The sequence below is a fragment of the Aotus nancymaae genome, unplaced genomic scaffold (genome assembly GCF_030222135.1).
Source record: "Aotus nancymaae isolate 86718 unplaced genomic scaffold, 86718_ANA_hifiasm-v0.15.2.pri h1tg000020l, whole genome shotgun sequence".
In the NCBI taxonomy this organism is placed as follows: domain Eukaryota; kingdom Metazoa; phylum Chordata; class Mammalia; order Primates; family Aotidae; genus Aotus; species Aotus nancymaae.
The window spans coordinates 27,058,928-27,188,025 of record NW_026988432.1 but is presented as its reverse complement, the minus strand read 5'-3'; the positions used below and the strand labels follow the sequence as shown (position 1 = coordinate 27,188,025).

At 42.7% G+C, this 129,098-nt stretch overlaps 3 protein-coding genes across 37 annotated transcripts; all 3 read right to left on the bottom strand.

Moving 5' to 3' along the window:
* Positions 1-7,934: 7,934 nt before the first annotated feature.
* On the bottom strand, positions 7,935-60,317 carry CFAP53 (cilia and flagella associated protein 53). The gene is made up of 8 exons (XM_064379192.1): positions 59,349-60,317; positions 55,012-55,241; positions 54,099-54,272; positions 37,990-38,293; positions 37,276-37,494; positions 22,676-22,892; positions 20,173-20,275; positions 7,935-9,557 (listed from the first exon to the last, which is right to left on the bottom strand). Exons 1-8 carry the CDS (start codon positions 59,415-59,417, stop codon positions 9,329-9,331), a joined length of 1,545 nt encoding a protein of 514 aa, XP_064235262.1. The 5' UTR covers positions 59,418-60,317; the 3' UTR covers positions 7,935-9,328.
* On the bottom strand, positions 56,401-74,976 carry MBD1 (methyl-CpG binding domain protein 1). 34 transcript variants are annotated; one of them, XM_064379168.1, is made up of 18 exons: positions 74,828-74,911; positions 73,411-73,545; positions 70,332-70,446; positions 70,038-70,240; positions 69,868-69,950; positions 69,584-69,624; positions 69,043-69,189; positions 68,814-68,942; positions 68,584-68,658; positions 68,343-68,459; positions 68,191-68,259; positions 67,380-67,547; positions 66,759-67,058; positions 66,528-66,665; positions 66,024-66,155; positions 65,877-65,938; positions 64,721-64,792; positions 62,984-63,070 (listed from the first exon to the last, which is right to left on the bottom strand). In XM_064379168.1, exons 2-17 carry the CDS (start codon positions 73,518-73,520, stop codon positions 64,753-64,755), a joined length of 1,929 nt encoding a protein of 642 aa, XP_064235238.1. In that variant the 5' UTR covers positions 73,521-73,545; positions 74,828-74,911; the 3' UTR covers positions 62,984-63,070; positions 64,721-64,752. The 34 variants fall into 34 exon arrangements, with proteins under 34 accessions (XP_064235234.1, XP_064235232.1, XP_064235259.1 ...); XM_064379167.1 differs by having other exon boundaries at positions 62,992-63,077; XM_064379164.1 differs by lacking the exons at positions 62,984-63,070; positions 64,721-64,792 and adding an exon at positions 56,401-56,535.
* Positions 74,977-75,759: 783 nt separating this feature from the next.
* CXXC1 (CXXC finger protein 1) lies at positions 75,760-82,923 on the bottom strand. Of its 2 annotated transcripts, none has more exons than XM_021670075.2 (15): positions 80,994-82,923; positions 80,144-80,262; positions 79,943-80,043; positions 79,428-79,663; positions 79,158-79,334; positions 78,745-78,771; positions 78,422-78,667; positions 78,140-78,259; positions 77,797-77,981; positions 77,302-77,509; positions 77,115-77,225; positions 76,925-76,974; positions 76,672-76,768; positions 76,260-76,412; positions 75,760-76,144 (listed from the first exon to the last, which is right to left on the bottom strand). In XM_021670075.2, exons 1-15 carry the CDS (start codon positions 81,345-81,347, stop codon positions 75,998-76,000), a joined length of 2,331 nt encoding a protein of 776 aa, XP_021525750.1. In that variant the 5' UTR covers positions 81,348-82,923; the 3' UTR covers positions 75,760-75,997. The 2 variants fall into 2 exon arrangements, with proteins under 2 accessions (XP_021525750.1, XP_012296303.1); XM_012440880.3 differs by having other exon boundaries at positions 78,152-78,259; positions 80,994-82,919.
* Positions 82,924-129,098: the final 46,175 nt, after the last annotated feature.

Genomic DNA, 129,098 nt, shown 5'->3' with positions numbered 1-129,098 from the left:
CCCTGAGTTCAAATCTTGACCTTCCAACCTGTGCCATCTGGAGCCGGGGACTTAAGCACTCTGGCCCTGGGTTTCTTCCTTTGTAAATTTTGTTTAATAATCTCTTACTACAAGAGAATGGATATACTGTGGTATATTCACACAATGAAACACGACCCAGCACTAACAAAGAATGAGCTGCTAAAATATGCAGCAACACGATGAATCACATAGACATTACGTTGAGTGAAACAAACCAAGCACAGAAGACTGCGTTCTGTACAATGCTATTTACATGAAGTCCAGGGGCCCACAAGACAAATGGATGGCATTAGAAGTCAGAAGAGTGGTTATTTCTGTGGGTACAATGACTGGGAAGGGGCGTGAGAGAAACTTCTGAGATGCTGGAAATGCTCTGTATCTTCAGCTGGTGGAGCTATACAGCAGCAAACACACATAAAACTTCACTGAGCTGTGCACTTGACACATTTCACTGCATGTATGTTATACCTCAATTTAAAAATGGAAAAGCGTCCTTGTCTAGTGCCTATAGGCTATGGTGAGGACCAAGTAAAACCAGACAGGCTTGCAAAACACCAAACACATGTGCATTGTTACTGTTAAGGACTAATGATGGGGCCAGGCACAATAGCTCACACCTGTAATCCCCGAACTTTGGGAGGCGGAGGCGGGTGGATTACCTTAAGTCAGGAGTTCAAGATCAGCCTGGCCAAATCCTGTCTCTACTAAAAATACAAAAATTAGCTGGGCATGGTGGTGGGCGCCTGTAATCCCAGCTACTCAGGAGGCTAAGGCAGGAGAATCTCTTGAACCTGGGAGGCGGAGGTTGCAGTTAGCCAAGATCATGACACTATACTTCAGCCTGGGCAACAGAGTGAGAGTCTGTCTCAAGAAAAAAAAGAGAGGAACAATGATGGTATCAGAAAGATGTTAGATCTTTGAGGAAAAAAAAAATTGTTCTTCCAGACCAGAATGAACTTAACTGGGAATAGAAACTGAGCACTTCTGGGAAATTACACAATTTCACTGGAAAGATATGTATTATAGTCTGTAATGTTTCAGTTGTTGAGATACAGCGCTTAGCATTTGTGGAGTACCAACTCTATACTGTATCATCTCATTTAATTTTGCAACAGTCAAGGCGGGGTTGACCCTGCTGCTGTGGATTCTATGGCCTCTCAACTGGCCTTGGATGCTGCTAAGGCTCTGCTGGCACCCTGCTGCCTGTTACTAATGGTGCAGCATCTTCTTCCTTAAGCTACGAGTATAAATGATTACCTCTAATAGTGTAAACAATACAGTCTAGACCATGTCCTTAGTAAGAAAGGAGGTATGATAGGTTGGTCGTGAGTCACGATTAACATGGGGTCTTCAGTTACCGAAATTTTGCAGGCAATTAATTTCTTTTGAAGTCTGGCAGGATATAGGAGACTTTCCTTTTTCTCATTTGTAAATGGGTCTTTCTGGTCTGAGAATGAATGCTCTGCTCTCCTGCCCTCAAAATAGATTTCTCTAGTTGAGTCAAGTCCATTTCTCACTGTGAACTGCCCCCAACACTCAACTCCAAATGGCTTCCTCCTTCTCTAGGCCATCTACAGTCCACCCAACCTGTAAGTCCAGCTCCAGTGCTACCTTTTTCTGGAAGACTTCCAGAACTGATGGTCCCAGCCATCATAAACCTCTCCCTTTTCCAAAAAACCCAAGCAGCAGTGGGGTGACTCTGAAGTGTGACTTGCATAGTATCAGCTTCTGCCAAGTCACCAAAAGCTCTTCCTCCAAGCCACTCAAAATCAACATAAAATCAAAACAAAACAGTATCCTGCTATTCGAATGCAGCCTCAAGAAGCGTTCCTTAACACTGTCTTCTAATCAGATGCCCCCTTTAAACCCAGGCTACATAGAAATTCTGAAGCCCTCTTAGGACAAGTAAGTCAGTTGCATGCACTTACTGTATTTCACACTGTACCTCATTAGATATTGCCTTGCATTGTTCTTATTTCTTGTCCTAGGTCTTGATCTTCAATGAGACTATAAATTTCACTAGGGCAGAAGCATTTTTGAGATGCTCTGCTAAATATGTATAATATTTAGCATGTATAAAGTATATTTACACATGCTAAATATAAAGTATATTTATACATGCTAATATTATACATATTTAGCACAGCATCTCAAAAATGTATGGTAACTAGTGCAATCTCATGTATAAATATACTTTATACATGCTAAATATTTATACATGAATGTATAAATATACTTTATACATTGAGCAAATAAATTTTGTTATTTTATTATATTATTTGTGGTAGCAATGCTAATGATAATGAATAATTTTTAGTGTCCTTTCATTGTATTTTTTATTGATTTCTCTAGTTGTTAAGTGCAATTTATAAGAAGCTAATTGGACTTTATACTGCACTGATGCTATTTTCCAAGGTAGTATTGTACTTTTTCATTACAGATTTAAAAACTGTACTCAGCACATTTTGTAGGCTGATGAAATAAACTGCTTTAAAAAAAAAAAGAAAAACTGGCATCTGGAGCATGCATATTAATAAACATGTTTTATTTCCAATCACACACCTCCCCAGTTTAGAATAAAGTTATTTACACACTGGGTAATTAGTGTTTTTCATATCCTTCCTTGAGTGGATAGCTGTGGGGTTAGTATTAACCCCCTCTATAGCACAGGTTCACAGTTCTTTATCCAAATCCCTTGGGGCCAGATGTGTTTTGGAATTTCGAACTTTTTGTATTCTGGAAAGGTGGCATGATGCCTAAACTACAGATTTTATAACACTCCCAGCTAGAGCTGGGGCCGTGCCAGGTAATCAAAATCATTAATAGCTCTGTAGTAAAATCTAGGGAGATAATTTTAAGTAGCTTTAATCCTGTTCAGGTCAAGCTTTGTTGCTGAATGAGTGTCCACATCACACCTTCTGGTTTCAGAGCTTTTTGGGTTTTGCAGTTTTGGGTGAGGTCTGGCAGACCCTGGCTGTCTTCTACGGAGTACATGGGCCAGGATTGGCTTCAGGATTTGTCAGAGATTTCAGATCCAGGGCCCCAGAAGCAGCACATCTTTCATTCACCTGGGGATTACAAATCAATGTAGTCAACACTTGTTGAGGAGTTTCTGTGTGCCTGGCACAGTTCTAGATGCTGCAAGAGATTTAAAGGAGAATGAGATAGGTTTCTGTATTAGTCAGCTTAAGTGGCCATAACAAATTTCCACAGACTAGGTGGCTTAAACAACAGACATTTCTTTTCTCATCGTTCTGGAAGCTGGAAGATCAAGGTGTCCACAGAGTTGGTTTCTGGGAAGGCCTGTCTGCAGTCTTCTCGCAGTGTCTTCCTGTGGCCTTTTTGTGCATTCAGGAGAGAATGCTTGTGTCTCCTCCTCTTCTTTTAAGGACACCAGCCCTTTGGAGGCCATTAAACCTTCATTACCTCCCTGAAGTCTCCATCTGCAAATACAGTCACATGGCAGGCAGGGCTTCAGAAGATGAATTTTGGAAAGATATACCTTAGTCCCTAGTACCCATTCCCTCTGACAGCTCATGGTCTAGTAGTGGGTGCAGGTCAGATCCCAGCTGATCAGACTGAAAAGTGAAAGAGATGGAGACAGCAGTGTGGCAGGCAGCCCTCGGGATGTCTGGGTAGCCTGAGTAGAGCTCTCGGGAGAGGAAAGGCTAGAATCCACCGGGGGCTGCAGGAGGGAGACAGCACTCTCAGTGAAGGCATAGCTGCGGGGAAATGGTGGGCCTGTCTGTTAGGGGACCAGTGACTGTCAGTTCAGCATAACTGCAAACAGGCTGCTCAGAATATCATAAAAATGAGCTAAAAGTGGCCCCTGTGCATTGGCACTGAGGTTGTTTATTTCTTTACTGCAGGCTGAGACCCATTACATCAAAAGCCCGCTGACACCATATGCAAATATTGACACATCCGGTTATTTTAAATATAGCCCAAACAAGCAAATGTTTAGCCATCTAGAGCCTGCCTGCTTTGCATTCCCCATGCAACTTCACCCCGCATGTCCCCTGTTGATAAGACAGGCCCTGGCAGTAGTGAGGTCCCGGACTGTGTGGCCCTGGGAGCTCTGAACCCAGAGATGCCCCACCGGGCTGCCTGGTGATCCCCCTGTCTCCAGGAGCTCCCCTCTCCTCCTCCCCTTCTGGATGGTGGCCCCCTCTTCTCCACAAGCCTCTGGGGCTTGTGTGAGGTTGAAGCGTGAGAAATTTTACCCCTTCCTGTCTTATGGTCACTAAGTAAAGATCCTTCTTTTGACCAATATGTTTTCCTCCGCCTCTCTGCCAGGCTTAGAGGAATTTGAAGCTGATCAAGGAGAAAGATACGACCACAAGGTGGCAGCAGCAAACACAGGTGCTAAAATAGAGCTTTGGACACCGTGGTTTAGGAGGGAGTCCCTCATAGCCTCTGTAAGCCTTCTCACCTGGTATGGGGGGTCAGTGCCCCTTGAGACAACCCTTGACCAAAGCAGATAAGAGTGAAGAGATCAATGCCCCAGCCTCCACCCCTGTGCACTTCAAATCTGAGAGGCTTTCTAGATAGTTCCTCAGCAGGTCTCCAGGTACCATGAGACCCAGTCACCTGCAGTGATAACCGCTCTGTAACACATTCTTGCCATGGTTCCTTCCCCACAATCTCCCTGCATCTGTTTCCTGGATCACTGACCACATAATCTAACCGCATCCAAGTCCTCATTTCGGGCTCTGCTTTCGGGAGAACCAAACCCAAGATGGTTTCTCATTTACAAAGGGAAGGATTTGAACTAGACACCCTCTCAGGTCCCTTTCAGGTCTAGAAGTACCTCAGTTTTTAGGCAAGAAAAACAAATCCCAGAAAGCCCAACCTGAAATCACACACATGGGGCAAGAACCTAGCCTGAAACTGTCTCACTATGTCTGTTTTCCCAAAACTGTATCTACAAAGTCATTTCAAATAAAGGGCTCACATAGCAGTGCTTGGAAGCACTAAGCTAATAACCTTCATCTTCTACCCAAAACACATGTCTTAGCACTTTATAGGAAAACAATTGACATTTGGAGGCAGTTTAGGCTCTCAGAGCCCTCGTCCAGCTGACAGCTTCACAAGAGGCATAAATGGAATCACGTCTTTTAATTGTTCCCTGCACTAACTACAATAAAATACCCTTTTCCAGTTATCTCAGGGCCATTCTAGAGAGGAAGCTATTTTTTTTAGTAGATGAAATTTTCAGCTATATTCTGAAAGGCTGTTTGCCCCGTTTATACAAGGTAATGAAAACATCAGAAGGATGGTTTATAGAAGGAAAAATATTCATGCCTGTGTGTAATTTATGAAATGTGCATGCATTGGTGTATTTGACAGATCTGCACTAAATGCTATGTTAGCAAACATAAAGGTTTGGACAGAGACCATAAAATGATGGCAATGGAGTGAAAATGCCAACGGCATTGCTAAAAAGCAAGGCTTAAAGGGCATATTGATCAATTAAGAGTACTTTGATACCAAATTAGATTTTGGTAAGAAATAATGATGATATGTGATGGAAATAGTACCAAACCAAGACACAGATTTCTTTGGGCTTCTGTTTCTTGCAAAGTCAAGAAACTGACTTAAAATATTTGTGACGGGTTTTTAAGCTCTACATATCTACAATTCATTGATTTTACCTGTACTACCTGTTGTGGGGAGATGGTAAAGTGGAGTGGCTAAAAGCACAGACTCTATAATCAGACTGGGTTCAAATACCAGCACTACCACTTACTAAATGGTGCATTTTCCTTTTTTTTTTCTTTTTCTTTTTTTTTTTTGAGACCGAATCTTGCTCTTGTTGCCCAGGCTGGAGTTCAATGGCGCAACCTCGGCTCACCACAACCTCCACCTCTGGGGTTCAAGCGATTCTCCTGCATCAGCCTGTTGAGTAGCTGGGACTTCAGGTGCCTGCCACCACACCCGGCTAATTTTTGTATTTTTAGTAGAGAACAGGTTTCACCATGTTGGCCAGCCTGGTCTTGAACTCCTGACCTAAGGTTATCTACCCACCTTGGCCTTCCAAAGTGCTGGGATTACAGATGTGAGCCACTGTGCTCAGCCTAAATAATGCATTTTCAAACATCAACAACCAACTCTGTGATTCTCTTGATACCGAGTATCCAACAATTCAATTCTACACTAACTACGTGGACCCAACAAATCAAGGGCCCAGTCCCACAAGACTGCCTCCATTCAGAAACCAGTATGGAGTCCTGGACCACCCATACTTCAGACTGACTGGCTATAAATCAGGGATTCCATGACCTCCTCCTTAGGTTCCACAGTTTTCTAGGATGGCTAACAGAACTTAGAAACATACTTTACTTGGATTGACTGGTTTATTATGAAGGATGTAACTCAGCTATAAACAAATGGAGGAGATGCATAGGGCAAGGTATGGGGTTGGAGGGGCACAGAGCTTCCCTGCCCTCTCTGGGCACTTGTCCCTCAAAGCACCTCAATGTGTTCGCCAATCTGAAAGCTCTCTGAACATTATTGTTCAAGAGTTTTGAACAGAATTGAATCTCCCATCCCCACCCTCCCATTCCTCCCCTTCAAGGAGGTCAGTGAGCAGGACTGAAAGTTTCAGCCCTCTGTTCACTTGGTCTTTCTGGTGACCAGCATCTTCCCAAAGCTTTCTTATAAAGGGATAAGGCCCTTAGAAAATTAGCATTAACATAAACTCAAGTGTGATCTAAAGGGGCTGCTTAGGAAAAACAAAAAAGACCTCTATCACATAGGAAATTACAAGGGTTTTAGGAGCTCTGTGCTGGGAACTAGAGACAAAGACCAAAAAAATTTTTTTCAGAGGCAGTGTCTTGCTCTGTTGCCCAGACTGGAGTGCAGTGGCAACATTGAATCTCACTAGAGCCTTATCCTCCTGGGCTCAAGTGTTCCTTCCATCTTAGCCTCCCAAGTAGCTGAGACTTGTATCCAGACTATATAAAGAACTCCGCCAACTCAGTAATAAGAAGACGATCCAATTAGAAAATGGGAGGAAAGATCTAAATAAACACTTCACAGAATAAGACACATGATGGGCTAAGAAGCTCATGAAAAAATGTTCAACATCATTAGTCATTAGGAAAATGCAAATTAAAACCACAAGATACTAAATTAAAACCACAGTCACTAGAATTGCTATTACAAGTGCTGACAAGGATATGGGGAAACTAGAAACTTCATACGTGGCAATGGGAATGTGATATGATGGAGTCACTTGAAACAGCTTGGCAACTTAAGCAAAAAACACTGTAAGACCTAGCAATTCCATTCTTAGGTATCTAACCAAGAGAAATGAAAGTATATGCTCACACCAAGACTTGTATATGCATGTTCATAACAGCCAAAACTTAGAAATAATGAAAATGTCCCTGAACTAGTGAATGGATATATAAAATGTGGTATCTTCACACATACAATAGAATACTACAGAAATCAAAAGGAATCAACTACAGATGCATCCAGTATCATGGATGAACCTCAAAAACATGAAAGAGTACACGATGAATGATTCTATTAAGATGAAATTTCAAGAAAAGACAACTATGGAGACACAAGTTGGTCAGTGTTTGTTTGGCACTGGGTAAAGATGGATTTGGGGCAAACATGCACAAGAAAACTTTTTGGGGTGATGGAAGCGTTCTAAAACTAGATTGTGGTGGTGATTGCAAAGCTCTAAATTTGTCAAGAATCACTTTATAAATCACTCATAATGCGTAGACTTTACGGTATGGAAATTGAACCTCAATATAATTTTTAAAAATCGGTCTAAAATAATAAATTTAAGTTGTCTAGAATTTTTGCATAAAACATTGGCCGAGCTACTAGAAATAAAGCATGGTTTTATTGAGAAAATAATATCCTGCAGAAAACTTCTGTGAATATCCCACGGAGATGATGTAATGAATCATATGAATATGCAGAAGAAAGATGAGCATTTACCTAAAGGTGTTAATAGGTTCAATTTTTAAAAAAGGGTTTCAGGATTAAGTAAGTATGAGTAACAGAGGACTAAACAAAGGTAACTACATTTCATTACTTTAGAGTTTTCCAGAATTTTAAAATATTTCATTGTGCCTAATGACTCTCTAGGAAAATGATGCAGATTTCAGACCTTTCCAGATTTGTTTTTCGCAAAAACTTGTATAATACAAAACATATTTTGACATATGAAAAACATTTTGCAGTGCAGAGGTAGAATTACCAAATAGAATACTGACCAGAATTATCCAGTAACTTGTTAATTTATTTGACTTCATTTGGCTAATATCTCTAGGTTCACACTTGAGAGATATGTCAACGCCCACCACAGGGGCAGTTTACTGGTTTGTTGCTCAGACCAAAAGTTTGGAGTTCTATTTATGACTTTCTTTCAAACCCTACACTGAACATATACATCCATCAGCACATCTAGTTGGCTCTACCTTTAAAATAGAATCTGATCTCTCTCACATGCCCAAGATAAAACCCTGTATTAGTTTTTATTGCTGCCTAATGATACACCCTAAAACTTAGTAGCTTAAAACACAATAAACATTTGTTATTTCTCAGTTTCTGTGAGTTGGGAATCAGGCATAGCTTGGCTGAGGGGTCTGGCTCAGAGTCTCTTAATGAAATTGCAGTCAAGTCATCAGCCAGGGCTGTAGTCATCTGAATGTCTAACTGGTGCAGGGGCTAGAGGATCCGAGTTAAGCGCAATTTCCAGGCAACAAGTGTTAAGTGCCATTTCCAGTTGATGGCATTTAACACCTATTGCCTGTTTCCCTCCACTAATATGTAAGCTCAACAAGATCAAGGGGTATGTTTTGTTTTTGCTGTAGTCTCAGGATCTAGAATAGTGCCTGGCACATGGGAGGCACTCTGAAAATATTTGTTTAATGCTAAATGGGTGGGTTAATGAAAGTGGCTGTTAATCCCAGTTCTGCCTGCAAAAATGCTCTCTTAACACTTAATTATGTATATGAGGGAGAAGAGAAAGGAAGGAAGAAGAAATAGGCATATGGGTAGATAGATGTCAGCAAATGTAGCTAGTAAAAAGTGAGTAAAAAAAGGAGGCAAAGGTAGCAGGAAAATAACAACATGATATGAAGTAGATCATTTGGATTTGCAAGGCTGTGAACTCCAAAAAAGGCACTGGTTTACTTGAAGGAAGATAATTATGTTCAATTAATTACATAAACTCAGGGAAAAAAAAGAACAGCTTATCCATGAGTTAAAAGAAGCATGCAAACATACTGTAGTTAAAGATATTAAAAGACCAAGAAAAGGTATATTAATGCTCATGGAACTACGTTGGAAGCTCACTGGGGCATGCCTTCCGCATGGGATGAATGTTTTGAGGCAGCACTTGATGGGTGGACAGGATCTCCTGGATTTTGTCCAAACGGATCTTGTTTGCTGCTATCCCTGCTTCAAACTCTCGGCGTTTCTCTTCCTTCTTTGCTTCTTGGGACTGCTGCTGGTAGGCAATTTGCATCTGAAGTTGCTTCCTGTACTCCTGGGCTAAATGTTGGCGTCTAAAGTATTAGAAATGTCAAAGTATAAAATTATAAAATCATTTGGATTTATTTAGAGTATTACAATTAAAATATAATTTGTAAAGTCAAATTAAAATTCCCATTAAAATCCGAGTGAGTAGAGAATAGATGAGAAACTCAATAATGAGTTTCTTACACAATAATTATTAATATAATCCTAGAACAAATATTGATTTTAGAGATGAAATGCTTCTTCCCTGCTCACAATGTTCATTGCTATGTAGAATAGTCCTTGGTTTGCCTCCATCCCTTCCCTTACTCTTCTCTATGGGTAAAATTGGAGAAGATAAACAAACTGCTCAATTTAGCTTCTCCCCTTTCATCTTGGAGGCTGCTCCGCCTGTTTTCTGCTCTGCTCTAGATCAAAGAGCCACATCCCTGCACAGGAGGCCTGCAGTCGTCTCATGCTGCTGGGGACTGGGTGGGTAAGTTAGCTTCATCCTATCATTCTGCTCAGTATTAACTAGACAATTTCTTGCATATATAAGCCACATTTTAAATATATGACAGTTTTGATTTATAGTGTAATTTTTATTGTAATAACACATTATGGCCAGGCACAGTGGCTCACACCTGTAATCCCAGCACTTTGGGAGGCTGAGGCGGGCGGATCACCTGAGGTCGGGAGTTCAAGACCAGCCTGACCAACATGGAGAAACCCCATCTCTACTGAAATTACAAAAATTAGCCAGGCATGGTGGTGCATGCATGTAATCCCAGCTACTTGGGAGACCGAGGTACGAGAATCACTTGAAACCAGGAGGCGTAGGTTGCGGTGAGCCAAGATCACTCCATTGCACTACAGCCTGGGCAACAAGAGTGAAACTAAGTCTCAAAAATAAAAAAAATTTACATAGGTCATATACGTAATAATCCCAGCACCTTAGGAGGCCAAGGCAGGAGGCATGTGCTTGTGGGTGGATTATCTAAGCCCAGGCGGTTGAGGTTTTTCAGTGAGCTGTGATCACACCACTGCACCCCAGCCTGGGCAATAGAGCAACACCCTGTCAAAAAACAAAAACAAAACCACAAACAAATTTACATCTTCATCATTTTTAAATGTACAGTTCAGTAGTTAAGTCTCTTCATATTGTTGTTAAAGAGATCTCCAGAACTTTTTCATCTTGCATATCTGAAATTCCGCTCCCCTCTTTACTCCCCACAACCCTTGGTAACCACCATTCTACTTTATGTTTCTATAAATCTGACTAATTCATGTATCTCATAAAAGTAGAATCATACAGTATTTGTCTTTTGGTGATTAGCTTATTTCACTTAGCATAATGTCCTCAAGGTTCAACCATACTATGGCATGTGACAGGATTTCCTTGCTTTTTAAGGCTGAATAATATTCCATCATACATGTATGTCATGTTCTGTTTATTCATTTCATTGATAACAGAAGACATTTTTATCACTCAGAAAATTACAGGAGTTGTAGGAGCTCTGTGCCAAGAACTAGGAACAAAGATCAAATATAATTCTCATTATACCACAGCTGATATTAAAAATGTGGCTTATATTTCTAGCCATTGAATTGATATTTGGGTTGCTTCTACCTCTTGAATATTGCAAATAGTGCTATGAATATTTCTGTACAAATATCTCTTCAAGACCCTGCTTTTAATTTTTTGGATATATACCCAGAAGTGTGATTGCTGGATTATGTGGTAGTTTTACTATTAATTTTTTGGAGGAACCTCCATACTGTTTTCCATAATGGTTATATAATTTTACAATTTTAAACAGGGTCTCACTCTATCACCCAGGCTGGAGTGCACTACTGGCACAATGACACAATCATGGCTCACCGCAGCCTCAAACTCCAAGATTCAGGTGATCCTCCCACCTCAGTATCCCCGGTATCTGGGACTACAGGTGCACACCACCACACTCAGCTAATTTTTTTTTTTTTTTTTTTTGGTATTTTTTTAGAGACAGGGTTACACCACATTGCACAGGCTGGTCTCAAACTCCTGGGCTCAAGAGATCCACCTGCCTTGGCCTCCCAAAGTGGTGGGATTGCAGGCGTGAGCCACATACCTGGCCTCTTTGTAGTTTCAATGGCTAGAAATATAAGCTACATTTTAAATATCAGCTGTGGTATAATGAGAATTATATTTGATCTTTGTTCCTAGTTCTTGGCACAGAGCTCCTACAACTCCTGTAATTTCTTGAGTGATAAAAATATCTTTTGTTATTCATAGGAACACCTGACTTTATGCTAATAAGCTGACATAGGGTAGGGCTCCTGGGTAGCATCAGGATGGGGTTGGTCACTAGATAGACCAACTGATGAGGGGGTTAGGACTTTCAGCCCCACCCACTGACCTCTTGGGAGGAGAAGGTAGGGGCTGGAGATGAAATTCTAAAAACTCTTGAACAAGGGTGTTCTGAGAGCATCTGTGATGGTGACACATGGAGGTGCTAAAAGGATGGTGCACCTGCGGAGAGCATGGAACCCCCTATATTCCTCTTCCACTTGGCTGTTCCTGAATTGTGCCTTTGTGATAAACTGGTAAACATTAAGTCAAATGTGTTCCTGCTTTCTGTGAGCAATTCTAACAAACTGTTGAACCTGAAGAGGAGGTCGTGGGAACTCCCAATTTGTAGCTGGTTGATCAGAAGGTGGTACTAGCATCTGGTGTCTGAAATGGGAGCAGTTTTGTGGGACTAAGCCCTTACCCTGTGGGGTCTGTACTAACTCTGGGTAGTTACTATCAGAATTGAGTTTAATTCTTGGATGCTCAGTTGGTGTCTGGAGAATCAGAGAATTTGTTGTTGGTGTCAAAAAACACTCCATTTTATTAGAAATAAAGATAATGGTTTGGATACCCCTCTATGGCAGATTCTATTTTCCAAAGATGGCCACAGCACTATCTTCCTTCTCATATGTGTACTACTAATTAGGGAAAAGGAGTCAGGCTGGTGGAACCAGGAGAAAGCAAAGAGATAAAGCAGATAAGCTATAGGTCTGCCTTTGTTCATGGCCCAAGACATAGAGCCCTCCTGTGCAGATAACATAGAAAACTCACAAACATGCTACTTATCATCAAATGCTTCAATTCATCATCAAACATCTCAGCTGAGAGAAGAATGCAAGTTAGTTCCCTGCTACGTTGATGTTATCAAGAAGCCTAAGAACCATCCTATAAAATCTCCAGCAAGTTTTTGTTTCCTGGCAGTCAGTTCCTCTCTTGCTGGCTGCCCATTGCTTTCTTGCACTAAATTTTCCTACTTTCTCTAATAAATCTGCCTTTCTTTACCTACAACTGTCTTGGTAAATTCTTTTACCCTTGCACCACTGGTCCAGATAGTCGCTGCTCACCCACAACAGTTTAGTGGCCTATACAGGAAACTCTCTCCATACAAGAAACTCTCTCCTTATGGGGAACCCTCTGCCCTCTCTCTTTCCCTTTCCCAACTTAGGACCCTCAGTGGACAGCATCTACACAGAGAGAGAATTGTAAGTCTCTACCCAACACTACCTACACTCCAGTGGGACTGAAAGGTGTCCATGTGGAAGCGTCTAACCACCATCGCCTGTTGAGGGGCGGGACCTGAGTTTACTTTGTCTTTTCAGTCTTTCAGCAGTTGGCTTTTAGTATCTCTTTGGCAATTGACAAATTGGCTGCGGCCAATATCTGGTGTTGCCTGAAGGCCAAATAGCCACCTGGCCTGAAAGAGAGGAAGGTTTTCTCCTGTGTTCTCTGATCACAAGTCCCTAATCCCTATGTGTGATGCGACTGGCAGCAGAAGCTCATTCAGAGCAAATTCACACGTTTTGGGTGACGTAGACCCTCTCTTTCTCACTCTAAATTCTCCTGTGGAGTCAGCCATCCATTCTGTCCCAGATGTTACTGAATCAGGTGATCTCAGACAGCCTCAAAACTGTGAGTCTTCCCTTACCCACCACCTCTCCTGGGCTAGCACAGGCAGAGTCCTCCCTTCACCCATTTTCCTTGTACCGGGACTGGCCATCCAGCATAAGGCCCCTGAGTGGCTGAGGGGACTTTCCTAATAGGTAGGACAGCCCTTTAGAAATTTCACCCCAACTTCCTCAGCAGACCTAAGTTGAACCGTTTTTCATCTTGGCTGGATGTCCTGAGAGAAAGTGCAGTTTATGCGTTTGAGTGGCACCATCCCCAAGCAGCATGTTTTCCAGTCTCACCATGGGACAAAACCCATCTATTCCTTCAGACTCACCTCCGGGTTGTATCCTAAAACATTAAGACAAATTTAACCCTCAAACTCTCAAAAAGAAATGTCTAATTTCTTGTGTAACACACATGACCTCTATGTAGAAAATCATCAAATTAGCCTCCTGAGTTCTTTATAACTGACAGCAGAATGAGGAAGACAGGGCTAAGAAGAAAGAAAAATGCAGAGGCAAGAGACAGGCTCAACTGTTGGCTGCCTTACAAGCCCCAGCCTCCTCCAGGTTTCCCTAAAAATACACTCCTCCAGGTAACTGCCATTGGTGCTAAAGGCCACGCTACCTAAAGGCAGAGTGCCCCAATGGAATAAATTTTAAAAGCCCCACATGGCTTGCCATCTGTGCCACAAGCTCAGCCACTGGAAAAAGGACTGCCCTGATTGATGACCAAAGGGCTCCCAGGACAGAATCTCAACCCCAATGGCCTTATGCTAAAGAGGCTCTCTGCTCCATCTGGCAACAGCTCACCTTAACTGATAACTTGCAAGGGTGGGAAGAATTCATCCCACACCATGTAGGTCTGGGGTGCTAATGCTCTCCCTGACAGGATATAAATAAAACTGGTAGGAGTACTGACCCTGCACTGCAGTGTTTGGAAGGCTCACAAGCCCTCCTATAAAGTCTAACCATTTCCTCTCCATTCCTTCCTTTTCTTTTTCTCTTTCTCTGTTCAATCCAGGGGACTAGACTTAAAAGGGAAAGACAGTTTCTAACATCCTAACCCCTGATTTTGTGATTTTCTTTAAAACTCCAGCTGGTTACATATTATTGTACATTTTAAACTACCAGGCAAACCACAACAAGAAACATTCAGAGCTGAAATGGTTAACCTGCACTATAAGGTTAAGTGAAGACTTCTAAAGCTCTCTATCTTCTTTTTTTTTTTCTGCCTGCTTTAAATCTGCTGTCACTGAGCTGCTGGTGCTGAGATAAAACTCATTTTTTGTTGTCTAATTAGAATGTAAACATGGAAAACTCATTTAAAGTTAAAGAAAAAAAAGGTAAAAGAAGTTTTGTTAAACCAAACAACCTAGAATTTTTAAACCTCTCTTTAAAATAAAAATAAATCCAATGCCTCCTTTAGACCTCACTCTTAAAGCTGACTCTTTTTATTCATTCTACTACAGGCTTTCTGTAATTATCCACCCACCTCACTTAAGCAGCTTCACCCTCTTGATATTGGTGCTTTTATAAGGGAGGTGGTTCACAACTGCTATTTGCAAGGGGACTTCCAAGATTACCACCCAGATGAAATTTTTTTATATTTGTCCTAGTAATATCATTTACCCCCACATCACATCAGTGTGCTGAGGTACTAGGTGTTTGGTTAACTGTTTTTCTGATACTCTTTACAGCCCTTCTCTCCTGTCTCCCTAAGTTCACTATATATTATCCTTTTCCTGAAATATGGCTTTGTTTTTATTGTATCATGGCTAACTACTGCCTCCATGGCTGGAGCCAGGCACTTACTCCTCCCAGTAATATTTCAGGTTGCTAACATAACATACGGCTCTAACTGCTGGATATGCCCATGCAGACAGGCACTCGTGGATAACATTATACTCCTAGCAGTCCCGCTATCTACAGAAGAAATCATTAAAAAGCCCAATACTCTGGATTCAACTATACCATTTACATGCACACCAAAAACACAGGTTTAGGAGGGCAACCTAGGCCAATTGATCCCTCGTGGCAATTATCCACCGTGACAGAGCAGATTGGGAAGGCACCAGATATGGCCTGCAAGACTCACCTCTGCATCAGAAACTCCCAAGGGTCTGGCCCTTTCCTAGGGCCTTCGACACAGGCCCATTGTAATTACACCCTGAACTATAATCAAATACACCAGGAATGGAAGCCATATGACAACAATGACAAGTTCACTGTGTACCTCTGCAGGTTTTCTCTATGGTGGGGAAACAACAAAGTTAATGCCAACAAAATGTGTAATGATCCCTTTATGCCTATAAACAGTTCAGTTACTGGAATGGAATATATAGGAATGGAGGTTGAGACTGGACCACTTCTCAACCTCACTAATACATCTACAAATTTCCCTTGATTTTCCTTTATCCCATTAATATTTTAAAATCTTATCTGCCAGGCCCCACATTCATAGAACACAACAAGTAAAACTTTTCCCCCTTTATGCACGGATGACTACTTTCTAGGTCACCACCCACACACATTTGATCCCTGGGGACCATGGGATCCCTCTATTTATGCAAACTATACCGGAATCCAAACTAACCATACCTATCCCTGGTTACAAGGTCTCTCCTCAGGAGTTTCTTTAAAAGGAACTGTGCTCTTCTTTTTATGTGGATCCAACATTTTTGCAGCCTTCCCTATTAAATGGAGAGGCCCATGCACTATAATTGCAGCAATACCTGGAGTGCATATGCATAACTCCTCGGACTTTATAACCTCTGGCCAAGTTCCAGATTTATGGTCCTTCCTAAGTTGGGCCCTTCAAAGCCCATCAGAAGAAAGGAAACAGAAACAGGACTTAATGAACCTTCCATCATTTGGCATCTTCACCACTGATGATCCCGTTATAGAGAGGAATGCTCTAGGACATTCTGTTGCCCATGCAATCTTTCGGCTTACAGGTATACCCATGGTTGAGCACAGCATTTATAATATCACCATCTTAGTCTAGCAATCTTGGGAAGCTAAAGTCATGACCATCAAAGCCTAACAACAGGTCCTAAATTCATTAGCAGGGGTTGTCTTGCAAAACTGATGTGCTGTGGATGTGCTTACTGCTGAGGCAGAAGGCACCTACATGTTGTTAAATGAAACTTGTTGCTTTTACATCAATACCTCAGGTCAAGTAGAAAAAACTTTAGAAAAGATTAAAAAAAAAATCCAAATATTAGAGGGCCTTCAAAAAGGAGTTCCTGAAGATTCCTTTTTGGCACAGCTACTTCAAAGCTTCTCCAGCTGGGTTTGGCTATAGGTTGCCCCACTTCTCCCATCAATAATAATGCCCATATTGGCCAGGCATGGCAGCTCACACCTGTAATCCCAGGACTTTGGGAGGCCAAGGTAGGTGGATCGCCTGAGGTCAGGAGTTTGAGACCAGCCTGGCCAATATGGTGAAACCCTATTGAAAAATACAAAAATTAGCTGGGTGTGGTGGCATATGCCTATAATCCCAGCTACTTGGGAGGCTGAGGCAGGAGAATCACTTGAACCTGGGAGGCAGAGGTTGCTGTGAGCTGGGATCACGCCACTGCACTCCAACCTGGGTGACAAGAGTGAAATTCCATCTTAAAAAATAAAAATAATAATGCTCACATTACTTTATTTATTTGTGCCATGTATTGTTAATACAGCATCTTGTTTTGTGATTTCTAGAATATAACAATTTCAAACCAAAATGTTACCGCAGTGAGGGTATCAGCCACTAAAAGAACTCCACGATTCTCCTTTGGATACAGCAGGACAAAATTTTAGGCTGCAAATGCTGTTCCTCCATGGTCTCACAACAACTCTGCCCAATTTAACTCCCAACCCAAGGATTTAGGTCCAAATAACCTCCTGACCAACTAACAATCCTAGGTAGGGCAAACTCTACGCCCCTGGTTGGCAGAAAGCAGTTGGAAGATGAGACCTTCCATTCACGTGCCAAAGATTTGTCATTGTTGCTATGTTGGGGAAATGTAGATTCCTAATTAGGAAAAAGGATTCAGGCTGATGGAACCAGGAGAAAGCAAAGAGATAAAGCATATAAGCTATAGGTCTGCCTTTCTTTATGGGCCAGGACATATAGCCCTCCTGTGCAAAGTACAAAACTCACAAACTTTCTGCTTATCATCAAATGCTTCAATTTATCATCAAACATCTCAGCTGAGACATAAATGCAGGTTAGCTCCCTGCTACCTTGGTGTTATCGAGTAGCCCAAGAACCATCCTATAAAATCTCCAGCAAGCATTTGTTTGCTGGCAGTCAGTTCCTCTCTTGTTGGCTGCCCATTGCTTTCTCACACTGAATTTTCCTACTTTCTCTAATAAATCTGCTTGTACCTACAACTGTCTTAGTAAATTCTTTTTCCCCCATGCCACCAGCCTAGTTACACTCTTCAACAATGTGAACCTCTACTACCCTATTAAGAGGTGGAGCTTCTTTCTCCATCCCCTTGAATCAAGATGGGCCCTGTAACTACTTTTATGACCAATGGAATATCGCAGAAGTAATGCTATGCCAGTCCTAGGTGTAGCTCTTAACTGGCCTGGCAGCTTCTTCCTAGCTCTTTGAATACTTGCTATTGGAACTCTCCCTCTCAGAATAAGCTACCATACTGTGAGAAGTCTAAATCACACGGAGAGCCCACATATAGGTGTTCTAGGTGAAAACTAAAACTCCTAGTTGATAACTGAGATCCCTGACTACAGTCAGTATACACTGCCAGCTATATGAGTAGGTATCCTAGGTTGAGCCTTCAGATGAATATAGGCTCAGTCATGTGGATCTGACTTCAACCACATGAGATGTTCCAAGCAAGAACTACCTAGCTGAGCCTTGTTGACCCACAGAATCATAAAAGATAATCATAAATTGCTTTAAACCACACATTTTGGGGTGTTTTATTATGTAGCAATAGGTAACTGTAATACCTCTGCCCATATTTTTTTCCTCATCTCTCCATTAATTCAGAAGTTCAGCAGGGAAGAGAGGTGATATTTATTGAGTCCTCATAAATCTCCAACAGGAGAATTTTTAAAAATGAGAAGGAAAGATTTCTAGAGCAGAGGCAATAGCAGGAAGTCAGAAGGGTAGGCCAGATATTGTTGTTTGTGATCCCAAAGTGAGAATGGAATCAGGCACATTAACCATACTCTTTCTAGAAAGAGAAGAGCTTATTTCTATGCACCAAGTGTGAGTAAGTCAGGGGACAGGCCCCAGAACAGGGAGGGTAACCAGTAATCAGAGAAGCCAGGTCCTGTTCCTCCATTACACTGGCCGCCTGATTTAGGTATCACGGCCACCAGTGGGAAGAGACTGCAATGGTGTAAGAAAAGCTGCAGGGAGGTAGCTGCCTGTTTCCCCGACCTGAGCCTGGTTGTAGTGATCAGAAAGACACTAATCCCAGCCCAAGGCTTGTCAGAAGAGGGCAGTGGTATTTCCCAAAGCACCCAGAGTTTTCTAGTGCAGTAAGTAGTTTTCTAGTGCTGTAAGGCTAAACACGTCCTCCTAGGGACATTTGTATGGAATCCTGTCCCGATAAGCCATTCTGCTAATTTAGCTGATTAGGCCAGCCTGCATTTCAGGGTTTATTTCATGGAGGAAGAAAAATCTTCTTGTTATTTTATTAGGATTTAAGGTTGGTGCCTATTTTTTAAGTGTTTCAAACTTATTTTGTAAGATATTCATCCAGCCAAATATCTTATGTATATAATCATAATATACATAATGGCAATGGAATTTAATTTTACCAAGACAGTTGGTGCCTGTTTTTATGTGAAATTTTGTAAACTGCTTTGAGCTTCTAGAAGGGTAAGTGTACTACTAATGTAAAATAATGTCAATAATGCGTGAATTATAGCACATAATCTTCTCTCTATGTTGAAAATCTGTTTTTGTTTTTGTTTTTCTGAGACAGATCTTGCTCTGTTGCCCAGGCTGGAGTGTAGTGGCACAATCATAGCTCACTGCTGTGTTTAACTCCTGTACTCAAGTGATCTTCCCACTTCAGCTCCCAAGTAGCTAGGACTACAGGTCTATGTCACCATATCTGGCTAGTTTTTATTTTTATTTTTCTTTGTAGAGATGGGGTCTTGCTATATTGCCCAGGCTAATCTCAAACTCCTGGCTTCAAGCAATCCTCCTTCCCAAAGTGCTGGGATTACAGGTGTGAGCCACCATGGCTGGCCAAATATCTGGTTTTTAGGTAGCAAATGACGATACAGAAAACAAAATCACAACTTGCAAATTCTCACCTTCTTCTTCAGCCTCCCAAAGTGCTGAGATTACATCTGTGAGCCATCATGCCTAGCCAAAAATCTGTTTTTTGTTTTTGTTTTTGTTTTGTTTTTTTTCTGAGATGGAGTCTTACTCTGTAGCCCAGGCTGACGTGCAGTGGTGTGATCTCAGCTCACTGCTACCTCCACCTCCCAGATTCAAGCGATCTACTGACTCAGTCTCCTGAGTAGCTGAGACTACAGGTGTGTGCCACCACATCCAGCTAATTTATGTATTTTTAATAGAGATGGGTTTTCACCATGTTGGCCAGGATGGTCTCGATCTCTTGGCCTTGTGATCCGCCTGCCTCTGCCTCCCAAAGTGCTGGGATTACAGGTGTGAGCCACCACGCCCAGCCAAAAATCTGTTTTTTCAGGTAGCAAATGATGATATAGAAAACAAAATCATACCTTGCAAAATTCTCCTTCGCTTCACAGTTAAGTTCTTTAAGACCTTCATCTATGTGTTTCTGTTCCATAGCACGTTCTTCCTGTTCTTTAGCTTCTCGTTGCACTAAGAAAAGCAAAAGTAATTATATGGCAAATGACTTTCAGAGAAGACTTGCCAACATCTTTCTGGGCACCAAAGTCATATTGTCTTTAGAAAGGTAGAGCTTAGAATCATGACTGGATCTTAAACCAATAAAGTACAAGTACTTATCTCAATTGAGAAATAAATTGGGTTTAGGCTGATATATGCTACAATCTACAGATTTTCTCTTGATCATTTTTCATTGAAAATCAATAATTACCCTTTTTCATACCAGATTACCAATGTTAAAACACTTCTCACTTTTCTCTCCTTGAAGACAAACAGTTCATTGCCATTCATGCTAATAAGAGAGCTTATTTATTATAAAATGAATATTATTTAAATATATAAAGCTCTGTGGCTGAGATGGGTGGATCATCTGAGGTCAGGAGTTTGAGACCAGCCTGGCCAACAAGGCAAAACCTCGTCTCTACTAAAAATACAAAAATTAGCCAGGCACAGTGGTGCACGCCTGTAATCCCAGCTGCTCAGGAGGCTGAGGCACAAGAATCACTTGAACCAGTGAAATGGAGGTTGCAGTGAGCCTAGATCATGCCACTGACTCCAGCCTGGGCAACAGAACGAGACTGTCTCAAATAAATAAACAAATAAATAAATAAAGCTCTTATAAGTTAATAAAAATATTTAAGCATCCCAATAGAAAAAAAGACAAAGGAAACAGAGTTTACAAAATAATAAATACAACAGGTTACTATACATCTCAAATGCACATATCTTTGGTACCACAATCTATTTCAGAAATTTATCTTAAACAACCAGATACAATCCAAAAAGAACTACGTAAAAATGTACAGAGACAGTAACCTGGAATTGTAAAATGACAGTAATAAGATTAGAAACAATATAAAGGTTTATTAGTTGTGTTTAGGTAAAATAAATTATGGTCTGTTTTTATAACAGATTTCTAGGCAGTCATTACAAATCTTATAATTCATGAAAAATGACTTAAAATGTTTTTGATATGTGAAAAATATAGACTATTAAACAGTATATACAACATGATTCTAATTTGTGAAGGAAAATTATATATGTAGTAAAAATACTAGAAGAAAATATACAAAGCTATGAATAGTAGCTATTCCTGGATGGTGGAATTATGGTTGATTTTGTTTCCTTGTTTACAAATGGTCTCAATAAATTTTCCATGTTTTTTTTCAATATTTTCTAAAACATTTATCACTGATGAATATAAAAATATTTTCAGCTTATAAACTTTCTACTCGCTTTCTAAAAGTTCCAACTAATATTGGCTTAACAATTTTCTACTGTTATTATAATTCCTGGAGTAAAGAATTAATTAGTGGGACCAGGATAAGCTTCCTCTTGCAAAAACCACTAGTGTGAAATCCAATGGTACTCTAACAATAAATGTGTCCATCTGTTTATTGCCTCTCTGGTCCATTGGGCTGGACATGGAAATTGCAGAAATGTGGAAGTGGAAATTCAGCCTCTCAACAAACCTCCTTCTGTGACCAAGCACTGCTTGAAGCTGAGGTAATACAGTGGCATCGTGTAGTATTAAATAAGAGACATAATGTGGCTATACGATTAATGGTAGCCATAAAGTTCACTTAAGCATCTCTCAGGGCTGACACATCACTTAGCAGTATGATACAACCCAGTCCAGGGATTTCCAAGAGACAAATGTCATCTCAGCACAGATGTAACTTTCAGAAACCTTAAAACAAAGCTTACCCTTAGAAGAATAGCTTAAACTCCTTTTATGAAAGAAATACCTAGTAACTGACCTGGATTGAATATAAGTATTAAAAAGGGTGAAAAGATTCTCCAAACTTTGAGCATGGTCTCCAAATAAAGATTCTCCTGGCCAGTTGGCCATCTGAGATGTGAGCAAGTCACAGTGCTCTGGAAAAGAGGATTTATTTTGATGCGGGAATACAGAGGGCCTCTCAAGGCATGAGTCAACTGAGCTGGTATTGAAGGATGTCTAGATTTTTCATGATCAAGAGCATCATAGGCAGAGACAACTACATAAATAAAGGTACGGAGACAACTTTGGAAAGAAAAGAGGGACGGATACAAAGGAAAAGAAGGAGCTGTATGTCTGTGCCCCACCTTCTCACTCTTCATTCTAATTACCAAGATACACAGTATTCAAATGATGTACTGTTCCTTTAACTATGAGAACTCCCCTGTGACTGCTTGGAATCTGCTGGGATAGAAAACTCTTCATATATATATCGAATTATATAAGATTTGCAAAAGCGGGCCTTCTGCCTTCATCCTTTTTGCATCCCTTATGGCGTTTTACATAATAAGTATTACAATTGTTAGTTTTTTTGTAAATTGAAAAACTGAATTAAGGGCAAGCTATAACATAACTGTAATTCAGTTCCTTACACTTTTCTTGAACTTGAAGTTTTCTTGTACACATGACCTCATTCACAAGCTGTTTCCTTGCCTCCTTTTCAAGTTTCAGCTCCTTGTCCTTCTCAGCCAACTTCTTTTCCTTGTCTTCCTCTAATATTCTATTGAATTCTTTTTCCTGAGCTTTTTCTTCCTCACGTCTCTGTGCCAAATACTTATGGTATATCTTCTGTTCTCTTATCATATCTTCCTATGTAACATAAAAATTCATATTGTTAAAATATTCAGGTGTGATAGTGATAGTAAGGATACATTTAAAAACAATCTTTATCTCATCTGAGTCTAGATGAAAAAAATAAGAAAAACAAAAAAAAATCATCTTTAAAAGCTCCAATCCCAATCTTTTAGAGCTATATACCAAAACATTTACAGATCTATGTCTGGCGTTTACTCCAAAATACTCAGGAGTAGTGGGGGAAATGGGTAGGTATATAGAAGAGACAAGAATGACCATTAGTTGATGGTTGTTAAAGTGAGGTGATGGACATATGGGGGCTCACTGTGCAATGCTTTGTATCCATTTGAAATGTTTGATAATACATGGTTGAATAAGTTAATTCAAACACTTTCCCCAAGTGTTTTTTAAAGTAGTTGCCAAATAGTTTTCAATGATACAGCTTTATTTTCATTTACTTTAACTTAGGTATATGAAATCTTAATCTGATAAACAAAATAAGTCCTTTCTGCTTTTATAGCACTGTCTTTCTAGCTGGTAGTCATTTTGTACTTTATTATGGCAATTCTCAATCTTAGCTACACTTTGGAGTCACTTGGGGAGCTTTAAAAAGTATTGAGGGCTGAGTCCCACCCCCAGAAATTCCTGTTTAATAGATACCTTTTAAGTTCCCCCAGGTGATGGTAATGTGCAGCTCAAGTTGGGACCTGCTGTTTATTCAATGCAGGCAATTTTAGTTGGCTACTGCCATGTCGCAGTAATGATCCAATAGCAATGAGTTCATTCAACACCAAGATTGTAGCTGTTATTAAATACCTGATATAGTTTGGCTCTGTGTCCCCAGCCAATTCACATCTTGAATTGTAATCCCCATGTGTGAGGGGAGGGACCTGGTGAAGGTGATTGGGTCATGGGGGTGGTTTCCCCCATGCTGTTCTCGTGATAGTGAGTTCCTCTGAGATCCGATGGTTTAAAAGTGTGGCTTTCTTCACTCCCTCCCTCCTGCCACCACTTAAGACATGCCTTGCTTCCCCTTCCACCATGATTTTAAATTTCCTGAGCCTTCCCCAGCCATGTGGAACTGTGAGTCAGTTGTACCTTTTTTTTTTTAATAAGTTACCCCATCGTAGGTAGTTCTTTATAGCAGTGTGAAAACAGACTAATACAATACCATTTCCCACTAAAAAAGAACCAAGAATATTTGGGAAAATAATCACTTATAAGACTAGGGCAGAGACAGGATGAACCTAGGACATCTTATTGTGTCAGAATCAAGAAAACTATCAAAGTCTATTGGTGGACAGTATCAAAAGAGCATGATAGCCCACTTAAAGGACTCCTGAGACCTAGGATGGGGCGATCTGGGCACCAAAAAGAAGAGTGAACTAAGTAATCCACTAAAAAACTATTAAAACTTGGCCAGGTGCAGTGGCTCACACCTGTAATCCCAGCAATTTTGGAGGCTGAGGTGGGCAGATCACTTGAGGTCAGGAGATCAAGACCAGCCTGGCCAACATGGTAAAACCCCATCTCTACTGAAAAAAAAAAAAAATAGCTGAGCGTGGTGGTGCAAGCCTGTAGCCCCAGCTACTTAGGAGGCTGAGGCAGGATCACTTGAACCAGGGAGACAGGTTGCAGTGAGCCAAGGTCGCACCACTGCACTCCAGCCTGAGTGACAAAGTGAGACTCTATCTCAAAACAACAACAACAACATAAACAAAACTATTAAAACTAACAAATGAGTTAAGCAATGTTGTGGGATACAAGACCAATACGCAAAAGTCCTTATGTCTCTATTTGACAGCATCAATCTAAAATAAAATTAAAAATTTTATTTCCAAATAGAAATTTTATACTTAGGAATAAATTTAACAAAATAAGTGTAAAATGTATACTCTGAAAACTAAGAAACATTACTGAAAGAAATCAAAGAAGACCTAAATAAATGGAAAGACATCCTAAGTTCATCAATCAGAAGTCAATACTGTGAAAATGGTAGCACCTTCCAAATTGACCTATGGATTCAACACAATCTTTATCAAAATCTCAACTGGCTTCTTTGCAGAAATTGACAAGCTGATCCCTGTAACTTCCAGATACAAAGATATGCAAGGGAACCAGAATTGCCAAAAAAAAATTTGAAAAAGAACAAAGTTTGAGGATTTACATTTTTTTTTTTTTTTGAGACAGAGTTTCACTCTTGTTGTCCAGGCTGTGCAATGGTGGAGTTTCTCTCTTGTTGCTCAGGCTGGAGTGCAATGGCATGATCCTGGCTCATTGCAACCTTGGCCTCCCAGGTTCAAGCGATTCTCCTGCCTCAGCTTCCCTGGGATTATAGGTTTGCACCACTACACCCAGTTGATTTTTTTTAGTAGAGACAGGGTTTCACCATGTTGGTCAGGCTGGTCTTGAACCCCTGACCTCACGTGATCCACCTGTGTTAGCCTCCCAAAGTGCTGGGATTACAGGCATGAGCCACCACACCTGGCCAGGATTTACATTTTCTGATTGCAGACTTACTACAAAGCTACAATAATCAAGATGTGTATATTTGTTATAATGGACTAAGGATACATAGATTGATGGAATAGAACTGAGTGTCCAAAAATAAACCTTTACTTTACTGTAATTGACAAAGGTGATAAGACAATTCAATAGGGGAACAATTAGACAATTATTTCAAAGAATGGTGCTTGGATAACTGGATATCCATATGCAAAATAATGAATTAGGATCCTTATCTCACACCATACACAAAACTTAAAATGAATCAAAAGCTTAAATGAAAAAGCTAAAATTATAAAACTCTAAGAATAAAACAAAGGAGTACATCTTTGTGATCCTAGAGTAGGCAACCATTTTTTAGATATGACCCCCAAAGCATAAGCAACAAAAGAAAATATAGCTAAATTGAACTTCGTCAAAATTTAAAAATTTTGTGATTCAAAGGACACCATCAAAAAAGTGAAAAGACAACCTACAGAATGAAAGAAAATAATTGTAAGTCATTTATCTGATAAGGGACTTGAATCTAGAATATATAAAGAACTCTTGCAATTCATAATAAAAGGACCAATAACCCAACTAAAACATGGGCAAACAACTTAAATAGATGTCCCTAAGAATAGAGAACAGTTGGGCGAGGGATCCAAGATGGCCATATAGGAACAGCTTTGGAGTGCAGTTCCCAGCGAGAACAATGCAGAGGGTGAATGACCACCGCATTTCCAAACAACTTTTTACTGCCCACAGACCAGAAGATTCCCAGGCTGAAAAGCATCATGAGTTTCCAGCCCGGCTGTTTCAGCCAGCACAGCGCGTCTTCACACAAAAACTCACACAAATCTGGGTGGACATTTCAACTGGCACCTGGAATGTCTGAAAGACAGAGCTGCCCATTCGACTGAAAAAAAGGGGGCTGAAACAGGTGATCTGGCTGGGCGGAATCCACCCCCACAAAGACCAGCAATCTGAAATGCTCTGGATTGAGAATTTTGCAGTGAGCACAGCTGGACCCAGAACGGTCCAGCTTTGAGTGGGGAAGGGCGTTCACCATTACCGAGGAAGTCCACCACTACCAAGGCAGTCCACCAATACCAAGGCAGTCCATCATTACCGAGGCAGTCCGCCATTACTGAGGTAATCTGCCATTACCGAGGCAGTCTGCCATTACAGAGGCAGTCTGCCATTATTGAGGCTGATCGCAATTACCCAGGCAATTCTAACTATACTTCTATAAACAAAACTGCAAGGAAGTTCACAAAGCAGCTGGGCAGAGCCCACAGCAGCTCAACAACGCCTCTGTGAATAGGCTGCCTCCTTGCTGGGCAGGGCATCTACAAAAAAAAGGCAGCAGCACATCAGAAACTTATGAATAAAGCCCCACCTTCCCAAGACAGAGCACCTGGGAAAAAAAGGCAGTTATGAGTTCTGCTGCAGCAGACTTAAACATACCTGCCCAGCAGCTCTGAACAGAACAATGGAGCTCACAGTTCAGTACTTGAGCTCCTACAAGGGACAGACTGTCTCCTCGAGCAGCTCCCTGACCCTTGTTTATCCAAAGAGACATCTCATAAAGGAGAGCTCAGGCTGACATCTGGTGGGTATCCTTCTGGGACAAAGATAACAGAAGAAACTGGCAGCAACCTTTACTGTTCTGCAGCCGCCACAGGTGATCCCCAGGCAAGCAGGGTCTGGAGTGGACCTCCAGCAGTCCTACAGCAGAGGGGACTAACTGTTAGAAGGAAAACTAAAAAATGGAAAGAAATAACTTCAACATCAACAAAAAGGATGTCCATTCAGAGACCCCATCCGAAAGTCACCAACTACAAAGACCACATGTAGATAAATCCACAAAGATGGGAAGAAACCAGCACAAAAAGGATGAAAACACCCAAAACTAGAATGCCTCTCCTCCTTCAAGGGATCACAACTCCTCACCAGCAAAGGAACAAAGCTGGATGGAGAATTAGTCTGATGAATTGACAGAAACAGGCTTCAGAAGGTGGGTAATAAGAAACTTCTCTGAGCTAAAAGAACACATTCTAACCCAATGCAAAGAAACTAAGAACCTTGAAAAAAGGTTTGACAAAATGCTAATGAGAATAAACAGCTTAGAGAAGAATATAAATGAATCGATGGATGGAGCTGAAAGACACAACACGAGAACTTCACAAAGCATACACAAGTTTCAATAGCTGAATCACCCAAGCAGAAGAAAGGATATCAGTGATTGAAGATCAACTCAATGAAATAAAATGAGAAGGCAAGATTAGAGAAAAAAGAGTAAAAAGAAATGAACAAAGTCTCCAAGAAATACGGTATTATATGAAAAGACCTAATCTACGTTTGATAGATGTAACTGAATGTGATGGAGAGAATGAATCCAAGCTGGAAAACACTCTTCAGGATATTATCCAGGAGAACTACCCCAACCTAGCAAGGCAGGCCAATATTCAAGTCCAGGAAATACAGAGAACACCACAAAGATATTCCTTAAGAAGAGCAACCCCAAGGCACATAATTGTCAGATTCATCAGGGTTGAAATGAAGGAAAAAATGCTAAGGGCAGCCAGAGAGAAATGTTGGGTTACCCATAAAGGGAAGCCCATCAGACTCACAGCAGATCTCTCCACAGAAACCCTACAAGCCAGAAGACAGTCAGGGCCAATATTCAACATCCTTAAAGAAAAGAACTTTCAACCTAGAATTTCATATCCAGCCAAACTAAGCTTCATAAGCGAAGAAGAAATAAAATCCTTTATGAACAAGCAATTGCTCAGAGATTTCATCACCACCAGGCCTGCCTTACAAGAGCTCCTGAAAGAAGCACTAAACATAGAAAAGAACAACCACTACCAGCCACTCCAAAAATGTACCAAATGGTAAAGACCATCGACACAATGAAGAAACTGCATCAACTAATGGGCAAGACAACCAGCTAGCATCAAAATGGCAGGATCAAATTCACAATATTAACAATATTGTGATTAACAATAAAATAATGATATTAACCTTAAATGTAAATGGGCTAAAGGCCCCAATCAAAAGACACAGACTGGCAAATTGGATAAAAAGTGAAAACCCATTGGTGTGCTGTATCCAGGAAACCCATCTCACATGCAAGGACACACATAGGCTTAAAATAAAGGGATGGAGCAAGATTTACCAAGCAGATGGAGAGCAAAAAAAAGCAGGAGTTGCAATCTTAGTCTCGGATAAAATAGACTTTAAACCAACAAAGATCAAAAGAGACAAAGAAGGGCATTACATAATGGTAAAAGGATCAATGCAACAAGAAGAGCTTACGATCCTAAATATTTACAAACCCAATACATAAAGCAAATATTTACATATACATATATATATTTCATTGTTTTAGGTTCCGGGGTACATGTAAATAACATGCAGGATTGTTGCATAGGTATATCCATCACAATGTGCTTTGCTGCCTCCCTCCCCCCTGTCATCTATATCTGGCATTTCTCCCCATGTTATCCCTCCCCAACTCCCTACCCCCCGCTGTCCCTCCTCTAGTCCCCCCAACACAGACCTCAGTGTGTGATGCTCCCCTCCCTGTGCACATGTGTTCTCATTGTTCAACACCCACTTATGAGTGAGAACACGTGGTGTTTGATTTTCTGTTCCTGTGTCACTTTGCTGAGAATGATGGTTTCCAGATTCATCCATGTCCCTACAAAGGACACGAACTCATCATTTTTTATGGCTGCCTAGTATTCCATGGTGTATATGTGCCACATTTTCCCTGTCCAGTGTATCATCAAGGGGCATTTGGGTTGGTTCCAAGTCTTTGCAATTGTAAACAGTGCCGCAGTGAACATACGTGTGCATGTGTCCTTATAATAGAATGATTTATAATCCTTTGGATATATACCCAGTAATGGGATTGCTGGGTCAAATGGGATTTCTGGGTCAAATGGAATTTCTATTTCTAGGTCCTTGAGGAATCGCCACACTGTCTTCCACAATGGTTGAACTAATTTACACTCCCATCAACAGTGTAAAAGTATACCTATTTCTCCACATCCTCTCCAGCATCTGTTGTCTCCAGATTTTTAATGATTGCTATTCTAACTGGCATGAGATGGTATCTCAATGTAGTTTTGATCTGCATATCTCTAATGACCCGTGATGATGAGCATTTTTTCATGTTTGTTGGAGTCATATATGTCTTCTACATAAAGCAAATTCTTAATGACCTACAAAGAGACTTAGACTCCCACACAATAATAGTGGGAGACTTTAACACTCCACTGTCAATATTAGACAGATCAACAAGACAGAAAATTAACAAGAATATCCAGGATTTGAACTCATATCTTCAAAAGCAAACCTAATAGACATCTACAGAACTCTCCACCCCAAATCCACAGAATATACATTCTTCTCAGCACCACACCACACCTACTCTAAAATTGACCACATAATTGGAAGTAAATCATTCCTCAGCAAATGCAAAAGAACGGAAATCATAACAAACACTCTCTCAGATCACAGTGCAATCAAGTTAGAACTCAGGATTCAGAAACTAACTCAGAACTGCACAGCTTCATGGAAACTGAATGACTGGCTCTTGAATGTTGACTGGATAAACAATGAAATGAAGGCAGAAATAAAGACGTTGTTCGAAACCAACAAGAATGAAGACACAACATACCAGAATCTCTGGGACACATTTAAAGCACTGTCTACAGGAAAATTTATAGCAATAAACACCAACATTAGAAGCAAGGAAAGATCTAAAATTGACAACCTATCATCAAAATTGAAAGAGCTAGAGGAACAAGATCAAAAAAACTCAAAAGCTAGCAGAAAACAAGAAATAACTAAGATCAGAGCAGAACTGAAGGAGATACAGACAAAAGAACTCTTCAACAAATCAATAAATCCTGGAGCTGGTTTTTTGAAAAGATCAACAAAATAGACAGACTGCTAGCCACCTTTATAAAAAAAGAAAAGAGAGAAGAATCAAATAGATGCAATAAAACACAGTAAAGGGGATATCACCACAGATTCCACAGAAATACAAACTACCATCAGAGATTACTACAAACAGCTCTATGCGCATAAACCAGTAAACCTGAAAGAAATGGATAAATTCCTGGACGCTTGCACCCTCCCAAGCCTAAACCAGGAAGAAGTCGAAACCCTGAATAGACCAATAACAAGGGTTGAAGTTGAGGCAGCAATTAATAGCCTACCACCCAAAAAGCCCAGGTCCAGATGAGTTCACAGCTGAATTCTACCAGACATACAAAGAGGAACTGCTACCACTCCTTCTGAAACTATTTCAAACAATCCAAAAAGAGGGAATCATTCCCAAATCATTTTATGAGACCAACATCATCCTGATACCAAAACCCGGCAGAGACTCAGCAAGAAAAGAAAACGTCAGACCAATATCCATGATGAACATATATGCAAAAATCTTCAATAAAATACTGGCAAACCAATTGCAACAGCACATCAAAAAGCTTATCCATCATAATCAAGTAGGCTTCATCCTGGGGATGCAAGGCTCATTCAACATACACAAATCTATAAATCTAATGCACCACATAAACAGAACCAAAGACAAAAACCACATGATTATCTCAATAAATGCAGAGAAGGCCTTCAACAAAATTCAACAGCGCTTTATGCTAAAAACTCTAAATAAACTAGGTATCAACGGAACATATCTCAAAATAATAAAAGCTATTTATGACAAACCCACAGCCAATATCATACTGAATGGGCAAAAACTGGAAGCATTCCCTTTGAAATCTGGCACTAGACAAGGATTTCCTCTCTCACCACTCCTGTTCAATATAGTATTGGAAGTTCTAGCCAGAGCAAAGTCAAGAAAAAGAAATAAAGGGTATTCAATTAGGAAAGGAGGAAGTCAAACTATCTCTATTTGCAGACAACACGATTGTATATTTATAAGACCCCATCATCTCAGCCCAAATCTGACACTGATAACCAACTTCAGCAAAGTCTTGGGATACAAAATCAATGTGCAGAAATCACAAGCATTCCTATATACCAATAATAGACTTAAAGAGAGCCAAATCAAGAATGAACTGCAATTCACAATTGCTACAAAGAGAATAAAATACCTAGGAATACAACTAACAAAGGATGTAAAGGACCTCCTCAAGGAGAACTACAAACCACTGCTCAAGGAAATAAGAGAGGACACAAACAGATGGAGAAAAATTCCATGATCATGGTTAGGAAGAATCTTGTGAAAATGGCCATACCGCCCAATGTAATTTATAGATTCAACACTATCCCCATCAAGCTACCTATGACCCTCTTCACAGATCTGGAAAAATCCACCTTAAACTTATATGAAACCAAAAGAGAGCCTGCATAGCCAAGATAACCCTAAGCAAAAAGAACAAAGCTGGAGGCATCACACTACCTGACTTCAAACTATACTGTAAGGCTACAGTAATCAAAACAGCATGGTACTGGTACCAAAACAGAGATATAGACCCCAATGGAACAGAACAGAGGCCTCAGAGGCAATACCACACATCTACAACCATCTGATCTTGGACAAACCTCACAAAAACAAGCAATGGGGAAAGGATTCCCTGTTTAATAAATGGTGTTGGGAAAACTGGCTAGCCATGTGCAGAAAACAGAAACTGGACCCCTTCTGACACCTTACACTAAAATTAACTCCAGATGGATTAAAGACTTAAACATAAGATCTAACACCATAAAAACCCTAGAAGAAAACCTAGGCAAAACCATTCAGGACATAGGCATAGGCAAGGACTTCATGATTAAAGCACCAAAAGCAATGGCAACAAAAGCCAAAATAGACAAGTGGGATCTAATTAAACTCCAGAGTTTCTGCACAGCAAAAGGAACAATTATTTGGGTCAACCGGCAACCAACAGAATGGGGAAAAAATTTTGCAATCTACTCATCTGACAAAGGGCTAATATCCAGAATCTACAAAGAACTAAAACAGATTTACAAGAAGAAAACAAACCCATTTAAAAGTGGGTGAAGGACATGAACAAACACTTTTCAAAAGACGACATATATGAGGCCAAGAAACATATGAAAAAATGCTCATCACTGGTCATTAGAGAAATGCAAATCAAAACCACAATGAGATATCATCTCATGCCAGCTAGAATGGCGATCATTAAAAAAATCTGGAGACAACAGATGCTTGAGAGGATATGGAGAAATACAAACACTTTTACACTGTTGGTGGGAGTGTAAATTAGTTAGTTCAACCATTGTGGAAGACAGTGTGGCAATTCCTCAAGGACCTAGAAATAGAAATTCCATTTGACCCACAATCCCATTACTGGGTATATATCCAAAGGATTATAAATCATTCTATAATAAAGACATGCACACGTATGTTCATTGCGGCACTGTTTACAATAGCAAAGACCTGGAACCAACCCAAATACCCATCAATGATAGACTGGATAAAGAAAATGTGGCACATATACACCATGGAATACTAGGCAGCCGTAAAAAACGATGAGTTCGTGTCCTTTGTAGGGACATGGATGAATCTGGAAATGATCATTCTCAACAAACTGACACAAGAACAGAAAATCAAACACTGCATGTTCTCATTCATAGGTGAATGTTGAACCATGAGAACACATGGACACAGGGAGGGGAGCATCACACACTGGGTCTGTTGGGGGGGACTAAGGGAGGGATAGTGGCGGGTAGGGAGTTGGGGAGGGATAACGGGGAGAAACGCTAGATATAGGTGATGGGGAGATGGAGGCAGCAAACTACATTGCCATGTATGTACCTATGCAACAATCCTGCATGTTCTTTATATGTAACCCAGAACCTAAAGTGCAATAAAATGTATATAAAAACAAAAACAAATAGAAAAAAAAGAATAGAGAATAGCTTTCAGATAGATTTCTCCAAGGAAGATCTACAAATGGCCTTAAGCACAGGAAAAGAGGCTCAATATCATTAGTCACTAGGGAAATACAAATACAAACCATAATGAGATACCACTTTAGATGCACTAGGATGGGCAAAATAAAAAAGACAGACAATAAAAAGTGTTGCTGAGTATGTGGATAAATCAAAACCCTTATACAAAGCTTATGGGAAGGTAAAATTTTCAGCCACTTTGGAAAATAGCTTGGCAGTTCCTCAAAACTTCAACAAAGTTACTGTATGACCCAGTAATGCTACTTCTAGATACATGCCCCAAAGAAAAGTGAAAACATATGACCACACAAAAATTTGTACATGAATGTTCATAGTAACATTATTCATAACAGCCGAAAAGTGGAAATAACTCAAATGTCCATCAACTGACATAAAGCATAAACAAAATGTGGCATATCCACCCAATGGAATATCATTCAGCTGCATAAACAAATAAAATAGTAGTGATACATACTACAATGTGGTTAAACCTTGAAAATGTTATGCTAAGTGAAAGAAGACAGTCAAAAGGTCACATAATATGTGATTCCATTCATTTCAAAGTCCAGAATGGGGATATCTATAGAGACACAAAGTAGCTAAGTGGCTGCTTAGGACTGGAGGTGGGAGTTGGGGAAGAAGGGATAGCAGGATAGTGAAAATGTTCTAAAATGGAATGTGGTGATGGCTGTATTATCTGTGAATACAGTAAAATCCACTGAATTGTATGCTTTAAACTGGGGAACTGAATGTGAATTCTCTCTTGAAACTGTTAAAATAAATAAATAAAATGATTTAATCATGAACAAAAACCTCAACAGGAAAAAACAAATCAAATAAGCAAGTCAATTAGAAAATGGGCAAAAATCAGGAGTTGGAGGCTGCAGTGAGCTATGATCATGCTACTGTACTGCACCCTAAGTGACAAAGTGAGATACTGGCTCAACAAAAAGAAAAAGAAAAAAAAAAAAAAAACAGAAAATGGGCAAGAAACATGAAGAGGCATTTCACTGAAGAAGACATACAGATGGAAAACAGGCACATAAAAAGTTGTTCAAAATCATCAGCCATTAGGGAAATATAAATTAAACCACAATGAGATGTTACTACACATCTGTCAGAATGGTTAAAATGAACAATAGTGATACCACCAAATGCTGGTGAGGATGTGGAGAAACTGGATTGCTCATGTATTGCTGGTGGAAATATAAGATTGTATAGCTACTCTAAAAAACAGTTAAGCAGTTTCTTTAGAAAACTAAACATGCAATTACTATATGATATAGCAATTGCTCTTCCAGGCATTTATCTCATAGAAATGGTAATTTGTGCCTGGTGTGGTGGCTCATGCCTGTAATCCAAGCACTTCGGGAGGCTAAGGTGGGTGAATCAGTTAAGGTCAGGAGTTCTAGACCAGCCTGGCCAACATGGCGATATCCTGTCTTTACTAAAAATACAAAAAAAAAAATTAGCTGGGCATGGTTGGCACACTCCTGTAATCCCAGCTACTCAGGAGGCTGTGGCAGGAGAATCACTTGAACCCAGGAGGTGGAGGTTGCAGTGAGCTGAGATGATGCCACTGCACTCCAGCCTGGGTGACAGCGTGAAACTCCATTAAAAAAAAAAAAAAAAAAGAAGTGTTGAGGCAGGAGAATTGCTTGAACCCAGGAGGCGGAGGTTGCGGTGAGTCGAGATCGCACCACTGCACTCCAGCCTGGGCAACAAGAGCAAAACTCCATCTCAAAAAAAAAAAGAAGAAGTGAGAATTTGTGTTTGCAGAAAACCCTGTACTCAAATGAATATAGCAGTTTTACTTATAATAGCCATAGCCTGGAAACAACTCAAATGTCCTTCAACAGGTGAATGGCTAAACAAATTGTGGTAAATCTATACCATGAATACTACTCAATAATAAATTGGGAGGCTGAGGCAGGTGGGTCACCTGAGGTTGGGAGTGTGAGACCAGCCTGGCCAACATGGAGAAACCTGTCTCTACTAAAAGCACCGGGCACAGCAGCGCACGCCTGTAATCCCAGCTACTCAGGAGGCTGAGGCAGGAAAATCACTTGAACCTGGGAGGTGGAGGTTGTGGTGAGCCAAGATCACGCCGTTGCACTCCAGCCTGTGCAACAAGAGTAAAACTCTGTCTCAAATAAATAAATAGAAAAAATAAAAAGAAGCCTGGGCACAGTGGCTCATGCCTGTAATTCCAACACATTGGGAGGCCAAGGCAAGAGGATCACTTAAGCCCAGGAGTTCAAGACCCATCTGGGCAGCAGAGTGAGACCCCATCTCTACAAAAAATTAGAAAATTAGCTCAAAATGGTGGCTTGTGCCTGTAGGCCCCGAGGCGGAAGTGTCAATTGAGCCCAAGTCAAGGCTGCAGGGAGTTGAGATCACATCACTGCGCTCCCAGCCTGAGTGACAGAGCCAGACTGTCTAAAAATAAATAAATAAGTAAATAATAAAAAGAAACAATTATTGATAGATCCAAAAAGCTGGATAAATCTCCTGAGAGTTATGCTAAGTGAGAAAAGCTATCTGAAAAAATTATATACTATATCATTCTACTAATATAACATTCCCAAAATAAAATTATAGAAATAAAGAACAGGGTTAAGGAGAAGGTGAAGCAAGAGAGAAGCAGATGTGGCTATATTAAGGCAATATGAGAGACCCTGGTGGTGATGGATGTTCGGTATCTTGATTTGATGTCAATATCCTGACTGGCATGGTACTATAGTTTTGCAAGATATTACCATTGAGGGAACCAGAGTAAAGGGTACAAGGAATCTCTCTATATAATTTCTTAAAACTGCATGTGAATCTACAATCATATCAAAATAAAAGATATATCCAGGCACAGTGACTGGATTACACCTGTAATCCCAGCACTTTGGGAGGCCAAGGTGGGAGGATCATCTGAGCCCACTCCAGACCAGCCTGGGCAACTTGGCGAAACCCTGTCTCTACAAAAAACATATAAATTAGCCTGCCTAGGTGGTGGGCATCTGTAGTCCCAGCTACTCGAGAGGCTGAGGTGGGAGGATTGTTTGAGCCCAGGAGGGGGAAGCTATAGTGAGCCATGATTATGCCACTGTACTCCAGCCTGGGTTACAGAGTAAGACCCTGTCTCAAAAAAAAAAAAAAAAAAAAGAGAAGTTTACTTAAAAAACAAAGCACATGCACACTAAGAACAAGGTGAAAAAAAGAAAAAGCACCTATGGGAGAAACAAAACATTTTTTTTTGACACGAGATCTTGCTCTTGTTGCCCAGGCTGGAGTGCAGTGGTGTGATCTCGGCTCACTGCAACCTCTGCCTCCCAAGTTCAAGTGATTCTTCTGCCTCAGCCTCTGAAGTAGCTGAGATTACAGGTGCATGCCACCACGTCCGGCTAATTTTTGTATTTTTAGTGGAGAAGGGGTTTCATCATGTTGGCCAGATTGGTTTCAAGCTCCTGACCTCAGGAGACTCCTCCTCCTAAAGTGCTGGGATTACAGGCGTGAGCCACTGCATCCTACCACAAAACACTCTTAAAAGTTCAACACAAATTTCAAAGGGACAGGTAGCGAAATCAATACTGAATGCCTTTCCCTCCTCTTTTTGCCTGACAAAACTTTACATTTCCTTTAAGGTCCAACTCAAATGGCACTTTCTCAGTGAAGTCTTCCTCAAATTCCAGGAGTCCTCAAACTTTAGTTAGCATCAGAATCACCTGGGGGAGTGTGCCGAAACACAGATTTCCTGCCCCTGTCATGATTTTGATTGGAAGATCCTGATTCTGGAGCCTGTGAATTTCTATTTCTGACATTTTCCCAGATGGTGCTGATGCTGTTGGCTCGTGAACCACACTCAAAGTAGCACTGTTACATATTTGTAGCTGTCTTCCACAAGACTGAGAACTCAGTAAGGAATCCCTTCCAGCAGGTAGCAGGCATGAAATAAATGTCTTACTCTTTTTTGTTTCTTTTTATCTGCCTCTTCCTGTAAGTCTTGAAGGGCCCTTTGCACAAGCTTCATGTTCAAGTCTTGTTCTTCTCTGTATTCCTGCTGAATATGTTCTATCCTCTCTTGTAGGGCCTTTTGCAAAATGGTCCTAGTTTCCTGCTTTGCCTTCTGTTTCTTTAGCTTATCCTGTTCATTCTCATGTTGAATCTGTGCATTGTTACTTTCCTAAGGTAGAATCGTAATAAAGATGAAACATCAGTACAGTTGGACAAGTTAGTGTATTTGATTTAGGAGATGAGAATAAAGGATTTTTGGAAATACACACACACACCTAGATTTAGAGAGGCTATAAGAAATAAAACTTGCCTTTTCACAATTGAGTCAGCGATAAAACTGAAAATTACCTGGGCATGTGCGATTTTAATGTAATAAATAGTTATAGAGTTGAAAAACAGAAAAGTATAAAGAGAAACCACTTTTAATCCCAGAATCCGTTGCCCACCACCATTCTCCACCTGTGGATGTGTTGGCCTTCCACACTTGACCCTTCTATGTACTCTGCACCATACATTTGGATACATTATTAAACTGAAAGTCCAACAATGGAAATGTGCCTGTGAACCAGCCCAGGCCATCAGACAAACTATACAGTAACAGGCCTGTAAACTGTACTACACCCATGGAGTTGATCACCCTGTAACAAGCATTTGAAAGGCCCACCACAAGGCGCGCCTCCTCTTCCTTCAGCAGCTGTGCTGCCTTCCTTTGTGCCTTGATGCTGGTGATCTGGGCATTCAGCCCCAGGCGTGTGTTCTCCATCAGCTCTTTCTGTCTCCTCTTCTCTTGGGCTTCTCGCTTTTCCTTGGCTAATCGGTCTTCCTCCCAGAGCTTGGAGAACATCTGCTCTTCCACCAGCTTTTGCCTCCTCAGCTCCTCATTAAATGCGATCTGTGCTTTCCGCTCCTCACATACCTTCTTCTGGTGGATACAAAACAATTCAACACGGAGCTCCTCACAGTGTTCCCTGAAAGGGAAATTTTAAAAAGACAAAACACAGCCTTTCATGAATCACTGCTCTATTGAGGTACATATCTGTACACAATGTAGCAAGAAAAATTAAAGACCTGGATGCAGGCCATCTGAGCATGGGAAACATGAGGGAGCAGCAGAGAGGCAGGCACCAGGATGGCACAGCCTGACTATGGAAACTGGAGTCAGGGAAAGGCAGCCCTGACTCCATTTCCTGTGTGACCTCGGACCAAAAACTCAACCTGTTAACCTCAATAACTGACCTATTCACTTGACTTTGAGAACCCCTAATTTAGCGATTCTCACTTTTTTTTAAGAGACAAGGTCTCACTCTGTCGCCCAGGCTGGAATGCAGTAGCGTGATCATGGCTTACTGCATCCTTGAACTCCTGGCCTCAATTGATCCTCCCACCTTTGCCACCCAAATAACTGAGACTACAAGCACATGTCACCATGTCTGGCTAATTTAAACAATTTTTTTTTGTAGAGACAGGGTCTTGCTATGTTGCCAGGGCTGGTCTCCAACTCCTAGCCTGCAGTGATCCTCGTGCCTCAGCCTTCCAAAGTGCTGGGATTACAGGCATCAACCACCACACCATGCTGAGATGCTCACTATTGATAGACAGAATATCTCGCCAGGCATGGTGACTCATATCTGTAAACCCAACACTTTGGGAGGCCAAGGCAGGAGGATCGCTGGAGCCCAGGACTAGCCTGGGCAACACAGTGAGACATTGTCTCTACAAAAATTTTCAAAAAATTAGTTAGGCATGGTAGTACATGCCTGTAGTCCTAGCTACTTGGGAGACTGAGAGTCAAGAAGGCCACTCAAACCCAGGAGTTTCTGGCTGCAGTGAGTTAGGATCATACCAATGCACTCCAGCCTGCACTCTAGGTCAGTAAGAAAGATCCTGTCTCTAAAAAAAAAAAAATTAAATTAAATGATGGACAAAATGTCTATTTATTCTCAAGATAACAATCATAGATAAGAGGAAAACTTTATGTTTGTGAGTGCTTTATAGTTTACAGGTAGCTGGTATCATCCCTATGTTAGAGTTAAAGCAACGGAGACTCAGGGAGCCTAAGTGTCTCCCCAAGTCACATAGCCAGTAGTAGGAATATTATTAGCGAAAGTTATTAAGTGCTTATTATCTGCCAGACTCTATTCTAAGCACTTTACCATGTATGAACTCTTGTAATCTTTATAACAACCAATATGGCAATGAACATTACTGCAAGTTCATTTTTGTTATTTTTATTATCCTTGGTTTACAGATGAGGAAATGGAAGCACAGAGCAGTTAAGCATCTTACCTAAGTTCGTCCATTTCATATGTGGTAGAATTGGGACTGAAGACCTGGCAGTGTGGCCCTGGAGTTTGGATTCCTTGGTGCCTCACTGTATCACCTCCACCAGCAACTGATAGACGCAAGACTACCTCTGACTCACAGGCATTCTGACCATACATCCCAGGATATTCATTAATAAAAACACCCCAAAACAAACCCTTGAAATGCCTACCTTAATCTGGGGTCTAATTATTAACTGTGTATAATTACAGGGTATTTAAAAAGAAATTTCGTAATGTACCAAAAGCACAATCTATAAAAGAAATATTGATAAATTTGATTTCATTAATATTAAAAACTTTTGCTCTGTACAAGATCCTTTTAATAGGATAAATGAAACAGGACTACTGAATGGGGAAAAAAAAGAAAAACTATTTAAAACATGAAAAAAAAAGATAAGCTATAGACTAGGAAAAAACCCACATATTGGACAAATAAGTTCTATCTAGAATACATAAAGAATTCTCAAAAATTACAGGTCATGGTGGCTCATGCCTGTAATCCCACTTTGGAAGGCCGAGGCGGGCTGATCACCTGAGGTTGGGAGTTTGAGTCCAGCCAGACCCACATGGAGAAACCCCGTCTCTACCAAAAAAATACAAAAATTAGCCGGGCATGGTGGCACATGCCTGTAATCCCAGCTACTCGGGAGGCTGAGGCAGAAGGATCGCTTGAACCCGGGAGGCAGAGGTTGCAGTAAGCCAAGATCGCACATTGCACTCCAGCCTGGGTAACAAGAGTGAAACTCCATCTCAAAAAAAATTTATCAAAACTTAACAGCTAAAAAAAAAAAAAAAAAAAAAAACAGGCAAAAACTTAATAGCTAAAAAAATCTAAATTCTAAAAATCTAACTAGAAAATGGGCAAAAGATATCAAGAGACATTTCACCAAAGAAAATGTACAGATGGAAAATAAGCATATGAAAAGTTGCTCAACAACAGCAGCCATTAGGTAAATGCCAATTAAGCCCATGATGAGATATCACAGCACATCTATTAGAACAGCTAAAAAAAAAAATACATAAATAACACCACCACCAAAAGGAGCATGTGGAAAAACTGGACCTCATATACTGCTGGCGAGACTGTAAAATGGTACAGCTACTCTAGAAAATAGTACATTGTTTATTTTAAAAATTACATATGATCCAGCAATAATATATGATAATTATCCTAAATAAATGAAAACATATGCTCACACAAAAACCTGTACACAAATGTTCCTGTCAGATGTACTTATAATAGAGCAAAACTAGAAACAACCAAAATGTCTTTCAATAGTTTAAACAAACTGAGGTACATTCACGTAATGAAATACTACTCAGCAATATAAAGGACAAACCAGCAATACCTCTGACAACTTGGATGGACCTTAAAGGCATTATGTTGAGTGAAAAAGGCCAGTCTCAAAAGATCACATATTGTGTGATTCCATTTTTACAACATTTTTAAAATGATGAAATTATGGAAATAGAGGTTAGTTGTTGTCAGGGTTAGGAATGATGGGGGTGAGAGTAGTGGGCATGACTCTAGAGAGGTAACATGCAGACGTTTGCGGTGATGGAATAGTTCTGAATCTTGATTGTCACGGTGGTTACACGGATCTACAGGTGATAAAATGGCACAGAACTAAACACACACCTTGCACCACTGTCAGTTTCCTTGTTTTAATAATGCATTACAATTATGAAAGATGTAACCATTGGAGGAAACTAGGTGAAGGGTAAATGGGATCTCTGCACCATCCCTGCACTTTCTGTAAATCTATAATTATTTTAAATTAAAAACAAAACAAACAAAACCACTGGTAATCTTTTCTTGTCATTATTATCCATTTCATTTCATTATTATTGCTGAAAATAATTTTGCTGTAGAGAAGATAGGGAGCACTAAAAATGATCTACTCCAGGTATCAAATATTCTACGAATGTCACTGAATATATCAAAGAGAAATGAATGCATATGCTATCAAAAGATATGTATATTCATCATAATTTTATTCATAAGAGTCCCACACTGAAAATAAGTGAAATGACTGTCACCAAGAGAACAAATAAATTGCGGTATATTTATTACAATGAAATACAAAAAAAAAAAAAAAAACACACAAGAAAAAGAAGAAAGAGGAAAATTTTTATTCTGCTTTATATTAGTATATGTATTAAAGCCTCAATGATATTTTCAGTAATAGGGTCTAACAACACATCCTTACTCAACAGTATGTTTACTGATCTATGTTGAGGAGTTGGCAGTGTTGCATTAAAAACACTGAAAACAATTTGTTGTCAGATAAATTATATAACTATAGGATACATTTGTTTCTTTAAAATTTTTAACAATTCGTCTAACTAGCAAAAACTCAGTTATATAAGTGAAATCCGTAAAATGTTGCTAAATCCATAAGTTTTAAAAGCACAATTGCTTATGAACCATTCATTTTTCTTAATATATTGAGAGAAATTTACTAGGGAATAGAAAATATACGAATGATCCATTGAGAGTCTTGGCTAATATACCATTTTCCCCCCACAGCATCTTTTCCTCCCAGCAACCAGTAGCAAGGAAGTCTACATCTACGAGTGCATGCTTTATGCAGGCTTGAAAATCCAAGCCTAATCCTCTTTTGGTCACCTCAAGCTTAAGACCTAGACAAATCCCTACCTGTAGAACTCAGTTATCCATCTACAAGCTGAGGAGAGTGGCAAGTCGCTTCTGGCCCTATGCATTACTACTCTGGGTTTTCTTCACTGCCCTCCTTCAGCAGCACCCCAAGCCCTGAAACTTACTATTCCCTCTCCTTTTCACAGTCTGAATTTACTTTTAGCAGCTGTGTCTGCAACTTGTATCCACTACTCACTGCAAAGGCTTACTTCTCCTTCTGGCCTCTAGTAGGAGGGTTTAGGGTTTAGGGCTGTCCATATTATTAATAGCAACTTCATGGCAGAAAGAGCAGATGGAAGAAGCTTTTCTCTGCACCATGTCTTGATCCTTCCACAGAACTCATTTTGCTGCTTTTCATATCTGTCGACCTTTGGATTTCCGGTCTACTCATATTTTGAGTGCTATGAAAAATGAACTCTTGTATTCCTTCTGTATTCTACCAGATTTTAACTCAGGTATTTTTGGACCATTCGTTCCTCAATCTGGCTTAACATGATACACACCATGCCCCACTTATACTAGATGACCTGACAACTTAAGTGACAATCACTCTCACAGAGCCCAGCATAAAGTAGGAGCTCAAAAGTATTTACTGAATGAATGAATGCTAATGGCAATGTTTTAAACACTTCCAGGTAATATTTGGACTTTAAAAATCCCTTCTGAATATAAAAATCTTAATCAGTTATTCTAAAATTAAAAGACAGATGAAATGGATAATTTAGGGCATTCCATGGGTCATATCATGTGATCACTGTGCTAAGAGATGTGTCTGAAAAAAGGGGCAAAATGCACCATCACTGCTATTATTCAACATAGTATTGGAAGTCCTAGCTAGAGCAATCATACAAGAGAAAGATATAAAGGGCCTCCAAATTGCAAAGTAAGAAGTCAAATTATCCTTGTTTGCAGATGACATGATCTTATATTTGGAAAAACCTAGACTCCACAAGAAAACTCTAAGAATTGCTAAACAAATTCAGTAAAGTTGCAGGATACAAAATCAACAGACAAAAATCAATAGCACTTCTGTGCTTACAGTGAACAACATGAAAAAGAAATTAAAAAGTAATCCCATTTCCAATAGCCACAAATAAAATTAAATACCTAGGAATTAACCAAAGAAGTGAAAAATCTCTACAATGAAAACTATAAAACACCAATGAAAGAAATTCAAAAGGACACCAAAAAATTGGAAAATATTCCATGTTCTTGAATTAGAAGAATCAATACTATTAAAATATCTATACTGAACAGTTTACGATGGAGAGATCCAAGATGGCCGGTTAGGAGCAGCTCAGGATCGCAGCTCCCAGTGGAAGCGCAGAGGGTGAGTGGATGCCGCATTTCCAGACGGATTTTTATTGCCCACAGACCAGGAGATTCCCAGGCAGAGGAGCCCCACGGGTCACCAGCGCGGCTGTTTTGGCTGGCATGGCTGTTTTGCCGGCACCCCGGCGCAGCGGTTCCGGCTGCAGAGTAAACGGGACTGGGACCCCCTGTTAGCCAGCAAGGGGAGCTCCTGGAAGCTCCGGGAAGCTCCGGGAAGGCAGAGTCACTCACTCATCTTATTGGAAAAAAGGGGACTGAAACAGGGAGCCAGGCCAGGATATTCCCGGGCAAAAAAGCACCACAAATCTCAGCACCGCTGTTTCAGCCGGCGCAGTGGGTCACCGCACAGGAAATCACACAGATCCTGGTGTGTTTTCAAAAGGGGACTATAACACCTGGGAGAGAGCTGATCGTTCAACTAAAAAACAAAAGGCTCTGAGGCAGGGAGCCAGGTGATCGGGCTCAGCTGGTCCCACCCCCACAAAAACACACACACACACACAAAAAAACAGTAATTGGAAATGCTCTGGGTTGAGAGTTTCACAGCAAGAACAGCTGAACCTGGGATGGTCCAGCTCTGTGGGGGAGGGGCGTCCGCCATTACTGAGGCACTCCACCGCTATGGTGGCAGTCCGCCATTGCTGAGGCAGCCTGCCGTTGCGAAGGCAACCAGCTGTTGCTGAGGCAACCCGCCATTTCAGAGAGAGTCTGTCATTACAGAGGCGGGCCACCATTGCCGAGGCAGTTCTAACTACACCCATATAAACAGGACTGCAGGGAAGTTCACACGCCAGCTGGGCGGAGCCCACAGCAGCTCAGTGAAGCCTCTGCAGGCAGACAGTGACTAAGCTGCCTCCTTGCTGGGCAGGGCAGCCCTGAAAGAAAAAAAAAAAGGCAGCCCCACAGTGGAAACTCATAAATAAAGCCCTAACTCCCCGGGACAAAACACCTGTTCTGCTGTTCTGCTGCAGCAGACTTAAACGTACCTGCCCAGCAGCTCTGAATGAACAACAAAGCTCACAGCTCAGCACTTGAGCTATGATAAAGGACAGACTGTCTCCTCAAGCAGCTCACTGACCCCCATATAACCAAAGAGTCACCTCATAAAGAAGAGCTCAGACTGACATTTGGCGGATATCCTTCTGGGACAAAGCAGAAGAAGAAACTGGTAGCAACCCTTACTGTTCAGCAGCTGCTGCAGGTGATCACCAGGCAAGCAGGGCCTGGAGTGGACCTCAGCAGTCCTACAGCAGAGGGGCCAGACTGTTAGAAGGAAAACCAAGAAACAGAAATAACTTCATCATCAACAAACAGGACGTCCTCTCAGAGACCCAATCAGAAAGTCAGCAACTATAAAGACGACAGGTGGATAAATCCAAAAAGATGGGAAGAAACCAGCGCAAAAAGGATGAACACACCTGAAACCAGAACACCTCTCCTCCTACAAGGGATCACAACTCCTCACGAGCAAGGGAACAAGACTGGATGGAGAATGAGTGTGATGAAATGACAGAATCAGGCTTCAGAAGGTGGGTAATGAGAAACTTCCGTGAGCTAAAAGAACATGTTCTAACTCAATGCAAAGAAACTAAGAACCTTGAAAAAAGATTTGACGAAATGCTAACGAGAATGGACAACTTAGAGAGGAATATAAGTGAATTGATGGAGCTGAAAAATACAACACAAGAACTTCGCAAACCATGCACAAGTTTCAACAGCTGAATTGACCAAGCAGAAGAAAGGATATCAGGGGTTGAAGATCAACTCAATGAAATAAAATGAGAAGGCAAGATTAGAGACAATAGGGTAAAAAGGGATGAACAAAGTCAACAAGAAATATGGGACTATGTGAAAAGACCTAATCTACGTTTGATAGGTGTACCTGAATGTGATGAAGAGAATGCATCCAAGCTGGAAAATACTCTTCAGGATATTATCCAGGAAAACTTCCCCAACCTAGCAAGGCAGGCCAATATTCAAGTCCAGGAAATACAGAGAACACCACAAAGATATTCCTCTAGAAGAGCAACCCCAAGGCACATAATTGTCAGATTCACCAGGGTTGAAATGAAGGAGAAAATGCTAAGGGCAGCTAAGAGAGAAAGGTCGGGTTACCCACAAAGGGAAGCCCATCAGAATCACAGCAGATCTCTCAGCAGAAACCCTACAAGCCAGAAGAGACTGGGGGCCAATATTCAACATCCTTAAAGAAAAGAACTTTCAACCCAGAATTTCATATCCAGCCAAACTAAGCTTCATAAGTGAAGGAAAAATAAAATCCTTTGCAAACAAGCAAGTGCTCAGAGATTACATCACCACCAGGCCTGCTTTACAAGAGATCCTGAAAGAGGCACTACACATAGAAAAGAACAACCAGTACCAGTCGCTCCAAAAACATACCAAATGGTAAAGAGCATCAACACAATGAAGAATCTGCATCAACTAACGGGGAAAACAGCCAGCTAGCATCAAAATGGCAGTATCAAATTCACACATAACAATATTAACCCTAAACGTAAATGGACTAAATGCCCCAATCAAAAGACACGGACTGGCAAATTGGATAAAAAGCCAAAACCCATCGGTGTGCTGTATCCAGGAAACCCATCTCACATGCAAGGATACACAAAGGCTCAAAATAAAGGGATGGAGGAAGATTTACCAAGCAAATGGAGAGCAAAAAAAAGCAGGAGTGGCAATTCTCATCTCTGATAAAATAGACTTTAAAGCAACAAAGATCAAAAGAGACAAAGAAGGACATTACATAATGGTAAAAGGATCAATGCAACAAGAAGAGCTAACGATCCTAAATATATATGCAACCAATACAAGAGCACCCAGATACATAAGGCAAGTTCATAATGACTTACAAAGAGACTTAGACTCCCACACAATAATAGTGGGAGACTTTAACACCCCATTGACAATATTAGGCAGATCAACGAGACAGAAAATTAACAAGGATATCCAGGACTTGAACTCAGACCTGGACCAAGCAAACCTAATAGACATTTACAGAACTCTCCACCCCAAATCCACAGAATATACATTCTTCTCAGCAACACATCACACCTACTCTAAAATTGACCACATAATTGGAAGTAAATCACTCCTCAGCAAATGCAAAAGAATGGAAATCATAACAAAGTGTCTCTCAGACCACAGTGCAATCAAGTTAGAACTCAGAATTCAGAAACAAACCCAGAACTGCACAGCTTCATGGAAACTGAACAACTGGCTCTTGAATGTTGACTGGATAAACAATGAAATCAAGGCAGAAATAAAGATGTTCTTCGAAACCAATGAGAATGAAGACACAACATACCAGAATCTCCAGGACACATTTAAAGCAGTCTCTAGAGGAAAATATATAGCAATAAGTGCCCACATGAGAAGAAAGGAGAGATCTCAAATTGACACCCTATTGTGAAAATTGAAAGAGCTAGAGGAGCAAGATCAAAAAAACTCAAAACCTAGCAGAAGACAAGAAATAACTAAGATCAGAGCAGAACTGAAGGAGATAGAGACACAAAAAATCCTTCAAAAAATCAATAAATCCAGGAGCTGGTTTTTTGAAAAGATCAACAAAATAGACAGACCACTAGCCAGATTAATAAAAAAGAAAAGAGAGAAGAATCAAATGGATTCAATAAAAAATGATAAAGGGGATATCACCACAGATTCCACAGAAATTCAAACCATCATCAGAGATTCTTCCAAACAACTATATGCACATAAACTAGGAAACCTGGAAGAAATGGATCAATTCCTGGAAACTTGCCTCCTCCAAAGCCTAAACCAGGAAGAAGTCGAAACCCTGAATAGACCAATAACAAGGTCTGAAGTCAAGGCAGCAATTAAGAGCCTACCACCCAAAAAAAAGCCCAGGTCCAGATGGGTTCAGAGCCAAATTCTACCAGACATACAAAGAGGAGCTGGTACCATTCCTTCTGAAACTATTCCAAATAATCCAAAAAGAGGGAATCCTTCCCAAATCATTTTATGAGACCAACATCATCCTGATACCAAAACCCGGCAGAGACTCAACAAGAAAAGAAAACTACAGGCCAATATCCATGATGAACATAGATGCAAAAATCTTCAATAAAATACTGGCAAGCCGATTGCAACAGCACATCAAAAAGCTTATCCACCATGATCAAGTAGGATTCATCCCGGGGATGCAAGGCTGGTTCAACATACGCAAGTCTATAAACATAATTCACCACATAAACAGAACCAAAGACAAAAACCACATAATTATCTCAATTGATGCAGAGAAGGCCTTCGACAAAATTCAACAGCCCTTTATGCTAAAAACCCTCAATAAACTAGGTATTGACGGAACGTATCTCAAAATAATAAAAGCTATTTATGACAAACCCACAGCCAATATCATACTGAATGGGCAAAAACTGGAAGCATTCCCTTTGAAATCTGGCACTAGACAAGGATGCCGTCTCTCACCACTCCTATTCAATATAGTACTGGAAGTTTTAGCCAGAGCAATCAGGCAAGAAAAAGAAATAAAGGGTATTCAAATAGGAAAGGAGGAAGTCAGATTGTCTCTATTTGCAGATGACATGATTGTATATCTAGAAGACCCCATCGTCTCAGCCCAAAAGCTCCTGAAACTGATAAGCAACTTCAGCAAAATCTCAGGATACAAAATCAATGTGCAAAAATCGCAAGCATTCCTATACACCAATAACAGACTTAAAGAGAGCCAAATCAAGAACGAACTGCCATTCACAATTGCTACAAAGAGAATAAAATCCTAGGAATACAACTAACAAGGAATGTAAAGGACCTCTTCAAGGAGAACTACAAACCACTGCTCAATGAAATAAGAGAGGACACAAACAGATGGAAAAACATTCCATGTTTATGGTTAGGAAGAATCAATATAGTGAAAATAGCCATACTGCCCAAAGTAATTTACCGATTCAATGCTATCCCCATCAAGCTAACAATGACCTTCTTCACAGAACTGGAAAAAACCACCTTAAACTTCATATGGAACCAAAAGAGAGCCCGCATAGCCAAGACAATTCTAAGCAAAAAGAACAAAGCGGGAGGCATCACACTACCGAACATCAAACTATACTACAAGGCTACAGTAATCAAAACAGTATGGTACTGGTACCAAAACAGAGATATAGACCAATGGAACAGAACAGAGGACTCGAAGGCAACACAATATATCTACAACCATCTGATCTTTGACAAACCTCACAAAAACAAGCAATGGGGAAAGGAGTCCCTGTTTAATAAATGGTGTTGGGAAAACTGGCTAGCCATGTGCAGAAAGCAGAAACTGGACCCCTTCTGACACCTTACACTAAAATTAACTCCAGATGGATTAAAGACTTAAACATACAACCTAACACCATAAAAACCCTAGAAGAAAATCTAGGCAAAACCATTCAGGACATAGGCGTAGGCAAGGACTTCATGACCAAAACACCAAAAGCATTGGCAACAAAAGCCAAAATAGACAAATGGGACCTAATCAAACTCCACAGCTTCTGCACAGCAAAAGAAACAGTCACTAGAGTGAATTGGCAACCAACAGAATGGGAAAAAATTTTTGCAGCTTACCCATCTGACAAAGGGCTGATATTCAGAATTTACAAAGAACTAAAACAGATTTACAAGAAAAAAACAAACCATTCAGAAGTGGGCGAAGGATATGAACAGATACTTTACAAAAGAAGACATACACGAGGCCAACAAACATATGAAAAAATGCTCATCATCACTGGTCATTAGAGAAATGCAAATCAAAACTACATTGAGACACCATCTCACGCCAGTTAGAATGGCGATCATTAAAAAAGCTGGAGACAACAGATGCTGGAGAGGATGTGGAGAAATAGGAACACTTTTACACTGTTGGTGGGAGTGTAAATTAGTTCAACCATTGTGGGAGACAGTGTGGCGATTCCTCAAGGACCTAGAAATAGAAATTCCATTTGACCCAGCAATCCCATTACTGGGTATATATCCAGAGGATTATAAATCGTTCTACTATAAGGACACATGCACACGCATGTTCATTGCAGCGCAGTTTACAATAGCAAAGACCTGGAACCAACCCAAGTGCCCATCGATGATAGACTGGACAGGGAAAATGTGGCACATATACACCATGGAATATTATGCAGCCATCAAAAACGATGAGTTCGCGTCCTTTGTAGGGACATGGATGAACCTGGAAACCATCATTCTCAGTAAACTGACACAAGAACACAAAATCAAACACCGCATGTTCTCACTCATAGGCGGGTGTTGAACAATGAGAACACATGGACACAGGGAGGGGAGCACTACACAGTGGGGTCTGTTGGGGGGAAATAGGGGAGGGACAGCGGGAGGTGGGGAGTTGGGGAGAGATAGCATGGGGAGAAATGCCAGATATAGGTGAAGGGGAGGAAGGCAGCAAATCACACTGCCACGTATGCACCTATGCAACAATCTTGCATGTTCTTCACATGTACCCCAAAACCTAAAATGCAATAAAATAAATATATATATATATATATATATATATATATATATACACACACCACCCAAAGCAATCTACAGACTCAATGCAATCCCTATCAAAATACCAATGACATTCTTCACAGAGATAGAAAAAAACACTTGCTCATGACTGTAATCCCAGCACTTTGAGAGGCCAAGGCGGGTGGATCACTTGAGACTGGGAGTTCAAGACCAGCCTGGGCAACATGGTGAAACTCCGTCTTTACTAAAAAAAACAAAGAATTAGCTGAGTGTGGTGATACACACCTGTGGTTCCAGCTACTTGGGAGACTGAGGCAGGAGAATTGCTTGAACCTAACCTGTGAGGCAGAAGTTGCAGTGAACTGAGATCCTGTAAATGCACTACAGCCTGGACAACAGAATGAGACCCTGTCTCAGATAGATAGATAGATAGATAGATAGATAGATAGATAGATAGAGATAGATAGATATCCAAAGCTATTCTAAGCAAAAATAACAAATTTTAATAACTATACTGGACAGCATAGTACTAGCATAAAAACAGACACATAAACCAAAGAAAAGGAATAGAGAACCCAGAAACAAATATACAGTGAACTCGTTTTTGACAAAGGAGCCAAGAACATGCAATAGGAAAAAACAATCTCTTCAATAAATGATGCTGGGAAAACTGGATATCCATATGCAAAAGAATGAAAATAGACCCTATTTTTCATCATATATAAAAATCAAATCAAAGAATTAAAATAGACCTATCTTTCATCATATATAAAAATCAAATCAAAATAGATCCAAGACTTAAATCTAAGATCTCAAACTATGAAACTACTACAAGAAAACATTGGTGAAAAATCTCTAGGACATTGGTCCTGGCAAAAGATCTCTTGAGCAATACCCTACAAGCACAGTCAAACAAAGCAAAAATGGACTACTGGGACCATATCAAATGGGATCATATCTTTTACATAGCAAAAGATACAATCAACAAAGTGAAGAGGCAACCCACAGAATGTGAGAAAATATCTGCAAACTACTCCTCTGAAAAGAGATTAATAACCAGAATATATAAGAAGCTCAAACAACTGTATAAGAAAAAAATTTAATAATCCCATCAAAAAATGGGCAAAAGATTTCAACAGACGTTCCCCAGAAGAGACATAAAAATGGCAAACAGGCATATGAAAAGGTGCTCAACGTCATGAATCATCAGGGAAATGCAGATCAAAACTACAGTGAGATATCATTTCACCCTAGCTAAAATGGCTTACATCCAAAAGACAGGCAATAACAAATCCTAGTGAGGATGTGGAGAAAAGGGAACCGTCATACACTGTTTGTGGGAATGTAATACAACCACTATGGAGAACAGTTTGGAGGTTCCTCAAAAAACTAAAAATAGAGCTATCATAGATCCAGCAATCCCACTGCTGGGTACAGACCTCAAAGAAAGAAAATCAGTATATTAAAGAGATGTTTGCACTCCTATGTGTGTTGTAGCGCTGTTTACAATAGCTAATATGTGGAAGCAACCTAAGTGTCCATCAACAGATGAATGGATAAAGAAAATGTGGTACATATACACAATGAAGTACTATTCAGCCATAACATAAAATGAAATCCAGTCATTTGTAACACCATGGATGGAGCTGAAGATCATTAAGTGAAGTAAGCCAGGCACAGAAAGACAAACATGGCATATTCTCACATATTTGTGGGATAAAAAAATCAAAACAATTGAACTCATGGAGATAAAGAGAGATAGTTACCAGAGGCTGGGAAGGATAGTAGGGGGTTGGGGGTGGAGGTGGGGACAGTTAATAGGTACCAAAAAAAAAAAGAATGAATGAATAAGACCTATTGTTTGACAGTACAACAGGATGACTATAGTCAATAATAACTTAATTGTACATTTTAAAATAACTTAAAGAGTATAACTGGATTATTTGTAACTCAAAAGATAAATGCTTAAGGGGATGGATACCCCATTCTCTATGATGTGCTTATTTTACATTGCATGCCTATATTAAAACATCTCATGTACCCCATAAATATATACACCTACTAAGTACCCACAAAAATTTTAAAAAAGAAGAGAATAAAGGGAAAAAATGAACAAACTATTCTGAGAAGTATAATGTCATTTTTCTTTTAATTGACAGGGTCTCAGTCTGTTGTCCAGGCTGGAGTCCAGTGTTGCAATTGCAGCTCACTGCAACCTCGAACTCCTGGGCTCAAGTGATCCTCCTGTTTCAACCTCCCGAGTAGCTAAGACTAGAGGCACATGCTACCATGCCTGGCTAATTCTTTTATTTTTTGTAGAGATAAGGTCTCACTATGTTGCCCAGGTTGGTCTCAAACTCCTGGCCTCAAGCAATCAAAGTGCTGGGATTATAGGTGTGAGTCGACGTGCACAGCCAAATAATAGCAATTCTTTTTTTTTTTTTTTTTTTTTGAGTCAGAGTCTCCTTCTGTTGCCCAGGCAGGAGTGCAGTGGTGCGATCTAGGCTCACTGCAACCTCCGCCTCCTGGGTTCAAGCGATTCTCCTGCCTCAGCCTCCCAAGTAGCTGGGATTACAGATGCGTGCCACCACACCCAGCTAATTTTTTGTATTTTTAGGAGAGATAGGGTTTTACCGTGTTAGCCAGATGGCCTCAAGCTCCTGACCTCAGGATCTGCCTGCCTCAGCCTCCCAAAGTGCTGGGATTACAGGTATCAGCCACCATGCTCAGCCCAATTCTTAACGTTTATACTCTTAGAAGTATCAGAAGCACTGAAAACATAACTGAGGAATTACAAAAACATTATAAATATATCATGGCCCTTCTTCTAAGAGCAGTAGCTCTAGGGAGAGATATAAGACATTGAGACCTACAAAAAAAGAAAAAGAAAAAAAAAGACATTGAGACTTTTTAGTATATTTTTGCTTTAGAGGTAAAAAATCTCTTTGTGAAATTAAAAGCATCTGCCAAGCTCCTGATTATATTACACTATAGATCATCTCAAAGGATCACTCTTGGGAACTCCCATAGAAATCTTCCCTCCGTAAGTGCACAGTAGTGGGTAGTCTATCAGGACATAGATTCAGGGTATCCTAAGATGGAAAAGCACAATGAAAAGGGATATGGAGGCAACCACAGGACCAGACTGAGTACAGTAAAGTCCAGGGATCTGAAAACTGAGGGTCACCATGGGTCTGGGTCAGGAAGTGCCTTATAAGTCCAGGTGATCAGACCCCAATGATCAGAATACCAGGCAAGGAAACAGAAAATAAAGAAGAGAGGGCCAAGCGTGGTGGCTCATGCCTGTAATCCCAATACTTTGGGAGGCTGAGGTGGGTGTATTGCTTGAGTCCAGGAGTTCGAGACCAGCCTGCGCAACATGACGAAACCCCGTCTCTACAAAAAATTAGCTGGGCATGGTGGCGTGTGCTGGTAGTCCCAGCTACTTGGGAGGCTGACACAGGAGGATCACTTTGAGCTCATGAGGTGGAGGTTGTAGTCATGGTCACACCATTGCACTCTAGCCTGGGTGACAGGGCAAGACCCTGTCTCAAAAAATGACAACTAAATCCCCAGAGAACCAAGCACACATTCAGCACAGGTAGAGACTATAGCACTAGGAAGAGAGTCCAACTTTACCAAAGATTCCTTGGCATAGGGGGTTTTGAAGAACTTCCTGACAAAAGCAAGGCTGAGGTTAATACCAAGTTCAGTAACAAAATCTCATTTAATAACTTCCATTCTAATTGAGAAGCAACCACAGAACATTAGAGCGTAGTTCTCGAGGACACACTGTATTATTCAATGATATGTAATACACTGCCAAGACTCAAAGTTACAACTACTGTGTAAATCGTCTTAAGACTAATTTACTTTAAATTAGCATTCTTAAATCTATTTTAATGTACCAACTTTGGATTCTGTTTGTGTGTTTTCTGATTTCATTACCTGAATTGCTGGTCTAGCTTTTCAGCTACAAAATCCTGCCTCTCTTTTTCATTCTTCTCTTTCAGTGATTTAGTTTTCTCTCTCATCCTATCTATTTTCTCCTCAATGGTTTCTTTCTTCAATTGCATTTCTGTAAAATACTCATTTTCTTCTAATGCTAAAAGTTCACGTAGCCTGAAACAAAAAGCCAAAAAAAGAAAAAAAGAACTGTCATGCTACATTTTACTGATTTTTGTTATATTCAATTTCAGAATTAGATGTCTAATAAATTTCGTAAGAAGAGAAAGATCATTACAGTCTTCCATAAAATAAGACTAGTTATTTTTTTTTTTTTTGAGATAGGGTCTCACTCTGTCACCCAGGCTGGAGTGCAGTATGATCATGGCTCACTGCAGCCTTGACCTCCTGGGCTCAGATGATCCTCCCACCTCAGCCTCCTGAACAGCTGGGACTACAGGCATGTGCCACTACACCCAGCTATTTAAAAAAAATTTTTTTGTAGAGATGGGGTCTCACTACGTTGCCCAGGCTGGTCTCAAACTCCTGGGCTCAAACAGTCCTCCCATCTCAGCCTCTCAAAGTGGTGAGATTATAGGCATGACCCACTACACCCAGCCAACTGCACCATATTTTATTTGATCACATACAAATGAGATATGAAATAAATATTTTTAACAAAAGAATAAAATGAAGATTTCAATTAAAATAATGAAACATGAAACAATATATTATTTTATTTTCCATCAAAACATAGGCTATCACAAGTAAAAATATTAAAAATATTAACCAACAATAGCTATTGATTTTAATATAAATAGCTCAGCCATGAGCCTTCCTAAATTTGATTTTTGACTGGCCAATATCAAATTGTAGGAATATTTCATAGTTTGGGCTCCAGGTCTGTGAACCTTACTTATTTCGTCTTTCTTCAATGTTAATGATAAACCCTTGCATGGCATCCTTGATTCTTGCTCGCACAAGGTTATCCAAAAACTTGCAGTCATGGTGCTGGTCCCACTCAACTTTCAAGCGATCCCGCTCATTTGACTTAATGGAAGCCAAAATAGCATTATGCTTCTGATGGCTGCGTTGGATTCGTTCTAGATGTTGCTCAGCCCTTTGGCCTTTAGGAGGCTTGGCTCTCTGAAAACAAAAACCAACTATCACTTATAAGCCAAGAATCAACTGCATATTTTCAATTAGTTATGCTCTCACTCAATACTCATACTAAATAAAATTGGGTACAAAAAACTAATACATCCTGCTACAACTGAATACAACTTATGCACCTAAACAGTAACTTGTTTCCTTCTCTGAGCCTATACCTAAGATGTCATCAAAACAGTCTCCAATATTTCTAAAGTGCCATTTGAAAAAAAGTTGATGGAATTACAAAGTTAAAAATGTGAACAGGACTCATAAACCCAGAGACATTAAGTGATTTGCTGAACTTGCTTCAAATAGGGCAGATAAAACAAGAATTAGAGGTCTTCTAATTCCTGACCTTGACATTGCCACCCACCATTCCACATTGTTTCTCATGAGTGGACACCATGTTACTACATCAAAATACTTTCAATGAAAAGGTGCTACTATGTAAATACATTGAAAAGGTATATATATATATGTATACATATGTGTGTATACATGTATATATATGTGTGTATATGTATATAATGAGTTGTGACAATGAAAGATTTTTTACTAAGAAGAAAGGAAGAAATGAAATGAGGAAGAAAGAAGGGAAAAGAAGGAAAAGAAAAAAAGTTGGTGGCAGAACTGTATTCCTATTTCTATGGTGCCCAGAAATTTTAATGCAAAGACTGTGTTCCTGACCTTTTTGTAAATGTATTGTTTTTACAGAAATGTCCACTAAAAAGTTAGAAATGCATGTACTATTTGAACATATAGAGATACATTGATTTTCTTTCCTCAGGAGACTTCATTACAAACACCTAATGAAAACACATAGACCATTATCTTTTTCCTTTCTGTATTCCTAGCATTAAACATAATGCCTACTACAGTGAGGTTCTCAATAGGAATGAATGAATAAATGAATGAATGAACAAGTCAATGAATGAAACAATGTTGCTGGGTGGGCTTGATGCAATTTCTGCACCTCCTGGAGCCACCACAAAATCCATAGTCTTGAGTTTTGTATTTTCAGGAACAGTTTTATCAGTCATCCTTGGTAAGTTGTGAAACTCTGTGGTGCTGATTCATAAAAATAAAACTCTTAAGAGGCAGAGAGAGTCAACCTGATCATTTACATTTAGAATATCAGCATCAGGATTACCAGAATATTAAGGTTAGGTGTTTGTAATGAAGTCTTCTGAGAAAAGAAAATCAATATTTGAAGACAGCTTAATAAAAAATTCACAGCTCAGGGCATGCATATAGGTACCTAGATTTAGCTGAACAAGATAAGGCAAACCTAGGGTGGTAAGGAGACAGAAGATGATGTTAGGGGATATATCAAAGAAAATAGCTAATCCATGTCAGAATTATTTGGAGCCTAGAGCCAACTAATTAGATCATTGTTCTCCAATACTGATGACATTTTATGAATATAGATCTGTGAAAATAAAGCAGAGGAGGGTCACAGCAGCACTCTGGGGAGCATACTCAGAAGGAATTAAGGCTCCCAGTGTAGGCTGGGAACAGGAACTAAACACCAAGGTATTCTAGAAATACTGGCTACAGTTGTTAGGACAGGAAACAGGCTGAGGTACATTTTGGTTGAGGAGGTGAGAAACAGCATGAGCAGTACCCAAGGGGTCAGGAAGCTGTTTAAGGCTTGGGCATCATGTGCAGGACTCTTTGGTCTGGGAAGGACCCAATTTCTTGATAAGTTAGGGATATGACCTGGAGTTCTCTAAAAAGGTAATGCTGATCTCGACACAGTCTTGGCATTGTTCAAAATCTGTACTGTTCAATAGAAATATAAGCAAACAGATACGTAATTTTAAATTTTCAAGTGACTGCATTTAAAAAAGTAAAAAGAAACAGGGGAAGTTTATTTTGATAATATATTTTATTTAACCAATATATCCAAAATATTATCTTGTCAATATGTGACCCTAGGCACATTTCAAGTGCTCAAATGCTAGGTGTGACTAGTGGCTACCTATTGGACACTGCAGCAGTAAACCATGCTAAAGTCAGGAGAACACACGATATTTTACTAACTACTATGGGTTTTCAAGGTCACTGAAGGCTTTTCTTACTGTAGCATCTCAAATTAGTTATTAGGATTACAATTTACAGTTCGGTTGTCTTAAAGAACAATGCTTTACATCCTAGGTTTGATTCTGACCTCTGTCCACTACTAACTGAAATAAGCAAGTTACTTAATCTCTTTGAATCTTAGTTTTCTCATCTGTCAAATGAGCAAAATAAGTATCCTCCTAATGGATTCCTAAGAGGCATTCATCAAATAGCTGGTCCTTTTGATACACTATTACTTAAGACATTACATTTTTCACAGGTTTCTCCTGAGAAACTGTTTAGGTCCAAGTCTCATCTGTTGGTGGCTTTAATTCTTGCAACACAACTTTGCTACCTCTAACATCTATCTTTCTTATCATACTTAGACACTAAAGGAGCAGATGCACCAACTCTAACCTCTTCCTTTTCCTCTTAATTCTTTTTAAGTAAAGTATTCGATAGGCCTGCTTCTCTGGGTTAGTGTTTTTGTTTGTTTTCTGTTCCTTATTGGTTCCCAACACAAGTAATAGCACCCAACAATGGCTCAGCCCCTTGGCCCTGTGTTTGGATACAGAACGTACAGTAGATCAGTTTCTGTCCTTCATGAAGTTTGTTTAAAATTATCACCTTGAACCCTTGAAGCCTACTAAAGTGTCCCATCTACTGCTTTCCAGCTCCAGATCTTACAGTACTTGGACCTAAAGGAACAGGTCTATAGGTTGACTGAAGTTTGCTGTGTACACTGTGGAGCATAATAAAACTGTGCCACTGATCTTTCTTCCATAAACTGACATCACTAACAAAATAGCACATCATTTACCATGTTAACCTTTAGTGGTTTCATTATTCATAAGTTTTTTTTGCAATTGGATTACATGTGAGCACCCCTAATTTGAAAATCCGAAATCTGTAATGCTCCAAAATCTGAAGCTTTGTGAGCACCAACATGATGACACAAGTGGAAAATTCCACAACTGATCTCATGTGAAGGGTCACAGTCAAAACTCAAGAAAACAACACATATTGCATCCCCAAGAGGAAAATAAAATTACCTTTGGAGTAATGAAATATAAATAAATTATGTATTTAGACTTGGGTCCCTTCCCCAAGATATCACATTATGTATATGTAAATATTCCCAAATCCAAAAAAAAAAAAAAATCTGAAATCCTAGACATCTCTGGTCCCAAACATTTCAGATAAGAGATACTTAACATGTATATGCTTCTTGAAGGGAGGGATCAGGCTTCAATAAAGGGTTAACTTTCCAGGATCACTGTATTCACCCCTGTATCTCCCACAATACTGCACACACAGTAGGGGCTCAAGCAATAACTCTGCCTACATGGCAGTTTTCTGGTGGGTAGAAACTAGTTTGTAGAAACAAAGGAATCTACATGCGTGGACCAGTAGTGTCTGGGGTTCTCAACAGGAACCATCAAATTCTGCAGCAAGCACATTTCCCTGGCCTACTACCACCACTCCAGCCTTAGAGGCAGGCACCTGCGTTTTTCCTAGGTCTGAAGGGACACCTCTGTCCAGCAACGGTTACTGGTTGAGTTGGCACAGGAATGGGGTTGGGTGCTATAACCACTCACAACCTAATTCCCATTCCCCAGACGATTTTCCTAGGAGTGAAAGACCAGCCACTAATCATAGGCCAGCCTTGCCCCCAGATCTGTCTCTGGGCCGAGTGCCCTTTCCATAACACTCTTGCCACTGCATAGGGGACAGATCTCATTTCGGTGTCTTGGAGACTGCAAAGCCCTAAGATCCCTAGTGGTGATTCTCCAAAAACAGACCTTAAATATTATAACTTTGGGGGCAGATGAAAGGCTGTCAGGATGAAAATAGACGGGGATGAGTGGGTGAGAGATGAGCGACCTTATCTTCCTTCTTTCAAAATTCAACCCACCGCATCAGGCGGCACCTGTTCCCCTCGAGAAAGCCCTGTTCGGGAGCCGAGGTGGGCTCAGCCAGATCTGGGATGCGCAGAGATGGAGAAAGCTGTAGGGTCCAGCACACACATCCTGTGCTTACCACGATCACCACTTTGGGAGTGGGGCCCTTAACCTCCCGCTGTACGGTGCCAAACCGCTGGCTATACATTTTCGAGTACCCTTCGGGATGGAGATGGCGTCCGCCGCTTTTCCCCCAACCGTAGCGACCTGCGAGACCTGCTTCCGGGACGCAGAAGTCTGGTTGCTATGGTGCTTCTCGCGGGGTGAGGGGGCAGGTAAAGGTGGGCGGGTCGGACGGAAGTCGTTCTGGTCACCATGGGGGCCGTAGACGCCGGCACTCACGACTTCCTCTTCCAGCCTAGGAGCTGAGCCTGCGCGGTCCTCACCGCGGTCCTCTCCCCGCCCCTCGGCCAAACCCCGCCGACTCTGCTCCCTTCCTTTAGGGTTCATCAGAATGGCAGAAAAAACCTCTAGCCCAAGAGAAATCGAACCTCTAATTACGATTCCAGCTGACTTTGCTATTTATATCCTGTAATGGTCTAAAAGAATGAGAAAGGTTAGCGAACATTTTTGGGGAAGCTTAAATTTTGCACCATCTCTAGGTTAATCGTGATGACGGTAATAATCGCAGGAAAGGCTGGGCGCGATGGCTCACGCCTGTAATCCCAGCACTTCGGGAGACCAAGGCGGGCAGATCACGAGGTCAAGAGATCGAGACCATCCTGGCCAACATGGTAAAACCCCATCTCTACTAAAAATACAAAATTACCTGGGTGTGGTGGCGCGCGCCTGTAATCCTAGCTACTCGTGAGGCTGAGGCAGAACTGCTTGAACCTGGGAGGCGGAGGTTGCAGTGAGCTGAGATTGCGCCACTGCACTCCAGCCTGGCGACAGAGCGAGACTCCGTTTCAAAAAGTCATTATTATCATCGCAGGAAAACTTTACATTTGTGTAGTTCTTTACAATTTCCAACATATTTTCACACAACCTTTAAACCTCACAGATTTTGAGACAAGGTATCGCTCTGTCGCCCAGGCTGGAGTGCAGTGGCGTAATCATGGCTCCCTGCAGCCTCGTCCTCCTGGGCCTCAGCCTCCAGAATAATTGGGACTACAAGGCTCGCGCCACAACGCCCTGCTAATTTAAAAACAAATTTTGTAGCGATAGTGGGTCCCGCTATGTTGCTCAGGCTGGAACTCCTGATCCTGGGTTCAAGCGATCCTCGCCCCGCCCCTCCCGCTGGCCTCCCCAAGTGTTGGGATTGCAGGCTGCGCCACCGCACCTAATCAGAAATATAAGGCTGAGAGCATAGCAAATATTACTATCCTTATTTTCCAGCTAAGGCACAGCTCAGGGAGCCTAAGTGCCTTGTCAAACCAAATAACCAATAATTTAAAAAATCACACACAAAAAAACTAGTAGTTAATAAAATCTTCCTACCTGCCCTGGGCAGATACCAGGGTTTAGACTTAGGATATTCTAGGATGAGGGCAGATCAAATGGACTAGTGGGGCAGTGGTACGGCCTGGCGAAGCATAATTGTTAAGAGTCTGAGGGTCACAGTGGACCTGGTTCCTGAGAATCAGGATCCAGGCAGAACAGGAAACACACATCAGGGAACCAGGACGGACCTGGAGCATAGCTGGTAACCAGTCAAAAGCAAGGTGGTAATACCTAAAATCCAATTAATAATGACACTATGGTACTCCCATTCTAAAGTGGAGGTGAGCATGGAACACTAGAGCACACACAACAATCAGTACCTACGTCAGATTGACGTATAACCATCAAAGTACAACTAATATGTATACCCTCTTAAGGACGTAATTTACTGTAAATTAGCATTCCTTAAGCATCTGTAAACCACCCATTTCCGATTTTGTATGTGGTACGTTTCTAAATACGAATTCCATTTCCTGAATTGCTGGTTCAGCTTTTCAGCCACAAAATAATGTCTTTCCTCTCTTTTAATAATTCTGTCATTTTGTGTGTTCAAATTTTCTTTCTATAATGCTTCTTCTTTCAGTTGCAGTTCAGTAAAATACTCATTTGCATTTACTAAGAGTTTACGTGGCCTGAAACAAAAAAGAAACAAATTAGGTGGTCGTCTCGGTTTCTTGGAGTGTCCGGAGGGGCAGTTCCTTGATCTTCGAGTCCAAGATCAGTCTGGGCGGAACCACCCCCACCACACATTCTCCGGGAAGGCACCAATGAAAACGCCTTGGGCCCGGAGCAGGGTTTGGGAAAATCAGCTGAGATTCGGGGCCGCCCAGTGGGCATTCCCAAGGTTGTGCAGCCCAGAGGGCCCCGTTGGAATTTCTCTGAGGCGATGGGAGTAAACTGACCCTTGGCGACACCTGGCTTCCCTCCAACGTCCTAGGTCGTCGAGCCCCGCCCTCACCCTGGGCTAGCTCCGTAATTTAACCCCGGTTCAGTTTTGCCCGTTTTACCACTATTTGAAGAGGGGGCCTCAGCTTCCCTCTGGGCCTAGCCCAAATACAGGGTTTGCGCCAGGCGGAAACCACGCCCAGGGTGGCCAGGCCAGGGGTGATGGGTGACAGGCGGTACCTCCAGGGCCCCAGTGGGTGACCGCAGCCGGGAACTACGGGCTTTCTCGCCCCAGCGCCCCCTGGCGGGCCCACCAGCAGGTCGAAGGTGTCCGGCCGGCGCCGATCACCAAGAGCCTCAGCCTTCAGCCAACCCCTCTCCCCCGCGGCCTAGGGATGTGAATCGCCGAGGGTCCGTGGACAGAAGTGACCTTGATCTTGCCACCCACCACCCCAGTTTCTCCAAGGCATTCAACACTGTTACCACCAAACCATTCCCAAAAGAAACACTAAGCATGTAAGTGGGACAAAAAAAATTATTTAAAAATAATTTTTAAATAGAACAGCTTAGAGATAGAAACTAAATTATTTCCAATTCCTACTGTGCCCCAAACAAGGTTCACAAAAGGGCTGTCCTCCCCGAATTTCCTGACTTCTCAGCATTAAATTCCATGATAAAGTTGGAAATCCATTCACCATTTGTAATACATATTGATTCATTTAATAAAACTGCATGGGCCATATCTTTTGCATTTCTGTATCCCAGCATTAAGTACAGTGCCTACCACAGGCCAGGTTCTCAATATTTCAATAAACGACACAAAAATAGCCAGGACCAGCAAGTTTTGGGTGGGCTTCATAGAATCTCTGCACTTGCTGGAATCACCATGAAATCCATGGTCTTCAGCTTTGCATATTCAGCAACATAGTTTTATTGAGTTATCCTCAGGTGAGTAGTGAGACCCTCGGGAGCTGATTCATGGTAGGGTGGCTTCGTAATGTGTCACCTTGGCTAGGCTGTTTCCCAGAACTCTCTTCCAGTAAGATGGGCCACAAGAGACATTCTGCCTGGTAACTGAAGGGCAGAAGTGAAGCAGCAGCATATTGTTTTTATACTTGGAAGGTTGGTGCTCTGGCACCAAGCGCTGTTGCAGTTCACACTTGTTGTCATGTATCTGCTGGCTCACCTCATTGGTGTGGGCAGCAGTCAGGCCTTTAGCCAGGCCTGCAGCTACTCCGCCTTCCTCAGGATCATCCTTGAGCTTCTCTAATTCCTGGGCCAGATGCATATTTAACTCTGTGAGGAAGGACACCAGCTTCTTCTGCAGGACACCCACATCATCGAAGCTGGAGGTGGTGAGAAACTGACATGGGTTCCAGGCCATCCTCGTCGGTTCCAGCTCGTGCTTGTTGGCTCCACTGTATCCTCGGTCTCCCACATTTTACATCCATCTTCCCTTCCTGAGTGCCTGCCCTGCAGACTTCAAGCTCCAGCATTAGATGCAAGGACAACAGCCTTAGAGACTGTTTAACCAGCTCCCACAACGGCATGCAGTCAGATCCCTATAATAAATCCCTTAAAATACGTATATACATAATCTTTATCTTAGTGGTTCTGCTCTTCTGATTCTGTACGGTAGGCAGAAGCTTAACTCATGAATCTAAATGCCAGTCAAATAAATTTCATATAGATCATTGTCAAAATTACCAGAATACTGGGGCTGGGTGGTTGTTTCCTGGGGAAACAAACCACTATCAGTCTAACCAGCCTTGACTAGGGCTGAACTAGTTAGGATGGAATAAAGGAAGGGGGAAGGGAAGGTGGCAGAGGCTGGATTGTATGAGTTAGAACTGGGAAATGGCTAATCCACATCTGAATTACCTAAAGCTGCAAGGCTGGGACTATGGTAAGGCAAGGGAGGCACATAGGATATAAAGTGTAAGGAGGCACTCACTCAGTCCTGGTCATGTAAAGCTGGCTAATGAATTACAGGTCAAATCTTTTTGGCACTTTATAAATGAAGAATTGGAGAGAGTGAGGTAGGGCTGAGCCAAGACTGGCCTTTGGGCAGGATTCAAAGCAGGGATTCAGCCTCCTAGAAGACATTCGGGCTGAGGGCAGGAGCCAAGCACAAAGGTCATCAGAGGGCAGGAGATGCACGTTGTCAGTAAAGATGAACCAGGCTGGCAGCTTTAGTTACAAAGACTGCGCTGGCTGAAGAGGGGAGTCAGAGTAACAAGCAAAATGGAGAGCAGCCAGTGGGGAGAGATACCCTGTAGGGTCTGAGGAATCCTCTGCAGCACCTGGGGCCTGCAGGAAACCCAGTTTCTGTATGCACAGATGCTCTGACAAGGTGACTCCATCTACATCAAGCCGTAGCACTCCCTAAACCATGCTAGAGGCAGGAATGTAAGGGATTTATTATAGTACTTATAGTAATCTGCTGTATTTTCAAGGTCACTGAAAACTCCTGTTAGTGCATACAGGATTATAGGTTACAATTTAGTGGCTTAAAGAACAAGGGCTTTACAAGCTGGGTTTGATTCTAGGCTCTACTAACACCAGCTATTTGACATTGGACAAATTAATGAGTCTCAGTTTTCTCATCCACAAAAATGGGCAAAATCCATGTCTTCCCAAAAAGACTGTTTAGAGGATTAAATAAATTGGGTCCATAGGAGGAACACACCAAATAGTGGTTCCTTTCCTTTCCTCATTTATTCAATTACATTTTCAATTGCTGTCTCCCTGAGGAAGTGTGTAGACACACTGCCAGGTCTCATCCAGAAGCCACTTACAATTATTTATGAAGATGGTTTGTTTAGGTTGTTTTGTGATGGGTTTACTTACATTACCTTTCCCCATCCCAGCTCCCCCACCCTTAAAATCCAACTTCTTATCATACTCAGGCTCTTGGAGAGGAGAAGATGCACCAACTTTCTACTCTTTCTCTTCCTTTCCCGCTTACTTCTAGAAGCTCAAAGTACTGTTAGGCCTGCTCCTCTGGTTTGGTGGTAGGTTTTTCCTTCTAGGGTTGATTCACACAAAAGCCCTGGCAACCAATCTAGGGTCCAGCCCCTAGTAGATCAGTGTTGTCTCTCAAAGCCAGTCTGCAAATATCACCTTGAATCCTACAGTCTGTAGAAGCCTTCAGTCTACTGCTTTCTAGCTCCAGGTTTTTTAAGGTCTTTGGACCTAGAGAAGAGGGAGCAGGTCTGTATGTTGAATGAGGTTTGCTATGTGCGAAATGGAGCATTATAAAACCATTTCCTACTATTCTGTGTCCTCCATCCAGTTCCCCTTTATTGCTTTTGTATCTTCTAAAAACTCCCTGAAGGTAGGTATCTTGTGTCTCCAGAAGGGTAAGTTTTGCAGGGCTCAGTGTCCTCAATGCTGTGCACCCAGAAGGAACTCAACCAGTACTTCTGAAATTGGCCAAGTATATAGATGGAAGTGTTTCCAGCCTGATGGGCTGGTTTGTAGAAGGAAAAGAATCCACGTGCTTAGGCCAACAGTTTATATTGCTAGTGTCTGGGGCTTTATGCAGGGTCTGTCAACCTTCTGCGGGAGGAAGCATTCCCCTATCCTTCCACCATCCTAGTCCTTACAGGCATCTACCCTTTGTCCTATGCCAGGCCTACAGGGACAGTTATGCATGGCAGCTGAAGTTAATAACTTCAATAGGCTCAGGAAAGGCTCAAGAGATTCAGCCCAAGTCCTTCCACAGAGGCTGCTCCAGGAGTACAGGGCAACCAGAGATCACACAACTATGTGTGAACCCAGCTCACAAAGCCAGCTCAGAACCCAGATCTCCTGCCCATCCCACTGCCCTGGCAAGCCCAGCACCGTATCTCTGATACATATTGCTCGATGTCAGGCAACAGCCCACCCAGAGGTCTCCTAAAGGCTCCAAAGGCCTTCAAGACCCTAAATGGTTATTCTCTGAATAAGAATTTATATATTAAAGCTGACCCCTATAGAAATTTCTTAGGAAAACAGGGTCCAGACTCCCTATCTTTTTCTTTTAAATCTCATCATACAGTGTCAAGTCTTCCTCCTACCCTCAAAGGAGAGTCCTAACCTGGAATGCTATTGGGCTGAGAAATCTCTAGGGTCCTACACACACACCCCTCATTGATTGTGATCAGCATCAGCATATTGGGTGTGGGCCTTTACCTCCCACCACACCATGCTAAACTGCTGGCTATACTTTCAAAACTCAGGGCCCACATCTGGCCAACACCCACTCCTTCCCCACCCCTCACTGTGTGGGGCACACCTTGGCAACCAGACCGCTGTGTCTCGGAAGCGGGTTCCACCCAGGCTGAAAATCTCCGTGATCTAGAGAAGAATTAACACCAGAGGTCAATGTGGTTGGTGGGGCTAAGGCAGGGTCAGGGCAGGGTGGGACATCCCCAGCACTGACCACGGGTGTGCCAGCCCCTCCTGCCTCCTCCTCTGGGGCCAATTTGGAGGCAGAGTCATCCTTGTTCTCCTCCTTGTCCTCCTCAGGGTCAGGTGGCTCTTGCTTCACAGATGGCAGGCCTGGGTCTACTGCCTGGGAGAAGTGGGAAACAGGCATCTATTAGAAGGGCAGAGTTAGCCTGAGGAAAGTCTCTGTCAGCCAACTTCTCACTGTGCCGACAAATCCTATTTCCATCACATTTCAACACAGAAATATCATCTCTCTGCTTTTAAACCTTTCCCATTCCTCACTGACCTCTGTTTTTCTGTTAGCTGGGTAGCAAAGCGGGCAAAGCTAGTTGCCTATAGGGGGTAGGGTGTCTGTTAGACAGGCGGGGTAATTCTGCAGAAAGGTCGCAATCAGCACATCTATTGCTCTGCTCAAAAGAACCATCATGGCTCAGCATCACTCTGCTTACAGACCACCCCGCTACGGCACCAACAGAACATCCATCACTGCCCCCACCTTGCTAGGGCAGCCAGGCACCAATACGGGAGAAGTCAGGACAGCTGTGCCTGGTGTCCACTCGTCCTGGGTATCCGCCTTCTCTTGCTTCACCTGGGGTAAGGCCACAACCCAACTCAGGCCAGAGCACTGGGCCTCCTGCGTGAGGGAGGATTGCAGTAGACTTGGTCTCAGGTCCCTGGCATGAGGCTGGGTGGGGCTGGGAAGGGCAGGACAGGGTGGGGCCCTCACCTGCAACCGGGCTTCCGTGGAAGCTGCAACAGGGCCCGGCACCTGCACAGGACTGCTTGCGCCCTCCCGTAAAAACACAAGGTCAGTGCCAGGTGGAGGCAGCACAAAGCCACCACCTGCTTCCTGCTTCGATGGAGCCCGGGTACGGTCTGGTCGGGCTGTGCGTGTAACCAAGGTGGGCTTCAAGGTAGGGCCAAGATGGTGCCGTTGGGCAGAGGTGGGCCTCTTTCGACGACGGTAAGGTGGGGGCGATCCTGCCCCATCCTCAGACTCTGAACAGACACTGGGCAGCAGCCGCTTCTATGAGGAAAGATGTGGTGCTATGGCTACCTGGTGTCCTGACCAATCACATCCACCCTGCCCGGCTCCACATGCCTGCTAATCTCCCATCAGTCCCAGCACAAAATCTGCTAAATATGAGCCCTTCATCATTGAGCCTGCTAGTCTCCTATTAGCAATACCAATGCCACCTAGACTCATTAAACCAAGCACAATGTCTGTTAATCCTCAACCAAAGCTACTGCCCCACCCACCCACCTACCATGCCTGCCCACCATTCCCAGGCACTGGGGCGCCTGGCCCAACCTATCCCGTCCACCTGACCCTTCCTGCCCCACCCACCATGGCAAACTGCAGGCATTGGCGCCAACGACACTTCTGGCGCTTCTGGTTGCTGCCCCCGAATTTGGGCTTGTCGCAGCAGAAGTCGCAGCGGCCACAGTCCATCCGCCGTAGGCAGGCTGCACAGGCCCCGCACTTGCGGTTCTGCCGGCGGTTCGTGTAGGGCTGCTGGGGTGGGGGGAATGGGTGGTGCTGTCACTAGGACTAGGAGAGGCCATCCTCAACGCCTATTCCAGTGCTGGTCCTGGTGCTCCTCTAGCCCCATTAGAGGGAGCTACTTGCATACTAGTCTCAGCCTCCTGACTCCCTACTAGTCACTCTTCAGCATTCGCTAGTTCAACACTGGCCACTATCACTGAACCAGCTGGCCCTTGATACCATTAGGACTGTGGCTGCTCCACTACAGTATCCACTGCTATATTTCCTAGGCCCCCAGTAGCTACCAAGAAAATGTCTCTGACGCCCATTTCCAGCAGCATTTTGATAACTCTCTATTAGCTCCCATCCTTGTGCCTACTCTGTCTGCTCATCCTATGTGAACCCCAGTCACTGTGCTAGCTGCTCCTCTGTTGGTCCCATCACTGTGTCTGCTAGTCCTACATCAGCCACCAGAGTGTTGGTATATGTAACATTAGGCATGTCATTCCACCTGCTGACCCCATATTAGTCCTCCATTATCTACCCATCCCATCCTAGGACCCATTACTGTGCCTTGCTGTTCCCCAATAGGCTCATTCCAGCATCTGTTTCTCTGAAGTTAACCAAGTGTCCTGAGAGTCTAGGCTTATCCAGGTAGGGTGGGGCCACTCACTAGCTCGTCCTCGTCTACACAGTAATAGATGAACTCGGCAGGTGGCGAGGGGGCCAGGGCTCTGGGGTGCTGTAGAGGCAAATGGGGTGGGGTCAGGGCAGGTACTGGGTAAGGTCAGGGTTGTGCCTTCCCCCCACCCACTGGGGCCTCACCGGCTCTGTGGGCTCGGGGGACTGTGATGGTGGAGGTGGAGGCAGTGGCTGGGCACCGGGACGTCGCCTGGCAGCCATCTTGGAGTCACAGCCTCCCCTGCGGCGGCCATGTTTACCCTGGGAGAGACCAGAAAGGGTGGTTTCAGCTTGGTGGCACCAAGCAGACACAGGACCTCCCCACTCTCTAAGTGCAGAAAGCATGCATGGGACAGGCAGACAGAGGGTGGGGTAAGGCACTCACAGTGGGGAGAGCCACAGTCAGGGGAGTGCGTCGCTGACATCTCTGATGACGGCGACGCAGGCGGTGAGCAAGGTGCTGGCAGAGAGGGGCAGATAGGCGGGGCCAGAAAGGTGAGCATGGGGTTAGGTAGAAAAGAAAGACATGAGGTAGGCAAGGCCAGGTTGGGAGGAAGCAGAGGCAGCAACAATTTTACCAGCAGAATGAGCTCTGTTCCCGCCAGCCTGACTCACCCGTAGGCAACGTCGCTGTACACATTTCCACTGGCGCCTGAGACCAGGGCGGGGAGGGCGAAGGCAGATGCGGCAACGGCCACAGTCCTCTTGGGTCTGACAGCCCCGGCATACTCCACACCCTCGGCTCTGTTGGGGGGGTGGGAGCGGAGGCATGAAGCATGGGGCCAAGTCCATGAGGGCCAGGGGCCGAGGTGAGCCTTGGGCTCTTTCCACTTGCCCAACTCACCCTTTCCACAATCCGGAGGCAGCGTCTCCGCTCACACTTGCAGAACAGCCCCGATGCCACATCATGGGGCAGCTGCAGGAGGCAGGTGGAGCAGGCCCCACAGTCTTCTGTTACCTGGCAGGCTGCACACTCCCCACAGCCCACACGCTGCCAGGAATGGTTGGGACGAGATCATGGGCCTGCTCCAGAAGCACTGATCCTCCCATGTCTACTGACCCTACATCAGCTCCCGTCATCATTCTAGTCCCCCATTAATCTCATCACTGTATCGGAGAATGTCTGGTTAGCTACCATCACTGAGGCCATTAGTATGTCTACTGGTCCCCTGTTAACTTCATCACTGTGTCTACTGGTGCAGTAATGGCAATAGGAATTAATTACCCCATTAATTCCCATTACTGTGTCTGCTGACCTACAGACAGCATCCTATAAAACGACTCTTCATCCTGTGGACCCATCATTATCCCTTCAGATCCTCTACCAACTCCACCACATCCTGCTCCCACTGTAGAGCTGTGATGAGAAAGCAGTTTGTGCTTACCTTAAACATTCTCTGTTCCCGGTTGAAGGCAATTCTCTGTGCTGTGGGGAGGAAGAAGGAAGAAGAAAACTGGAAAGTAAGCAACAGACATCTGACTTCACTCACTGCCTGTGCCCTGACTTCCAATATTCAACCTCTTCCCATGCTTGCTATCTCCAATATCCAACCTCCAACCATGCCAGTAGCCTCTGTCCTGGCATCCACATTCAACCCCTGGCCTAGCATGACATTGAACCTGCTCCAGCTCCTATCTCCCGATGCCCCATCCTCTGGGTGTCACTCACCTCGGCAGTCTTTACACAATGTTTTGAGCCGCTGTCTTTGGGTGCCATCCCCTGAGAAGCTGATTCCACAGTTCTCACAGCATCTGGGATGGGAAAGACAGGTGTGGGGCTCCAAGAGCACCCCCAATCACAACCCTCACCCATCTGGCTCACCTTAGACCAACACTCACCCAGGAGCCGGGAATGAAGCTGGGACTGTGACAGTGTCAGTCTTGGTCTCATCCTTTGGGGCCTCCTTCCTGACCTCACCACTCTGGGGTCCAACCTGACGTTTCCTGACCTCACCACCCTGGGGTCCAACCTGATGTTTCCGAGTTTTGGATGGTCTGGATGGCTTCTTTCGCTTCTTGCTGGTGACAGCCAAGGAATGGGCCTGGACAGTAAGGGAAGGAGCAATGTGGATCAGTGGGTGGGTGTTGGGTGGCATAGCCACCCCTACCTAGGTATCTCACGTTGTGAAGTACCTTGGGGGCTGGATAACACAAGATGCCTTGTTTGAAGTCGAAGAGGGTGAGATCACACGCAGGGCCCAGGTATCGAGTCAGCTCAACTTTGCTTCGGATCCTGTCTCCTGTGGGGCTAGTGATGGGCCATGATGGGTTAGCACCTAGGTGGAGCCAATGCCATTTCACCCGCACAACCTTCTGACAGGGCTGGTAGGATACAGGAGGCAGACTGGAATTGGCCTGTGAACCCTGCCCAAGCCCATCTCAACTAACTTTGAAAGCAAAAAAATTAAATAGCGAGACATATACAAATGCCACAAACAATATAAATGTAAACAGATAAACATTTTTATGACACATAATACTAGTAATATTGAAACTGTTTCATGTAAATAAAAATAAATACAAATAGAAACACAAATATATTAAATAACACAAAAACATGTTAGCATTATGTATCAAGTACATAATCAAGTAAAGAAAACACAAATATGTTTTTAAAACATATTAACAAATGCAACCACAAACAAATTAAAGTCTAAGTAACTGGTATTGGGACCCATGGGTTTCTTGCATTTCTGTATGCCCTGCAAGAAAGGCACTGATTGTCCTTTTTATCAATTATCTTTCCAAGGATGTCTGTAAAGCAAACAACCTTGAAAAATAAAGAGATAGGGTCTCCTTCCATAGTAAAGGAAAAGCATATTTACTGTCCTAATATTATAAAAAACTTGATTCCCTAAGCTCAGTGTTCTTTTCCTATAATACTAACACAACCCTACATGACTAATTCATGTCATGCTGTAGGAATTGGAATTCAGAAAACTGGCACAAAAATAGTAATACAGTAATCTCCCTGCTCGTGCAGGGGATACAACCCAAGTTCCCCAGCGGATGCCTGAAACCATGGATAGTACCAAACCCTAATGCAATATGTACTATGTTTTTTCTATCTGATAACTGAGATGGTTACTAAGAGACTAACAGTCAGGTTGTGTATACAGCATGGATATGGATATGGATATGGATATGGATAAAGAGATGATTCGCCTCCTGGCCAGGACTGAACGGGATGGTGTGAGATTTCATCACACTACTCAAAATGGCATGCAACTCAAAACTAATCAATCGTTTATTTCTAAAATTTTCCATTTAATATTTTTGGATGGTGGTTAACTGTAGGTAACTAAAGCTACAGAAAATGAAACTGCAGATAAGTGGGGACTACTGTATTCTGGATTCTGCAACTGTTGTAATAAACTGTCTTTTATCTGCAACCCAGGAGTCTTATCTCTCCTACCAGCATTCACAAAATTCTGACAAATTCACTATTATCTTGTCCTAAGAATGAAATCTCAGATCCTTTACAGTTCTTGACAACTGTACTTTTAAATTTTGAAAGTTTTATACAAGTACATAAATATATGAATAAATTATAACTAAATATAAACAAAAAGTAATTTGTAATTTGATATTTACCTGGAAAAATGGCAACTTAGATTTAAAAAATCAGAAAGAATATAGAAACTTAATACTTAATGTATCCTAAACACATGTAAATGCTTATAAACATCTATGCTGACTCTCATTATTTATGGTAGTTATATTCTACAAAGTTGCGGTGAACACTGAATACAGAACCATTGCTCCTATAGGAAATACAGACTTAGGTTCCTGAGAGCATCTGGTCCATTTTTGTTAACTAAGAATATATAACTTTTGTCTTTTGTGTGTTTCTGTTTAAAGACACATTATTTAATATCTATTTTTTACAACTGATTATTGCATGGTCTTTTAATTATTCCAACCTGGAGCTTTGGATGTCGTATGTGTTCTGCAGGTTTGTTTGCCAATATTCTTGTTTAATAAGCCAGTCTTGGCATTGAAAACCACTCTTCTACATAACCCTTTTCCTGTATAACACTTAACAGTATTTTAAAAATTCTGCAGAAGACAACCTGTATTGGATCCAAGTTTAACATTTTTCATGCCATGTCACCTTTTGAAATGTGCAAGTCAGCCAGCACTACCTGATATAATCTTAATATTTTTCTAACCCAGGGTAACGTGAGTTTGGCTTTCCTCAACAATGCTGTCCACTATGCATTATTGATCAACATTTCATGAATCCACCAATGTAGCTGCTTTCTCATCTTTTCCACAGCTTCAAGACTATGAATGCTTTCTGTACTTTCTGAAGCAGCTTCATACACATACTGGCAAATTTCCTTCTTTTTTTGGTTGTACCATATTTTTGATGCATAACATTGAACTTGCAGCCAACAGCATTGTAACTCATGTATGAAAAAGGTTTATCTACCTTGTATTTTCTCTGTAAGAAACGACACAGCTTTCTCACACTCAGGACACTAAACAGCACTTCAGCACTATGCTTGGGGACCATTTTAAAAAACAAAATCACCAACAAAAAGTACAAAAATTGGAAAAATGTGACACTAAACACCATGAAAAGAACACTTGTTTACAGTATTAAAGCTGAAACATGTCCAGGCACGGTGGCTCACGCCTGTAATCTCAGCACTTTGAGAGGCAGAGGCAGGCAGATCACCAGAGGTCAGGAGTTCAAGACCAGCAGGACCAACATGGAGAAACCCCATCTCTACTAAAAATACAAAAAATTAGCCTGGCATGGTAGCGCATGCCTGTAATCCTAGCTACTCAGGAGGCTGAGGCAGGAGCATCCGTTGAACCCAGGAGGCAGAAGTTACAGTGAGCTGAGATAGCGCCATTGCACTCCAGCCTGGGCAACAAGAGCGAAACTCTGTCTCAAAAATAATAATTAAAAAAACTGAAACAAAAAGAGCTCCTTCAGCCTCAGCTAGAAACACAGGCACTGAGTGACAGCTTTTCACTGCTCTGTGCATGTCCTTGAATAATCACAAATGCACTGTGAGTAGTGACTTTTAAATTACAAATAAATTTTAAGTAGGTGAAACTGCAAACATAAAATTCGCTAATGATAACAATGAACTGTATATGCAATTTAAACTTCATCCATAAATTTAACCACACTATTTGATTTTACCCTAATCAGGTTTTACCCTACTCCTGACTCTGCCCACAACCCACCCAGTACCTCTGGTAATAGGTGTCTGAGCGTCCGCAGGTAGCCCCTGACTTGCGAAAGACTTCACGGCGCTTCCAGCCAGGGCCCAGGGCTGGGCAGTCCAGCCAGTCCTCAGCCATGGAGGCCACGGGAAGCAGCAGTAGCCTGAAAGGGGGTGGAGGGGATGAGGGAAACTGAGGCTCTAGTAAGGGACAAAACTGTGCCTCAGGCCACACAAATCACTGGCATCAATTAGTGCTTGCCCAAGACCTAGGATCTGCCATCCCATTCTTTCCTATTCTGGGCCTAAGAGATCCTCAATCCTCAACCCAAGGGTCCCCATTTCTTATTCTCAGTGTCCTAATTCCCTACTCCTCTCTATCCTTGGACTGACATCCCATTATTTCTCCTCACTGCCAGTCCACAAATTTTCATCCTTTCCCCTCATTCCTCCCTGTCATTGACCTAAGGGCCTCTATCCTTCTATTTTATCACCCCAAGACCCCCATACTCCCCATCCTCAAGCCCCGAAAGGCTCCATTTCTCTTGCTCTCACTACTTGACTTTAGTAGTCTTTCATTCCCCCTTCCTTGACCCAGGAGTTCCTAATTTCCCTCCTTCAGTGTTTTAACCGTTCCATTCCTGCTATCTCAGTGTTACAACCTCGACTTCCTCTGCGAGAGACACCACTGCTCCAATTCATGGCCTGAACAGCCCCTCATCTTTTCCATTCCTCACACTGGAAGCCTCCCATGCCTCCCCTTCCTCAGCCCAAGAGCTCCCCACTTATTTTTCTTTTCCTTCGATGTTCTGACCCACAATTTCTCACCAGTGTCAGCCCCCAAACCTTCCTGTTTCTCTCCACTACAGCCAAAAAGTTCCCCACTTTTCCCCTTCACTGTTCTCCTCCTCCGTTCCTCTCTCATCATCTTGAGAGACCCTAATTTCTCCCCTCAGCATTCCGAACCCTCCCTCATTATCTGTTCTTGTCCCAGGATCATGCCATCCCTAACTGTCAGCGTTCTGATCTCCCACTGCTCCTCGTCCTCTATATGGGGCCCCCATCTCTCCCTTTCAGCATTCCAACGCCTCCATTTCTCCTGTCATCAGCCTGAGGGCCCCTCATTTCTCCCTCAGAGTTCTGAACCCCTATATCTCTCTCAACTTCAGATGCCCTGATGTCTCCCTTCAGCATTCTGATCTCCACCATTCCACCCCGTCCTCACCCCAGGATCTCGACACTCCTACCTGTCAGAGTTCTGAGCCCCATTCCTTCCCGTTCTCAGCCTAAATCTCCCCATTTCTCCTTGTCAGTATCCCGACGCCGCCATTCCTCCCCCTCATCGGTCTGAGGGCCCTCCATTCCACCCCGTCAGCGTTCTGAGCCTCAATTCCTCCCCATCCTCCGCCTGAGCGCTCTCCACATCCAGCCCCAAGGCTGTCTCACCAGTCTGGCACCAGACCGGTATCTTCCGCAGCTCTAGGTCCGTGGACCCAAGGCGAGGGTCCCTTCTGCGCCTTCCGCCTCGCCCTCCTCCCCTTCTTCCTCCTCCGCGGCCGCCTCCTCTGAAGCGGTAGCTGTCGCCTCCGCGGCTGTTCGTTGCTCCCGGAACTGGAAGCCCGCTTCCTGCCTCTCGGGCTCCGCCTCTGGCGATGCACCTGCGCGCTAATGCTTCGACGGCGCGTGCCCTTAGTAGGGAGGCTCCTGCGCCTGCGGGCTAGCGCTCCGCAGCGGTGCGCGCATCCCCGGCTGGGAAGGAGTTGCGTCTGCGTGCTGACGTTTAATGGCAGCTCGCGCCCCATCGTGGGACCAGCAGCCGCGGCGCCCCTCGCCGCCTCTCTGGCGTGCGCATGCGCTCTCCAGTCTAACCTGAGGGGACGTGGTTGGGGATGGCTTGCGCCTGCGCCCTCCGTTTCCTCCGGCGGTGAGAAAGCTGGTTCACGCCTGCGCACTCCTCGGCTCAGCCGGTATTCTACTCTTCCCACCTCTCGCTGGGGTCGAGCCTGTGCCTCCAGGTCTCTTCGAACATCAACCCCAGGGCTGTCGTGTCCTGCTCCCTCCTCCTAGCTGAACCGCTGCGGGGGCGCGCGGGCCGGGGAAGGGGGCGGTGCTGCTGCACCGCAGGTAAACTGAGGCACGCTGGAGGGCGCGCCCCTACGGATCGTCAACGTGGGGCTTGTGGGGAAAGAGCGGGGCCTGGCGTCCACAGCGGACGACAGCTCTGGGTGGGAGACAGGAGCATGCGCGGGCGGTGTCACCACACTGAATGAGCGCTGCGTAGACCCTATGCCCGTGGGAGGCTGGGAATGTGGGTCCCTGGGCTCTTCCTGCACGGAGTTTGGAACAGTTGCAACCGCAGCAATGTGGAGACAGCTTCCTTAGTTTCTTCAAAATTTTATTAACAAAACCCAGGGAGGGGAGGCAAGGATGAGTGGACTCCGCAGCCCCACCAGGCACTGAACATGGAGACAGGGAAAAACCCTCTGATAAAGGCAGACGGGTGGTCAACCGGTGGATGGGCACAGGGAGAACCAGAGAAACTGATGAGTGGAGGAACTGGCACCGGGCGGCTCCTCCATCTGGAATGCAGGGTGTGAGGGGTCCGGGCCAGGAGGCTCAGCGGTCGGCACTGGAGCGCAGGTCGGTAGTGAGGGGGTCGTGCTGGATCGTCTGGTGCAGCATCAGGGCCAGCAATCCCGCGCGGTTTGTCATGGCTGTGCGCACATTGCGCTCCTGCTCAAACAGCTCGTCCAGCTTGTACCACTGCCAAGGGAGCGGCAGGAGTCCTGAGCAGGCACTCCTGAAGCCCCGACTGCCCTCGGCCACGTCCGGCATGGACACCTACCACGTGCAGCACCAAAGCCACGAGGAAACCTACCACACGCACGCGCTCCAAGTCCACTTCTGCACGCCGCAGCTTCTCCCAGCAGTAATGGCGATTGCACTGGCGCTTGGGCAGGCGGCAGAAGTCACCTGTGAGCTCAAAGACATCACGTACAAGGGGGCACCCGCATACCTCGTCGGCTGGCACCTGCAGGGGGGCCAGGGTGGGGATAAATAGCGGTGATAAGGGAGAATAGGAATAGGGGCTCAAGGAGGGAGAAGGGAAAGAATGGGAGTTTCAGGGGATGGTGAGGAGGCATGAAAAAGGAGAGGAATGGAGGGTGAAGCAGCAGGGAAGGTGAGAGGAAAAAGTGAAGGAAAGGTTAAGGTGAAGAAGGAAGGGATGAATGTGGGACAGTGAGGCAGGGAGGGGGGGCAAAATGGGGGAAGCTGAAGGAAAACCTTACTTTGGGGTCCCGTGAGTGCTCGGGGCACAGCACCTGGAGCCGCTTACAGTATGTTTTACTCTGAGGATTATAGACATCACAGAAGAGTCGTGTGGCCCTGGGGGTTTGGAGTAGAGAGAGGGTAGTGGAGGGAGGGAAGAGAGGCCCACCTGTCCTTGCTGGTGCCCATATCCTGCCCCAGCGCCACACACATCCCACTTCTGACCCCCGCCTTAACCCCCCACCTGTCACTCCACATGGCACCTTCACTTACCCTTCAATGCGTGTGGGGTACATGGACCCAAAGGACGTCTGGCTCTCATACTGGAGGGATGAGCACAAATGGAGGGAACTGTGGATGTGCACTGCATGCCCTCCCAAGACACCACCCAGACAACAAATCTGTCCCCCACTGGCCCGCTGATGTCCCCACACGGTCCGCCCCCTCAGTCTGACACCCCAACCTTGGCATAGCAGCGTTCCATGTGGCGCAAGGCAACACGTGGGTTGATGGGGTGCCCACAGGAAACACAGAAGATCTGCAGGTCTGTATCATCACTGTCACCCTCGTTGCTCTGCATGGGGTGGAAGGAACAGTAAGGATGGGTAGGACAAAGTACTGGGCCCTGCCCCGCTGCTCCCCTGCCTCACCTCCTCATCCTCGCGCACAGCCTGCTGCTTGGCACGCAGAATGATGGCCTCAAGCTCATGGAATCGGCGTTCCATCTCCTGAAGGCGAGTGCGGGCACTCTGCTGCTCTCGGCGAATGCGTTCGAGCAGCTTCTTGCCGTGCTCTTCAGCAATGCAAGGACTCTGCTGCCACTGCTGGATGCGCTGGGGGAGGATCTCGTAGATGCGGCTACAGGAAAGGTGGCAAGCAACAGAATGAGTGAGGTGATCAGTAAGGAAGGACAGCAAATAGATGCACGACTAAATGGCAAATGGAGAAGTAAATAGGTGACTAGTAGAATGGTGGATGGATGGACACATGGGCAGATGGGTGGGTAGGTGGTTGGGTTGAGTGGGTAGTGGCTGTTTGGTGACTGAATGGTGGATAGCTGATTGACTGGTAGACAACAGAAGGCTGTGGTCAGGCCCTACCATGCACTTCCTGACTCCCTTGAACCGCCCCCAGGAATGACTCACTTGGCTGCCAGCTTCATGCCACAGTCATCTGAGCAATACTTGGAGCTGGGCTGGGCAGGGCGCACACAGCCGGGCCCCAGGCACTGAGGCAGCGACGCAGGGTCCTTGGCATCGTTCCTCTCTGGGTGTTTCCATTTATCCTTGTGCTTCTGCTTCTGCCGATGCCGCTTGTACCGCTCCTCCTTCTGTGGCACAAGATAGGTCAGGTCAGGGTGGAGTCAAAGTCAGCCCCAGACCCCCTGTCTCCTGCTCCATTCCAGCCCTTTCTGACTTTTGCCCCATTCAGCCTCTGAGCTCTTCCTCTCCCTCAACCCCACCCTCTGCCTTTCCACGTCCATTTTACCCTCTCCATCACCTTCTTCTCAGACTTCTTCTCCCGACGCTTCACATGCTTCACTTTCACTGCCCTCTTCCGCAGTGCGGGGTCCAGGAATGGAGACTCTTCTGTGTCGCTCATCCAGGGCTGCAAGCAGGGCATGCACTGACCCACCTGCCCCCTTCATGACAACCCCACCACCTACTCATGTCCCAAATCAGCCTTCCATACCCTCTGTCTCCTCATTAGGGATACTCTCTGCTTCTGTCACCTCCACCCTTCCACCAGGGGATGTTCCTGTCTGCTCACCAGGCCGTGGTCATCAAAGGCCCCTGCACAGAAGTCCTGATACAGGTCAGGATCCAGAGGTAGGTCCTCATCTGAGAGTGGCTCAGGTGTGGCTGTAGCCTCAGGAGGCTCCTTGACTGCTGATGATGCCACTGCCCCCTCGTCTTCACGGATGCGCCCTAACTTCTGTGACGGCTGTGGCTGCTGTTGGGTGGGCAGTGGCCGGCGGGGCCTTGGCAGGGACTCTGAGGGCGTCACTGGCGAGAGCTGCAGGGCAGAATCTCAGGACTGGCCCTGACCGCCCTGCCCGCATGCCCCGCCCTGCCCTGGGGGGCTGGACTCACCGAGGAAGGGAAGTACTTGTACGATTCCTGTGCCGGCAGGAGGAAGGCCCAGGTCAGCCCCAGGTGGATGGAGTGTGGCCTTGCCCTAGCCCCACCGACCTGGCCTGGCCTTGCCTCCCCAGACATACCTCCCCGCTACCCCTCATTACCAGGACATGCTCAACCCTGCCTGATCCTCACTGACATGCATGACCACCTGGAAACACCTGGCCCCACTCTGTCCACCCAGGGTTAGTGGGGTTTCTGCCAGCCCAGCATACCTGGTCATGCCCCATTCATCTGGACATGACAGGCCCCTTCCCACCTATCTGGTCAGGCCCAATCCCACCTGGCCCATGCCTAGACTTAACTAACCCTGCATGGACCCACCAGCTCTCCCACACCTGACCCTACCCAGCTCTGTCCATGCTCACCCGGGCCCGCAGCTGGCACTGGCGCAGCCGGCACTTCTGCCGGATCTTGTTGGGGCCTCCAAACTTTTTCATGTCCCGACAGAAGTCACAGTGACCACAGTCCTCAGTGCGCCGACATGCTTCGCACTCACCACACATGCGGGCTGACCGTTTGATCTGCTGCTGCTGATGATGATGCTGGAGGAGGGGGCCCAGAACAGAAATCATGGACCCAGGAGGGGCCGACATGGAGCCACTTTATACATCCACTCACTTTATACAGCCACTCACCTGGCTGGGTGTGGCCACCAAGGGCTGCGGAGAGGATTTGTGGGGTGAAGCAGAGCCCCGAGCAAGCATGGCCCCAACCCCTGTCCCTGACCCTGCCCGGCGCTGCAGGTCTGGATCCGGGACAGGCCTCTTGCGCCCTCCACCCTCATCCCGGGGCTCACTGCCGTCCCGCTCATTGCCATCCCGCTCCCGTGACTTCTTGTGCCGATAGCGAATCTCTAGCTTGGGGTCCTTCTCTGTGGGGCAGAGAGTAGGGCTAAGGTGAGCATTGGAGGGTGTGCATGGTCCCAAAACCTCTTTATTCCTCTTCTCTCCCTTACTGTCCCACTTACCTACTCTGCACCTCTGTACACGACAGGGCTGCCCCTTCCCGTGGGATCTTCTATTACCACTCACAATCAGCCCCCATTCCAGCTCACCACAGACGTGTATAACTACTACCCATTATCCCCCACTGTGGCTCCCCTCCTCCCCTGAAGCCCCACCTGCCTTCCTTGTCCATGCATGGCCCTCACCTCGGCACTCCCGACAGTACCACTCCCGGATGGCCTTGGCCATCTTCTCAGTGATCCGGATGCAGTCCCCATGGAACCACTCATTGCAATTGTCACACCCGCTGCAGAGGATGGGACAGGTGGTGAATATGTAAGGGGCACAGCCGATCGGCCTTACCCCACCCTGCCAGTGTCAGCCCCGCCCACCTCTCCCGGGCTCACATCATGAAGCAGTTGATGTCCGGTTTGCGGCAGATGCAGTAAATGGGCGCATTCTCCCCATTCTCCGACTTGCTGTCCTCCCCGGCATCTGGAGGCTCTGGGTCTGAACCATCACCCTCCTGCGGGACACCCCCATTACGGCTCCTTAAACAGCCCCCACCGTGGAGGCTCATCCCCGCATTACAGCTCCACCATGGTCAGCACGGATCCCCACTCTGCCGGCAGATTTCCCATCGGGGCCCCCAAAAAATCTCTCCATTACAGTCCCCACTGACTCCCATCCCTTCCCCTGACATCCCATTACTCCGCTTCATACTTCCCATCACGCACCCACCGGTACCCGCTCCCTCTGTCTACACTCACTGGCGGGTCATCGAGACCCAACATCGTGGCGCCTCACAGACCCCGCCTAACTCACTCCCTGAACTTCCCGTCACGGTTCTCCACGCATCCCTCCCTGTTTACTTCACACACCCTCCCGGCACCCGCACACCCAGTCTCAGCTGTCTACGGATCCCCGGCCACGGACTCTTCCTCATCACGGCTCACCACAGACCGCCCAAAGTGATTCCTCACAAACCCCCTTATCCCTCTGCCCAAAGAACCCCCGATCATGGTTTCCCAAGGAACTGCCGGGTACCCGGAGTCCCCACTAAACTTCTATTACGGACCCCCACCGTAGCTCACCATAGAACTCCCAGATACCTCATCATTCTGCCCATAGACTCCCGCCGTTCTCTCCAGACTCCGGTTACCGCTCACCACAGACCCCCAAGTCGGCCGACAGACCCCAAGGTTGCCAACACCACCGACTTCCGCCGCCGAATCCCTCACTGGACGCGGTACTCACCATATCTCCGCTCCCGACGCACTCCTTCAAGACCCCCGCCGCGACCCGCGCACCTACACAGACCCCCTCAGCGGCGTTCCAGGCGGTTGCAAAGGCTCCCACAACTACTTCCGCTTCTGGTCCCGCCTCCCAGGCAGCGTACTCCTGTTGCGCAGGCCCCGCGCGTCGTCTCCGCCGCAAACCATTAGGCGCCGCCATCTTGATTACGTATCCGTATGGTGGCCGGATCCATACGATCGCCGGGAACATGGCTGCGCTCACATTGTGGCTTTCGCGACGGGGCCACCACCTTGTCAGTAGAGTCCGTACGGTGGCTGCTGGTACTGTCTCGACGTACAGGCAACATGGCTGCATCTACTGAGTGACTTCCTCACAGATGCTGTCATCTTGGAATCTGATTCCGTACGTGGGTCGAATTAGTACGGTCCTAGAAGACACATGGCGGCGACCTAATTGCGTATTCCTCAAGGGCGCCGCCATCTTGATGGTTGATTACGTACACTGGCCGCTTGTCAGAGAGATTCACAGGTAAAGCTGCCGCTCCCGAAACACTACCTGGATCAAGTCTTATTCATTCCTCCATTCAATCTCTTTATCTATCCACATGCTTTAATGGGGCGTCGACAGGCTACATGCCTTGCGCGGTGGAGGAAACCAGTTCTTCTGTCGTCTACGACTTCACCTGCCACCACTCTTTCCGGGTCTCACTCCTCCCACTTGTCATTCTTCTGCCAGGCCTGGCATGGTTCAGCTTCTATTTATTTTATTTTTATTTAAAAACAGTTCTTAAACTAACATCAAATCTAATTTTAGTTCTATAAGCTGCACAATAAGCCTAAGCACAGTTTACTTACCCATTTCTTTGTTGCTTAGTATTTAGAACATTTTCAAATGTTACTCTAAATAAAGTTGCAACGAACATTCTTAAACATAGATCGGTATGCTCATCCCTGATTATCTCTTGTGAAATGTGATATACAAAACGATGTCACTCTGGTTAAGAGCTGTAAAATGGAGCCTGGAAGCCATTCTAAGGACTCCCTGCAAACTTGCAAAAAGGAAAACAAACAAAAACTGAAACACAACAGGAATTTGCCTCGAACCCTTGAATTGGTCCAAACTGCAACGACCACACGGTCCTGGAAACCAGCTATATTTCACCAGCGCTGCGTCTCCTGAACAAAAACCAATGAACTATAGACTTATGCTGGCCAGCTGCCTCCAGCAATAATAATTCCATTAAAAGAACTTGTGTAATCACCCTTAGTTTCCTTTTTATTTTTCTTAAAAACTCCTACTCCCCTTTCTCTCTTTGGAGCACAATCTGACTTCGAGCTGAATCTGGGTCTCCTGAATTGCAGTTCCTATGCCCCAATAAACTCCTGCCTTGCAGCTTGGTCTCTTGCCTCTTCTTAGTTGACACTCCTTAGAGATAACATTCTAAAAGTAGAATTACTTTATAATTGGCTATAAATATTATAAGATATGTTAAAATTTATCGGAGCCCATTGGTTTGGACAGTGCTCCTGCAGGAGGCCCCACCAAAATGGAGTCAACCACACTAAAGTTTCATGCCACCAAGCCAAAACTAAATTGTTTATCTGACCCTCCAAGAAATCAGGAGAAAGATACAGAATAATAGCTAAATCCCCAAACGAGCCACTTTTAGCTTGAAAATCCCCTCTGCTTTAACCCTTATTAAGTAACCTGAAGTAACCTGATGTTAACCAGCTTTTTTTAAAAAAATTGTTCTTTTTCCTTGCTCCCACCTTACAAAATTCACTGTTCTGCTGTTTCCCAGGGGAAGCTCTCATTCTATTTTGTATAATGGGATCTGCCCCAATTAATGAATTGCAAGTAAAAGCCATTACATCTATAACTAAATTTGTTGTAATTTTGTTTCTTGATAGTTGATACATATATTTCTACCAGCAGTGTATGAAGATTCCTATATTAGAGCCTTATTAGGTTATTAGATTAGTGCAAACTTTTGTTGTTGTTGAGAAGGAGTCTCTCTCTGTTACCTAGGTTGGAGTGCAGTGGGCAATCTCTGCTCATTGCAACCTCCGCCTCCTGGGTTCAAGTGGTTCTCCTGCCTCAACTTCCCAAGTAGCTGGGATTACAGGCAGGTGCCACCACACCTGGCTAATTTTTGTATTTTAGTAGAGATGGGGTTTCACCATGTTGGCCAGGCTGGTCTCAAATTCTTGACCTCAGGTGATTTGCCTGCCTCAGCCTTCCAAAGTGCTGGGATTACAGGCGTGAGCCATCGAGCCTGGCTCACACTCAGGTTCCTAGAGAGGAATCGGTGCACCAGTTTTCTAATCCCGATCTCAAGTGATCCACCCACCTCAACCGCCCAAAGTGTTGGGATTACAGCCGTGAGCCACCATGCCCAGCGAGTGCAAACTTCTAAATTCATCACCCCTGTCAGTAAAAAATTGTCAACATCCACAGCCATTTTATAAATACTATACATTACCATACTAATACAGTGCAAAAATAAGCAACCACATAAAATACATATTTAAAGGGATGGGGTAAATATAAATGTCTCTCATATTTTCTCAAACCCCCAGCACCATCTGAGATGCTGCTCTTGGGGAGCTCCCAATTTACACTATTGGTGCTTACTTTGATCTATATGCAGTCTGAGATGGATATGATGAAGCAAACAAAGATTAGTATTTTGTCAAACAGTAAATTTTTCATAAGTATAGCTTGATGATGATGGTAATAGTCATAATTTCAAAAACCTTCTATTTGCTTAGTGGTTTATAGTTCACAAGATACTTTCACACATGACAGCTTATCTGACCTAAGTGCCTTATACGGTGAATGGAGCAGGAGTGTTATCGTCCCCACTCTACAGTGAAAGCAATTGAGACTCAGGGAGCCTAAGTCCCTTGCCAGGTCACACAGCCAGTAATAATGGATCTGACAATAATAGTAAAATCTTTCTGAGTGCTGGGCTGTGAGCTGAAATCAGGGCATAGACTCTGGGTACTCCCAGGACGAGAGAAGCTAGGTGAAAAGGTTCATGAGGCAACCACAGAATGGAGCAGATTCTGAAAGTTAAGGGTCACAATGGACCTGAATCAGGAAATGGATCAGAAGTCCAGGGGATCAGACACCCCAGGAATCAGGATTAGAATCTTAGGCAGGAGAACAAACAACACAGAATGAGGAACCAAGTACAGGATCTCAGCACAGGGGGGTTCACAGGAACGGGAAAGGAGAGCCCAACTCTACCAAAGATTCCCAGGAGGGGGACAGAAGTCTTCCAGGCACTTCTTGCAAACAGCAAGGATAAGATAAATATTTGAAATTCAATGACAAAACCATGCTTAGCACTTCAATTCTAATTTGCCAGCAAGCACAGACAAAATCAGGACTGGAATCATTCACTGATGAATATATAGTTTTGCTTTCTGCAGTTTTTGTTACCCATGGTCAAGCATGGTCTGAAAATATTAAATAAAAAATTTCAGAGGGCTGGACTCAGTGGTTCATGCCTGTAATTAGCACACTGGGAGGCTGAGGAGGGAGGATCCCTTGAGCCCAGGAGTTCAAAACCATCCCGGGCAACATAGCAAGACTTCGTCTATACAAATAATAAAAAAAAATTAGCTGGGCATGGTAGCACGTGCCTGTGGTCCCAGCTATGCAGGAGGCTGAGGTGGGAGGATCACTTGAGCTCAGGCAGTCGAGGCTGCAGTGAGCCATGATTGCATCACTGAACTCCAGTCTGGATGACAGGAAGATCCTGTCTCAAAAAAGAAAGAAAGAAACAATTCATAAGTTTTAATTTCCCTGCCATTCTGAGTATTGTGATGAAATCTCATACCATGCCATTTCATCCCACCTGGAATGTAAATTATCCCTTTGTCCAGCCTATCTACCTGTTCCGTTTAGTTGAATTCTGTTGTTGTTTTTTTAAACCAGTCTGAAAATCATTCTATTATAAAGACTATTAAATTCATTAACTGACATTGATATAATGTTCAAATAAACTCAGAATTGGCTTTAAAAATCAGGGCTCAAGTTATCTGTAGATGCCTAGACTCAGTATGGATTAGGTAGGGCAGGGCTGGGGTGGGGAGGGAGCAGAGTAGCATAGCAGAGGGCTAGGTCCTATTGAGTTAGAACTGGGAAGTGACTATGCCATATCACAACGGTCTAAAACAATATGACTAAACGGTCTAAAACAACAGACTGTGGGCCTCTAATCTTTCTGGCGTCTTGTGAATGTAGGAGGCAGGGACTAGGTCAAGACTGGACCTTGGGCAAGAATTAAAGCAGGTACTCACTCTCCAAATGGACATAGGGGCCCAGAGCAGGAACCACGCCTAGATGTCATTCAAGTGCGGGTAACTTGAGTAAGGAACATAGAGAAGCCAGGATGAGTGACAGTGGTGCTGACAACCACTTTGGCCCGGGGAGAGACTGGACTTGAGAATCAGTAAAAGCAGTAGCCAGTGGGAGGGATATCATTCAGAGCCTGGGCCATTCTATGCAGCATTCCTCTGGAAAGGACCCAGACTCTGGATGGAAAGAAACTGTAGGTCTCTCATGAGGGTGATGTCCATTCAGACACAGCCTCAGAATCTGCTGAAATATGCCAGAAATATAAGACCAAGGGATTCAATATCTATCTTATCTTTTCAAGGACACTGAAATATTCTGTGGCTATTGCAGTATCTTAAGTCATAGTTTTTAGAAGTATATTTTACAGTTCATGGCTTCAAGAACAAAGTGTTACAGCTTGGATTTGAGTCTGGGCTCTACCAACACTAGCTCCCTAACATGGGACAGTCTTTGAGACTTTTTTCTCATCTACAAAAATCAGCAAAATTAACATCCTCCTAGAAAGTCATCTGAGAGAATAATATTAGGTCCAGAATGGGTACTCTCCAAAGAGTGTCATGCAGTAAAAGATTAACTCGGCAGGCCTTGAATGTTCAAACCTTCACATTAAAAACAACAACAAAAATATCTGGTCTTTGACTGGCTCTTGGGAGATAACCTTAAAGTGCCCAGAATTACTTACCTAATAAGAATGTTTGACTGGGCGTAGTGGCTCACACCTATAATTCCAGCACTTTGGAAAGCTGAGTTTGGTGGATCATCTGAGGTCAGGAGTTCAAGACCAGCCTGGCCAATATGGTGAAACCCCATCTCTACTAAAAATACAAAAATTAGCTAGGTGTGGTGGCAGGTGTCTATAATCCCACCTACTTGGGAGTCTGAAGCAGAATCACTTGAACCCTGGAGGTGGAGTCTGCAGTGAGCTGAGATCTTGCCATTACACTCCAGGCTGGATGACAGAGCAAGACTCTGTCTCAAAAGGAAGGAAGGAAGGGAGGGAGGGAGGGAGAGAGGGAGGGAGAAAGGAAGGGAGAAAGTTTATATTTACCTAGAATCTTGGGCCACACCAGATAGTTTATGATAACAATGTGATTTGTGGTGGGGACCTTGGGCCACAGGGTATCAATATGACCTCTGGAGAGGCCAGAGACTGAGTAACCAAGGTCAGCAATGGCACGCTCCATACTCATGTAACCAATCCCCCAATAAAAACTCTGGACACCGAAGCTCTGATAGAGCTTCCCTGGTTTGTAATACTTGATTCATGTTGTCACAACACTGCTTCTTGGATAATTAAGTGCTGTTCATATGACTCCACTAGGAGATGACAAATGGACGCATGGTCTTTCCTGTACTATAGCCTATGAACTTTTTGCTGATTTTAATCTGTATTCTTTTGCTATAACAAACTGTAACTGGGAGCTTAACAGCATTTTTGTATTCTGTGTGTTCTTCTAGCGAGTCATTGAACCTGAGGATGGTCTTAGGACACCTGACACAAATGTTCTTTTTCCTCATATATTATACTTTCAAGCTGATATCTCTGAAATGTTGAAAGACTGCCAAATGTCATGAACCAGTCATTTAATATCACTTCTGAGGATGACTTGTTTAGGTTGTTTTGGGTAACTTTAATTGTAATCTGCTCCCTCTCTACTACATCTTCTCCATCCCTAACATCCATTTCTTTCTTTTTTTGAGATGAAGTCTCACTCTTATTGCCCAGGCTGGAGTGCAGTGGCATGATCTTGGCTCACTACAACCTCCACCTCCCGGATTCAAGTGATTCTACTGCCTTAGCCTCCTGAATACCTGGGATTACAGGCACCCACCACCACACCTGGCTAATTTTTGTATTTTTAGTAGAGATGGGGTTTCACCATGTTAGCCAGGTCTTGTCTTGAACTCCTGACCTCAGGTGATTTGCCCAACTCGGCCTCCCAAAGTGCTGGGATTACAGGTGTGAGTCACTGTGCCCTGCCCACACTTCTTATCACACTCAGGTTCCTAGAGAGGAACAGGTGCACCAGATTTCTAGTCTGACTTCTTCTTTTCCCACTTACTCCCTCTAAAAAAAAGCAAAAAGAATTAAATAGGCTTGGTTCTATGGTTTGGTGATAGATTCGTCTTTCTACTTTTTATTCCTACCCAAGTCCTACCAACCAATTTCTATGCTGAATAGGTCAGTTTCTATCCACAAAGCTCATATGTAAATACCACCTTGAATCTTATAACCTGCAGAAGCTTTCAGTTTGTGTTTTTTTCAGCTCCAGATCATGAGGTCCTTGGTCCTACAGAAGACAGAGCAAGTCTGAGGTTTGCCATACACAAAGCGAAGCATTATAAAACCCTTTGGTACTGGTCTGCGTTCATGATAGTTTTTTTTTCTTGCTTATCCTAGCGTTCTCTTCCAAAACTTACCATTACAGACACCAGAACACTCCTATAATTTTGTTAATGGTTTCATATATGAGCAAGTTGTTTCCTCAATGAAATTATAAACTCCCTGAAGGTGAGAATTAAGCCTCTCTTGAAGAGTAAACCACACAAGGTGAACTGAATCCACAGCTGTGTTTCCTGCAGTGCTGTGAACACAGAATTGGCTTTATTACTATCTCTGTAATTGTCTATATGCAAATGGAGGTTTTTAATCACCTCTCTGGCTTGGTTTAAAGGAACAACAGAATAGAGGTGTTTGGGCCAAAAGTTTAAGTTGCCTTTGTCTGGAGTACTGTAGAAGACCCATCAATAATCTGCAGTACACAGCATTACCCAGGCCTCCTTCAACTTTCTGTCCTTGAAGGTACCCACCATTCTCATTTCCAAGCCGTAAGTTCTCACAATTCAGTTACAATCAAATCAGGCAGGCTCAGGAAAGTCTCAAGAATCACTTGGCGCAGGAGGAACCCAGGAACACATGGCTGGTTAACCACCACACAGCCTTTTCCATGTCACACACTACACATAGCAAGGGGACAGCTATCCTGAGAGTCTAGGGGAGAATAAGTGTCCAAGATCCCAGTGATAATTCTCCAGGTATGGAATTTGTATATTTTAAGTCTGGCCTATGAGAGATGTAGGGTGGGGGAGTTAGGGCCCTCATTAGCTTTCCTCATCTTTCAAATCCTATCACATCCTTTTCCTTAGAAAAAATAATTGTTCCTTCTTTCAAAATCCATTTTCTTCTATTAACCCATCTTCGTGCATTTAAAATAAGTCTTTCCAAACCCTAGTGAAAGACGTTGAGTATTTTTTAAAAACAGATTTATTGGGGTGTAATTCAAATACTATGCAATTTACCCATTAAAAGTTTACATTTCAATGGTTTTAGTATATTCACAGACTTGTGCATTCACTGCCCTGATCATTTTTTTTCCTTTAATTAAAAAAAATTTTATTATAGAGATAAGGTCTTGCTATGTTGCCTAGGCTGGTCTTGAACTCCTGGGCTAAGCAATCCCCCTGCCTCAGCCTCCCAAAGTGCTGAGATTACAGGCCTGAGCCACTGCACTTGGCCTCCCAATTGATTTTTAGAACTCCCTCACTACCCGAAAAAGAAACTCTGATACCACTCTCCATGCCCCTCCCCCTGGGCAACCACTAATCTTTCTGTCTCTATAGATTTGCCTATTCTGGATATTTCATATAAATAGAATCATATTATATGTGGTTTCCTATGACTGACTTCTTTCACTTAGCATGTTTTTAAGGTTCGTTCACATTGTAGCATGTATTGGTACTTCAATTCTTATTATGGCCAAATAATATTCTATTTTATGAACATAGCACATTGTGTTTATTCATTCATCAGCTGATAGACATTTAGGTTGTTTCCACATAATGACTGTTATGAAATATTTGCAGCTATGAACATTCATGTACAAGTTCTTGTGTGGACACATTTTCATTTATCTTAAGTATATAACTAGGGGTGGAATTGCTGGGTCATATGGTATGTTTTACTAATTAAAGAAACTGCCAGACTGTTTTCCAAAGTGGTTGCACCATTTTACATTCCTACCAGCAATGTATGAAAGTTGTAATTTCTTCACATCCTTTCCAGTACTTGTTATCTGTCTTCTGGATTACAGTTAAGATAGCAGGTGGGAAAGGGTATCTCACTGCTGTTTTGATTTGTATTTCCCTGATGACTAATGATATTCAGCATCTTTTCATGTGCTTATTGGCCATTATATATCTACTTTGGAAAACTATCTAATCAAATACTTTGCCCATTTATTTCATTGTATTTGTTCTTATTATTCAGTTGTAACAGTTCTACAGTATTCTGGGTACATGTCCCTTATTAGATAAATGATTTGCAAATATTTTCTCTCATTCTCTGGGTTGTGTCTTTACTTTCTTGATGGCGTTCTTTGAAGTGCAATTTTAAATTTTGATGATTCCAGTATATATATATATATACACTTCTAAGAGTTTTATAGTTTTATAGTTTAAGATTTCTTTCTTTTTTTTTTTTTGAGACGAAGTCTTACTCTCTTGTCCAGGCTGGAGTGCAGTGGTGCAGTGGCATGGTCTCAGCTCACTGCAACTTCCGCCTCCCAGGTTCAAGCAATTCTCATGCCTCAGCCTCCTGAGTAGCTGGGACAACAGGTACACACCACTACACCTGACAAATTTTCGTGTTCTTAGTAGAGACAGGGTTTCACCATGTTGGCCAGGCTGATTTTGAACTCCTGACCTTAAGTGATCTGCCCACCTCAGCCTCATAAAGTGCGGGGATTACAAATGTGAGCCACCATGCCCAGGCTTAAGATTTTACATTTAGGTCTTTGGTTTGAGTTTTCTGTATGGTGAGGTAGGGGTCTAACTTCATTCTCAAGGGCATGTGGGTATCCAGTCGTCCCAGTAACATTTGTTGACTATTCTTTCCCCGGTAAATAGTTATGGCACCCTTGCTGAAAATCAATTGACCAGGCCCGTAGCAGTGACTCACACCTGTAATCTTAGCACTTTGGGAGGCCAAGACAGGAGGATCAATTGAGCCCAGGAGTTCCAGACCAGCCAGGGAAATATGGTAAGACTCTGTCTCCATACAATTTTTTCTTTTTTTAATAAGCCAGGTGTGGTGGCACATGCCTGTAGTCCCAGCTTCTCAGGAGGCCAGGAGGTCGATGCTATAGTGAGCCAGGATTTTGCCACTGCACTCCAGCCTGGGTGACAGAGTGAGACCCTGTCACCCCTGCCCCGCTCCTCAGAAAAAAAAAAAAAAACAGGATAACAATGAAAAGAAAATCAGGCCCAGCACAGTGGTTCATGCCTGTAATTGCAACACTTTGGGAGGCTGAGGTGGGAGGATTGCATGAGTCTAGGAGTTTGAGATCAGCCTGGATAACAAAGTGAGACCCCCATTTCTACAAAAAAAAAAAAAAAAAGCCAGGTGTGGTGACTACACCACTGCACTCCAGCCCCAGGCAACAGAGCAAGACCCTGTATCAAAAAAGAAGAAAGAAAGAAAAAGAAAAGAAGGAAAGAAAGAAGGGAGGGAGGAAGGGAGGGAGGGCGGAATCAAATCAATTGACCTTAATATAAGGGTTCATTTCTGGACCTTCAATTCTATTCTATTGATTTATATGTCTATCCTTATGCCAGTGCTGAGTATCTGTATATCTTAATTACTGTAGCTTTGTAGAATTTTGAAGTTGGGAAATGTGAGTCCTCCAACTTTGTTCTTTTTCAATATTATTTTGGCTATTTTGGGTCCCTTAAATTTCCATGTGAATTTGAGGATCGGCTTGTCTAATTCTGCAAATAAGTCAGCTTGGATTTTGACAGGAAGTTATGTTGAATGTGTAGAACAATTTCAGAAGTATTGGCACCTTAATAATATTAAGTCTGATTTAGGAATATGGGACGTCACCCTTTCCTCTTAAAGTGAGCCGTGGCTGCCAGTGCAGTATGGCTGGGCTGGTGGGACCTAGGAGTTGGGCCCAGGTCACTAACTCCTTTCCTCCCCAAGCCTCCTTCTCCACACCCACCCCCCAATGCTCCAGGATCCCCAAGTAGGGAATATGAGACCCTTCACCTTGCCATGCCCTGCAAAGCCAAAAAGCTGTCTTTACATTTTCGGGGCCTCAGGCACGAGCAGCCGCTGCCACACAGTTAGGATCCCACAATCGCAGCGAATGCAGAGGCTTTAGGGATACTGCATTCTGGTTGCCACGGGCTACCCCCGTATTAGCCGGGTATTTGCGTCCGGCCGGAAGTGGGGAGAGTCACCATGGGAACCACTGACGCTGAAACTAGCCACTTCCTCTTGGCCCTGAGAAGCTGAATATGCGCGATCCTCAGATCAACCTCGGTCTCTCTGGCTGGACAATTTCCTGGTTCTGCCCAGAAGGCAGACTAACGCCTTTCGTCTTGGAAAAGTCGCAGGTCTTAATTCACCTTCAGTTTATACGTTTCTTTATGCCTTATAATAGGCATAAAGGTCTGGTTATATCTCATCTCCCTCCAGGAGCTCTCCAGAAGCGCACAGGTGGGCCTTTCTTAGCACTTAGGGAAAGATCCTTGCTATTTTGCTATTTATTGTACTGGCTAAAAATGGGGATGGGCAGGCAGGAGCGCCCCTCTGGGAATGGTCGGGAGAGCACGGCAGCCACGGTGGTCCCCTTAGCTCCTGGCGTGCCCCTCGGCTGCCATTACAGTCCCCATGGGGTCCCTCCTGCCTGTGCCTCCACAGGAGGGACCCCATGAGGACTCTAATGAGAGCCCTGCATCCCACGAAGGAGCCCCCAGAAGTCGGGCCTCGCTTGGGGTCTGTTGGCCCGGTGGAGTGTGTCCAACCTCTGACCCGCTTCTGGGAGGATCAGTACCCCGCGTCCGGGTGGCCAGCGCGCACCTGAAGCACGAGGGGTCTCGACGCGGCCCGGGCTGTCCCTGAGTCGGCACCATTCCGGGAAGCCCCACAGCAGCGGCTGGCCCTCGGCGGAGCCCTGCGGCCCTTCACGGTCGCGGGGAAAGCCAGATCTGCGGCAGGAGGAGCCCGCGGCCAAGCCGCTCCTGCCCTGGAGGGACTCAACCCTTTGTCTCCACGTCGTAGAGAGGCAGATCGCAAAGCTGGGTCCTGCAGGCCCACACTAGGGGACAGGTGGGACAAGGAGCACCCTCAGGTAGCCACAGGTTGAAAGCAGGGAGGGTGTCAAGGCCTCAGGAACCTTAACACAACCTGGAGCACAAGGCTAAGAAACCTGCCACTTGGTTTCTTATCTGCCACTGTGGCCCAGCTGAGAGCCAGAGTCACAAGGCTCTTGGGGCCGGCGACCTAAGCCCCTTTCGTCGAGCACCTGACTGAGTCTGTAACCCCCTAATGGGTTTGCTGCATAAATAAAGACCAGGGCATTGCAGTAAGAAAAGAATTTAGGCCAGTGGGGTGGCTCATGCGTAATCCCAGCACTTAGGGAGGCAGAGGCATGAGGATCTCTTGAGCCCAGGAGTTACAGACCAGCCTGGAATACATGGTGAAGCCTGTCTCTACAAAAATATAAAAATCAGCCGGGTGTGGTGATGTGGCCTGTAGTTCCAGCTCCTGGAGGACTGAGGCGGGAGTATTCCTTGAGCCCAGGAGCAGTGAGTGGTGATTTCATCACTGCACTCCGGCCTAGGCGGCAGAGCCAGACCATCTCAAAAAAAAAGAAAAAAAAAAAGTTTGACATGAGGCCAGCCACACCACGTGTGAGATGCAATTTTATTACTCAAATTAATCTCCCCAGAAATTCAGGGATGGGTTTTTTAAGGATAAATTGGTGGGTAGGAGGGGCCAGAAAGTGGAAGGTGCTGATTTGGTCAGGTCAAAGATGAAGTCATAGGGAGTTGAAGCTGTCCTCTTGTGCTGAGTCTATTGGGAGGGTGGTGGAGTGGGGGACGGGTGGGAGGGTGGTGGGGTGGGGGACGGGTTACAAGACCAGAAGAGCCAGTTTATCGATCTAGGTGGTGTCAACTGGTACACTGGAATGTAGGGTCTGCAAAAATATCTCTAGCAGTGATCTCAGGTTTTGCAACAGTGACTCCTAAACCATAATTTCCAATTTGTGGCTAATTTGTTAGTCCTGCAAAGGCAGTCTAGTCCCCAGGCAAGAAAGGGGGCTTGTTTTGGGAAAGAGCTGTTACGGTATTTGTTTCAAATCTAAACTATAATCTAAGTTCCTCCCAAAGTTAGTTCCACATACACACCAGGAATGAACAAGAACAGCTTGGAGGTTAGAAGCAGGATGAAGTCAGTTCAGATCTCTTCGACTGTAATAATTTTCTCAGTTATGATTTTTGCAAAGGTGGTTTCAAGTCAGCCCCTATCCCTTCTACTCTCTATGGGCCTTGAGTACTGAGATAGGAAGTAGATAGCAGGTTCACAAGGGGGATACCTTCTGCTGGAGTTGGCAGCATGTTTATTGTTATTTTTCCCAGAGACCACCCTTCACACTACAACTGAATAAAATTTATTGTCACCGTGTGTCAAGTTGTCCCCCACGTTGTGATATTACTTTGTCCCCCTGCTGTGTCCCCTGACTGACCCTTTCTTTAGGTTTAGGAAGATAAAACAAATGTTTGCAACTTCAGAATACTTATTCTAGGCTTCCAAGCTGGCTTTATTTTTTAAAAAAACTTTTTAGGGCTGGGCGCAGTGGCTCATGCCTGTAATCCCAGCACTTTGGGAGGCCAAGGTGGGTGTATCACAAGGTCAAGAGATCGAGACCATACTGGCCAACATGGTGAAACCTGTCTCTACTAAAAATACAAAAATAAGCCGGGCGTGTTGGTGGATGCCTGTAGTCCCAGCTACTCGGGAGGCTGAGGCAGGAGAATTGCTTCAACTCTAGAGGCGGAGGTTGCAGTCATCTTAAAAAAAATTTTTTTTAACTATTTTTTAAAAACTATAATTGTTCCAACTTCTGCTGAACTCAAGCATACCAGAAAATCGTGTGAAGACAAAGAGCCAAAAAAAAAAAATCATTTTTGTGTAATTCATTTGAAATAATTCAGAATAGTTTTTAGTACTTTGATATTGGCAGTGTTTTTGTTTGGATTAAAAAAATGACTATAAAACCTTTTTTGTTCTTATGCATGTTATTAGAAGTAATTCAGTATGAATTTATAATATGTGTATTTATTTTTGCTTGTTATATAGAAGTTTTTGTTTTTTGAGAAGTAATTTGTAACACGACAAAGAAACAACAAATGTAAAGGCTTCTGTTTTCATTTGAATAAAATTTTCCTTGAACAAAAATGAGAGAAGAGGGAAGTCAATGATTTTTTTCTATCGCTATAGAATTTTAAGATTACTTACAACTCTTCCTTAATAAGGTAACTCAGCACTGCACAAACCACTGCCTTAGTCCATCAAGAAGAATCTTTGAGCCCAATTTTGTTTTTTTGGGTGTCCAGATCTCCTTTTTGGAACATATTATGTTATTTATAGGAGAGAGCAACACAAGGACCATGGTAAACCTTTCATTGATTGTGTAAAATGATGCAAACAAAAGTTGCCACTGGGAAGTGCTTTACTCAATTGCCAACATGGCCACTGGTGTGTATAGGACTGAAAAATACAGCAGATCTAGTCACTGATCTCCTGCTGAGCACCAAAAAGCACTTTGCTTATTGGCTTTAGGTGCGTCCCTTAGTCTGGCAGTAGGGACACTGTAGATGGCTCTTGGTCAGAGGACAGTTGGGCTTGACCTTTTCCTCTTGTCTTGGAGGAAAAACAGGTCCCTGTCATGTGTTTTCCTGTACTTCATAAACTGAACTTGTAAAACATTCCTTTGTCCTTCCTGTGTTTATATCCCTTAGATCCACTCTCCCATAGTTATTAGTTATTTCTGGAAATGTCAGCTTCCTTATTTACACTGTGATGGCTCCACCAGCCTTTCTATCGCTGCATCTGTGCCCAGAAGACTATGTCTTGGTCCCACAGATGCCTCAGGTTCTCCCTTGTTGACACCTTTCCCACATGTGGACAAAACCTTCCCAACTTGGCCCCAACTCACATTTGATTTTCTGAGCTTTTTGCCAACCCTCCCTATGCATTAGTGTATGAGCTGTGCTCACATTGAAAGTAACACCAAAAATCCCTGTTGTGTGTCTAACACTGCTGCATCGTATCAGCAAAGACGGAACCACTATCACGTTGTGTTCCTCTCTAATTTGGTCTTGAGGTCTCTCTTTGGAGAGTGGCCATAAACCCTAACACTGCCTTAGTGGAGGTCCAGGGAATCTTTTTTAAAGGCAGGGTCTCACTATGTTGCCCAGGCTGGTCTCAAGCTCCTGGGGTCAAGCAATCCTCCCATCTTGGCCTCCGAAAGTGCTGAGATTACAGGCCTGAGCCCGTGCACCTGTCCTGTCTGGGGAATTTGGTCATGGACGTTTACAGTGTGTCTTTCACATGCTACTTTTTTATCCATGTGGATGGCCCAATGCCTAAATGTCTGACATGAGACCAAGTGTCCCTCTCACAGGAAACTTGTTTATGTTGGCAGATGCTCTTCTGCCTCGTTTGACCTGTATCCAGTTCATTTCTGCCAAGATAGCCAATCTAGGAGAGCCCTGACCAAGAGAAAAGTTAGGTGCAAGTGTGCCAGTACAATGGACAGAGGAGGCAACAACAAAAATCCATGAAATAGCAGAAGCATTTTCTTACGGCACCAAAGATGAGAGAAGAGGGGTACCAATGAGGGCCACTGGGAAGGTCACAGGGACAATATGCTCAACCAACAGATTGGGGGCCAGAGAGAAAGATGAACCCATGGGCCAAGGCCTTTGTTGGGGTCCAGGGTGTTGTTACCCAAGCAGGTTTCCTTCAGAGGGTTCTAGGTGGTGGATTTAGAGCAAGCAGGCATGCATCCCATGGGGTCATGCTATGACTCAGAGGTGGTCACTGCAGCATATTTATGCAGTCTGTGTGGCATGTGGGGTCAGTGGGGCCAGCTGGGCCTGTCTAGTGGGTTGTATCTAGCTGCCCCATGGAGAGGTGGTTACCAGGAGCCAGTTGTATAAGGCAGGTATCTGGATTAAGCACATTCAGAAACTAGGAGTAGGCAGAAAGCTGGAAACTGTGTCCAGGGTGACTAAGCCAGCTTCTGGAATGAGAAAGTTAAACCCAATCTCAAAACGGATGCAGAAATTACATGATAGGAATTCATTACATTCATGGTCAGAACTAAATGTACTTTGTAGTTCATTTAGTTTACATGAAATCTACTTATATTAGCATACAAATATTCATAGTTATGTGACAACCACCACACTCAAGACACAGAACTCTCTTATCTTCAGTGATTCTTATGTGCTGCCCCATTTTAGTCAACCTCTCCCTCATCCTTAGCACCTGGAAACCACAGATATATTTTCTGTTATAATTCTGCCTTTTCCAAAATATCATATAAAAGGATTTTTTTTTTACATAGGCTCCTTTCACTTGGATGAATGCTCTTGAATTCGCCCATGTTGTTGCATATATCAGTAGTTCCTTCATTTTAATAGCAGAGTTGTATTTCTTTGCATGGATATACTATATTTTGTTTATCCCTTTATCTATTGAAGGACATTTAGGTCGTTTCTATGTTGTGGTAGTTAGGAATAAAGCTGCTAGAAATATTTGTTTACAATTTTTTTGAGATGGTCTTGCTCTGTTGCTCAAGCTGGAGTGCCATGGCATGATCATATCTCATTACAGCCTTGATCTCCTGAGCTCAAGCCATCCTCCCAGCTCTGCCTCCTGAGTAGTTGGGACTACAGGTACACACCACTACACTTGGCTTTTTTTTTTTTTTTTTTTTTTTTTGGTGAAGATAGGGTCTCGCTATTTTGCCCAGGCTGATCTCAAACTCCTGGCCACAAATGATATTATTTTGCATATGGATGTCTAGTGACTTCAGCACTATTTGTTGAAGAAGCTGCTTCCTCCATTGAACTACCTTTTGTATGTTTGTGATCATGTATATGTGGATTTGTTTATGGATTCTCTATTCCAATCCTCTATTCTAATTTTGTCTAAAACCACACACTCTTGATTACTGTGGCTTTATTAGAAGCTTTGAAATCAGATAGCATAAGCCTCCTTCAACCTGGTTCTCTTTCAAAACAGTTTTGCCATTACTTTGTCTTTCCATATCAATTTTCTATAAAATGTCTTGCTGTGATTTTGATTGAAATTGCATTGAAATGATAGTTTAAGAAGAACTGACCTCTTAACAAGACTGAGTTTTTCTTTCTTCTTTTTTTTTTCTTTTGAGACAGAGTCTCATTAGGTCACCCAGGCTAGGGTGTAATGATGCAATCTCGGCTCACTGCAACCTCTGCCTCCTGAGTTCAAGTGATTCTCCTGCCTTAGCCTCCTGAGTAGCTGGGATTATAGGCATGAGCCACCACACCCGGCTAATTTTTGTATTTTTAGTAGAGATGGGGTTTCACCATGTTGGCCAGGCTGTCCTTGAACTCCTGACCTCAGGTGATCTGCCTCCCAAAGTGCTGGGATTAAAGGTGTGAGCCACTGTGCCTGGTCAGACTTGAGTTTTTCAATCCATGAACATGCTATATCTCTACTTATTTAGGTTTGCTTTTATTTTTCTTCACTTTTTTGTTTTCAGCATACAGAACTAGCATATATATTGCTGTGTGTGTGTATCTATCTATCTATCTATCTATATATATGCCTAACATTTTCATATTTTATGTAAAAGAGTTCTATTTAAAATCTTGATTTTCATATATTCATTGCTTATAGAAATTCAATTGATTTTTATATGGTGACCTTGCATTCTACAACCTTGTTAAACTCAATTATTCTAAATTAAAAAAAATTTATTGCAGTTTTCTATGTAGACAATTGTGTTATCTGAGGATAGACAGTTTTATTTCTTCCTCACCAATTTTACACATTTTATTTTTTCTTGCCTTATGGCATTGGCTAAGACTTCCAGTACAATGGTTAATATAGGTGGTGAGAGTATACACCCCTACCTGTTTCCTGGCCTGATGAGAAAGAATTCAGTCATCAAGTATGCTGTTAGCTATAGGTTTTTAATTGAGGCACTTTATCAGTTTATGGATGTTCTGTTTTTGTTACAATTAGATATTGAAGTTTTTCAAATACTCTTTTTGCAGAGATGATCTTTAGTCTACCGATATGGTGAATTATATAGATACATTTTCTTTCTTTCTTTCTTTTCTTTCTTTCTCTTTCTTTCTTCTTTCTTTCCTTCCTTCCTTCCTTCCTTCCTTCCTTCCTTCTTTCTTTCTTTCTTTCTTTCATCTCTTTCTTTCTTTCTTTTTTTTTGAGACAGAGTCTTGCTCTGTCATCCAGGCTGGAGTGCAGTGGCACGATCTTGGCTCACTGCAACCTCTGCCTCCCAGGTTCAAACAATTTTTCTGCCTCAGCCTCCCAAGTAGCTGGGAGTACGGAGTGCTACCACACTGGGCTAATTTTTGTATATTTAGTAGAGAGACGGGGGTTTCACCATATTGGTCAGGCTAGTGTCGAACTCCTGACCTCATGATCCAACCACCTTAGCCTCCCAAAGTGCTGGGGTTACAGGTGTGAGCCACCATGCCCAGCTAGATACATTTTCAATAATAAACTAGATTTGCACTCCCAGATTAAATCCCAACTGATCATTACTTAAAATCTTTTATTGTTATACTGCTGGATTTGATTTGGTAATACTTCATTCAGGATTTTGGCAGCTATGTTCATGAGGGATATTAAATTTCTTTACTTGTAATTTCTTTTCCTGATTTTGGTATCAGAGTAATACTGCCTTCATAAAATGAATCAGGCAGAGTTATTTTCCTTTATATTATTTTTTATGTAGAGATGATATTATTTATTTTTAAAAGGTTTTATAGAATTTACCAGCAAAGTCAATTGGATTTGGAGTCTTTATTGTTTTTTGGTAGAGAAGGATTTTAAATGTAAATTTAATTTTCTTAACATATATAGGACTATTTAGGTTTAGCTTTTTCTTTAATAAAATTTGATAGTTTGTGCCTTTTAAAGAGTCGTCCAATTCATCTACATTGTCTAACTTATAGGCATATAATTATTTGCAATATTCTTGCAATATCCTTGTAGTACCTATAAGTTCTTCACTGAGCCTGATATTTTTGTCTTCTCTTTTTTGTCAGTATGACTACAGCCTTACTGATTGATATTTTAAAAGAATGAGTTTTTTATTTTTCTTTATTTCTATTTTAGATTTTATTATTATTCCCTTTCTTCTGCTTGTTTTGTATTTTGCTCTTCTTTTTCAAGTTTATTAAGGTGGTTTATCATTAATTTTGAGAACTTTTCTAATTAATGTCTCTCTAAGCACCATTTTAGCTGTAGCTCACAAATTTTGAACTTTTCACTTTCATTTAGTTCAAAATATTTACCAATTGACTTCTGCTTCTGCTTGGACTCATGGGTTATTTAGAAGTAGGTTGTTTAAATCTCAAGTATCAAGCAGTTTTTCAGACATCTGTTATTTTTAGTTTCTTTTATGTTTAGAGAAAATATTTTGTATAGTTTCAATTTTTAATAATTTGTTAAGGTATTTTATGGCCCACAATGCGATATATCTTTATCAATATTCTATATGTACTTGAAAATAATGTGTATTCTGTTGTTTGTTGGGTGAGGATGTTCTAATAGATAGAGTGTATATATATATATATATACACACACACATATATATAATTATATAAGATACAATGATACATAATGACCTATAGATCAAGTAAATTAATAGTGTTAAGTCATAGTTTTAAACTAAATTTCTGGAGCCCTGAAGTCCAATCTCTGGGTTGGAAGATGATCTTTAAGTTTAAATACAGAATCCAATCAAAATAGATCTGTTGGCTGGGCACGGTGGCTCACGCCTGTAATCCCAGCACTTTGGGAGGCTGAAGTGGGTGGATCATCTGAGGTCAGGAGTTTGAGACCAGCCTGGCCAACACGGTGAAACCCTGTCTCTACTAAAAATAAAAAATTAGTGGAGTGTGGTGGCATGCACCTATAGTCCCAGCTACTCGAGAGGCTGAGGCAGGAGAAATGCTTGAATCTGTGAGGTGGAGGTTGCATTGAGCCAAGATTGTGCCACTACACTCCAGCCTGGGCAACAGAGTGAGACTCTGTCTCAAAAAAATAAAAATAAAATAAATAAAATAGATCTGTTTTTGTTCCTTGTCAAGTCTATCTGTAAACACTGCCTTGAAGCCTGCAGTCCGCACACACCAGATTATTTACCAGCTCCAGATTCTAATGTTCTGAGACCTAGAGATAAATATTGGGTTAGTCTGTAATAGTTTTATGCATGAGTCAATTCTTTTCTGAATTCGATTTTAAGATTCCTGAGTATTTCCTAAAGGAAAGGAGGTTTTCTGGACTATTACCCTGGCTAGGCAGAAACAAAGAAATTAGAGTGCTTAGGCCAGCATATGTTGTGTCTGCAGCGTTATGCAAGACCTACCAAAACTCTACCGCGGCGCCATTCCTTTAGTCTCTTCCACAACCACACTCTTCCATCCTTCCTTCAGTTTCCTGGTGTGCATGGCCAGTTCTGCCGAGCAGCTGCCAGGGGTGAATTGATAACGAAATGCAGTAGCACAAGGCCGAGACCCAGAGGCTAGAGAAGCCCACAGCTCCATCATATTCCACAAACCACTCTTCAAAGAGTTTCGGATCACAAAGCTGGATAATGGTCAGTCCAGAGCCCGGATCTCCTGCCTCCCAGCCCTGTGTCCCTCTTGGGACATACACATCGCTTCACAAGGGGACCGTCCTCCCAGGTGACTTGTAGACTAATGGGCCTTCAAGTCCCCAAGTGATGATTTTCCAGAGACATAATTTATATATTAAAGCTGGCTAGTGGGGGATAGTTCTTGAAGGTAATGTAGGTGGTTAAACAGGTTTTCCTTATATTTAATCACCTATCAAATCTTATACCAGAGCACACTCTCCTTATAAAGGGAGCGCTGGCTGATGGCGGTCTAGTTGGCTGGGCTAGGCCTGGGGGCGGGGAAAGCCGGAAAAATGTCAGGGTCTTGCAAGCTCCCCCGACTCCTGCGTTTACCAAGACCACCGCGTTTGGAGTGGAGTCCTTCATCTTTCGCTGCAAGAGGTCAGATGACTGGCGGTGTACGTATTTTTGTCTTTTCTGGGTGGGCCCGGAGCTAAGAAGGGAAACGCTGGCGGTTAAAGACCAGAGTGAGGCTCTGTTACTATGGGAACCGAGGACGCTGGGGTTCGCGCCCTCCTATTGGGGCTGAGCTGTTGAGTATGCGCAGTTTTCATCTCACGTTGGTCACGCCCCCAGCTGCGTTGCTTGCTAGCTCTCGGGTTCAGCTCGAAAAGCGGAGACTGAAGAAATAGATAGTGGTGAATACAACATCCTTTCTCATGAGAAACTCACCATGTGGTTGGAGAGATTACATTAAATAAAACAGTTTCACTTTTTTTTTTAAGTGTCATAACAGAGGAGTGCAAATCCAGGAAGCACCCTCTGAAGGGTAAATAATTTACCAGTGGAATGTGTAGAAATAGTAGATACTGTGGGGCACCCGGATCGGACTTCCAGACTAAAGAATGTGTTCCTCCAGTTGCAGGGAGTGTTGCTAGCAGAAAGCCTTCAATCGCAAGTCCTCTTCTGAGTTGCCTAAGCCAGAGAGTTCTCACTGAAGGTCACGTCCCTTTCCTGGACAGTTCACATCCAATGATGCATCAGTGACATGGGGTATAAAGCCTTCCCTGATTGCCTCAATCCCAGGCAATTCTGGCAGGTTGTCCCAGCTTCAGAGCTCCATGTGCTGGGCCGTAGATTTCACTGAGACTCATGGCAGTTCAACATCTCACTCTGCCCAATTCTGCTTTCTTCCACTCTGTTTTTCTATTGGTGGTGATTTCATGAACAAAAATGAGAAGTTTTCTACTGTGAAGCAGCTATTTTTATTTTTATTAATCCCTTTTTTTTTAAACAGAAAGTGGTACCTTTGGTCAGTTTTAAGCCCTTCAAAAAATTTTTTTTTCACTCTGGTTACTAAGGAAAAGTCTGCATTTCAATCATTGTACCGCTATACATATTGTTTTCCTTCTGCTGCTTTCAGTAATTTTCCTTTACCTTTGGTTTGGGTGGTTTAATTATGATATGTTTAGGTATGTTTTTCTTTCTTTAGTCTATCTTTGAACCCATTTGGGGTTCATTGAGCTTCTTGAATATGTAAACTTTTATGTCTTTCACTAAATTTGAGACATTCTAGCCATTTTTTTCCAAATATATTTTTTGTGCATTAATCTCATTTTCTTCTTCTGAGATCCCAATTACATAAAAGTTGAACTTTTCACTTATTTATTTATTTACAGGGTCTCTCTCTGTTGCCCAGGCTGGAGTACAGTGGTGCGTGCCATCAAGGCTTATTTCAGCCTTGAGCTCCTGGGCTCAAGCGATCCTCCTACCTTAGCCTCCTGGGTAGCTGAGACTACAGGTACACCCTACCATGCTTGGCTAATTTTTTTTATTTTTTTATTTTTGTAGAGACAGGGTCTCACTATGTTGCCCAGGCTGGTCTTGAATTCCTGAGCTCAAGTGATTTTCCCACCTTGGTATCGCAAAGTGCTGGGATTATGGGTGTGAGCTATCATCATGCCTGGTCAACTTGGACTTTGGAAAAGAGTTTTCAAAACTCTGTTCACTGCTTTTCTCTTTTCTTTTCTTTCTTTTTTCTTTTTCTTTCCTTTTCCTTCCTTCCTTCCCTCCCTCCTTCCTTCCTTCCCTCCCTCCCTCTTTCCTTCCTTCCCTCCCTCCTTCCTTCTTTCCCTCCCTCCCTCCTTCCTTCCTTCCCTCCCTCCTTCCTTCTTTCCTTCCTTCCTCTCTCTCTCTCTCTCATTTTCTTTCAAAGATAGAGACAGGACCTTGCTACATTGCCCAGGCTGGTGCTGAATTTTTCTAGGCTCAAGTGATCCTCCCACCTCAACCTTCCAAGTAGTTGGGACTACAGGCATGCCACTGTGCCTGGCTTAATTGCTTTTCAATCTTCTTTTCTCAGTATTTCAGATTATATAATTTCTGTCGACCTATCTTTAAATTCTCCAACTTCTTCCTCTGTCATCTCCATTCTGCTATTGAGCTAATCCAGTGACTCGGTGTATTAGTCCGTACTCATGCTACTGATAAAGACATACCTGAGACTGGGAAGAAAAAGAGGTTTAATTGGACTTATGGTTCCACATGGCTGAGGAGGGCTCAGAATCATGGTGGGAGGTGAAAGGCACTTCTTACATGGTGCAGCAAGAGAAAATGAAGAAGAAGCAAAAGTGGAATCCCCTGATAAACCCATCAGATCTCGTGAGACTTACTAGGTATCACAAGAATATCATGGGAAAGACCAGCCCCCATGATTCAATTACCTTCCCCGGGTCCCTCCCACAATACGTGGGAATTCTGGGAGATACAATTCAAGTTGAGATTTGGGTGGGAACACAGCCAAACCATATCACTCAGTTTTATGTTAATTAAGTTTTTTATTTTTCAATTCTAAAATTTCTATTTGGGCCTTTTTCATCTGTGGAGAATTTCTGATTTTCCATTCATTTCAAGAGCATTCACCTTTACCTTGTGGAAGATGGTTATATGGCTGCTTTAAAGTCTTGTATGACAATTCCAGTGCTTGATATTTTTTGTGGTTGGCACAGAGAAAGGTTACTAAGAACTTTTTAGAAAAGTCAAATTTGTGTGACTCCGTTTGTAAGTATAGCTTGAAGCTGATGATAATAATCATCATATGAGAAATTTATAACTGCATAGTGCTCAATAGTTGGTAAGTACTTACACATATAAAATCTTATTTGACCCTCACAAGTGCCTTATCAGGAAAACAGAAGAAAGGTTATATTATCCATTTTCAGTTTAAACAGTTGAGATTTAGGAACCTAAGTCCTTTGCCTGGCTATGTAGCCAGTAGTAATAAAGTTAGCCTTGGACTGAAGTTAGGGCATAGACTCAGGGAACCTCAGGATGGGAGAAATTAGATGAAAAAGCTAATAGAGGCCATAGCATTGACTGGGCATGGTGAAGACCAGGGTTCTGAAAGCTGAGGGTCACAGTGGACCTGGGTCAGGACATAGATTTAAGAATGCAATTAAGCTCCGAGGTTTAGTATTCTAGGCATGGGAACAGACAATGCAGAGCAAATAACTAAGAATGACACCTGAGCACAAGTGGGAACCACAGCAGCAGGAGAGGACAACACAGATCTACCAAAGACCTCTAGGACAGAGACTTTCAAGGTACTTTTTGCCAGCGGTAAGACTGAAGCTAATATCTAGAATTCAATTACAAAATCGCACTTTGGTCCTTTCATGCTAACTTGAGGTTGAACACAGAACTCTAGAGCACAGACACAATCAATATCTGTGTGTGTTGGGGTTCCCTAAGACCAGCTCCAGTTTTGATGATTTACCAGAGGGGCACACATGACTTAGCATACAGTCATAATCATGGCTAAGATTTACTGCAATGAAAAGATACAAGGCAAAATGAGCAAAGGTAAAAGGCACATGAGGCAAAGTCCAAAGGACCACAGGCACAAGTTTCCAAGAGTTCTTTCCCAGTGGAGTTGCACAAGACATATTTACTTCCTATAGCAACAAGTGTGACAACGTGTGATATGTTATTTATCGTGGTGTCACTAGAGACTGACCCCAAAGCTTTTACTGGGAGCTGGTCATATAGGCATTCCCTGTCTACCATGTGCTATGATTCCAGATACCCAGATGGAAAGCAGTTGTTCAGCATAAACCATACTGTCCACACTGTAGGCACAGTGAGTCACCTTTATCATTTAGGGAAACTGTTTTATTTTTTTAGAGGCAGGGTCTTGCTCTGTCACCCAGGCTGGAGTGTAGGGGTTTGATCAGAACTCACTGCACCCTTAAATTCCCAGACTCAAGCAATCCTCCTGCCTCAGCCTCATAGTAGCTAGGACTATAGGGGTGTGTGTGTGTGTGTGTGTGTGTGTTTGTTTTGAGACGGAGTTTCAGTCTGTTGCCCAGGCTGGAGTGCAGGGGGACAATCTCGGCTCACTGCAACCTCTGCCTCACTGGTTGAAGCAATTCTCCTTCCTCAGCCTCCTGTATAGCTGGGATTTCAGGTGCGTGCCACCATGCCCTGCTAATTTTGTATTTTTAGTAGAGTCAGGGTTTCACCATGTTGGTTAGGCTGGTGTTGAATTCCTGACCTCGTGATCCGCCCACCTTGGCCTACCAAAATGCTGGGATTACTGGTGTGAGCCACCACACCTGGCCCACACCTGGCTAATTTAGAAAATATTTTTGTAGAGACAGAGTTTTGCTATGTTGTCTAGAATAGATTTGAACTTCTGACCTCAAGCAATCTTCCTGCCTCAGCCTCCCAAGGTGATAAGATTACAAGCATGAGCCAGTGTGCCCAACCAAAGGGAAGTTTTATTTCAGCATAGGTACCTGTTTACCAGCCAAGTTCCCAGATGTCAGCCAATGACCAACTTTGCAAACAGCCTTCTAAGATTAGCAGTCTCAGGCCTGCTTTGTTAGTTCTTTTCTCCACATTGTATCATATACTGATGCATATATTTTTACCAGCATATAAAGGTACAACTGATGTGTACCCACTCTTAAGGCTGTTATATTAGCATTTCCAAATTCTTTTTAATAGTCTCACTTTTGTATTCTCTCAGTTGCTTTCTTCTTATATTTTAGTTTTTCCTCTCTCATTCTATCTTCTTGAAACCATCCTCATAATAACATGCCAGGTTCTGGGCTGAAGGGCAGTCAAGCATCGATCAGGCTACACTTTGGCCCACTTCGCTGTAATTGCTTACTAACCGAAAGTCACGTAGGCCAGAATAGACCATCAACTTCCTCACCGTTCCTCCTATAGATAGTATCTTTAGTGTTAGAAGTCTAAAACTTTCCATTCAAGATGTTTTTCAGATCCTTAATTATTTATTTATTTATTTATTTTTTTGAGATGGAGTCTCTCGGCTCACTGCAACCTCTACCTCCCAGGTTCAAGCAATTCTCCTGCCTCAGCCTCCTGAGTAGTTGAGACTACAGGCATCCATCACGACCCCAGGCTAATCTGTGTATTTTTAATAGAGATGGGGTTTCACCATATTGGCCAGGCTGATCTCAAACTCTTGACCTTGTGATCTGCCCTCCTCGGCTTCCCAAAGTGCTGAGATTAGAAGGGTGAGCCACCACACCCGGCAAGATTCTGAATTCATTTTAAACAATTTTATTATTATTATTGATACAGAGTCTCACTCTGTTGTCCAGGCTGGACTGCAGTTGCACGATCTTGTCTCACTGCAACCTCCGCCTCCCGGGTTCAAGTGATTCTCCTGCCTCAGCCTCCTGAGTAGCTGGGACTACAGGCGTGTGCCACCATGCCCAGCTAATTTTTGTATTTTTAGTAGAGACAGGTTTTCAGCATGTTGACCAGGATGGTCTCTATCTCCTGACCTCGTGATCTGCCCTCCTCAGCCTCCCAAAGTGCTGGGATTACAGGTGTGGGCCACCACGCCTGGCCAAAAATTTTATTATTATTATTTTTAGAGACAAGCTGTTGCTCTGTCACTCAGGATGGAGTACAGTGGCATGCCACAGTTCACTGCATACTCTAAACTCCTGGGCTCAAGTGATCCTCCCATCTCAGCCTCCCAAGTAGCTGGGACTACAGGAGCTTACCACCACATGCAGCTAACTTTATTTTTATTTTGGTAGGAATAGAGTCTTGTTCTGTTGCCCAGGCTGGTCTTGAACTCCCGGCTTCAAGAGATCCTCTTTCCTTGGCCTCTCAAAGTGCTGGAATTACAGGCGTTAGCCACTATGCCTGGCCAGATCCTGAATTCTAGCAGGACAGCTGATGCTCACCAGTCTGAAGACCCCCACAGGAGAACTGACTTAATGCAAGACTGCAGTTTCTTCATCTCCACATCCCATGACTTCACCCTTCATTCTTCAACCAATCAATGATCCCTATATCTTGGCCCACTAACCATCCAAACCCCTTAAAATCCCTAGATCCTAAACTCCTTGAGGAGGTGGATTTGAGGTTTCCTCTAGTCTCCTTGTTTGGCTGCCTTGTGATTAAACCTCTTTCTCTGCTGCAATTCTTGGTGTCTTTGTGTACTGACTTAACACACATTGGACACTTCTCCAAAAACTAAAAATAGAACTACCATTTGATCCAGCAGTCCCACTACTGGTCATCTACTCCAAGGAAAAGAAATCATTCTATCAAAAAGACACCTGCACTCACATTTACTGCAGTATTACTCAAAATAGCAAAGTCTATAAGCAGATTTGTATTACAAATATATGAAGTTTTCTATTATAATAGAAAGTTTTATAAATATAATTATGTAACCTATATATTGTACTCAATTATAATTGTTTTTGTGTGTGTCACTATGTCTGTGTTGTAAAAATTACTCTACCAAAACAGGAATAGTAGGTAGAAAGTGTATGCAGATACTTCTAACAATTTTGTCTTTCATTTTTGTCCAACAAATACACTGCTGACCTTTTGCCACTGTACTGCCTGCCTCAGAGGGCTGACCTTTGTGGACTGTTTCATTTGTAGCCCTTGACTTTTGGCTTACAGCTGGTTCAGTCACTGGGGAGGATCAGCAGGAGACCTAGAGGCTGGGAGGTTAATGAGGGAGGGCGGTTAGCATCCCAGATCTTTCCCTGTCAATTCTCCATGGGTTACCAAGTGCTCTAGCAAATTTTGCAGCTCCTCTCATAGGGCCCTCTCACATACAGCTGTTCTAAATAGGTTTCCTTAAACTTTGCCTTTCAGGCTAGATGTAGTAATAGCTCCCTGGTGTTGCAAACTCTAGGGAACCTACTATTGCTTGTTGCTTTTCCTAAATACTATCTACACATTTTGCTGGAATTCTGAAATATATATATATATATATACTCCTTTTTCTTCGAATGGATTAACTCATGCTTTCAAGTATTATAAATCTCTGATTACTAAATATTGGAGAAATTTCCTACTGTAAAGCTCCTACATTGATTCATCTATATTGTTTAAATAAGAGGCTAATGCTCTAATTTCCAATTACCTCTGAGCCTCTCTAGCATCCAGCTCACATTATAGGTGGTCAGAATTTAAGGTATCTTTTGTTCATTGTTTGGGTTGACATTTCATCTTCCCATAAATAGAAACATTTCAACAAAAGTGTGAAGTGTTGTGATATCTGCATCCTAACTTCAAATGGTTTGGAACAAAATTTTCAAAGAAAATGAAAATACAAAAACCCAAAAGGTATTAATCCATATATAGATAGTGATAAACAAATGAGGAAAATATTAGTTGGTAAATCTTGGTGTTGTATGTAGTAGCACTGTTCCATTTTTCTGCAAGTTTGAAGTCTTTCAAGTAAAATATTGAATGGAAATATTGCTGAGAAGAAATTTTTGACTAGCCTGATTTTTCTAATGTGCATTTCATTTTCTCTTTCTTGCCTCGAAACTGGCACAAATATCTTTTTATTCTTGAAGTTCATTATGTCAATTAAATTGTGTTTCTGTGTTAAGAATCTTACATTAAAATTTCTCAGAGCATGGCATTTTTTTCCAGATGGTCTATAAGTGTGATGCAGCTGTGTATTTACCTAATATTTTTTCAAAGTCAGAATTATTAAAGATCTAGAAAGAACAAAAAATATTCAAATCAAGCATGACTCTTTGAGAGTCATTAAAAGTCTGTGAAAGGAGGGGATGTCTGGGAGTGCAGCTGGGAGGCAGCATCATGACATCACAGATGAAACACAAGGACTGGAGCCAGGGAAACTGACTCTTCCGTTCAAATTCTGACTTCACCATTTACCAGATGTGAAACCTTGATCTGATGATAATTCAACATTTCTGAGCCTCAGTTTCCCCATCTGTAATATGGGATGAATCTCTCTCTTATAAGATTGATGTGAGGCTTAGAGACAAGGAATGTAGACACTTAGTCCACAATAAGGAGACTCATTAAGTGGAGCTCAATAAGTAAGTAATTCGTCATTATTTTTAGTACATTAAGGGCTAGGTTACTGAAATCTTACAAATGCTTTCAGCAATTGGCAGGAGGAAACCACACATGTGCACTCAAGCAAGGACACCACACAGAGATACTGTGTTAAGCAGTTAGGCAAAAATAGAGTTAACTAATCATAGCAAGCCACCTGTCCTCCCCCTACATTACCTGAATGGAAGGAACACGAGAGAAACAAATTTTCTGCTGCAGATGTTTTTCACACTTTTCACACTTAGGTGAGTGTCATTATTCTAGAAGAACATGTACCAACATTTGCTTGTTCATTTAAGGCAGTTTTTGCTGCACCTTTGTAAAATATCTCTTCCCACAGGTGGCTTTATTTCTTCACAAGTTTGCTCATTTTGCTGTTCTAGTCTCAATATTAAAATTGTGTTGTACATTGCAATTTTTAAAAGACAAGCTAAATTCTCTGCCTCATTTTTGATATGAGCCCATTTAATAAGTTTCCTGCAGTTTCTGAGGTAATTGCCTTCTTTCTCTTCAGCTGGGTCTGATTACATAACAAGAATAGATCCTATAATGAGAGACTTTATGCAAACATTAGACATCATAATTCCTTTGAAGAAATTAATTTCCCTCAAGATTAAGTAAACTGGATGCAACAACACTTCATAAATGTTTCAATTAACTAATTAGAAAATACTTTTATATACAAACCTGAGTACAGCATTGGTTTTGGTGATGTGAAAGATATTTTCATGAAGGCAGAGTAAAAGAGTACTCAGAAAAAGAGCACTAGCAGGCTAGGCACAGTGGCTCATGCCTGTAATCCCAGCACTTTGGGAGGCTGAGGCAGGCAGATCACCTCAGGTCAGGAGTTCAAGACCAGCCTGGCCAACATGGTGAAACCCCGTCTCTACTAAAAATACAAAAAAACTAGCTGGGCACAGTGGTGGGTGCCTATAATCCTAGCTACTCAGGAGGCTGAGGCAGGAGAATCACTTGAAGCCAGGAGGTGGAGGTTGCAGTGAGCCAAGATTGTGCCACTGTACTCCAGCCTGGGCAATAGAATGAGACTCTGTCTCAAAAAAAATAAAAACAAAAAACAAACAAAAAAATCCTATATGTGTCAAAATAGTGTAGTAATGACACCAGGCTAGACATATAGATTAATGGAATAAAATTGAGAGTCCAGAAATAAAGCCATACATCTCGGGTCAATTGATTTTTGACAACAGTGCTAAAATCACTTGAAATCTGAAGTTTCATCTGGGAAGACAAATTGCTGGGCATGACTCTTATGGCTTAGGCCTGAATCACCTAGTTGCTTCTTCACTTATGTCTGGTCCCTGTGCTATAATGATACAGTAAAGTGTATACTGTCAATGACAAAAGTTACACATGGCCTCTCAGTATAGACTGGGCTATGTCACAGCATGGTGGCCTTAGAGTAGTCATAGTTTCACATGGTGGCTCAGGGCTACCATGTGTGCATGTGCGAGCAAGTCAAAAGTTGCATAGCCTCTTATGAACTAGCACTGGAAGTCACATAACCTCACTTCTACCATACTCAGTGGTCAAAACAGAAACTCATCAAGATTCAAAGTGAAGAGAAACAGACCACCCTCTTGATGGGAAGAAATTCAAAGAGTTTGGGGCCATGTTTTAAAACTACCAGAATGAAATTTTCAGCCATCACTTCGCAAACAGAAAGAAATTGAAGTTATCCCCTTAAAACATTAATAATTCTGAGATTTCTGAAAGCAAGGAGAAGGAAGAGTATCTATTACACAAAAAGGACATATTACAGAATGAAATTGCCATGGAACTGGACAAAATAAAAGAATCACGATCATGGGATCTCAGTAGGGGCAGTTGAAAAAAATTTAAAAATTATAAATCAAGATCAGAGGAAATATATTGAGGATATTAACATTTTTAAGGAAAAGAATTTTGATATTCAAAAGATAAAACTGGGTAAAGAAATATTAGCCAAAACAATATTCAGTATAATGGACTGCTTTATGTAGTAATACCTGAGAAGGCAACATTGAACTCAAATTAATAAATGAAAACAAAGCAAAGAGAAGTTGAATGCTATGGTTGGGATATGTTATAATTTGTTTGGCCCTGCCAAATCTCATGTTGAAATTTGATCCCTAATTTTGGAGATGGGGTCTGGCGAGAGATCCCTCATGAATGGCTTGGTGCCTTTCTCGCAGGAGCGAGTTCTCACTTTTAGTTCACATGCAAACTGGTTGTAGAGAAGAATCTGGTACCTCCTCCTCTCTCTCTCAATTCCTTTCCCACCATGTGATCTGCACACACCAGCTCCCCTTCCTCTTCCACCATGAGTGAAAGCAGCCAGAGTTCCTTGGCAGAAGCAGATACTGGTGCCATGCTTTTTGTACAGGCTGCAGAACTGTGAGCCATTATAAACCTCCTTACTATATAAATTATGGAGCTTTAGGTATTCCTTAATAGCAACATAAACAGAATAAGACATTGAATCATAAGGTTCCAAAATTTCCATTTGTCTAAACTAAAATATAACCATAATGTTCTTTCTCAATAATTTTGAAAACTAAATGTCAAAGTAGTAACCTACACAATGAGCTTTATCACACTAAAGTTGCCCTCTGTAAAAGACATTGGTTAGACTTCCTATGAAAGAATGTCAAAAGAAGGAAAGTGAATACATGTAACAACATGAACACACAAAATGAATATGATAAGAAACCTTAAAGAAATGACCACTCAAACTACAAAGTAAAAATATGTTTTGTTTTGTTTTTTTGAGACGGAGTCTTGCTGTTACCCAAGCTGGAGCGCAGTAGCACCATCTTGGCTCACCGCAACCTCTGCCTCCCAGGTTCAAGCAATTCTCTGCCTCAGCCTCCTAAGTAGCTGTGATTACAGGCACCCGCCACCACATCCATCTAATCTCTGTATTTTTAGTAGAGACAGTGTTTCACCATCTTGGCCAGGCTGGTCTTGAACTCCTGACCTCGTGATCCACCGCCTCAGCCTCCCAAAATGCCACCAAACCCAGCCCAAATATGTTGTTTTCAAATAATGTGGTAATATGCACAAGAAGACTACAAAAACACAATGACTAATATAAAAGATAAATTGTGTAAGTATGCACAACAAAGCAAGCTCAGAGTGAAAACCAAACATGTGCTGGTAGAGAGAAATAACTAGTTATTCAAAGAATAGCATCACTTGAAAGAAAAAAGTAGGTAAGTATGAAGTTGGCAAAGCAGAAAGAGGAATTATAGTGTGACAACTTTGAGAAGATCTTGCTGACACTATAAAAAAACAGTCTGCATTTGAGGCCTTCCTGGAGGTTACATACCTTTATCACATTAATTCAGAAAAAAAGGCTAAAGATATGAAGGAGATAACAGGTCAAATCATATGTCAATTGGAAGTAGTGCAAGATGGATAAACACTGGTGATATGATATGCTGAGAAGGCATAGTAGCAGCAGATGCAAAAGTGTAAAATTGAAAATGCCAGGTTTTCTAGGGCATACCAACCTGAATGTGCAGAGTCTCATCTAACCTCAGAAGCTAAGGAGGATTGGGCCTGGTTAGAACTTGGATGGGAAAACGCCAGTTAAAATCTGTACTAAAAAAAATTAAGCAGGAAAATCAAAATCAAATAGCTTCAAAAAATCTGTTAGAACAAGTTTGTCTGATAAAGCAAGAGAGAAATTAAATAAATGTATTATATTAAATAATCAGGAATATTATGTGGATCAAGAAAAGAAAAATAACACATTTTTCATTATTTCCTCAATGGACTTCTAGGAGCACCCTCCATGTGTAGAGATCTTGGAGTACATGTTATGTAGTATTTGGCTGACTTGACTGATCACAGAGTGGGAATATATTGACTGAAAGTGGGGAAATATCCCCTTGATGAAGAAGTGGATTCAGTAAGGAGAGAGAAGAATCTAAGGGGACAAATTCCTGTATAAAATCAGAGTGGTGATCATCCAAAGGGGATAGATATGCCTTCCAGAGGAGAATGAGTCCCTCGTGGTAGGGCACTTGGGGGAATAGGTACTTCCAAGTATGTCTCTGGAAGTCTCAAGAGGTTAGCTCCTAATGGCCTCTATTTTATCCTTCAGTGGAAGGCTGAGGAACCTGCTGAAGATGAAGGAGTGAGAATCTTTTTCTAACTTGAGACTATTTGGTTTAGGTGGATTGCATTTTGAATCTATCATGTAGAAGGTCAAAAATCTCATTATACTATGCAAATCAACATTAGAAATTAGTGAAAGATTCAGCATTCTAGGTTCATATGTAACTCTCAACTCTGGCTCAACTCAGTAGAGCCGGGCTGGAGTGGTAAGGTGGCACAGAGGTGTGGTAGAGCTACATCACCTGAGTTACAGTTGAGATGTGGCCAAAACACATCAGAATTCCCTAGAGCAGCAGTCCTCAACTTTTTGGCACCAGGGACCAGTTTTGTGGAAGACAATTTCTCCACAGACTCAGAGAGGCTGGAGAGGATGGTTTAGGGATGATTCAGGTTTGTTATAACTATTGTTCACTTTTTTCCTATTATTATTATATTGTAATACATAATATAATGAAATAATTATACAACCTACCATAATGTAGAGTCAGTAGGAGCCCTGAGCTTGCTTTCCTGCAACTAGACAGTCCTATCTGGGGGTAATGGGAGACAGTGACAGATCATCAGGCATTAGATTCTCATAAGGAGCCTGCAACCTAGATCCTTCACTTGCACAGTTCACAATAGGCTTCACGCTCCTATGAGAATCTAATGCCACCGCTGATCCGACAGGTAGTGGAGCTTGGGCAGTAACGTGCGTGATGGGGAGTGGCTGTAAATACAGATGAAGCTTTTCTTGCTCGCCCGCCACTCAAGTCCTGCTGTGCAGCCTGGTTCCTAACAGGCCACAGATGGTACCATGGAAATAAAAGAAGCCCTGATTTGTAGAATTTCATGTTCTCCCTTGGTTAATTACACCCACCTTGGCAAATTTAAAGCTCCCAACTTGATGTAACTGAAAGAGTGGAATTGGAAGAGACGCACAGTAGTACAGCATTATAGAGCACTTCCACCATAGACACAACTGACAAAATAACATCAACAGCACAAATAATTTTAAAAATGTAGTATAGTAATTAGAAAGGATGAGCTTTTGGTATTACCCTTAGGATTTTAAAAAACATCTATGTTGAAATATAATTCACATGACATAAAATTCACCCATTTAAAGTAAAACAATTCAGTGATTGTAGTATGTTCATAGAGTTGTGTCATAGAGTTAGAACATTTTAGTCATCTCGTGCAGCAACATTATATAAATTTGCAGTCACTCTCCATTCACCCCCAAGTGCTCTCCTCCTTGGCTCTGGGCAACCATTGATCACTGCCTGTTGCACAGAGTTACCCTTTGTGGAGATTTCACAAAGTCTATTGTGACTTGCTTCTTAGCATATTGTTTCCAAGATTCATCCATGTAATGGCATGTATCTAGCCTTACCCATTTTGTTGTATTGGCATCCTTGTTGAAAATCATAAATGTAAAGATTATTTCTGGATTCTCAGTTCTATTCTGCTGATCCATATGTCTGTCCTTATGCCAGTACCATGTAGTTTTGATTACTACGTTACTTCATTCCTTCTTTTTCCTAAGTAATATTCTGTTGTATGGATATACAACATTTAAATGATCCAAACATGAGTTGGTGAACATTTGGGTTGTTTCACTTTTTGGGTGTTATGAATAATGCCATGAACATTTATGTAAATATTGTTATGTAAACATATATTTTCATTTCTCTTAGGTGTATATATCCTGTGGAGTAGAATTGCTGAGTCATATGCTAACTCTGTGTTTAACCTTTCGAGGAACTGCCAAAGTGTTTTCCAAAGTGACTGTACCACTTTCCAATCTACCAGCAATAGATGAGGTTTCCACTTCTCCACATCTTCACCAACATTTGTCAGTTTTTAAGATTATAGCCATCCTAGTGGGAATAAAGTGGTATCTCATTGCAGTTTTTATTTGCATTTTCCTGACAACTAATGATGTTGAGCAACTTTTCATGTGCTTACCAACCACGTTTATCTTTTCTTTAGAGAAATATCTATTCAAATCTTTTGCCTTAAAAAAATTGAGTTGTCTATTGTTGAGTTCTAAGAACTCTTTATTTTTACTGGATATGAGTTCCATATATATATATACACATATATATATATATACACACACACACACACATACATACATATATGAGAAAAATATATATAGTATATGTAAGAAAATATATATACCTAGTTTGCAAATATTTTCTTTTATGTTCTGCATTTTCTTTTTTTCCTTATTGATGTTGTCCTTTGAAACACAAAAGTTTTAAATTTTGTTAAACTTTAGTTTTTCTATGCATTATTTTGTCATTTGTGTATTTGGTGGCATATCTAAGAAACCACTGCCTGATCTAAGTCAGAAAAACGTACATGTTTTCTTCTACAAGTTTTTGTAATTTTATTTCTTACATTTAGGTTGATGTTCCCTTTTGAGTTTTGTATATGGTGCAAGGTAGGGGCCCAACTTGATTCTTTTGCATATAGATATCTAGTTGTCCCAGCATATTTGTTGAAAAGACTATTCTTTCTTGAGTATTGCTCTTTTTTCTTCCCAAAGCTACCATTACAGACAATGCAGTACTTCATTATCCACTGCATTAATAATAATTTAATGCATGAACCAGTTGTTGCAGGTGATTAGCAACTATATGGGCTAGTGGTGTGGTGGTAAGAATAATTTACTGAGACAGTTGTAGGTAAAGAAAAGCAGACTTATTAGAGAAAGTATAAAAATATGTTGCAAGAGTGCAACAAGCAGATCAGCAATTGAGAAATTGAATGTAAGGAGACAAAATGCTAGAAATTTTATAGGGTGGGGCTGGTGCTGTGTGCTGAAGGGGGCTTTGTGCAGTACTGATAACAGCAAGGTTGCAACGAGCTAACTTGCATTTTTCTATCAGCTGAGGGTCTGGTAACAGCTGGGCACAGGATAATTGTGAGTTATTTGTGCATGAGGGCTATGTTGCCCTGGACCAGGAAGAAAGGCAGACTTACAACTCACCTGCTTTCTCTTTTTGCTTTCCCTTGGTCCTACCAGCCTGACTCCTTTTCTCTAATTAGGAAAAATTAGAAATGACTCCATATTTACCCTGTCCCAACACCTTGACAGAACAACAATGACAAATCTTTGGCATGTGATTGAGGGTCTTATCTTTCAACTGCTTCCTGCTGACCAGAGGTGTAGAGTTGGCCTTACCTAGGATTGTTATCAGGAGGTTATATGGGCCTAAATCCCTAAGTTAAGAGTTAAATTGGTCAGGGTGGCTGTGGGACCAAGGGGGGAAACAGCATTTGCAGCCTAAATTTTGTCCTGCTGCATCCAAAGGAGAGTCATGGAGTTCTCTTAGTGGCTGATACCCTTGCTATAGTAACATTTTGGTGTGAAATTGTTGTATACTAGAAGACACGTATTGCATTAACAATGTATGGTACAAATAAACAAACTAACATGAGTATTATTCTAAATGGGAGAAGTGGGTCAACCCATGGCCAAACACAGCTGGAGAAGCTTTGAAATAGTTGTGTCAAAAAAGAATTTTTGAAGAACTCTTTTTTGAAGGCCCTCTAAAATCTTGATGTTCTTTTTGATCTTTTTTAAACTTTCTTCTACCTGACCTGAGGTATCAACATAAAAGCAACAAGTTTCATTTAATTGTATAGAGGTGCCCCCTGCCTCAGTAGTAAGCACATTCAAAGTCGGTTCGTTGTGCAAGACAACCCTTGCCAATGAATTTAGGGCCTGTTGTTGTGCCTCGATGGCTGTGACTGTAGCTTCCCAAAACTGCTGTACTAGAATGGTGAGATAATGAATACAGCACTTAAGTATGAGTATATCTGCAAACCAAAATATTGCATGGGTTACAGAAAGTCCTAGACCATTCATCTCTATGGTGGGATTGTCAGTGGTGAGCACGCCAAGTGATAGGATGTTGATTAAGTTACACTTCTGTTTCCTTTCTTCTGATGGCCTTTGGAGGACCCATATTATAAAGGATCCTAAATTTGGAACTTGGCCAGAGGTTATGAAGTCTGAATAGTTATATATTTGAACCCCAGGTATTGCTGCAACTATAGTGCAAGTACCTCTCCATTTAATAGGTAAGTTTAGAAACATTTTGGATTTGCATAAAAAGAAGAACCAAGTGCTTTTAATGAAACTCCTGAGGAGGGACCTTGTAACCAGGCATAGATGTGGTTAGTTTTGGTTCTAGTATAATTTGCAAAAATACAGGGATCCCATGGTCCCCAAGGATCAAATATGGATGGGTGGTGACCCAAAAAGTAGCCATCCATGCATAAGGGGATGTGATATGGTATGGCTCTGTATACCTACACAAATATCATGGCAAATTGTAATCCTCAGTGCTGGAGGAAGGGCCAGGTGGGAGATGATTGAATCATGGAAGTAGACATCCCCTTTGCTGTTCTTGTGATATTGAGTGAGTTCTCATGAGCTCTAGTTGTTTAAAAGTGTGTAACACTTCCCCCTTCTCTCTCTTCCTATCAGGCATGTTAGACATGCCTGATTCCCCTTCGCATTCTGCTATGATTGTAAGTTTCCTGAGGCATCCCCAGACATGCTTCCTGTACACCCCACAGAACTGTGAGTCATTTAAACCTCTTTTCTTTATAAATTACCCAATCTCAGGTAGTTCTTTATAGTAATGCAAGAATGGACTAAACAAGGAGTAAAATTTTGACTTATTGTGTTATGTGAATGTGGAGCCTGACAGATAAGATTTTTAAATATTAATGAGATAAGGGAAAAATCAAGAAAAAGCTGTAGACATGATAGTGAGGTTGAGAAGTTGTCCAGTCCCAGTCCCTATTCCCATATAATCCATCCCAGTTGCTGAACTGTTTATAGGTATAAAAGAATCATTATAAATTTTGCTGGCATTAACTTTTTCTTTCCCCATCATAGGAAAAACCGTAGGGATGCACCCTGAACTCATCAGAGTCTAATTATATGACTCCTGTTCCCAATTTGTTTAATTACAATTGAGCGTGAAATTGCCATGAGCTTGCGTTAAAGTGCCTAGAAAAGGGCCCGATCCCTCGGATTTTCTGATGCAGAGATGAGCCTTACAGGCCTTCTCTGGTGCCTTTCCAATCTGCTGTCACAGTGGATGATTGCCATGAGGGACTGATTGGCCTAGGTTCTCCTCCTAAACCTGTGTTTTTGGTGCTCATGTAAATGGTGTAGTTGAATCCATAGTACCCGACTTGTGTGTTAATAATTTCTTCTATAGATAGCGGGACTGCTAGGAGTATAATGTTATCCTTGAGGGCCTGTCTGCATGGGCATATCCAGCAGTTAGTGCTGTGTGTTACGTTAGCAACCTGAAATATTACTGGGTAGAGTGGGTGCCTGGGTGCAGCCATGGAGGCAATAGTTAGCCATGATAGAATAAAAACAGAGCCACATTTAAAGAAAATGACAATATATAGTAAACTCAGGGAGACAGGAGAGAAGGGCTGTAAAGAGTATCAGAAAAACAGTTAACCAAACACCTAGTACCTCAGCACACTGATATGATGTTCGGGTAAATGATATTACTAGGACAAATATAAAAAGATTTCATCTGGGTAGTAGTCTTGAAGTTCCCCCACAAATATCAATCATATACTACCTCTCTTATAAAAGCATCAGTATTAAGAGAGTGAAGCTGCTCGAGAGAGGCAGGTGAATAATTACTGAGATTCTGTAGTATTAGGTTGGTGCAAAAGTAATTGCGGCTTTTGCCATTAATTTTAATAGAATTGAACAAAAAGAGTCAGCTTTAAGAATAAGGTCTAAAAGAGGTATTGGATTTATCTTTATTAACTTTAAGGAAGGTTAAAACATTTGTTTGGTTTAACAAAACCTCTTTTACCTTTTTTTAAACTTAAAACGAGTTTTTAATGTTTATATTCTAGTTTGACCATAAATAATGAGCTTTATCTCACTACCAACTGCTTAATAACAGCAGATTTTAAGCAGGCAGAGAAAAAGAGGAAGATAGAGAGCTTTAGAAGATTCTACTTAAGTCTATAGCTTGGGTTAACCATTTGAGCTCTGAATTTTTCTTGTAATTTGGCTATCAGTTTAAAATGTGCACAAAAATGGATCATAATATGTAATCAGCTGTTTTAAACGGAACAACAAAATTAGAAGATAGCATGTTAGAAACTGTTTTTTACTTTTTTCTTTCTTTTTTTTTTTTTTAATATAGAGATGGGTTTCACTATGTTGCCCCAGCCGGTCTCAAACTCCTGGGCTCAAGCAGTTCACCTACCTCAGTCTCCCAAAATGCTAGGATTACAGGGATGAGCCACCACGCCCAGCCTGTTTTTCCCTTATAAGTCTGAGCCCCTGCATTGAATGGAAAAAGAGAAAAAGAAAAGAATGCAGAGGAAAAGATTAAGCTTTACGGGAGGGCTTGTGAGCCTTCCAGCCACTGCTTGGTGTGGGGCCAGCATCCCTGCCATCCTTATTTATCTCATGTCACGGAAAACCTTAGCACCCCAGACCTACGCAGTGTGGAACGAATTCCTTCCACCTCTGCAAGCCACCAGTTAAGGTGAGCTGTTTACAGCTGGAGTAGAAAGCCCCTTCAGCTTAAGACCATCAGGTGTTGACACTTTGTCCTGGGGGCCCTTTGGCTCTCAGGGCAGTCCTATTTCTAGTGGCCAAGCTTGTAGCAGAGGGGGCAAGCCATGCAGCGCTTTTCCCATTTATTTTATCAGGGCAGTTTGCTTTTCAGTGGTCTGGCCTTCTGTGCCGATGGCAATAACCTGGAAGAGTGTTCTTAGGGAAACCTGGAAGGGGCTGGGGCTTGTAAAGCAGCCAACAGTTGAGTCTGTGTTTTGTCTTCTCTGCATTTTTTTTTTTTTTAGCCCTGTTCTATTCTTAAGAAGACTGAGGAGGATCATTTGAGGATTTTCTGCCTAAGGGTCATACTGTAATAAACAAGAAAAACAGACATTTCTTTTTGAGAGTCTGAGGTTAAGTTTCTCTTAATGTTTTAGGATGCAACCCAGAGGAGAATCTGAAGGAATAGATGGGGTTTGTCACATGATGGGACTGGAAAATCAGCCTCTCAGGGCTAACTGAGCCACACTTCCACTTGGGGCATCCTGTCAATAAAAAGGGTTCCACTCAGTTCTGCTGAGAGACTCAGGTGCACTTTCTAAAAGGGGTGTTCCACCCATTAGAAAAGACCTCTCAGCTATCTGTAGGCCTTACACTGGGCGATCCACCCAGGTACGAGGAAAAAGGGTAAAGGAAGAGCTCTGTCTGGTGCTGGCCCAGGAGAGGGGGTAGGTAAAGGAAGACTCACTGTTCTGAGGCTGTTTGAGACCACTTGATTTAGCAACTTCCAGAACAGGATGGCTCCACAGGAGAATTCAGAGTGAGAAAGAGAGGGTCTGTGTCACCTAAAACATGTATGAATTTCCGTTGAAGGAGCTTCCACTGTCAGTAATGTCACATGTAGGGATTAGGGACTTTTGACTAGAAAAGAAAGGAGAATCTTTTTCCCTTCTGGGCAAGGCAGCCAGCCCTGTTCACCCTTTGGCCTTCAGGCAACACCGGAGAGTGGCCCTGCCAGTTATCATCAATTGCCAGAGGGATACTAGAAGCCAGCTGCTCGGAGATTGAAAAGAGAAAATAAGCTGAGGTCCCTCACCTAAAAGGGCAGTGGTGGTCAGATGCTTCGACACAGACATTTCCAATCCCACCATAGTGTAGCTCTAGCCAGAGACCTACCATTGTCTCTGTGCTTAGCCACCGTCCACTGAGGGTTGCAAGTTGGGAAAGAGGAAGAGAGAGAGAGGAGAGGGTTCCCCATAAAGAGAGTTCCCCACATGGGCCACCAACATGTCACGGATGATTAGCGACTGAGGCCCGTGGCATGGCGCTAAGAAGAATTTACCAAAACAGCTGTAGGCAAAGAGAAGTGGATATATTAGAGAAAGTATGAAAATATGTTGTAAGGGTTGCAACACGCAGATTAGCAAGAGAGGAGCTGATGGCAAGGAAACAAAGGCTTGGTGGGGATTTTGTAGGATGGTACTTGTGCTGTGTGCTGAAGAGGGCTTTGTGCAGTATTGATAACGCCAAGACTGCAGTGAGCTAACTTGCATTTTTCTATTAGTAGAGGATCTGGTGATAGCTGGGCACAGGAAGATTGTGAATTATTTGCACAGGAGGCCATGTGTCCTGGACCATGAAGAGAGGCAGACTTATAGCTTATCTGCTTTCTCTTTGTGCCTTCCCTTGGTCCTGCCAGCTCCTTTTCCCTATTTAGGACTCCACATGAGTTGTTTTCACTTTAGACTAGAAGTTCCTTGAAAACAGGGTTCAGGCTCCTAAGAGGTGAAAGGTAGACTGTTCAGGGCTATTGTATTCACTTTTCTGCCTCCACAGAGCTCTGCACCCAGCAGGGGCTGGATCAATAACTCTAATTGCATAAGTGTGGATGGAGGAGCCTGGCTTGTTGGAATTGGTCTGCACTAACAAATACATCCAGGGAGAGGCATTTCCCTGGCCTCCTGCCACCACACTCCTTTTATACACCCATCCTTCCCACCCAGCAGCTGTCTTGGTTGAGGTAATAACTTTAAAGCAGTAACACAGCCCAACCACCTTCCACAGAGGATGCTTCACGATGTAGAGGGAGAGTTCCAGATATCTTAACTGCATAGCAGCCAACTAAAGCCCAGATGTGCTGCATCTCAACCAAGTGCCCTTCTGTGACATCCCCCCACCCTCATCCCAGGAGACACTCCAGGGGTTGTCTAGGACTTTCCAAGACCCCAAATTATGGTTCTCCAAATATGGAACTTATAGATTGGTCAAGGTGATTGTGATGGATGAGAAAAGGCTTTCCTTATCCCTCAAACAATTCCTACCCAGTCACCCTATCCTGTTAAATGGAACCATGACTGTTGAGCTGGGCTGAGCCTAGGGTTCGATGGGTATCCCCAAAGGCACTGTGACTATGAGGACAACATTGAGAGTGAGACCTTTCAGCTCTTGCTGCACAATGCCAAACAGCTGGCTGGACACTTTGGTCCATGAAGGACATGACTGTTTGGTTGTCATGGCAGCCCCACACTGAGAAGGGTGATCCTCTGAGAGGGAAGGCCCACCGGAAACGGGCCTCATCACTATGGGAACCAAAGATCCCAGAACCTTCCATTTTGTCTCATCTGAGTAGCCCAGCCTGAACTGTCCTGGGAAGCCCCACAACCCGGATGGCCCTCAGCAGAGCCCCGTGGGCCTTCACTGTCGTGGGAAAAGCCAAGTTGGCTGGAGGAGGGGCCCAAGGCCAAGCCACTCTCACTGAGGAAAAATTCGACCCTCAGGCTTCACGTCTGGGGCTGGAGATGGTAGAGCTGGGCCTCGCAGGCCCATGACCAGGGGTAGGCGGGATGAGAGCACCCCCAAGTGGCCATGCGGTGTCCTCATGGAAGACAGGCAGGGCATCAAGGGCTTTGGGGACCTTGATACAACCTGGAGCACAAGGCTGAGAAACCCATAACGCAGGCCAGCTGGAGGCTGCAGCCCAGCCAGGAGCCAGAAGCTGGAGCCACTGGGTGCTCCCAAGGCCATCTGGAGCACCTAAGGACACTTCTGGTCCTTGAAGGACATGACTCTTTGGTTGTGTCTGGACAACCAAAGTCACAAGGACACACCTTGTGACTACAGTAGTCCCCATAGTCCCCACTGTCCTTTGGGCCTTGAGGACAAGGAGAGGAGGAGGAGGGATCTAGTCTATACCGGAAGAGTCGTGCTGCTCAAGGCTGCCCTGCAATTTTTCCTATTCTCTGCCAGGAGCCACCCATCACACCACAAAAGTTTTCAATCACCATGTGGCAATTTTTCTTTCCTGGCATTTTATCAAGTGTCTTCCTGCTTTGGTCTTTGCACTTTCAAGGCAGTTTGTTATATTATATAAGGTGCCATTTATCATCTTGCTTTGTGCTGTTTAAAATGCATAATTCCGGCCAGGAGTGGTGTGCATTTCAAAATGGCTGTTTTCTCCTCCCCCTGCCAGATGCATGAGGAGATTTTTTGTTTGTATGTTTTAATTCTCACTGGGAGAACCTGGTAGGGACACTGAAGACAAAATGTATGATTGTGTGGGACCCAAGTTTGTCCACACTGAAACTCCAGCAACTTATCCACTATAGTTTATGTTTTCCTACCCTGGCATGGCTCCAGCAGTGATTTCTGCTCCCAGTGTGGGAGGCAGTGGTTAGCCCTGTGACCTCAATTATCTGATGGGGCTATAAAAAATGGTTAATTTTCAGTTTTTTCAGTTTTTTACTTGTTGTAAGGATGGGAATGCTTACAAGAAGTAACAACTTCCAAGCTCCTCACAAGCCAAACTGGCAACTTCAATCTGGGCTTTTTATATACTAGAATTTACAACCAATAATAATTATTATAGTAATAGTAGCAAAATATTATTTGCCAGTCAGAGACATAAATTCTTAAGTGTATTAACTCAATTAATTCTCACAGCTACCTTGTGAGATTATTATTGTTATTCCCATTTGAGGATGAGAAAATTGGGACACAGAGAGGATATGTATTTACTAGAGTTTTGATTAGATCCTTTCAAATTTAGACAGAAGTAGATTGACACTAAGAAAGAGACACTGATATTTTATAATGTTGTTATATGCCAGGCATTGTTTTAGTTCTCTAAACATAATAAAGCAATAAACTTCAGCAATATTAAGAGGTAGTGACTTTTGATAAAAAGAAAACATGAGTACATACATCCAAGTTGCTGAACAAACTCCATAAAGGATAAACTCAAATGGATACACATCGAGACATACTATTACAAAACTCTCAAAATACAAAGACTAAGAGAGAACCTTGAAAGCAGCAAGGAATAATGGACTCATCATGTACAAAGGATCCTTGATAATATTAACAGGCAATTTATCATCAGAAACTAGGAAGGCCAAAAGACAGTAGATTACATATAGAAAGGGCTGAAAGAAAAAAAAGCTGTCAACTAAAAATTCTATTTGGCTAAATTCTACTTCAGAAATGAAGCAAAAATTAAGACATTCCTATTAAACAAAAGTTGAGAGAGTTCATCACTAGCCAACCTACCCTACAAGAAATATTAAAAAGAGTCCTCCAGGATGAAAGGACACAAGATTCTAACTAGAAGGCATATAAAGAAATAAAGCTGGGTATGGTGGATCATACCTATAGTCTCAGTATTTTGAAAGGCTGAGGTAAGAGGATCACTTGAGCCCAGGAGTTCAAGACCAGCCCTGGCAACATAGGGAGATCCCATCTCTGAAAAAAATAGAAAAATTAGCCAGACATGGTGGCACATGCCTGTGGTCCCAGCTACTTGGGAGGCTAAGGTGGAGGATTGCTTGAGCCTGTGAAGTTGAGGCTGCAGTAAGCCAAGATCATGCAATGCCACTGTACTTCAGTTGGGTGCATGTCCTTGCCTCAAAAAAAAAAAAAAAATTTACCAACATAGTTACCTTTACCAGCGTAGTTCTTTTTCCTTTCCTTAAAGAACTACTCTGGTAAAGTTAACTACATTGGTTAATACAAAAGCAAATATTATATGTTTACCTTATAAATTTTCTTTTTCTTTCATATATGATTTAAAATACAAATACACACAATTATTATAAATATACGTTAATGGGAGACAATGTATAAAGATGTAATTTGTGACAATAACAACATAGAAAGGAAGAGACAGCTGTATAGAAGCAGAGTTTTTGTATATTATTAAAGCTAACCTGATACAAATTTCAATTACAGTTAATTCTCACCATCTACAGATTCTGCATCTGAGGATTTGACCAACCAAAGGCCAAATGTATTTGAAAACAAAATCAATACAAATAATAATATGACAATAAAAATCATACAGATTTGAAAGATAGTACAGCATAACAGCTATTTATATAACATTTACATTTTATTAGGTATTGTAAGTAATCTAGAGATTATTTAAAGTATACAGGAAGATGTGTGTGCATTATATGCAAATATTATACCATCTTATACAAAGATGTAAGCATTTGAGGATTTGGAGTCCAAGGGAAGTCCTGGAACCAACCTTCCATAGATACAGAGTGATAACTACAGATTATTTTTAAAAATGTTAATTGAAAGCACATGTCAGCTCCTAAGAAAATAATTTTAAAATATTCAGAAAAGGAAATTAGGAGGAAATCCAAACTTTATGTTAGAAAAAAATCAATTAAACAAACAAGAAAGCAATATTGAAAGAATTGGGGAAAACATAAAAATATACATAAAACTAAGAGCAAAGTGGCAAAAGTAAATCTTTCCTTATCAGTAATCACTTTAAATATAAATAAAACTCACCAGTTAAAAGACAAAAACTGACAAGATGGATTAAAAAATAAAAGCATGCTGTCTACCTGTAAGAGACTAACTTTAAGTCCAAAGATACAAATAGGCTGAAAAAAAAAATAATATTCCACACAAATAGTTGCCAAAACAGAGCTGTTATAACTATACTAACATCAGATAAAATAGACATGAAGTTAAAATTACAAAAGACAAGCAAAGTCACTATTCATTGATAAAGGGTCAATTTATCAAGAAGATATAATAATAACAAACACATATGCACTGCTATGATTTGGGCATTTTTTTTGTTCCTGCCAAAGCTCATGTTGAAACTTGATTCCCAATGTGGTGGTGTTGGGAGGTGGGGCATAGTGGGAAGTGTTTGGATCATGAATGGCTTGGTGTTGTTCCAAAGGTAGTCAGTGAGTTCTTTCTATTTTAAGACTGGATCTGGATTAGTTTTCACAGGAATTGATTAGTTTCTACAAGTGTGGTTGTTACAAAGCCAGGACATCCCTCAGGTTTCTCTTTCTTCACACATCTGCTTCCCCTTTGCCCTTCTTTGTCATGTTGTGACTCAGCACAGAAGCCCCTTGCCAGAGCCAGGGTCATGCCACTGAGCTCCTCAGCCTGCAGAACTATGAGCTAAATAAAACTCTTTTATTTATTAATTACCCAGTCTCAGGTATTCTTTTATAGCAACATAAAAGGGACTAAGATGTGCACCAAACAATAGAACCCCAAAATACATGAAGCCAAAAAATTGAAAGAATTGAAGGGAGAAATAGACAGTTCTAGAATAGTAGTTGGAGACTTCAATATCCCACTTTTTGTAATGATTAGAACTGTGACATGGTAATTGCCCCATAAACTGCATACCTCGACCATACCTCGGCTTTCCATTGAAACTGCTCTCTGTAACCCTAATGTGACAGGCAAGCAGTCCAAACCAATGATGTTTTGGCCCCTGTATGATTTTAAGAAAAACTAAGACTTGTAATAAGTAACTAAGGTCTGTAATTTTTCACCCTACCCAGACAATGTGTAAACTAATGCTTATCTTGACCTCTGTGAACCACTTAAGTAACAATCAGAATGTCCAAAGTCCCCTGGCCCTCAGAATGTCCAAAGTCCCCTGGCCCTTGGAATGTCCAAAGCCCCTCACCCTCACCCCTGCCCAGGAGGTGGTTTACAGGCATAAAAGGTCTTGAAGCCCTCCTTTCGGGGCCACAGGTTAGAGAGACGTGAGTCCTCTGTGGCCACCTGCAATAAAGACCCTGTAATTTGGCCTAGTCTTTGTCTCAGTGGTGATTTTGCGCTCACTCAGGTACAACATTTGGATTTCCCAGCGAGATATTCCATTTCTTTCATCTTTCATATCATCACTCAGACAAAAACCCTTAGAGCCTCGCCCGAGTAGCCGGTCCCGCTTGGGGAATCTGTAGGGGAGGTGTCCCCTGAGACGTTCCAGGGCCCCAGAGTTCCAGGCAACCGCTCAGCCAACATTCACCTGAAATTCCTCAGGGTCATGGGACCTCTGGAGGTAAGCCAGGTCTGGGAATCGGGGGACTGGTTTATCAGGAGCCTAGGTTAGGGGACCGGACGTGTTCATAAATGCCCTGTCAAGGCAAGCCTACCGTGAGACATCACTGGAGGCCCAGGTGATTCAGTTTTCAGTTGTCTTCCATAACCTCAGTGTGAGTGAGTGAGTGCGTATATGTGTGGTCCCACGGCTGGCGGGCTATGGGACCTGTGTGGGCCTTCACCCGCAGTTCTACAGAGACATCATAGGGCATAACGGTGATTCACCTCTGTGGTGACCAGGCCAGGGATTTATATGGGTACACCTTAGCCAAGATGCTCTGAAATATCCCTTTGGAGATGTGGCCGGGCGGGTATCAGATTGGTCTCCCATGGGGGACACTCACCCTGTGTCTGTCTACCTCTCATGTGGTCCTGTCTTTATTGTAGATTCTCTAGTTTTCTGAGGTGCTTATTGACTGATCTGCAGTGGTTTAGGCCTGCCTTACTAAGGCCTGACGATGCTCTCAATTGGTTAAATGACCACTGGTTGCAGGGCACGTTCACTGATTTTTATGCCCCTAGAAATAACTTTATTCTCCTTCCTCTTCCTCTTCCTCTTTCACCATTAGGCCCCTCCTTTTCTCCTTTAAACATCCAGGAGGCGATTCTGCTCCTGGCGACTCAGTTGTAGCTTTTTCTAGAATCTTAGGAGTCAGAATCTAGGGAAGACAAGCAAGGACTCTTTGTCTGCCTAGAGTGAAAAAAGAGAGACCACTGTATTCTGTCAGAAAGTGGTTAAGTATTGTTACGGGTCCTGCTCCTATCCTCACTTGATCTCCGACTTTTGGCATCACCCCCGGTGTTGGGAGGCTGACTGCCACCAACCAGTTGATACTGACTAGAAAAGGTTTTGCGATCTCTATGAGCCATGGTGAATTCAAAATTCACACCCGGGTGATTTACTAGCCCATTTGTTCATTTGTTTTGTCACTTTCCAACCTTCCCTAAGCCCTTGGACTCCAGGGCACATCTAAGGGAAGATGCTACCAAAGCAGTTTTTTATCTCCTAAAAGCTTACCATTCACTGCCGTGGTCCCATGTGGTGACATCGACCTGCACCCCTGGTTGCTTCCGCCCATCTCCTTGCCTTGCACCAGGGATAGGCCTATCAAGCTTTTTGCCCCCTCCTTACAAGATCTTGCTGCAGAGGCATACTTAAAACCAGTGCTGGAAAGGGCAAGGCATGAGTACAATGCTTTCCAGAACTGGAAGTACTATAAATGCAAAAATGTCTGGGTAATAACTGGTAGGTTGAGGAGAGAAACCAGATGGGATCGTCCAGTTCCCGGCCCTGTACCCACCTCCAGTGCATGATGGCAAATTTCAAGACCGGGTTCTCTGGCCAATACAGAGTGAAACTAACTCCTGGCAAGCTTCGCACCTTGTGTAAACTCAAGTGGCTGTCTTTAGGGGTGGAGTGGCCAGACACCAGAACATACGACCCCAAGGTCACCCAGGCTGTGTGGGACATAGTGACGGGCTCCCCAGGCCATCCAGACTAATTCTCCTACATCGATCAGTCATTAGGCCTAGTTCAACAGCCCCCTTCATGGCTTAAACACTGCATAAGACAAGCTGGGCTACGAGTTATGCTGGTAGGCCCTAAAGGAGCCCCTTCTGTGCCAGCCATACTTCCCT

Excerpts from the sequence above, each read along its gene's own strand:
- CFAP53 (XM_064379192.1), bottom strand. The coding sequence starts at position 59,417 with ATGTATAGCCAGCGGTTTGGCACCGTACAGCGGGAGGTTAAGGGCCCC. Across the intron at positions 54,273-55,011 it reads ATTGAAGAAAGACGAAATAA|GCTACGTGAACTTTTAGCAT; the intron begins GTAAGGTTCACA and ends TTTTTGTTTCAG. Across the intron at positions 37,495-37,989 it reads AAGAGGAGGCGCGCCTTGTG|GAAAGTAACAATGCACAGAT; the intron begins GTGGGCCTTTCA and ends ATTCTACCTTAG.
- MBD1 (XM_064379189.1), bottom strand. The coding sequence starts at position 73,520 with ATGGCTGAGGACTGGCTGGACTGCCCAGCCCTGGGCCCTGGCTGGAAG. Across the intron at positions 69,190-69,583 it reads GGGAACAGAGAATGTTTAAG|CGTGTGGGCTGTGGGGAGTG; the intron begins GTAAGCACAAAC and ends CATTCCTGGCAG. Across the intron at positions 66,156-66,527 it reads TGCCTGGCTGCCCTAGCAAG|GCAGTAGACCCAGGCCTGCC; the intron begins GTGGGGGCAGTG and ends CACTTCTCCCAG.
- CXXC1 (XM_021670075.2), bottom strand. The coding sequence starts at position 81,347 with ATGCAGCCATGTTGCCTGTACGTCGAGACAGTACCAGCAGCCACCGTA. Across the intron at positions 77,510-77,796 it reads GGCATGAAGCTGGCAGCCAA|CCGCATCTACGAGATCCTCC; the intron begins GTGAGTCATTCC and ends CCTTTCCTGTAG. Across the intron at positions 76,769-76,924 it reads TACCCCACACGCATTGAAGG|GGCCACACGACTCTTCTGTG; the intron begins GTAAGTGAAGGT and ends CCAAACCCCCAG.